The sequence below is a fragment of the Plectropomus leopardus genome, chromosome 12, assembly GCF_026936395.1.
Source record: "Plectropomus leopardus strain MGB_pleo_1.0 chromosome 12, ASM2693639v1, whole genome shotgun sequence".
NCBI classification, from domain to species: Eukaryota; Metazoa; Chordata; class Actinopteri; order Perciformes; family Serranidae; genus Plectropomus; species Plectropomus leopardus.
The window spans coordinates 32,001,255-32,106,156 of NC_142187.1; the positions used below are offsets into that span (position 1 = coordinate 32,001,255).

At 39.3% G+C, this 104,902-nt stretch overlaps 1 protein-coding gene across 1 annotated transcript; it reads right to left on the reverse strand.

The window, feature by feature from the left end:
• Positions 1–398: 398 nt before the first annotated feature.
• On the reverse strand, positions 399–89,630 carry st6galnac3 (ST6 (alpha-N-acetyl-neuraminyl-2,3-beta-galactosyl-1,3)-N-acetylgalactosaminide alpha-2,6-sialyltransferase 3). The gene is made up of 5 exons (XM_088085836.1): positions 89,403–89,630; positions 58,218–58,412; positions 49,780–50,189; positions 4,325–4,432; positions 399–1,569 (listed from the first exon to the last, which is right to left on the reverse strand). The coding sequence occupies exons 1-5, from the start codon at positions 89,418–89,420 to the stop codon at positions 1,380–1,382; spliced, it is 921 nt and encodes a 306-aa protein (XP_087941962.1). The 5' UTR covers positions 89,421–89,630; the 3' UTR covers positions 399–1,379.
• Between the last annotated feature and the right edge of the window lie 15,272 nt (positions 89,631–104,902).

A 104,902-nucleotide genomic window follows, 5' to 3' on the forward strand; every position in this document is an offset into this window, starting at 1 on the left:
TTAATACACACACAGCGTCACAGAAGCGTAGAAATGCCAGGCTGGAAAAAAAAAGAGAGATCAGTATCAGGAAAAGTTTCTCATTATAAATTTTTTTCCACATTTTTATTATATTTCCATGTTATAACAAGATGGTTTTATATATCACAAATATTTTCAAGTAAACACAAGATGTTTTCATGTTATAATGAGATGTTTTTATGATATAACATTTTTTTTCATTAAAACATGATGTTTTATGTTATAACAAGATATTTTCATTTTATGTTATTAAAAAATATATTATTAATTATTATTATTAATATTAAATATATAATAATAATAATAATAATAATAATATATTATAAGAAAATATTTTTATGTTACAAAACATTTAATCTAAACTTTTCATATTCTAAAAGAAAAAAATGTTCACATGAAAACATCTAATAAATTACAACATGACAATATCTTATCTGGAAAAATGTGAAAAAACATCTTGTTATGACAACAAACTTTTCATATGATTGTCTGACACTGATCAGTTTTATTTTTCTGGTCTGGCACTTCTCTGCTTCCGTACAGCAACAACAAAAAGCTGTTTATAACTCGACAACTCTGGTTCTAGTTTGCTGTTTCGTTTCCAAATAAAATGTGCTGAAGCTTTTTAAGTTGGGGGGAAGTAAATTGAAACCTGCCTTCAGTAATCCCTTGGTCAGGGATGAAGGCCTGAATGATGCTCCTTATAGATTAATTACAGCCTGACAGAGGAGGACAGACGCGCTGAGGAAACAGAGTAGGCGAGCTCGTCAGGCGTCCATGGCAACACGAGTCGTCTCTGCAGCAGCTGAGCTCCTCTTCAGCTCCGGTCCCGAAAAACATTTCAATTCAGCCTTTGCGATGTGCAGAGCCTGCAGACATGTATGCTGCTGAGGTCACAGAAAGTTGGCAGATGGTTGTTTCTTCTTCGTGTTGTTTTCCCCTCTTTTTTTTCTCACCCAAGTTAATCTCGGAGCTATCTTTCGCTAAACTCACAGAGCAGCGAACGGATCGATTAGTCAGTGAAGAGCAGCGTGCTGTGCACTTTCTTCAGCTCTCAAACTCAGGAGAGAAAGACTTTCCAAGAAGCAGGAGATGAGTTTTTGCTGTTCATGTTGGTCAAACCTTTGTCTGTTTGAGAGGCTGTCATAAAAAACAAACACATCCTGGATATTCGCCATCCAGGACTTGACAAGCAGCCATAAACCAACCTTTTTTTAATGGATATGAAGTGGAATTTGTGCCAAAATGGATGTTTGTGCACATCAGGGAACACGCTTTGTGTCAGTGTTGAGATCCAGCTGCTCCCCGGATGAAGACGATGATGACAGTGTCGTGTCTCCGCGTCCGTTCAGCCGGGGTCACGACAGCTGCCACGGCGGGTTGAAGAACTTGATGGCGTGAGTTTTGGCCCACTTTGAGAACACAGATTTCTCAGTGATGAAGCGGTGGCCGCCGTACGGGGCGCTCTCATGGAGCAGGTACTCGGCGCACTCGTCCCGGCTGCCCGCCTCGTAGTAGTGGTAGGGAACCTTTCTGTATCCCTCCGTCCTGAAGAGGACACGACAGAAAAGAGAGGAAGAAAAAAAGACAGAAAGCGAGAGAAGAGAAGAGATAGAAAAAAAGAAAGACAAAAATAATGAAAGAAAGAAAACAGAATGAAAGATATACAGGACAAAAAAACAAATGAAAAGAAAAACAAGAGTGAAAGAAATAATAAAAGACAGAAAGAAATAACAATAGAAAGAAACAAGGAGAGAAAGAACAAAAATGGCAAAAAGAATGAAAGAACCAAGAAAGAAAGAAATAACAAAAGAATGAAAGAAAGAAAGACAGATGGAAGGACAAAAAGAACAAAAGAAAACAAAATATCAAAAAAAGAAAGACAAAGAAAAGGGACAGCAAGAAAAAGACAGAAAAAGAAAGAGAGAAAAGAGGACAAAAAGCATAAAAAAGGTAAAGAAAGAAAAGTATAATTTCTCCTGGTTTCTGAAAGTCGTCTTTGAAATGATTAACTGTGGATGTTTCCATGAATCCAGGTACATTTTCCAGTTTGTTATAGTTCCTGCATCTAAATGAAAGAGCAGCTCTGTGAACCTCAGAGGAAAATAAGATATATTTTTTTGAAATATAATTTTACAACAAGCCACGCAGCAACATCACACAGCAAACGCGTGTATTTAATGAGCACAGAGATTGTTTAAACTGTCATCCAGTAAATAAATTGATAATGAGACGAGAGGCAGCGGGATCAATCTGACTCAGCTCACCCTGCGATTGGCCGATCGATCACATTTAATCACATCAGTGCAGATTTAATCAGAGCAGCCGCATCACGACGTCACAACGAAGGTTAAAAGTAGAATCAGGCTGTAATTTTATTATCATGTTATTGACTCTCAGGGGAATCAAATCATGTTATTGTTGGAAAATTCTGTTGTTTTTATCAATAATTACAAACAAGCTGCGAGCTAAATTGGTTACTTGAGTTTTTATTTTGCATACATTAACATTGTGGTCTCATGTTATGTGCAGCTGTATAAACAGCTCATTGTTCAGCATCTTGACATGCCAGTACGAGGTGGATGGATTTAATTATACTTAAACTATTATTATTATTATTTTTGAATACTTGGGTGAAACATATCTATGTCTAAGTCTTAGAGCTTTAACTTAAGCCTGTCAAAATGCGAGCAAAAACAAAAACGTTTTCAGTATTAATCAGATGCATGAAGGTATTGTTTCATGATGATTTTGCTTCAAGCATCTTTTTAAAACAGCTTTGGACGAATTCCAGTCAGCAGATTACAACTTTTATTATCTGAAATAAGAAGAAAACTAAATTATTAAAGTATTAAACTGAAGACACAGCATTCAGCAGTTTGAAGTGATGCTGCCTCGGGCAAAATCCTGCTCTCAGCAGGTTTCCCTCATTTAAAAAGACACAGGAGCTGCTGTTGGCGACCAGATTTATTCGATAAATAATGTTAATATTGGTAAGATACCACGACAATGTTTATTCCTATTCTGACTCATAATGTACAGTCGGGAAGTTGAGTCATTCTGACCTGGATTTCACTTTGAGTTTCTCTATTTACAGTTTGCATCTCCAAACCATTAAAAAGAAGGAGGAATCAATGACAACAGCAGCGAGCTCGCAGCGGCAGAATAGATTCATTGAGCACTCTGCAGTTGGTCTAATAGCGAGTGACGGCTTTATGAGAAGATGACTTGTGTAACAATTTCATTGGGAGAATGAACACAGACAGAAGAGAAACAGCCGTCACCAGTGGGTCCACGGCGAGAAAGCCACCGTGGCTGTCTGCCAGCTTACAGTAACACACAGCCCAATCACAGCGGTGCGCTCCGGCGTTAACAAATAAATTCAATTTCACCCTCTCTCTCTGCTGGGGTCAATTCTGACTCCAGCTCCGAACGTCGTCACACAAAACATCACTTCTTCTTGTTGCACCGGAGCAGTCTGCTGCCAAAAGCACTTTGTGTGACACTAAATTGTCCATTCAGAAACTCAGTGAAACACAATCTCTTCCTGTCTCGTGCAGGAGAGGAAGGAAATAAGTGAGAGACAGGCAGGCAGAGAACGCCGCCCCTTAACTGCCTCACTGAATCATAAAATCCTCGGTGCTGGTTGAATTATCACTCCTCTCTGCCATGTGTCTGGGGCTGTTTATATTTCAACTCCCGCTGTGCACGGGGAACACGGAGAGGATAAAAGGCAGGATTTTCACCGCGTATTAGGTAAAAGTGTTTGATTCGGGGGGATAGAGAGAGCTCAGGTTGAGCTGCGAGCGCGCGGGGGAGACGTAGGGAGAGAGTAGGCGAGTCAATCAAGGCTGAGATGACTCGAGACGGAGCAGCCATGCCCGGAGCAACAGCATCTTGTTTGTCATCCCTCCTATGGCCTCGCAGCCAGACAGTAATCACTCACCCAAGAGTCAGAGAGAAGACGACAGGCCGATATACAAATAAAACTTTAAGCAGGGGAGGGATTGGGTGCTGCAGCCCAGCCACCCGCAGCATGGCAGACACTGCAGCCTGCTGGGTATTCTAGGCAGGGAAACATAATGGTATTCACGGCACTGAGAACCCAATATGGATTTCAGCATAGAAATTCAGCCATTAAATCCAAACGGAGGTTCGCAAATGTATTCCAACAGGGCAGCCCGCGATTATGGGCGGCTGCAATTGGCCGGCGCTGCTGAGAATGTGAATCTAGTTTTGGAAGTTTTTATAAGAACGTGTGCATTTTTCATCCGAGTATGGAGGGAGAGAGTCGGTGTCTTACTTGCAGTAGGTGTCATTTATCATGCCGTAGATATGGATCTCTTTGCACATGTCCATGGCGAGGATGAGCGTGAACCAGCCGGTGCTGAGGTAGGAGCCGGACTGGATCCTGCAAACACACAAAGAAACCAATCTCAGTCAAACATTCATCTGCATAAAAAAACACTAAATAATTAGCATTAAAATAAGAAATGTCAAGAGAGTTTCCAGGACGCTGCTTCTCTGACCTTTGTACTCGTTGCTCTCGTGTGCTTGTAATGCAGCTGATCTGAGAATTAAAATTATTCTAACAGCTGTTCTTATTGTAGGTTGCTCTGGATAAGAGCCTCGGCTGGGGATCAAAAATGTAAATTTCAATTTAACTGCATCTACAGCACAGCCCTCAGGTGAATCACCATATGTCTGTCATAATGTAAGTTTCACAAGCACTATCTGTCATTTTAAAGACCAGTTTGCTTTTGTTTGCATTAATGGTTAAAGAGGTTGTAAAATTCACACTTCAGTCAAATAACAAACAAAAAACAAACACTTTTGTTTTTTGCTTCTGTTTTTCACAACTGCTCAAGCCAGTAATCATGACAAACTGCTGTCAGGTCACAACTCTGGTGAAGACGACGAGCATGCAGATGAGCTTTCCTCAGATGGTTTCTGACGGTTTGTTCAGAAACTCTTCAGTTCTTTAAACCAATTATTGCATCAGCTGTCTGGGTGGCTGGTCAGTGGTTATGATGTTGGTTGGATGTACTGCCAAATTAATGGAAAAGGCATTGGAGACGTCTTATGGAAGTGAAATGAACATTCAGTTAACCGGCAACAGCTCTGGTGGACAGTCCTGCAGTCAGCATGCTGACGGCACGCCCCCTCAAAACATGTGACATCTGTGTCATTGTTTTTGTAATAAAACTGCACATTTTAGTGTCCTTTTATTGTGACCATCCTGCGGCACACCTGTGTAATAATGATGCTGTTTAATCAGCATCTTGATATGCCACACCTGTCAGGTGGATGGATCATCTGAAAAAACTAACACAGATTTTTCACAACTTTGGGACCAACATGTAAGAGAAATACTGTAAATCTAGTGAGTGCATTTGGAAAGACTTCGATCTTTAACTGGAACCTGTGAAAAATGGGAGCAAAAACAAAGTTTTGCGATTCAGTATGGTTCAAAGGCTGAGAGAAGAGACACACTTTACTGGGTTGTTGAACAGCTAATCACAACAGCAACACACACGTCGCCCCCTGTGGATGAAGTAGGACCCCTGAGGGCCAATCAATAAGAACATGCATAATCCTTTCATCAGCATCAGACCAGCGGTGTTATGACCTCAAAGTTAAAAAATGTAAGCTTTGATCATTTTCAAACACACAACACACTGTTGAGAAGCATCTTGACTCGAGGTTTTTGTCATAACCAGACTAGTAAGTGGGTCATAAAGTGTACACCCGCATGGCAGGTGGCCCCGCGCTTCCAGAGGGCCCCCTGCCTCTTAGCAATGCAGAATAATACAAGGAGCCTTAGACCTTGTATAAATTAAATGGAGTGCACAGCATGATAATGATAATAATGAGGGGAGGAAATGGCAGCATCACCAGAGTGTGACACAGAAACAGCGTGGAGATTATGGAAGACCACAGGTGTCACTGAAATGGTTATAAAGCATCTAATTATTGACATCTAACTAAAGAATAGATATAAAAATTATTTAAAGACCTCCAAATGAATAAACTGATTACATTATAATAGGGCTGGGCGATCCCACCTTCTCCTGACTGCAGGACTCTGACTTTAACTTCTGTGCCATCAATCATTTTAGAAAATAAACAAACTTTTGAGTAGGCTTACTTCTCCTGAAGCTGCCAACAGCCTGCCAACATTCCCAGTTAGAGGAAAGGGTGAAAATAAGGTCATGTGCTTGTGGCCCCAGGCCCCAAAAACATTACATCTTCCCCTGGTAATAATAATGAGAGCTCAGTGCGCCCTGCTGGATGAGACACTGTTTCTAAATAATTCCAACCAAGTCTGATTAAACCTGAAACTAACACAGTGTAGTCTGTAGAAGTCTAAAGAAGTCACTTTCTACCTCTGCAAATTTGGCTATTTCAGACACTTGGTGCTTTGAGGAGAAGCTGCGCTCTGTTTGTCTGTCTCACTGTGCTGCTGTCGGACCATCAGCTGTTTCATCCGCAGTGATAAAATGCCCTCGCTGTGTTTTGGCGTGAGATTTTCCTCGGTGTCATGAGAGCGTGAGACAAGAGTCCAAAAGCGTGAGACGCACGGCAGATGCGTGGGAATTGGCAGCCCCAGTGGGGAAAGGGTGAACAGAATTTTTAAATAACTGAAATGCCCAACATGGGCAAGATTATGTGGGTTAGAGGTTCTGATTTGTCCGGGCTGTCGGACATGTCCGCGCACTGGAGCAGGCTGGACATGTCGGCGTCCTGGAACGGCCTGTCGGACATGTCAGCACGCTGGAGCGGGCTGTCTGACATGTCAGTGCACTGTTGCACATGTCCGTACTGGAGTGGGTTGTTGGACCTGTCTACGCGCTGGAGCCGGCTGTCGGACATGTAATATAATTAAATTATCATGTTATTATCAGAATTTTAATTCAGCTTATATTTAAGCCATTATTTCTTTGTTCATGATCATTTTATTTTATCCTGGATTGTACAGTAATTTGAAAAGTCTGTTTAAATGCGAGAGCTGTTAATCAATCGGTCTGATGATCTATGATAATAATTATGATATCACCTTGAAGATGGTTTCATAATGATTGTGAAACATAATTTTAAAAATGTAAATATGATCATTACAATTACAGTTTTTCTCCAGCTTTTTCTTTTTCCCCCTAGACACCTTCCTTTGCTTTTCTAAAACTATCTTTCTAAATCTATGAATGAAAATCTCACAATTTGTGGAACACTTCTTGCCAAGTTGCTCATTGACTTTTTTTCCCCATGTTTTAGAAAGAAAAGGAACCAATTTGCTCAGGGCTCAAAGGTTTTAATAATTGTGTAAGGCATCTAAAATCAGCAAAAGAAAATAATGATGCTTTAGTTTTCAGAGAGTTAACTTTAAATCTTATTTTTATTGGCCCTCTTGATACCAGTTACAGGTTGCTTTTAGGCTGTTTCCATGACTCCATTGTGCTCCAAGACAGGACCATGATGAAAATACCAAAGCGCCTCCCAGAAACAGCAAACTAGAAAAATAAACTAACCAGCAGAATAACTGGCATACTTCCTAAAATAACACGGATGTTTGGAACAGCAGATCGTGTTAACCATGATGCATCCTGTCAGCGTTACCAGCAGGAATGCTGCCCGTTATAGCTGAAGTACCTTGGACAGCTCCAGCATGCCTGGCTGTTCCAGGATCAGCACCTTGGACAGCGTTCAACACAAACTCCAACTGTTTCCCAACAATTTCAGCTTGTGATCCCATAAAAACTGACAGCATGTCTACTTGTACCCCTCCAAAAACTCACTGCAACTCTTTACCAGCTGTGACCAGTTCAACCACATAACAAATGCATCATTTTTAGCTGTAGAATTATTCAGTAATTCACTGGAAATCAGTTGTGCTGGTGGCAATAAATCAGGGTTGGCCACACTACTGCCTGAGGGCTCGCAGCAAATCGTTAAAAAACAAACTAGAATATGGTTTGAGCATTTTTCTGATAAACTGCTCTGTATGTACATTGAAATTCATAGTTTAATCATAATACCCCCAATTTTTTTTATTTTTATAGCACCTCTCGTACATAAAATGCAGCCCAAAGTGCTTTACACGTGAGAGTGCCAAAAATGTAAACCAATATATATATATAATGTAATATACAACACAGAAATATATATACTGTATATATATATATAGTCAAAACCGTAAAAACGCAGAAAAAAGCATAAAACAAGTTTATAAGAAATAAAAACCATAATGTGTCTATATATAAATAAATAGAAAAAATGCAGTGGAGGTCCAGCACATAGTTGTGGAGATATTTCGGTCTTGGTTAAAGACCAGCAGACCGACCAACATCCATAGAGCCATGCTAAGAGCAAGAAGAGGGAAGTCTTTAAAATAAGCGAAAGCCTAATTTGGTGCAGCAGAAACATGTTTCTCTACTGTCCTATCCTGTTAATCATCTCTTGACCCCTCGGATTTGTTTTGCGACCCCTCGGTTAGAAACTAAAATAATCTACCTGTTAAAGAGAGCAGGAGATTGCTTCGGGCTGTAGCTGATCCACTTTGTCATGAACCTTTATCACAGCTAAACAGGTTGTGATCCAGAAGTCTCCATCTCTCCTTCTGGAAAACGAAATCAGTAAGCAAAAGACTGGAACCATATCATTGCTAAAAAAATCCTGCACAAAGCTTCCCAGCAGCCTGAAATATAGCTCATTAAAAATATGTAATTTCCACAGTTGTGTGAAAAACATTGTTGTGATTCAGAAATAATTAACTGTAAAACTCCTTTCTCTCACATTGTTGTGCTGAGAAAGCAGCTGGTGTACGACTGAAGCAGGTCTGAGTGATAACTAGAAGTTAATTTCAGAAGCAATTCACGTCATAGTCCAGCCTGCTCCACACGAACTATTCTTCATATCATTCATCTCCGTCACTTAGCACCTTGATAGAGAGGACACATCATTTTCTCACCTCTTGTCAAATGGCAATTGCTGCTAGCTTTTCAAATTATATGCAATAATGAATTATGAGAAATAACGAGCAAAGACCTTATTAAAGCAGAAAGGGAGAGGGTGGGGGTGGATGATGAGATGGATGGAGATAAAGAAACGATAGAATAACTTTACAGAGCTGTGTGTCCAAAACCTGTTAAAGATATATACTGTAATTTTACCTTTTGATATATTTTTTTAGGTTTGAATCTACAAAAGACATTCTTTCTATAATATGGAATGATTCTAACATGGTCCAAAGATTGTTAAAAACATAAAATTACTCAATAAAAATCTTAAAACCCAATAAAAATCATTATAGTACCCCCATGAGGCCATCAAAAGATAAGAGACTCGTATCTAGTTTTTACTTTAAATCTTCGCTGTTAAAGTGATGGATATTTAGCCCCCTGCAGCACAGAAGATATATAAAATAAGCACAGTTTCAAGTTGGGAACCCAACTTTGTGTCATCAATTCAGTAAATGTCTCCCCTTCTGTTCTTGAGTTATGACGTTGAGTAAAGGCCAGGAACGTGTTTTTGCAGAACATTATGATGTCAAAGTAAAGTTAATCATTGACATTTTGAGCATAAAACGTAATCACTTCATTGTTTTACTCTTTTAGATATTTGTGTGAAATTTTGTAATAATTAGTGTAAGAACACTTGAGTTATAGCCAAAACATGTATTGTGAGATTAAAGTGTTCTTTGACCACCAAGATCTAATCAGTTCACTGTTGAGTCCAAGTTGACGTTCGTGCCAAATTTGAAGAAAGTTCTTCAAGGCGTGCTTGAGATATCATGTTCATGAGAATGAAATGGATGCAAGGTCACAGTGACCTTGATCTATGACCAACAAAATCGAATCAGTTCATCTTTGAGTCTGAGTAGACATTTGTGCAAAATACTCCCTCAAAGCGTTCTTGAGATATTGTGTTCATGAGAATGAGACAGATGAAGTCAAATGACCTTGACTTTTGACTACCAAAACCTAAAATTCTTTGCTGAGTCCAAGTGGATGTTTGCGCCAAATTTAAAGATATTCCCTCAAGGTGTTCTTGAGATATCACGTATGCAACAATGAGACATACAAGATCACAATGAACTTGACTTTTCACCTTCTGAACACCAAAATCTAATCAGTTGATCGTTGAGTACAAGTTGACATTTGTGCAAAATCTGAAGAAATTCCCTCACAGCGTTCCGAAGACATCATGTTTACCAGAATGGGACGGATGGATGCAAGGACAACCCAAAAACATAATCCCTCCAGCCAGGTCTATTGCTGGCCTGGAGGCATAAAAAGGTTTGCTTTATTATAAGCAGATCCCAGTCTAGGTGCCACATTTGTCACAAGGGCATTCTCTGGTTTGCATTGACCTCCTTAAATAGATTTCAGAGCTGCTGCAAAATATTATGCAAACACATGCATCATTAAATGCAAGGGGGTCAAACTGTAACACAAGAAAACATTTACACAGTGCAGTCTCCACATTTGTACATTTCATGGCTCTCAGTGCTGCCGGTGAACACTGCAGCAGCGTCTTGTGCAAAGACAGTTTAACATGACACGACGCTGATGAGAAACTGATTTGTTGTGGGGCTTGAACCTATGAATTCTCTGATAATGGAAGGTCGCTGCAGACACATGACCATCAGGATTACTGCTGCAAGCTTTCCTCTTGAAGTCAGTCTCCTATCTTGGGTGCTCAGTAATAATTACTATGTGGTTTAGAGATGAGTCAAATGATGTGGATGATACTCGTGACGTCTGTCCTTGGTGCTCGCGTTGATGAAGTCTTGAGTTTCTGTAGGTGGTGCTCTTAAAATTGTCAGTTCAGCTTTGTTTTGCTTCTGCTTTCAAGTTAACCTGCTGATTAACAAGTGAAATGTGTCATGCACCCCTGTGCAGCTGAGGATTTGTTCTTAGGGCCGAGCTGACAGCATGATTATTACAGGATCTGAAAAGGTTTCAGGAGCTTGATCCTGGTCGAATCATTTTTTGGCTACAGGGCCGTGGAAAGGTTTTAGAATACATGAATCCAAATGGCCCTGACCCCCCCCAGTCCAGATAACCCTGAACAGATAACAACGACCAGTCAAATATATTTTATTAATATGGATATTTAGTCATTTCTGTCTCTCAGTTGCTCCCTCAGTCAAACTACTGGATGGATTGCCATTACATTTTTATGGTGCTAAGGGGCTACAAAGGCTAAACACTTGTGACTTACAGTGAAATATCCTGACAACTTTTGGATAGATTGATATGACCTTTGGTACACACATTCATGCAATTATCAAGATAAATTGTGGTAATTTGGGGAATCTCTTCACTTTTCATCAAGCAACCATCGTCAAATAAAAACATTAATTTTACCATCATGACATTAGCATGTACCTTGCAGAACTGCTCTGCCCAAGTTGAGCTTCACAGTCCTAAGCTGGTCCTAAGTGTCCAACTCTACTTTTGCTAGTTAAATGGTGCATACTCTGGGTGCAAAGTAAGGCGCAAAAGGGGTTGTATTTAGTCTCTCAACTGATATTATGTGTGTTTTGGATGTTACATGAATTCAATCAAAGTGTCATATCCTGTTCCCTTTAAGACCCAGGTGCATCTACACCTGGTTCAACACTATTTACATGGTAGAATCTGAACACTGGAGAAACGAGCAGCTGCTGAGAGTAATACATTTAGGGCAGTAATGTGTGGCAGCAAATACTGTGGGACATTTAGAAAGGAAAACTAAAAACTTTAGTTATAAACTTGACAGATGAAATGAAACTAAACTTTTAGTTTCTGAAATAATTGATTAAGTTGCGCAGCTCCTTGTTCGTAAATGTGCACAGCATCTCTCTTAATGGGGAGTCTGCTGCAAAGCTTTAAAGAATTAGGGCTGTACCCAACACAGAGTTGTCAGTCGAATTAAATGTGGCTGTTCAATATGAATACTGACTATTAGTTCCTTTATAGAGAGTTTAAAAGTTTGAAAAGGGTTCAGCAGGATGTTCAGTGTCATAGTCATATTCATGAAACATCCTAACCAATGTAACTTCACTCACGACTGATCGAAAATGTGCAACAATTTTTGCAGACACTAGATATCAAACAAAAGCCAGAGACTGTATCCTATCAATTCACCACCTCTACACAGAAGATAACGTGATCTCAGAAAAGGCTTCCTCCACGTACGCAGCTGCAGAAAATTCTGGGGACCAAAACATCCCCATATGTGACTTTTTATCTTATTGTTATTGTCTCAACCATTGTACATATTGTATCCCCAAATACTCTTTTAAAAATATTATTTTAGGATGCATTTTAAGATCAGGCAAGGTACTACAGATGAAAAGAAGCTTCCCAGCTCACTTGGGTGCATTTACATTTGTTTAATTGTGGATTAATGTACATTGTCCCTTCTTAAAAAAAATATCACAAAGTACTACACACTGAAAAGACTCTCAGTCAACGGAGGGGTCTGTGACTGATGATTCGAACTTTTGACTGTAAGGCGGCACATTGCACTTGCACGTCTGTGGAGGTACCATGAATGCTGAAAGTCACACGCAGGTTTTGGAGCAACATATGCTGCCATCCAAATGAAATCTTTTTCAGAGACGTCCCTGCTTATTCCAGCAAGATAATGCCAAGCCAAACTGTGCATGTGTTACAACTGGCCCATCTGCAGTCCAGACCTGACTCCCACTGAGAATATGTGCTGCATTATGAAGCGCACAACATGACACTGGAGACCCTGGACTGCTGAACCCCTGGAGATGTAAATCAGGCAAGAATGACAAGACATGAGGGCAAATACACCACTATCCTTCAGAGCTTAAATCACAGGAACAACCTGAAATTAATTTTGAAAAAAAACACACTACAGATTTTCAAACATCCCTACTGAGCATGTGTCTTCAAAGCCCAGAGTGCACAATGTAGTTGAGCTTTTTAGTTTGATCGGCCAAACAAAACTCTCTGTCACACATACTGACACTCGGGCTGCGGGGAGGTGAAATTACAAAAAAATGCAATTTGTTGTAATAAGGAAGTGGAGGAGCACAGAAGGGAAATGGCACATTATCAGTGATACACAGCTCGGCAGCTCTCAGCTGTCAGAGCTGTCAACACATCACTATTACCCTGCATTATTCATTAGCCATTTGCCACTCTAGCAGAAGACACACGGAAATACAGGCACACACACATCTGCACACATACACCGTGTCCCCAGTCGAGTGCTGAATGTCCTGGAGCAAAGGACGCTTGCTGGAATAAATAAAGGGGTGGGATCTGCTGACCTGATAACTAACATTTCAAAGCAGATGTGTGGAAGTGGAGAAAACGACTGATAGAATTCAAGGTCTTCAACAGACAATGTGTTTACCTATGGCAATCATAATGGCACAACTTTGCAGAGAGGACGCTGTTATTGTGTGGCCAATTTAAAAGAGAGATAAGGCACGGTGTGAAGCTGCTTTGGCAGGCGACAAATAACATCCAGAGCCGGAGGACAGAGAGAATGCAATTTGCTTGTTTTGTTAAAGCAGAAAAACACAGCCTTTTACTCAGAGACGGCAAACAAAAGGTGTCATGAGGTCTGGCTCGACGCCGCCTGGCTTTTTACCGAGTCTCCTTTAGTCCACACTGCCACGGCTTTCTTGAAAAATGGAACATAATAAATTGTGTTTGGGCATGAACAACGGCGAACAAAAATGAGAAAACACACGTAAAAAAGCTCTGTTGAATCCTTCTTTCTCTCTCTCTCTCTTCAACACAAGTCAAGTGAGGCAGGAGTGATTGGGACTGACATGCTAGGACGCCGCAGCGCTACTGGCACTGGGAAATGAAGGGTGTTTGAGAAATGAAGTCGGACACTCTGGGCAGGGTATAAGTAAATAATCCCCGAAGTCTGACTGAGCCGCAGCTTTTTGTGCTTTACCTGCCGAGCGCCAGAGGCTAAGGAGCTGCCCGGGATCAGCGAGAAGCTCCTCTACCTCCGACTCCGTTAAATAACTCGCACTTGACATTCACAGCAGGGAAGCCGTCCACGTGTGCGAGAAAATCTGAAGTGACGACCTGTTTAGTCAAACCATGCTGTATGTGTTCCTCTGCAGCTGCACAAATATGATATGACACCTGTCCAAAACACTTAGGGAAATACAACTCAGCTCTATTGTGAAAAGTCGATCTCTACTCTGTAAATCACTTTGAATGTAAAAGCTGATTATTGACGACACATCAGACAAATGTTAATATAGTAACACACAATGCAGACAGCTAGCCTGGCTCAGTCTAACTGTGACAAAAGCTCAAGTTCAGGCGGGTTTCATTTTTCAGGCTGAAAATTGTGTACGTTCTCATTCCAAAGTCGTCAGACACTGCTGCTTTTGCAGTGCTTTCGGCGTAAGAGTGACACCAAAAGCCACCTTTCCCGTTAACATGATGTGCGGCTGGATGGCATCAGCTGAGAATGTGGTCAGAGAGGAGCAGTCGCGGTGTTATTATACTGGATGACTGGCATCAGCACACGGATTGACTATCACAGCTGTCAAGCATGGTGAAATTCCCCTTTTTGTAGGATTGAATAACTCATTAAAATTGAACTTATCATAAAAGCAAGCACTCGTCCGTCTTTGAGAAATATGTATTTGCCGTGTACTTTGAGGTTTTAGTTCAGCCTATGTCCTGTTCACTAACATTGAAGGGCGGGCTTTATGACCTATACTGCGGTGGATAGGTCCAACAAACCCCAGACTTTCATGTTGAGTCTGATGTTCAGTCTTTGTTTGCTATATTCTGCGATTTTTGTCATCTGTAAATCTTTTGTGTGGACTACATAAATAAATTATACTACTCTTACCAGCTTTTTGCTTGCAGGACTATATTTGCAGTTGCGGTGGAAAATTTATGTATAAAAGTACTTCATTAAACTTTATTTTAACAGTATCTATTAAATGATATTATAACAGCAGTGTACTCAGCTTTACTATTTGATAGTAGCTACTTTATTTAACTTTACTGAAACTGCAGTTCAATCAGTATTTTTGCATTTTAGTAGTTAACATAAACTTAAAGGACATTTAAAAAATAGCGCGATATGTATCATATATTGTGATATAGACTTAAATATTGCGATAACATTTTAAAGCCATATTGCCCAGCCCAACACTGAGGTACAATCAATCGACCGGACACAGTGGGAATGGCAGAGGTACCATTTTTCAAATCACAAGTCTCTGTAACATGAAAATGATGCTATAGCTTTTATTTGAAGGTAAAATAAGGTTGCATAATGATGCTTTCATGTCTGATTTTAAGTGACTGCAAAGCACCAACACTGTTTTTGAAAGTACCATATGAATAAAGTTATACTATTATGCTAAAGAGCAGGATCAGTGCAGGACCGTCTGTTCTTTTTAGCCGGGTCAGCGCGTGCTTTGACGTGGAAAGACCTCCCTCACATCCATCCTTTATCAAGTTACTTTAGACAGAATCTGCAGAGAGCATTTCATCAGAACAAACCAGGTCTTCCTCATCTCCTGGAGGAGGAGGGTGGGCGTTATATCAACCATCTATCTCTCTCTCTTAATATCTTTTTCTGTCCTCTATTCAGCTTCAAAGAAATTGCCACTCGACCAGAGCTTCAATCGTATATTGTCTGAGTTTCAAGTGCCATCTAGCCATGGCAGGTAAACACAATGCTATTTTAAGGAAGGGCTTCATCACCTGATGTTATGTTTTAAAATTGATCAAATCTCCATCGACATGAAAAGCAGACTTTCTTCTTTCTGATATGTGATTTTCTCCCTGCAGCAGGATGTAACCTAATGCAAATGACTGTTCGTTATTAATTGATTAGTTTATACGACAACGGGCCGCGAGACAAGTCGTTGCATTTGCCCATGAGCGAGTTCTGTGTGGAGGAGCAACACACTGTTTCTTTCCATGTCTCTGAAGCAGCTGAGGAGCCTCTGGGACGACGCAGTGACAAAATCGAGAGCAGAGCCGCGGGGTGAAAACAGGGCTTTTTTGTAACATTTTTCTTTTTACACAGACCACAGAGCACAGCAATTTATTTTAATGATGAGAATAAGCAATGCAGCCGTGTAGGCTTGCTGAGGCGTTTCTTAATTCTGCCGGGAGGCAATATGAAGCATCAGGGGTGACCTCCGCAACCTGCATTATGAAAAAGACAATTTGCTTTCTTCGAGTCGAGTTTTGTTTACTTTTGTACCAGTATGCGACGCTAATAATAACCAGGAAGAGGACGTTAAACCTCAAAGAAAAGACGGCTGTTGATACAGAGACGCTCCATCTTTTGAGAGCATGATGTCGGGTCACAATGAAGCTCCCTGCCAGTCTCTTTTAGAGCTGCTTTCATTATTTTTCCCTTTAATGACTTTAAACTATGAACTCCTTTTTTGTTTAACCCACTTTACTGGCATAAAATGTTAATGTAATTGTTTGTGCTCTCTATGTAAGACCCGGGGGGTATCACGGTATACCAGGGTATTTGGAAATCCCAAAAGTATGTTTTTCAATACTGTCATAAATACTGGTGCTCCTCTTTCTATAAAAAGCATTGTATGCAGTGCACAGCATGCACCACCAGAACTCAGTAATGGAACAGACAGCTGAGCTGAAAGACACCATAACACCTAGTTGTGGAGGGAGAAGTTACAGGACTATAAACAGCCGGCAGCCATGGGACCGTAGGGAGGCGTGCAGCATGAATTATGTTTTTATTTTAACCACACTGGAGCTGGTGATTATCGGATCAGTGGACTAAGTAGATTACTAACAAGAGTAACCAAGACAGTTTGGGTGAGATATTTTTTGTTTCTGTAGAGACTGAATGAAGTTTACAAGGCAATTAAACTCCCTCAGTCTTCCGTGACCGAGAGAAGGTTGAACTCAGAAAGACTACAGATGTAGTGCTGGTGCTTCTCAGTTTAATAAGAAAAATAAGTGTGAGAATATTACTTTTCTTGACATTTTGTCTATTTCTATTGTGTATTTATTAGTCAAAAAAGCCAAAAGGTGTGTGTGTGTGTGTGTGTGTGTGTTGGGGGGCTACGCACTACAAGTCTAGTCTGCAGTGCAGTCTAAAACTTCCTCTAAAACCTCTAAAACTATAGTGACTGTAATTAATGAGGACAGAAACGAGGAAAAAAGGCATAATGCTGTGATGAAGCGAATGTGTGAGAACAGATTGTTTCTACCTGCCTCATAGCAGGAGACAAACAGCTACCAGTGCTTTTGTCTGCCAACAGAAAAGGAAGATTTTCACTCTGTTGCAGGGTCATGAATCCCTGAATATGTTCTCAAAGCTTCACTAACTTTCTCCTATTGTGGTGTTGTATTCAGCACAGAAGACGCATTTCTGCTCAATGTTAAAAACTCAAGTGGTATCGATAATAGTCAAGGTCTCCTTTCTATGTTCATCTCTAATCCAAGGTTGTAAATTCTGTGTTTCTGTTTAGATTCAATTTCATGTTTTCATTTTGATAGTTGGATTTCTGAAGAACAAAAAGCACATCACTTGTACAGTACCGTTGTACAGTATGTTTTCTTCTCTTCATGTTAGCACTTATCTTTTTACTTTTGAAAAATGTGTCATTAAAAACAGCAGGTTTGAGGCTCTGAGTTTGACCGGTTTTGCTGTTGGTGAATCTGGTGCCCAGTTTAGCTTCTGGTGATATTAAACTGCAAGCTCAGTCCAAGATCTAACTGGACTTTTTATGAACTTGCTTCCTTGCAACTTCTTGAGGTCATTTTTGAAGAAAAAAAAAAGAAGTAAAATTTAATTGGACTCTAGCTTTATTTTTTCCATCCAAGAAGTGAGTGTATTCACATTCTCAGTGTGAAATCAGTCCCCATATTTCACTTTCTTCCACAGAGCGTAATCATGTTAAGTAGAACCTGAATGCGTCAAAATCACAGACACAGATGCAGGTTTTTATATAAACTGAGGTATTAAACAACAGAGAAGCAGAACAAATCATACTTTCTAACTTCAGAAGAACTTCTGTGACACAGAGAGCAGGGAATACAATGTACTAATTTATAACAAGCTTCTTCTGCTGCAAATAAAGTTATTCTACAACAACTCAGCACCTGAACAACACACACTATTCACAGAGACAACAACAGGTGCAAAGAATGTCCCAATCAACCCAACGTGAGTCCTTAAACTAATGAAATCAGACAGAGCAAAGAAAGAAGAAACACTAATGAACCAGGGAGAAAATCACTACAACAGGTGTGTCAAATGAATGATATATTTAGCTAAATTATTGCAGGAACAGTTTGTTTTGTTTTCTCACAAAGTCTACTGCTGGGATACTCAACTTGCTTTGGTTGGGGGGCCACTTTTGCAAAATGGCAGGAGGCCAGGGCCCAGTTGCAGCAGGCTCATACATGTTTCTAGGATTTTAGGACATTTCAAGGATTTTTAGGATGTTTCAAGGATTTTAGGGTGTTTCTAAGATTTTAGGACATTTGCAGGATTTTCTGACATTTCTAAGATTTTATGAAGTTTCTGGGTTCTCAGCTCACTTGCAGGATTTAAGGATGTCTCTAGGATTTCATGACATATCTAGAATAAAAGAACGTTTCTGAGATTTTAGGATGTTTCTAAAATTTTAGGACATTTCTAGGATTTATGCACATTGGGAGTTTAGCTAGGACCTCTGCCTCGGGGTGCAGGGGATCCTCCACTGGCACTCTTTTTGATAAACAGACTCTATTTTGATGCTGTTTATGCAGTCTGGCACCTTCTGTATACTAAATGTACAAAAACAATTCCTAGTCTGAATCCCTTTATTTTTAGTGTGATTAGAAATTGAACTTGGGGCCACCCACCACCCTATCAGGGGCCAGATTTGGCCCATGGGCTGTAAGTTAAGTATCACTGTTCTACTGTACCTAACACTGCATTAAAACTCAAAATAAAACAAGTCTGGTGTTCCTCACAGTAAAGATATCTGTCCAGATAATCTGTTTCCTGGGATCATGTTTCCTCTGGAACGCTATAAAACTGTCAGTGTACATTTGCGACTGTACTACTCAATGACTTAGAAAAGATAAGACTGCAGATATATATTTTTAAAATTTTACTCCATAAATCTCCAGACAAGACCAAAACCAGTTTGATTTGATCCCATTAGCAAGTACTGTCGATATAGTCAAATTAGATACAGTGCAGCCAGAGTAGATAAAAATATTGCTTTCTACATATTTATGTTTCGCTTCCCGTTCCTATTCCTCTGTGTCATAGAGCTCCATGTTCCCTTACATTTCAATGAAGATGGGAACTATTGATTTTGAGTTGATCCCACACACACACACACACACACACACACACACACACACACACACACACACACACACACACACACACACACACACACACACACACACACACCATCCTGCTGCCATAAATAGCTCAGAGCACAAACTGTGTATTAATCCGCAGCTGAAAATAGTTCCCAAAACTGCACTATTTATCCATGTTGAGTAACATTTTCCTTATATTACAGTGTCCAGCTGTTTTAGGAAACAACTGGGCTTCTTTTTGGACATGACACCATATATTTGTAACCAATTTATAAACATTTAAATGTTCAGCAGAAGTCAATGGGCTCTGGGGTGAGTAACATGCAAAGCAGGGAAGTTGGAAAGTACCGAGAGACTAAGACGTCGTGCCAATCGCAGCATTTTTTTCAGAAGTCGTTTTTTTATTTCTTTGCAGTGGGAGTGCTCATCACTGTCACTTTTTACCCGGACGGCTACCACAGACCAACTATCACATCTTAACTGAAAAAGTGCTGAACAACAATAGCATTAAATGTCACATATTTTAATAGAATGTATGTATATTAATATTAGTTTCTCCCTATAACCCCAAACAGAGTGGCGGCTCCATCTTTTCTAACGCCTACATTTTCACTTCCGCAGATATTCCATATCATACAATTCACAGCCTCCCAGTTCAAAAAAATATTGTGTCTCTTAAACGCTCCCAGTTGAATGTTTCCTGGAATAACTTACAGAAGGACCTAAAACTGTCGGAGCTGATCACTATGGGGGAATTTAAGTCACTTTTACAATGTCGAGAAAATAGCACTATCGGTCAATGTGACTGCTACTCCGATGATAACTGACATTTGATGATTGCACTTTTTGCATTTTAACTGGAGATTGTGCTCGCTCTTTGTATTGTGTGATAGTTGTATTTGTCTGTCTGTATTTATTGTTGTAACCTTGTTTTAAGCTGACTTTAAATCTCAATGAGTCTTTCACCTGGTTAAATAAAGGACGTATATAGTGAGCAGCCGCTTGCTGACACGTTCGCCTCGGGTACCAAATGTGCTAAAACCGCCAATGCAGATGAAACGCACCACAAGTATCTTGAGTATAGAAACAGCAGTGAGCATGGACAGCTTTCAGAAAGCTTTTTTTCAAGTCTGGACCGGATGTTGAGCCCTCTGGACAGTCATCTCCACAGGATGTTAACAGCCTGGAGGACCTGCGGTTGTTTATTTCGTAAGTAAGTTTTTGTCTGTCCAGGAGGTTTTGAGTTTTCACGAGTGGGTGAGTTTTGTTTAATATTTTTTCTCATTTTGTCTCATCCAAAAAATAAAAAATAAAAAAAACCCAAAGACAGCTTGCTTAATTGCTTTCTCTGTTTTGTCTTCAGATACGTAACAATCTCTTTTCTTGGGGATTAGTCTTTTGTACTGTGTTCCTTGGTGGCCTGATGATATTGGATTTTAGTCCTTTGGGTGTCTCCTTCATTGTGGTTGAATATTCTTTGCAGTTTTCATATTTTCTCTCTCTGAAAACCCTTTCCTGTTCACACTCAATCTCCGCTCTTCTGCGTTTTTATCACCTCTATCCACATTTTCTCTCTCTGACCCTTTCAACTCTTCCTCTTCTTCCCCTCCTACTCTGTTCTGACCCTCTGTTCCCTGCCTTCCCCTCTCGCTCGAGTTAATGGCCTCGTTGTCCTCCTGTACCAGATGTCAATATGAGCGCGGTGAGAAGACGGAGGACAGAGGGCTGGTAAAAAAAGGGGACAGAACGGCTCTGATCTCCCCGTGTGGACGATGATATCCCTGCAAACAGCCCTGACATTTTGCATAGAGGATTTTGTAAAGTGGAGTACTCCCTGAATGGCTAATCCGGGTACAGTGAGCTTTCAGAGTCAAATTGGGCTCCGTTTTAGTGATGATGGAGACCAGGAGGGACAGGACTCTGTGTGACACGATGAAAATACCACAGTCGAGTAGAAATTTATTCTTAACCTTTCCCGAAATATGCCAGGAAAAAAAGTCGGAGCATCAAAGCACGCTGCTGCGGCTGATGATACATTTATTCATCTATCCTGTCATCACCACTCAACCCTTTCTAATGTGAGATCTCACTTAGCTTGTGGAGCACAATGTTCGCCTGTTGGAGATGTTAAATGTCACCGTAATCAGCTTTAATTATAAACCTTTTAGGGAGGTGGCACACGACAGATATTTCAGGGTAAAATACAACTGCAATATCAGCTAAAAATGAGGGCGCAACAGTAAAATGTGCCTCATTAACCCCAAGAAAATGCTGCAAAAGTGGAAAAGAGGCAGATTCATAATGGCTTAAGTACTGAGTCTGGCCAAAATCCAGATTCTGGTAAGTCTACTTTTTAAAGTCTCTTTTTAAAGTTTGTCTGGTGTTTCTGATTAAATGCCTGGCTGCAGTGGAGGGGCAAGTTTTAATAATCCATTTATGATTAATCAACTGTCAGACTTATGGTCCAGTAATTTGAACACAATGAATAACATTGTTCGTTAACATGAACTAATGTGGAATGACAGTTTTATGATTTCAGAATAAGTCATTTTCAATATGTTTCAAATGAAAAACTGTATAATATGTGTAACTGTGCAATATGCAATGCTGACTTGAAGCCCTCTTCATTTGCCTCTCTGAATTTTTATTACTAAAATAAAAACAAAACTTGTTTTGAGTGATTTCTTTGAGAAAAGTTCAAGCAGTGCTCTCATCCAAAAAGTGATAAAAACTAGGTGCTGGACCAAGAAAAAATAGATATGAAATAATAAATAAAGTCTACACACGAGTGCATGCTCCCATGAAAATATATTGGATTACCTCCACACGTGTGACATTTCGGGCATTAGCCCTTCCTCAGACATTTGTCTTGTGTGGAGGTAATCGAATAAATTTTCATGGCAGCATGCACTAGTGTGCAGACTTTATTTATTCTTTCATATCTATTTTGAGTACTTTCTTTGTCATTTGTAGTTTGTTTTTAAGAGGGGAAAAAAAAGATTAAAATCGTAAATCGAGTTTGGTGTGACAAAAAACGGAGATTTGAAATCCGAGTGGGAAGGCTACAACACTCAGTACTGTTGGTTGGGCCAAATCCAAACAAGCCCAACCCCACAAGAACAGGTGAACCAATGTGAACATTTATTATGATTTTTAGACCATCTTAAAAAAAACAACCTTTTCTGGCTTTCTTCCAAGTACACGAATGTTAACCAAAGCCTACGACTTCAGAAATACTTTTGATTTTGTACCTTTTTGTCTGTTTATGAGCTGCTTTTCTGTGATCTTCCTTCACCCATCAGCTCCTGCTGAATTTTCCATGTTGACTGAAATGAGGTTGCCTCAAAAATGATATGTAAATCTAATCTGATATCATGATCATAATCCTGTCACGCGTAGAGAAGCGCGGCTGCTACATAATTGTCTAATTACATGTGACACATTAACATAATTAACAAACACACTTACACTAGAGAGGTCTGATCCTGATATGACGGTCATAATGACAAAATAATGTTTTGTTTTTTTTTTCAAATTTACAAACAAATCCTTCATAAACTACCTTTTACTTTACTTTCAGGACTCTGTTTACCAGGATAGAAAATGCTTCAAAGTTAATGTTGCTTTATTTTACCCATGTTAATCTAAAAATGCCAGAGCGGAGAGAGCAGAGATAAAAAAAGATACTCGTGTCTTCATGTAGTCCTGTAAATTGTTAAATCTGTGAGGAGGGAGAAGGTGGAGAGCTGCCGTGTCTCATATCCTGACATGTTCCTCCCCTGCAGACTCTGTGCTGTTAGCATGATCCAGGCTGCTGTGTTCACTGACACTCTGCATGTAGAGAACATCCATCATCCTAACTTGCTGCATACTCGCTACATTTGTCCCCTGTCGCGTTCACAGAAAAAAACCACAAACACCCCAATGACCGACCAGATGGTGCTAAATGGCGAAAGCCAAAAAAATAACACATCCCCCCCCCCTCTCTTTCCTCTAGCTCCCTCCTACACCCTTGCAGCGATCCCTCCCCTCTCCTGACATGTTCGGAGCGCACGGTGAGGGGTTTCCACTGATCTCCTCATCTCCGCCTGGCAACCAGCACTTTAATAATTCTCTCAGTGCAGAAGAAGGCGTCTGATGCTTTTATGCCCACCACCACCCCGGCAGTTTTCTCTCATTAATTTCGCAGCACCCCAGTGAGTCTGAGGCAGAGACTTCTTTGGGTCTAAGGAGAACGTGTCTGAGCTGTCTGTTTTACATGCAACGTTTCTTCCTCTATGTCCCAGGTCAAAGTAAATGCATGATTATGCCTTATCTGCCTCTTGATATAATTCATAAATCACAGCCATTCCAGTGCTGCATTGCTTTGATAATAAATCATAATTAACTCTGTGCTCATCCCTTAAACTTTGAAAATCTGACCAAATTGGCTTAATTTCTTTCAAAATACAGGAAGATGGCAATGGGCAACCCAGGCAGAAATGACCCAAAAATTAGCAAAAGAAAAAAAAAGGTAATACTATACCTGAAATTAGCAAAGAAATTGGAACAAGTAGAAGGAAAATACCTAAGAATTAGAAAAAAAAACTAAAAAGTACAAAAAAAAAAAAAATACCTGACAACTAGCAAAATAAAGAAAGAAAAAAAGAAAGAAAAAAAGAAAGAAAATAGTCAAACAACAAAAAAAGAAAATGAAAATGTCCTGGAAAATATGCTTAAAAATTATACTAGCTTTGCAAAAATATTTTTAAATATATAATTAAGATACAAATATAGGTTTTCTTTTAACTTTTTCCAGACAGAAAAGTTTCTTTTCTTTTTCCAGAAAGACAATTTGCACAGTGGTCCAATGTTTAATCCTTTCAAAAACATTGGAATTGCAATTTAGGAAGAAATGTACCAGAAAATAACAGGAAATTAGTAAAAAGTAAATGATTTTTTTTTTAATTATTGAAAAAATGCATAAAAATTATAATAATTTTGTAAACCAATTTTAAAATATAATTATGATAATTAGAAATAGTTTTGTTTAAAAAAATCCTACTAATTTGTGGCAGTTAGCCGCATTTTTTTTCTTTTGCCAAGCTGCTCATTGCATTTTTTTCCCCATCTTTTTGAAAGAAATAAAATCAAGTGTCTAAAAGTTGAAATGCGTGTTTAAGGCATCTGAATGCAGCACAATAAAAGTGACGTTGATCCAGGTTACGAAGGGTTAAACAGACCACTGCCAGTACCATGAAAATAAAAAGATCTAAATTTTTTGAAAATTTTGACACATTAGAAAAATGATGTTCCTAATTAACTACAGCCCAAAGGAGAGGAAAATGTTTTTACCATAGGTGGAAAATAAGGTGTATGATGTTGAGTTCAACCGATTGCACTTGGATGCTTCAAAAGTGAGTCAAAGTCAAAAGCAGTCTGCCTGCACTGATAGTTGTTTCCACACAATTACCGCCCACAGATATAATTTCTCTGTCTCAGTCACACTCCAGCTGAAACTTCAAAGCTGATTTCTCTCCCGAAACAACTGGGCAGATATTTCAAACTGATTATATAACCTTGTTTCTCATTTTAAAAGACAAAGCCAGATTAGTCAACTAGAGCTCAGCAGTGAATCAAAGTGTGCCACACACGCTAAGCATATTTTCTGTTACATTTTAGGGCATTTAGCTGATGCCTTAATCCTCAGCGACGCACAATGAGTGGAACGGCAAATTCTGATTTCAGTATTTTTAGTTAGCAAGCTCATGTTTTGTGCCAGTGCTGTGTATTTTCAGTATTCACTGTCTGCCCCAAATTCTCTTATTGTCTGAGCGAGAAAGCCTCTTCATTCAGACCACCATGGGACACTTAATCCATCCAGTAAAACCCAAAATTAATGATTAAAAAGAGGCTTCATCTTCTTTTAAGCAAGAGGACCACCCACATACGGCAAAAACAATTAATTTTAACAAAATTGTAAACTAAGAGTCTGAGGACACTAAAACAGGTCTATGAGGCATCATTAGAGTGCCAAAAACTGCAGTTTCTCTCACGGCCACTTGAGGCTGGCTCCAGAAGAGAGTTATTCCCCATAGACCTCCAAGTTAAACGGATACTTCTCCCAAAAATGAAAATTCAGTCATTATTTTCTCACCCTCCTGCTGATGGAAAGTCAGGTGAAGTTTTATAGTACAAAACACTGCCAGAGTTTCACAGGTAAAACGCGTTGCACTTATCTCCCAAACAGTTAAAGCAAATGGTGACCTGGATTCAAACGTTAAAAAAAACCCAAACAAAAACATAATAAAATCACAAAATGTCTCCATAAGGCTCTTTTGAAGTAATCCAAGTGTCCCGAAGCCCCGACGTGCCAAGTTGTTTAGAAAAACGTCACCGCTGTGATGTTTTTAGCCTTTCGCTGTGGAAGTTTTGATGTGCCTGAAGTGTTAATGTTTTTGCTATGGACTTGAAACTTCCGGTCAACAGTTGGATGTTAGCGACAGTTAAACAGATACCACAGCACCTTAAACCACGAGGATTCATTCACTGTGAGTGAACAACAAACAGACAGCTCTCCAATTCATATATTACTAATATTTGCAGGTCAAACCGGTGATCTGTGGTGACAACATGTGACTAAATAGTCACAATCGGAGCTCTGCAGATACGAACACACAACTCACCTGCTCATACTACCACCACTATCACTTATTGAGTAAGACTGTTACGTGATGATTAATTCACTGTAAGCTGCAAACAAACTAACAGTTCTCCTGTTCATATATTAATAGTATCTGCAAATGCTCCATGGTCGCAAAATGTGACTAAAAAGTCACTGTCTGGAGCTCTGCAAAAGCCCTGCTTTGTGTGTGTGTCTGTGAGAGGTGGAGAGCCGTAGGAGAGAGCTGGAGAAATGAAACACTGGTTGCTTATAAAAACTACGTGACAATTTAGCCTCAAAGTTGGCGATATAGTCATTTTATATATCGCTTGTGGAACAAGCTCAAGCATATGCAATATACTGCCCACCTCTAAACTGTTTCCATAAATTTCAGCACATTTGAATTCAGTATGTGGTTTAGTTATTGCTGCAATAAAAAAAAGGCTTTTCAATGTAAAAGGGAAAAAAACAAACGAAATGAGGCTATTTGATGAATAAAGGCTCTTCTTTGTCTTTGTTGGTTTGTTTTGGTGCATGAGTTGTAGCTTCAATTTAAAATGAACAGGAGCTGTATTTTTTGGCTCTTGGGTGACCAGACAGTCAGACCAAAAAATAAAGGCTTAATTTCCAACTCTAATACAGTTTCTGCTGCTTTTTAAGCCACTTTATTGTGAAAGGCAAGAATAGAAGTACTCAAAACAGCACATAGAGTACTGCAGATGCACACCGGCTCTAAGGAATTGTACATTTAGTTCTTGAGCTTTGCAGTCAAAGAAAGGAATGAAAAAAAGAACAAACAAATAATGGCAATAAATTACCAGTTTGAGGTACTTCATATTCAGTTTTTGTTTCAGATTTGGTGCAGCAGGGGAAGCTTTTTAAAATTCCTTTTGCTATTGTTGTTGCAGCTTTCTTTCAAGTCAATTAAAATTCATACCTGCCATTCACAGCATCTGGGTTTCAATCTCCCCCTCACCACCCCCCCAAAAATAAAATGAGGTTGTTGTTGACAGGTGACAGGTGGGTTGTGGGAAGGTTGCTGGTTGACAGGTGGCCTGTTTCCATGACACCACAGCTCACACTCATTACCAGCCCACGAGTCACCCGTGTGGGTTTGCATACATGATGTTTGGTACATACAGAGGCTGTTTGGTTGATGTGAGTCTGAGTCTTTGCTCCTCTTATGATTTTTTACAAGCATTTTCATGTTTGTAAAGTAAAATAAAGGTTGAATATTGAATATGAGATATCAGACAGTATAATGAAGGCTCCTTTTTCCCCATAGCTGCAGAAAAACCTGGAATGGATTTACATTTTTAGTGTTTAGTCTTGCTTGGATGGCAGTGCCATTCTTTCCATTGAAATCTTAGTAAAGATATTCATGTTAGCATTCTAATATTTACTAATTAGCACGAAACACAAAATACAGCTGAGGCGGATGAGGATGTCAGTAGTTTTGCAGGTATTTGATCATAAATCAGAATACTAAAACTTTGCTCATATTATGATTTAAATCTGATTTAAAGATAGTTACATATCATCCAGGGGTGACCATGAATGTCTGTTACAAATTTCATGCCGATCCATCCAGTCAACATATCTTCATAAAACAGTTTGTATGATCTTTAACGAATTAACGCCCCATGAATGACATTACATACTTAACAAAAAAGTAAGGTAGGATAGGTTTAGGAAAAGAAACAAGGTGATTACATACCTTAAAATAACTCACACTACACCTGTTTCACACAGGTCACAAAAACCGGGAACTTGGGGGAAAGTCCTGTGTCAGTTTGACCCATCATCCACTCCAATCTACCTTCTTATTAGGCTTGAGTCGTATCATGGTATACCAGGTTATTTAGAAACCCCAAAGATAAGTTTTTCATCACCGTCATAAATATAGAAGGTCTTTTAAAAAATTAACAGACATATGAACACAGTAACATACGAGTTGTGGTGCATTAACTGCTGCTGCATCATAATGCGCACATCGACTATCAGCATGTCTAGAGCCACGATGTGACTAAACAGGGCAATATTTACTTTCAGCTTCAGTAGGTGAAACTTTTGTGCTTTTCTATCTTATGCCTACAGAGTATCTTGTGCTTTGGATTGTAATTTTAAGACATGTCCTTGGGCTTTAGTAAAAGGCTTCAGGCTTTTTTTTTTTTTTTTTTACAGGTTTCTAACACGGACTTAATAAAAACAAATCAGCAGATTAATTAAAAATGAAAATAATTGCTAATCAAGGCTTGAATTCAAACCTGAGGACAAACTATTGTACTGTATGTGCCAGCTGGAAATGTTTATCACTTCGGTTCGGCAAAATTGAGTCGTTCATGCAACATTTTTTCTGCAGTTCACAAAACAATATCTTGATAAAAAGAAACCTCGGCTTCATGGTTTATAAGCCTATTAGCTTCACTTATCAAAGCGCTGACAAACAGCCTCCAGTAAAGAATCCCATCATTATCCACGACCCGAGCCAAGAACCGAACACACTTCACAGGAGTAAACAGCATTTGTTTTGCTAAAAGAGAGGAGTCTCATTTATGTTTTATTCAAAGTGTCTTGGAAATGAAAGCAGGTTGAGAGGTTTATGTTAACCAATTTAAGTCGGAAGGATGAGGAAGAGGCTTTACAACATAACACCTTAAACTCTTTACCCTCGAAGAGAAAAGCTTTAACCCTGGCACCAACTTTTCCTCACCAGCCGTGGCAACAACACCGTCTCACAAAAGTCATTTGAAGATTTATTTGGCATAAAAAAAGCAAAGTAACAAAACTCTGGAAGGTCAAAGGAGGTGAGCAGGAGTTTGAATAGGTTTAGTAAAAAAAAAAAAGAAAGAGCTACTTTCATCACAAAAAAAAACTTCAGAGGGAGTGAAACAGTCTGAGGTAAGTGGCAGGCTGAGAGCTCTGCAGCCTATTCAACATGTTAATGGGATGCCTGTCCAAGACCAGGGGAGTAAAAACCAAGGATTAGCAAAACAGATGAGGACCAACTTAAGAGATTTCTCCCGGGACGGAGATCAAGACAAAGACCTAAGATCCAGAATTACACACAGAACTACTGATTATCATTGATCTAAAGCTCAATAATCAATTAATCTTACTTGTACTGTTGAATAATTTAGAGCAGGCTTCTCTCCCGCACCTTGGAGAGCTTAACAATAAGAAGTAATCCCCAAGAAAAAGTCCAATAACCACAGCACTATTAAGCTCTCCCTGACTGTTCGAGCTGCTCTTAAGCCACACTGGGTCCCCTCTCCTTACAGTAAAGAAGATTTATGGCTGCTCGCACAGAAACGTGTTACGACCTTAATATGCAAAAGCCTCTCGCTCCGACAATGCAGCAGCGCTCCTGGTTTTTACAGGAGGCTTACAGCGACACGCTGCCGTGATTTCACATTTTCATGTTTATCACACCGCATTATGAAGACGGTAAATGATGCCGCACACAAATCAGAAATCTGAAAGGTGTGACAGACGGAATAATGAAGTGATTATTCTTCCTTAAACGTGTAACAGGCTCACTAATTTGACACATTTACACAAGGCCACGTCTCGTATGGAATATAAGAATAAGAAAAGGTATAGGTATTCATGGACAAGAACTCTCTATCTATCTATGAAACAGAGGCAGACACTTTATGAGGTCAAAGAAACAAGTGGTGCTCTGAAAAACAAGAGAAAAGTTTGTTCTTCTGCTGATTTGACCGCTCACCAAAATAGGCAATTAAGGCCAAGTGTTTAGGATTTCTAGAGGCTAATTTCTGCACGCCGAAAGGCTAACTTCAGGTTTATCGCTCTGCTAACTTGTATGGCTATATAATTGTGTTGCTTTTCTAGTCCTTATAAATGTCATCGGACCAAATGGATCAAACCAAATCCTGATAGTGAAACGACTCCTTCCGCACTGGTTGAGACACTCAAAAAAATATATCCACTGATTTACATTCGCTTTCATAATGTAAGTTAATAGAAAAAAAAGTCTTTTTGGCTCCAATGGCGTCACATGACAAACCAATTCTACTTTTGGCCAGTATGTAAATAGGCATCAAAGCCCGGCGTTGTTCCCAGAGGCTTGCCCAAAACGGACAAACCAAACGCTGGTTCTAGATAGGGCCTTTGGCCGCCATAGCTCTCCTCCATGCGTGGCACACAAGGGAAGTTTCAGTTATGCAACCTCAACACTAGATACCACATGATCCTGCACACTAGACTTTTAACCTGTAGAGCTTTAGACCTGTAGTCCCCATAATGTTTTTCCTCTGTGACTTTATACACACTCCTGCCAGTGGAGTTGCACTATTCCACTGATCTACAGGTGGCATTAATGCGCCAAAACATGCAGCAATGCACCAAAAAAGAAGACTAATCGTTAGTCAATTATGGATTTAAACAATGCAGATTTTACAAATGATTTATGAAGACGGATGCATTATTAATGTTTGTTAGACTGCAAGGATAAACACCAAACCTGTGGTTAAGCAACCCTGAATGTAAGTATAGCATCTGTTTGTTTGCAGGGAACCTCCACAGGGCAACATTAACCCAGCAGGCCACAAACATCGTTAGACGCTGATATTTGGTTCAATTTAGATTGTGATGTTGGATGGCCTAAATTCAATATCAGGACATCGAATGCAGGGTTGCCCAAAATGTGGCCCATCATAAGGTCCCACTTGGCCTTTATTTTGTTTTTATATTTTATTGCTCTGTAAAGCACTTTGAATTGCCCTGTTGTATGAAATGTGCTGTACAAACACAGCTGCTTGCCAGCCAGAGGTTTCTGATGATTAAAAAAAAATACAATAATAGAAATCTGTGTTTCTGGTGTTTTATTTATTTGTGATGTAAAATAATCTTCAAATATGTAGGATCCCTTTTTATTTATTTATTTTTTCATAATCTGAGCCTGGTGGGCAGAGTGACATTAATGGAGATTGAATAGAGAGGCAGAGACAGTGGCACACATAAAAAAAGGCATTTCAGCTAAAGGAACCTGGGATCCTAATATCATTTTGCATTTTAACAATACAATATAGTACAAAAGTTGCTTTTGGCCCCAGGCCCACCATTTAGTTTCAGTTTGGCCCTCAAAGCAAAAATATTTTTTTGAAAACAATTGCCATTTTGTACCTTGATTAACAAATCAGAGAGTATAAATATTTGTATGTTTTAAATACTAAACAATATCCACCAAGTTGCATAGCTAATTTCAGAGCGTAATATGGTGTGAATTAAATAAGGAATGCATCATCATTACTGAGTCTTGAAAGCCTCCAAATCGTTGGGAGCTGCACTGAAAGCTGACCAGAAAGTAAACCATCTAATTTCACACGGCTCTGCAGACACTTGAGAAAAAAACAACACCCAAAGTCTCGAACTGGGATTACTATGATTTGTGTGTCAATGCGTTTAAAAATGGAAAACAAAATGTGAAGCAGTAATGCGCTGCATTAGCTGATTGAAAAGACCCCTGAAAGCTGGTGTTTGTCGGGGAAAGCAAACGGCTGAATTATTATTTTTTTTCGCTGGCTGTGAAACTCTCAAGAACAGGCAACGCTCTGTTTGGGGAGATGAGAGCTTGACAATTTTACAAGCAGATTTTAATACTGCTGCCAAGAGGTGATTGCTTCCCTTTTCACACAGAGTTGTACAACTATAATCTGAAGGGACTAGTTTGCATCCAATTTAGAGCCAAACATATAACAGAACGTCAATGACAGAATGTGTTACGGCCAATGCTGCACAGAGCATCATGGCTGCACTCATCCCTCTTTCTTAGGACACTGATACGGGATCCATCTTTGTCCTGCTTGCACCAGTAAGTGCATTATTTGACAACACAGAGTTGGTGATGTCTTGAATTATGCTGCACATTTTGCATTTTGTGCTTTTGGCCTATTCTGTAGATTTGATTGTGATATCACGGCACAGTGAGCATAAAGAAACAAGTCTTTAGCCAGCATAAACATCAGAGAAAAGCTTGTTTAAGCCAGAAAGTGATACATGAGACATGCAGAGAAGGCGACATTCCCGCCTTGTTGGGAGACTTAAAATTCTGTACCTGCTGCAGTTAAAATGTCAAACACCAGCCTGGGAGAAAAGGAAGACCGGAAAGAGAGGGAGGAGCAGGGCGAGGCCATCTGTGGACCTCATTAATGTGAATCCAAAAGATATTTGCCAACCATTAGTAAAGCTGGAAATTCACATTATTGACATTTGATTTATGCTATCCTTTTATCTTTTACAACACTATGTTCATATTGGGTCGGATATTAGACCGCAACTAATTATAATTGTTACAATTGTAAAACTGACCCTTTCGAATCATGTTTTTATTTTTGACCAAAACCCGAAGATTACACTCTACAAAGATATGAAATAAAGAAAACAGAATTACAACTTTGCAGATGTATGCCTCAGCAAGCCAGTCAAGTTGCTGTAACAGTTTACATCATCCATCCAACCGCACAAATCTACACAATCAGCACAGTTTCAAGGTGGACACCCACGATAAGTGTCACCAATTCAGTATCTGACCAATGTCTGCCCTTCCCTTCCTGAATTATGACGTCGAATAACGACCAGAAAAGTGTGTTTGCAAAACATTATGATGTCACCTTCGGGATATAAAATGTCATCACCTCATCAACTTATCTTATGTGACATTTGTGTGAAATATTGTTATAATTAGCGTACGATTTCTTGAGTTATGACACAAAAACATGTTTTGTGAGTCGCAGTAACCTTGACCTTTTATCTTCGACAACGAAATTCTAATCAATTCATTTTTAAGTCCTAGTGGACATCTGTGCCAAATTTGAGGCTCAAGGCTTTATGATCTTCCATTCACGAGAATAAGATGGATGCAAGGTAAGAGTGACCAAAACGTTTACAAGGAAAAGTCTCATCAGTTCATCGTTAAGTTCGAGTGGAAGTTTGTGCCAAATTTGAAGAAATTCGATCGAGGCCTTCTTGAAATATCACGTTCACAAGAATGAGATGGAGGCGCGCCACAGTGGCCTTGATCTTTGACCACCAAAATCTAAATCAATGCATCCTTGAGTCCAAGTGAAAATTTGTGCCAAATTTTAACAAATCCCTTAAAGGAAGTCATTGAAATATCTAACAAGATATCTCTTCACAAGAATGGGATGGATGGAAAACCTAATACCATCCGTGAAGCTGAAACCAGAGACTGGTTACCATTTTTGTTTGTTGCTGATTGTCTCATCAAAAACACAACTAACAGTTTCATCTCTGATGTGTAAATCTATTATATATGCCGATGAACCATTAAAACGAATAAAGACATATAAAGTATTGGTAAAATCTTATTTCTTTTCTAATTTATTGCCAGTTATATTGCTATTCTTGTTGTTTCAACTGTTCTAATTGCCCTAATTTATAACCCACTGCATGTTTTAAATGTTAGTATAACTTCCTGCTGCAGCAGTTAGATGTAAAAATAAAATTCCTAATAGGGACAGATAAAGTTTCATCTTATGCTTTTATGACTTCTAAAGACAATATAAGTCATTTAAAGGACAAACACAATTCTCATAAAAAGCATAAATATGCAAGACGCTGTGCCAGTGACAGTACTGCTGAGTCATATTCCTAATACACGCTGACACACCATGCAGCCTTGTGTTATGAGGCTATTTCTTCTCTTTAGAGTGTTATTTTCTGAGACCACAGAGGCAGTTGTTCTAATAAGGCTTATGATGAGGGGCCGGGCTGCCACATGACTAGTGATGCAGGTGGGTGTCTGGTGGAGGTTTTTTAATCGGGTGCGGCAAAGCAGAACAGAAAATGCATTTGCTGCTTTTGTGGCAACAAGTCGACCATCATAACCATCACTGTGATTTTGTTGGCTTCTACTGAATAGGTGAGACTTTACTCAAATTTGCCAGAGAGCAGAGACAATGTGCTTAACGAGAGGGTGCCACCTGATTGGTAATGTGACAATAAGAATCAAAAGATGTTTTCCAAATGCAGATATTTTTTTAGATGACTATTAATTTCAGTGCACAGAAGAGCGGACATTAAAATGTGTGAGTATATATCTCTAAATGTTACAGTTTCAGCTGAAAATGACAACTGAAATAACGTGTCAGTTTCACATACCTCTGCAATTCAAATCAGTTATCAGCAGATTACCATTTTCTCTCCGGAGGAGGTTAATGTTGTTAGCGAGACGTCACAGTGATTCGGTCTAAAGTTCCCACAGTAACTGCTGATATTCTTTCATTTACTCTGACAAAAAGTAACCACCAGCAACACACTTACAAACAGAACTGGAGAACTTCTATTTCTTTTTGTCACAGTAGTAAAATCGCTGCTGTGTTTCATGGTTATAGAGCAGATAGTTGAACAATCCTTGAAGTTGCGCAATGTTTGTCTTCCCCATCAATAATCTCCTCCCGAATAAGAAACTTGTAGGGAGAAACACAAGCAGCACACGCAAAACCAATCACGGCACGTAAGCCACTGTGTGTGTAGGCTTCAAAGCTAAGCCGTTACCCCCTAACGCACAACTATAAGCCCCACATATCGACCAACATCAGTGCCCGGCCTCACTAATGCTCATGGGGCTGAATGGGAAGAAAAGTCTCTAGTGGTTAATCCCTCTGGGAGAGAGGAGGCTGCTGCAGCAGCATTTTAATGAAAAATGGTTCTGTTGTATTAAAAGTTCAACAATCACTTACAGGTGTATGGGTGTCCACATAGTTTTGGCCATACAGTAAATAAGAAGAGCCCACAGACCATATTTAATGAATGAAGTTGTCAAAGGTAAAGAGGAACTCAAGATATTGTTGTTGAAGGTCACATGTAGGATTTAAGGGAATCTATAGGGAGAAATTGAATCTTATATTCATATGTATATTTTCATTACTCAATTAATCAATCGCCTGAAAATAAGAATAATTTTGTTTTTGCTGCCTTAGAATGAGCAATTCATATCTACATATGGGTCGATCCTCTTCAACAGAGTCTGCAATGTTGTTTCTACAGTAGCCCTGAACGGACAAACCAGACACTGGCTCTAGATGGAGCCATTTGCGTTTTTGCGTCAGCCACTGTAGTTCTCTCCTGCATTTGGCAATGCGAGAAGTTTTACTTCTGTAACATCCCTGCAAGATGCCACCAAATCCTACACATTAGAATTTCAAGTAAAAGTAGGAATACTTAAGTATAGAAATACTCTGTTATATGTAAAATTCAAGTATTCAAAATTTTACCTAAATAAAAGTACGAATGTATTGGCTTCAACATATACTTGAAGTAGCAAAAGTAAAAGTACTCGTGCAGAAATGGCATTATATATTTCTGGATTATACTTATTGATACATTAATGTGTTCAGTGTTTTCCAAAGAAATGGTGGGGGTGTCATTGTTTTTTTAAATCTTGTGTGTGTTTCTGTCCCTTTTTATCACTGTGTCCCCTCTCTAAATTCGTACGTTTTAGCATGTCTGTAAACGCAGTGCAGGCAGAACTCGCTGTAGTTCCTTTTTTCCTCAGCAGCAGTTTGAGGAGTTGGAATTGAAAATCATCCAGTCATATCAATGAATGAGAGGAGCAGCTGATGCATTAGCGAGTGAAAGCAAACTTTTAGAACCAGCGCAATGAACGGTGAAGTTTCACTTTCACTGCACCTGATGTTCTACTGCTCCGTCTGTGCCCAGATTACCCTCTGTGGTCCAAGATGGTATTGCATGAAAAGAACTGAATGGTATATATACTCGTACAGTGATCCTAATGAACAGTCCAGCTCCCAAAATATAAACTCAACACATGGCTGCAGATGATTTAATCGTGGCAGGCCACCGCAGATAAATGGAAGCGTGGGAAATGCCTGGTTTTCATCACATTAATTTTGCAGCTGTTAAAGGCGTAGCTCATTCTATTCTTCGTATACTTAAACTGCATGGGTAGCTTGTGAATATTCCCCATGGAAATCAATAATCTTAATACATAATATTACATCATAATTTATTTGTTTTGCATTACTAACCTACTACCTTACTACCTTACTAAAGTAACTACATTTATCAAAAAAATGTAGTGGAGTAAAAGTATTCTATTAGTATAAAGAAGCAGAAAATGAAAATACTGATACCTGAAAATTGTACTTACGTACGGCACTTGAAGACTTATTGAGTAATTACTTTCTACTACTGTATTTATAGGTACTGAGTGATGACTTTTAACAGTCTGTATATACAGAAAGCACAGAGGCTGTAAATAAGTCCCCTCGAAGTGATGGAAAATAAAGGTATTTTTGCCTTTTTGACATTCCAAATGGAAATCCAATGTCCCTCCCCCGCTAATAGTTTTGCTAATGTCCTCGGAGTGTCATTACATTATTAGGGCACAAATGCAAATGAGCTTTAAGAAAGACTGCACTTGGCCCTCAGCTGACAGTTTGCTTCTTTGCCTTCTTGCTGCCGCCTCATTTCTTTCTCAGACGGGGTCACAAGAACACAGAAAGTGATGAGAGGCTGATCTCCTCTTCCTTTGGGACGATGACTTCCCTATTCTTCTGTATTGACCGGTTTTGACCTGATGAACAGCCTCCCAGGACGCCGGGGGTATTTGTGCTTCAGGGTTTCCAGTGGCTTCATTTAATAAGATAATTTCACAGCAATTACAAGCTTTCAACACAGAAACGTAATGTCATTACACGCTTGCTCGGTGACAAATTTGTGTTTTGGATGGAGAGCAACGCGCTCAGTGCAGATTTCTGGGGCCGTCTGCAGCGGGAGTCACGGCTTCATGTGGAGAGAAACACAATGAATCCTCTCGCTCTCTTTCTCTTTAAACGGCTCGTCGTGATAAGCATGAAATTACAGTTCTGTGGTGATGCTGCAAACATTGTGTTTCAATCTCCTACAGGTTTCTTCTTCTCTTGACATCCAATACACAAAGCAATTATAGACAGTCACGTACTACGCTCCCTGTAAACAAAAGTCGGTGCACTGGCGGAGAGTCGTTTGACATTGAAGCCAGAGGCGGCTCTTGATCAAATCAGGATGCAGATTGCATCAACAAAGTTCAATCCTTTCTGTCACATTCCTTCACATTTTGGTAGAATATCTCAGGGTCAGGCAGCAATTGTCAGTTGCTTTGTGTGAAATATCACACACTTCAAAAGCTGCACTGGAGATATTTCTTTTTCCAGCATAAAAGCACAATGAAGTGAGGCTGCAACAAAGACCAGAATTCAGTCTCTGTTAAGCAAAACTGGGTTTGTGTATCAAGTGATTTTCTCTGTAATTTCTCTGTGATCTGACCAAATTGACAGTGGATAAGCGCAATGCCCTCAGCAAATGATGCTATTGTTGTTGCCTTTGTTCACAGAAAACAGAGGAAAGTACCGAGCCGAACAAATGATCAAACCATCCGCGGAGAAACAAGCGGAAACATTTCAGATTCAACACTACACATGAAAAACTTGGCTGTTTGCTGCCTTAAAGGAGCAACTCGCCCCCCAAATGATCAGTTCCATATAAATTTTATCACACTGAATGCTGGAAGAAAACATTTGTTTTTCTTACATGCCTCTAAGGTGAATCAAGAATCCAAAAAAGCGAAATTGAAGAATGAATTGAAGTCAAAGGCGTCCACATTTAACAATAGCAAAATCAAGTTGTTCAAATAATGGATGTAACTACCGTGACATTGTCAGTTGGTTTGTAAACCGCCATTTTGAGGCCTCGAGTTCGCCATTGGCATCTTGGTTTTTTGGAGCGAAAAGTGTATCTGGACGAGAGGGTGGAGCCAAGTAGGACCAACCCCCCCCGACACTTGTCATAAATGTTGAAATTAGCCACAGAGACCTAAACCATTTCTTGTACCAGGCTCTGAACATGTTCATTTCTGCTGTAAATTTGGGCATTTTGAAATGGTAATTAATTACGGAATTAATTACTCTGTTTTGCAGCCAGTCTAGTGGCCGTTCGACGAACTGCAGCTTTTGGCACTTTCACAGTGGCGTCGTATTACCACAGATAAACAGCGGCTTTGGACATGACAGGCCAAGGTATTATTAAAAAATAATAACTATACCAGTACTCTTAAAGAGACACGTGGCACCTTTTTTACTACTTAATTTGATACCCATCACGTGATTAAAATCATTTAGTTGCATATAATCAGTGAAACCTGAAACAGTGGCTCACTGGCAACCAAATCTGTCAGCACTAAATGTGATTCCTCTGCTGCTGCCACCTGTGTCAGGTTGTCTCTGTATTTGTCTTGTTTGAAAACTTAGCGTGCTTGTTTGATTTGTGTATTGTGGTGTGCTTCTGGTGCAGCTCTCTCAATGTGCTTCATGTGCTGCGTCACATGTATTGTACACACTGCTTGTTTTTGGTTATCCTGTTTAATGCTGCTGGTGTGCTGTTGCATGCCTCGCTTTATTTGCCTGCAATGTCCTGCTTGGATAATTTTTGCCTAATGCTGCTTATTGTTTGTCCTGCAGCTCCATGTGTTTTATGACTCTGGCTGCTGACCTACTGCTTTAATTCTGTCCTGCCATTTCCTATATGTAGTTCTTATCAATGTTTTATCACAAAGTGTTGTTTAAACCCTATTACTGTGTTTTATCTCTCCTTACCTTGCTTTGTTTTGTTCTTTTTAGGGAGCCTTCTGTAACATCTGGACAGGGACTACAGATGGAAATTAGCCTTTGGCTAACTCTGGTATATTTACAGAAATGTTGATTAATATTCACTGTCCCTATAAAATGAAAAAAAAAAAAAATAAATAAAAAAATATTTATATAATGCCACCAGAAGCCTTAGGCATGTAGTATACCCGTTCTCCTGATATAAGTATGAGTCAAAGTACAGTATAGTATAAGTCAAAGAATGCTTGCCATAATTGGTGGCAAGCAAATCCAAACAATTAGTCTTTTTTTCTAGATCTGGGTACAAAAAGAGGCAAATGCATGTACTGTTTGACTTAAGAGGCTTCGATATGACTTGGTTCTGGGTTATTTGGGCTATACCTTACAGGTGTCAAGTACCAATACCCAGACCTAGGACATAAGTGGACTCATTTCCAAAAGGATTGAGCTAAAAGTGCATTCAAATGGTCAGTGGTAGGCATCCGAGGATTAAGATTACCTGCTAGATAAACTATACCAAGTCAATTATGAGAGATTGTTTAAAACAATAAAAGATGACCCAGACAGGTGGCTAACACCTTTTCTATCCATGCTTGGGAGACCAAAGGTACTGAAATGCTGCCCAGACTGATGTCTCTGTTCCAAACGCTCCCTTTTCTGTACCTAATGATACACTCCACATTAGATCACCTCATCTCTCCTTTTGTACAACATGGAAAGCAACCTAGAGTCAGATATAAAACACTGCAACTCCAAAAGGAGAGGGGAGGTTGAGTCCTTCCTAACTTGTCCTTTTGGGCAGCTCAATCAAAGCCATTCATTTTACAGATCAACAATGATGCAGACAACTTGTCCAATTAAATAGTATAATTGCCCTTAGTAGGACTTACTCAGGAAGGTTGCAACATGAACAATTATAAAAAAGAAAAATGTACAAAATGGCCACAAGGGACTAATCCCCTCCCAAACAGACACAACCTTTAGGAACTGGTCAAGATATATCGTGGGTTAAATTTCCTGCAACAGCTTTTTGAACAATTAAAGCAAATTATGAAGTCTTAAGAACAAAAAAAGAAGTCGTCATTATTTTCATGCTGACAGATTTCAATAGATATTTACACCCTAGACATTTTCTGCACAATAAAAGATGACCTTGTTAGGATCCAAGCTCCTAAGGCAGTTGAGAGGCTGTTGATTAATCTACAAATTAATAATTCAACAGGCAAGACTGTCTTCTCCATGTATGGTGCACTGTTAACAAGGGATCAGACTGGCCCCACTATATTTAAACAAAATGGGAAAACAATTATTGGAAATGATTGTTTGGAACCGGTTAAAAAATGGGAACTATAGAGTCAAAACTCAAAACTTGTAGCATTATCAGGAGTAAGATGGAAAGCAGATGAAAAGAGGATTTCTGTAATAAAAATATGTTTTGAGCGTTTTAATACAAGCAAGATTTAATTCCATGGGGATGTTTGTCACTTTTAAAACAGAAAATGCTCCCTCATCCAAAGAAAATCCCTAAGGGTGCTTTCCCCTCTTCTGTCTTTCCCAATTCATTTTCTCCGAAGCTCCTCCGGGCTTTTCTCAGATCTGCAATACATGATTTTGCTAAAGAGCTGTTCACATTCACAAACATTGAACCGAGTCTCTCAGACCATCATTATAACACAGAGAGGCTGTTGAACTGAGTGGTGTTTCATTTTAAACTGTTTTAGGATGAATGTGTGCTGACTGCCAGGGGTACTTACACTCACATGAAGTGGACGGCTGGAGATTATGAAGCATGATTACACAGCCGTGACATTCACGCTAATAAAAACAGATTAAAATGAAATTCACCACATATTTGGAGGCCCATGAGAGTGGAGCATCTGCTATTAAGTTCATCTACGATTAGACTGACTCACCCCTGATGATGAATTACAGATGAAACATCCATTTTTGGTTCTTACGTCAGAGTGTTATTTTAACCCGAGGCACTAGGGAGCCCTTTAAGGATAATGTGTGTGTTTGTACAGTTTGTGGCACTTTTCAGACTTCCAGTTTGTTGTCACTGATTCCAGTGCACTGGATGTCACTATTATTGCTCAAATTACAAGATTGGTCACAGTTCCACAATGTTATCCTCAGAAGAAATTTGAAATTTCCCCTTTTCCAGTCAATAAAATTTTCAAACTTCCGTGCTCCTGGTATTCTGACCCAGGGAAGGGGGAAGAGAAGCAGTCAACCTTGCACTGCCCTTTAGGGATAAGGTCCAAGTAGATGTTTGTGCCAAAATTAAAGAAATTTCCTCAAGATGCTCTAGAGATATCGGGTTCACAAGAATGAGAAGAATGAGATGGATGCGGTAATAGTGACCTTGTTATTTGACCCCCAATTTCAGATCAGTTCAACCCTGAGTCCAAGTGGATGTTTGTGCCAAATTTGAAGAAATTCACTCATGATCATCATCAGGATGGATGGACCAGACGGTGGGATTCGGTTGACCATCCACAGCCTTTACCCCACTTTGGTCTATAAACTTTACAGACTTTCATGGTCCTGGTTTTCCAATCCCACTGAGAAAGGGGGCAGAGAGGCTGTCAGCCAACATCCACCCCCTTAGGGTTGACCTTCAACCACTTACCCCCTTTCCCAATCTAAAAACTTGGAAAGAATTTTGCTACTACCCCATCCGGGCGAGGGGCTGAACTGTTGTACCTTACACCGCTTCCCCCCTTGTCTGGTCTAAAAACTTTAAAAAAATCCTGGTCGAACTGGTAAAGTTGGTTGACCTTCAACTGCCTCTCCCCTCAAGACTCTCCATGGTCTTGGTACTCTCTTTTGACACTTTGAAAAATTTCTCACAACACACTCTGGTTACTGTGTGATGGAGCTGCCTTGGAGAGCTGCCCCCAGCTACGAGTTTTCATGTAAGAGTTGCTTTACATCAATCTCGGCCTGCTCTCATCTGACAACCACAACAAGAAACCACAGTCTTCATCGCAAAAATAATCCCTCAAAAACAGATTTTGCCGTCATATTAATGTCTTCTTATTTCCTGCGTCTCAACAGGAGTTAATCATCAAGCCAGATGCGACACCATAAAATACTGTACATTACAACAAGTAATCTAATTTCATGCTGGATGCGCATTGGAATGACTGAGGGTGATATAAACTGGAGAACATCGAAGTAAATGAGCTATGACTAAAAGGCACCTGTGTTCTCCTCAAATTAAAGGTCACCTGTAGAGTTTTTGACCACCAGTCGCACTTTCCAGTATTGTTTCGACGAGTTACTTATTCAGTTGATGTCTCATACTCTGCTTTGCATAACAATAAACATTACAGTCACAAGGACGGGGCTGACTGCAGAATCTGGAGATCCATTTACAAACATGAAGTGTGTGTCTTTATGTTAGATTTGCCGATGAGATTAAGGGTGTGAAACAGCTGCATGACGAATTTCCAGCAAGAGGAAGACATGACTCTGACTGCAGATATGAATGAGTAGTAAATCGTGGTGGCGAAGTATTCTGATCTTTTACTTAAATAAAAGTATTAATACCAGACTGCAGAAATACTTTGTCATAAGTTTAAGTCCTGCACCGAAAATTTTACTTCAGACAAGGTAAGGACAATCATGAAAATTAAAAGTACTCAGTGCAGAAATACTAGATTATTACTACTCATGCAATAATGTGAAAGCACAATTTTACTCTTGCAGCTGACTGGAGTTCATTATTAATTATTTTATACAGGACTGCCACTAATAATTGTTTTCTATGAGAATTAATTGGCTGATTGTTTTCTCTGTTTAACTCGGAGGTGTTATGACGTCCCTCTGTTTTAGACTATTCACAACTAACCAACAAAAAGAAGTTCATCCTTGAGTCCAAATGAATGTTTGTGTCAAATTTGAGGAAATTCCCTCATAACTTTTTGAGATATTGCATTAACAAGATGGGTGCAAGGTCACAGTGACCTAGACCTTTGATCACCAAATTCTTACTAGTTCATCTAGAGGTCCAAGTCCATCCTTAAGGATGTTTGTGACAAAATTTGAAGAAATTCCCTAAAGGCATTCTGGAGATATTGTGTTCTCAAGGATTGAGCACACAGATGAACAACCTGGAACATAATAGATAAAAGGCCTTATGTATAAAGCATGTGTTTTGATGATCAGAAATGCATTCAGCCTGGTTGATCAGCCTCATAAATACACAAAAGGATATAAAGAAAAATGTTTCCAATGATAAATAGAACAGAGAAGTTATCTTGTAGGTTGTAAAGACCTTTCTAAAGAATAAAAGGCCAGAGGAATGAATAGCTGCTCACAAAGACAAAAAAGATAAAGAGTGCTTTTAGTGTCAGAAACAGAGTGACAGTGTTACATGTGTGAAAAAACGGAAATGTAATGACATACACATGCTATGGAGGAGAAGTTGGCTGGGAAGCAGAGACCCAGGTCACGCAGGCCCGGGTGGCAATGCTGTAAAGTGACATTGTGATTTAAGTCCTGTGTCGTCGTAAGGTCTGTTATCTGCCGCTGCTAACAGGGCCGCGCCGATACGGTCCGACAGCCAGCAACTGCAGCTCAGGAGGTAGCGCTGATAATGGATAGGTTCAGCCCGTGCAACTTCCAGCCGCAGTGCGCAATCACATGAATCATGTGTTTAAGCTGCTGTCAAAAACGTTTACATCCAGGGCCGCGGTCAGACTTTTCATTGTCTCAGCTCTTATAAGACACTCAAATGTGTTCTATCTCTTTTTTTTGACTGTTGCTTGGGGAGTTTACAGAGGAGGAGGACTAGATGGACAGGACGAGAGAGGAAAAGCAACAATGGTCCTTGACGTCAATATGATGATGCGCGTTAGACATCATAAGTCATAAAGATGCACCTCTCTGTTTGAGAAGGCATAAACACAGATGATTTCCCTGCCAGCAAACAAAGACAATTTTCACCTGCAGAATGCAGTGCATGTAATTATGCTAAATCTTTTGTCTGTTCAATAACTGGATGTTACCGCATTTAGAAAATAGCTCCTGCAGATTTATTCCCTTCTCCTCACAGCCTATAAGAAACCCATTACACATTATTGTTTTTCAGAAGACCCAGTTCCATATTACACACTGATAATGTCTAAAATTTATTGTATACAGATTTTCCTGCCATTCTCTTTTAAGTCTTGTTCTTTGGAAAATTATTCGTTTTTGCCAACAGATGTCAGTTACATCGTGACAACTACAGAACAAGACAAATTATTTAAATTTATTTTGTTTGCTTTCTAAGGCGTTGCAGTATTTTTTGTTACCCCATTCAATTAAAGAAAATTCCAGCAGCCCCTGGACTTCCTTCAAGCAATTTATTGCTGTTTCTGGAAACTGTTCATAGGCAGAAAAGTAGTTACATTTAGCACTCTGAACTCAAAAACCATAAAAAATGCATTTGATAGCAACAAAAACTTTGACTGCAATGTATTGTCATAGAACGAGTCATATTATATCCTACCAAAAGGGAACACCAGGACCGGGCAAAATGAAGAAAAATTGTTTTTCTTTAAAGATCATTTTTTGGGCTTTTTGCCTTAAAAAGAGGGGATGACATGCAGCAAAGGGCTGAGGTCAGACTCGAAACCGTGGCCACTGTGGTGAGGACGTAGCCTCTGTTCGTGGGGTGCTCGCTCTACCAACTGAGCTACCGGGTGCCCTAAATGTCATGATATTTTTTGCCCAATACCTCGATGTTGATATCACGACGAAGGGTTGACCATTGGTGCTTTCAAAATAGTAATCATCAGTAATGTAGATCTCATGACTCAGTGGGTAAAGGGAGAATTATAGAACAATCTGGAAAGTTCAAAAATCACATCAGTTCACTGTAATGCAGCCTTTAAAACCAAGTAAAGAAAACACAATATTACGATTTCTGAAAAAAATACTGATACATTGCCCAGCCCTGACACATGCACAACAAATTAGCACTCCACTGATGAAGTTATAACGTTGTGTCCTTAGACCACATTTCCAAAATTAACATAAAGCTACGGAGGTTAGGTTAAGGCAATAAAAGTTATTGTGGTTATGTTTAGGAAAAGAAAACTGGCAAGGATGTGTCTTAAAAGTTCACCAGTTCCTGGCACACGTCACTAGGGAAAAGAATCGCAGGAAATCAAGATTTTTGTGACCCATCCACTGTCCTGACCTGCCCCCTTAAAAGACTACACAGGCGTGCTTCACTGTTTATTCCCCTCAGCAAACTGATCACGTTATTGATGCTTTTCAAAGTATGTGTGATATGTACCTATTTGGGTCCATTACTTTGTTGTAGAAAAATGTACGAGCAGATTGTGAGAACTGACTGATTGACGTTTGATGTCTGCATATTTTATCGTTTCTTGCTAAATAAAAATAGCAAAGAACAACTTTCTTTGCATTGGGGCAGTTTCAAAGAATTCAAGCATTTTAGCATTGGCACAACAGGGCAGAGTCAAAAGTTTCTGACCACAATAATTGGGGCGACATGGGAGGGGGTCTTTACAATGTGCCTTTTAATAGTGGCAGCATTGTAGACAATGGCCATTAAATACAGAGAGAAAATGTTTTCACTAAATTAACGTTTGGTTCCGTTCTGCCTTTTTAAAAATGTCTTTGTTGTCTCCTTTGGTTGTATCTCTCTTGAACTATGCCACACTGCCCCCACAAGCTCCAGTGGTACTGCTCTGTTTTGTCGGCATCTGTGAGCTTTAAGAAAATGTGCACAAATTCAGACAAAATGAATTCAGAGTGCAAAGAGAAGGCTCCATCCCCGTCTGACTCTGTATCTAACATTGAGCACAAAAGCCTTTGGTAGGTAGTTTGGCATTTGACAACAGCTTAGTTCCTCCTTGATCTTTCACAGCACTTGATTGGTGTTTGGCAGCACTCTCGTTCGTTTTGGACCTGCTCCTGATCTAAAATCAGCTCCTCTGGCCATGGAGTGAAGTCAGGGTACTTTAGCCCTGCTGAGATCATCATAACCCCTCCACCTCCGAGCCTCCTTAAGTTTAACCTCCTCACCTCTGTCCAGAGATGACTGAGCATTAGATTCTTTAACGTGTGGGTCTGAATTATGGGCTGAGAGACGGTTACTCAGTTGACTGCGCTGCGTTCTGCCTGATCAGCAAGTCGAAGCTGAAGCGGCCGCGTCTCCTCTGCTGCTCGCGGCAATCTGGATAATTAGAGTTGTGTTCGATCACTGCTCCATCTCCGCCAAGCTGATGATTATCCCCCATCACCGTGCAGCAGCGGTGACGGTAAACCAGTGAACGCACACACACACACAAATGACAGGGTAAAGGCAGACGAGCTGCTCCAGTGAAAGTGTTTTAAGAGTGCATTATGTTGTTGTGAACTTCAAACATTGATAAATGAAGTTTGCATGGATAAGCAGAGAAAATACTTTTTTCTTTCAGATTTTTGAGGGTGTTATATTGCTGTGGAATTCAAGAAAAGTAGTTTGCATGGCTGAGAATATGAGCTGCAGTCATACCTTACTTATAAACTCAACCTAATAATAGCAGTCGCTCAGCCTCTCATTACATAAAAATATACCTTGTTTCTGCCGTCTCACACGCTAATTTAAAAGCTGTTTCCATGTGCACCAGCTACCTCTAAATACATGCAACCAAGTTTTTAACAAAAATGCAAACACTGACGGACAGGAAGGGAAACAGACTAAGCTTGGAGAGAGAGAGAAGCCTCTCCAAGCTCGTCACATATTCATTAGACAGGGTTCATTGTTCGCACCTCGAGTTTCTGTCTCTGTTACCAATCAGCAATGATTGAAGCGCTGCATCACTCCCAGGAGCATTATGTCCTGTAATGAGATTCTTCTCTCCAAGCATACCTCCCTAATCCCGCGTCTCTATCTTGGCGTTGTGGGCTTCGGCTGAGCCAGGCTGAACATGGACGCCCGACATGAAATTCAGTGTTAACCCTGCCATCCTGAATAAGAACGAGACAATGAAGCTGGAATGGACTGGATGCTACGCCTATTACCGAACATGTTAATCCTCTTAAGAAGTTAAGAGAGGTCTTGATGACATGAGGGAGAGGCAGGAGTGTGGAGCTCTGTGGAAATGAGCAGAGTCAGAGAAATGAGGTTCGTCTTAAACAATAGCGAGCCTGCAGCCTGGTTCCTATAGTCATTAACCTGCAATTCTCTGTAGGGACTCGATAGAGAAAGAAAATGCTGGGTGGGTCTGCCTTTAAAAAACACAGAGTGCAATTTTAGCATATGTTGTTGCCAGATGCCTCCAAAAAATGCATACTCGTTCCAACTTTCCAGGTTACTGATCTGTAGCTTGAATAATTTTACAATTTTTTGCTAAGTCAAAATGCGCCAAGATGCTGTCAGAGAAGTTGTGAGACTGGCTGCAACTAGGGTGTTTAGAAAGACTGCCAGAATCATGCTACCTCATTAACCGAATTTTCCCCAAACCGGCATTTGGCTGATGTCTGTAACCCAGGCTGTGCATGCTTCTGAGACTTCCCATAAAAGCTTTTCTTTAGAGAATGGCCTCCAGTGTCATGTTGAGCCTCTTCAGAGGGAAAGTTAAGCAACTCACTGTGATAAAGCTTCACGAAAAGGGAGGATTTGAGACAAGGAAAGCACAGAGCGCTGGGCACACCATCAGCATTGATGAGGTTGATATTATAGCAGCGAGCAGAACACTGGATGTCGAAGTGGTAAATCTGTCAGAGAGAACTAGAATTACCGTCAAGCTGTTATGCCTCCGCACACAAGTAAAGTTGCAGTTACAGTTTAAATTCATGTCTGTGAAAATGTGGATGCGTCACACACATCCTCCCCCCGACAGCACAGAATCTCTGCAATCAGCAAAGTTTCACGATCAGTGTCACCAATGCAGAAACTGACTGAATGGCTCCCCTTTTGTTCCTGATTTATGATGCCAGAAGTGTTTTTGCAGAACATTATGATCTCACTCAAAGTAAAGTTGATCTCTTGGGATATAAAATGTCAATACTTAATCATAGGGATGCACGATAAGTATTTTTTAAAACCGATACCGATAACCGATAACTTTTAGCTCCTAAAGGCCGATACCGATGACAGATAACCGATAACCGATAACACACACATATACCTAAGATCATAAAAATTAATACTATGAACAAAACCAAAAACAGGGAGGGCCTCATTCATTGCCTTTTCCATATTACGAGCATTATCTTGTAAGACAACATGCACCATCTCCTTCTTAATATTCCACCGCTGTCGCATAGCTTCAAAAATGTTGAATCATTATACCTGTGTGTGATCCGGGCAGCTCCTGGGAGTGCAACACCGCTCTGTACATTTTAAAGTCTGTATTTATCCACTGCGCGGTCAGACTCATCATGCTTACAGGGCTGACATCACAAGTCCATATATCCATGGTAAAGCTCATGTCTTTCACGTTGTTATCAATCAAAGTGTGAATACATTTGGCAATCGCATCATACTTAGCTGGAAGGCACACATCAGAAAAGTAGCGGCGGCTCGGCAATGTAAACCGTGGCTCCAAGTGATTAATCAGACGGGAAAAGCCTCTGTCCTCGACCAGGGTGAAGGGCTGGTCATCAAGCGCCATCATGTCCATGATTAAATCTTCAATAGCCTTAGCCCGTGGGTCATCTTTGGAAAACCTCTTGGATTTTTCGAAAGCCTCGCCGATGTGTCTAAGTTTAAGTTGCTAACGTTAGCGTCTTTAGCAGCCCGGGCGTCCTCATACGCTTTCAAAACTCTGTCGAAGCGGTGGTTATGTTTCAGGTGGCTGATCAGGTTTGAAGTATTAAAGCTAGTGCTAGTTCTCCCTCCTCGTGGAACTCGCTTGGAACATTTGTTACAAGTAACCAGCGAACTGTCTTCTTCGGAAACTTTGAAGAAGTCCCACACAATCGACGCCATGTTCTTTGTTTTCGTAAGCACGCTGCTGCATGCTGCATTCAAGGTGTAACGTAAATTCCCCCGTTCCCTCGTTTGCTAGTCGTTCTTTCGACCTTTTTAAGTTCATATTTCTATTTTTTATGTGTAACGTGGAAAAATAGTGCGGATATCAATTTAAGTCAGCAACTACCAAAATTATGACCGAGTTAACAAGTTGTTTTCTGACATGAGGGGGTATTCTTGATTTTTCCCAGTGAGAAAGAGATTTTCTGATTATGCCGACATCACATGAACGCAGCATTCACTGCAGGCCATTCGGGTCTCATAGCGGGAGCGAGGCACTGCCGTGATGACAAAAATATATATGTTATCGGGGCTTTTCGTCATGATAACGGACTTATTGGAATTACGTCATAATTTCCTGTTATCCGCCCGATAATTATCGGCCCAATAGTTATCGTGCACCCCTACTTAATCATTATATCCTGTTAGACATTCGTGTGAAATTTGAGTGTATGAATTCTTAGTAATGGTACGAGGTCACAATGACCTTGACTTTGAACCACCAAATTCTAATCAGTTCAGTTTTGAGTTCAAATGTACATCTGTGCAAAATCTGAGGAAACGCCGTCAAGGGCTTCCTCATATATTGCATTCACGGGAATGATAGTGACACAAGATCACAGTGACCTTGACCTTTGACAACCAAATTCTATGCAGTTCATAGGCCGAGTGTATGCTTATTCGTTTTATTGCCAAGTTATATAAGAAGATTTGTATCATATATTTGTGCTAAATTTAAAGAAATTACTTCTCAGCATTCTTGAGGTATCACATTCACAATAACGACAGGTGAGACCACAGTGACCTTGACCTTTGACCATCAAAATCGAATCAGTTCATGCTTGAGTCTAAGTAGACATTTGTGCCAAATTTGGGGGGGGGATCCGCCCAAGGTGCTTGTGAGATATCGCATTCACAAAAATAGATGGACGCATGGTCCCAGTGGACTTGACCTTTGACCTGTGACCACCAAATTTAAATCAATTCATCATTAAGCAAAAAAGGATATTCGTGCCAAATTTTAAGACATTTCCTCAATGGACAGAATGACAGACAACCCGAAAAGATAATGCCTCCGGACACGGCTATCGTTGGCACGGAGGCATAAAACCTGGAGGTCTGCTGTGTATGATGACGTCGAAAAACAGGACTCACCTGTCTTTTCCCGTCTCCTTCTTGAAGACCATGTCGCAGTAGTTCATCCTGTCCTCTGTGGTGACGTAGATGCGTGCATGCGGGTAGTTTTCAGCCGCCTGTCGCAGCATGTTGTACACGATGCCCTTCCCATCCTTCCTCATGTTTCGCAGCGGCCCCCACACGACGTAGACGGTGTCATTGCCCTGGCCGAAAAAGTACTGGGGCTTCTGCAGCAGCAAGGGGACACTGGTGTGCGAGACAACTCTCAGCGTGGTCCGCTGTCCCACGTCACGTTCGAAGCCCCGTGTGGGCGCGTTGTTCATCCGCCAGATGCAGGGGGAGTGGTCGATCTGCGGGCCGGCAGCCTGGCCCAACATCTGTCCGGAGCTGGACACGATGCTGCAGAGCTCACAGTGAATCTTCAGAGGCTGAGGAGAGGAAACACGACCACCAATTCATCATTATTTTAATTTTTAATTAATACAAGTGAAAAGACAAATCAAGTCCAGGTCGATAAGAGGCAAAAACCATAAGTGAGTTACGTCTCAAGTGTGTCAGGGTAAGTCTCGACTCATTTGAGACAGGGCCAAGTGAAGCCTCAAGTCAAAGACAATCAAGATAGGTCTAAGGCAAGTCCAAGTTAAGCCTTAAGTGTGTTTGAGAAGATCTTAAATCACTTGAGACAGGGCCAAGTGAAGTATCAAGTCAAAGCCAATCAGTACAAGTCTAAGTCAAGTCTAAAGTCAATTTAGAAAAGTAAGAATCAAGTTTTGAGTTGAAAGAGGTAAGTCCAAGTTGCGACCTGAGTGTGTCGAGGTAAATCTCGTGTCATTTTAGACATGCCAATTGAGACAGGGCCAAGCCAAGTCATGACAGGGACAAGCCAAGTCATCTCTGGGTCTCAAAGCAATTCTAACATGAAGAGACAAATCCAAGTCAAATGAGATTTTGACCGTGTCGAGTCACAGTCAATATCAATCAAGAAAAGTTTAACATTTAAGAAAAGCCTCAAGTGTATCAGCTAAGTCTTAAGCCTAAAACTACCAAGACAAGTCAAAGAAAGTCTCACGGCAATTGACACAGTGCCAAGCCAAGTCTTAGTACAAAATAAATCAAAACCAGTGAAAGTTACATCTCTACTTAAAGTCAAATTAGACAAGGCCAGATCAAGTCTTAAATCATTTAAGACAAGTCCGAGTTGAGTAACAATTTAGTTGGGCAACTATCAGGTCTAAAGCGAACAAGACGAGTCCAAGTCAAGTCTTAAGCCAAATGAAGCAGGGTCAATCCAAGTCCTAGTACACAGTAAATCAAGAAAAGGCCAAATCAAATATCCACTCAGTGTCAGTTTAGACAAGCCCAGGTCACATCTCAAATAATTTAAGACAAGTCTGAGTAGAGAAACAGTTTTATCAGGGTAACTCTCAAGTCAAGTCTGAAGTCGATGAAGACATGCCAAAGTCAACAGAGACAAAGTAAAGTCAAGGCACAGGTTATTGGAGACATGTTCGAATTAAGTGTCAGGCCTGTCAGAGAGTCGCACATCAAATTAACAGACAAATCCAAGTCTCAAGTTCTTGAGGACACGACCAGGTTTAGTTTCAAATACTCCCGAGCAGTTTGCAAGTCAAGCTCAAGTCTTGCAGGTACAAATTGTAACTACAATCATGCACAGGGCTAATAATATGAAATATGAAGACTGAAATATGGCGGTCTTATTTGTTTTAAACAGAGGCCAAAGCTGCAGTTTAAGAGACAATAAACAATCTATAACTTTTATCAACAACCAATAAACTATCAGCATGACTGCGGTGCGACTCAGACAACAGAGGCACAAGAAAACGAGATAAAAAGAACCAAGACCAGAGAGAAAGGAAATATATCATAGAGTAAAATACTGCAGTGCTTTATCATGACCTTTCATAGTTCGGGAACATGGCTTTTTAGCCCACTTAATACAGATAACTACATCCTCTACCACTGTGAGGCTAAAAAACACAAGAAAGTTTGCAAGGAGTGAGTCTTAAAATTATTCTTTCAACACAGAAGACAGAAAATTAGAATTTAAAACCATAAATCTTAGCTACTGGACACCACTGTTATTGATTATCAGCTGTTTCAGCTCCTGCAGAATTTTATGCTCATTTTTAGGGACAAATAAAACATTAATCTTTTGTTTCTGAGTATGTGAAAAAAGTGATAAATATTCCCCTAAAATGTTTTCCTGTTGTGTATTTTCTTCACAGTAAGGAATACCATGAAGACCAACTGATGGAATAATATGGAGATAGTTTTAAAGTATATCTGACTCTTGTATTTTAACTTAACCCTTTAATATCCACACAAAGAAAAAAAGTAATGGAAAGAAAATGTTCCTGTAGGAGGCGATCTGAATAGGCTGTTTTAAGACACAGTGACATCTAGGGGATGTTTTTGGCATAACAAACCCAAACCGAATGGTAGCAAGAGCTCAATCATGTTGAGTTAGGTTCAACACATTTTTCATTAAGTTTTAGTGATTGAAAAACAGTTGAGCTTTCAATTTAATTGGGTGATTACATCAATCTGCTAAACCTGTTGCGGCTTTCGACTGAAGTATATTGCATCTTCTGTTTCATTTTCATCTCATCACGTCATAGTTTGTGAATTACTTTATATGTGAGCAATAATCATAGTAAAGTGATGTTTTGGCAAGAGGCTTGTGTGATCAGAGCATAAAATAAAATACATTTCGTAATTATTTATAATAAAAAATATATATATAAAATATATATATATATATATATATATATATATATATATTCATCTGAGTTTTACAGCCCTATATAATTTTCTTTTATTTCCCTAAGATTAATGTGCCCAGAACCAACATTGATTAAGTTAATTGAAAGTGGGACCTCCGAGGTTACAGCGGAGTCTTACTGCGGCCCTGCAGAACGGGGGAGCGAGGGAGTTGCGTCATTTATCTTACTGTATATTTTTTATATATCTTATTATACTTTACTGGAGCGGGGGGGATTTGTAATGAATCTTCAATAATGGCTCTTAGCTACGCTTTGCCAAGAGAGGAAGAAAGCTCCCTCTGAATCCGAAATGGGAGATTTACCTAATTGAAGCTAATATGCTTGGTTTGTTTTGATGAGATTAAAGTTACTTAAGTGAATGAATGCAAGAGAAAGTTAAAAAAGAAAAAGCATTGTGTCATGACTAAGCTCCCGTTTGATCGTTTGCTTAATGGAGAATAACTGTAACGCCGCCGGTTTGAATATAAATTGCGTTTGTGCTGGCCGTAAAACTCTCTCTTGCGCGTTCTGCGTTTAATCAACAAACAAGCGAGTTTCAGTGTGCAAACACAATCCCACAAGACAATCCAGTAAATTCTATTACGACTACTTGGCTTATCAGCACTTGTATGACTCAGTGTTGTGCACACAGAAGATCAACTACTTGTACAAAAACAGTGTTGATTTTTATCCTTTTGAGACGTAAATTTGTGTGTGAATTGTGAATGGTATTGCTTTTTTCCTCTCATGTATGGACTCAGTCACGGGTTAAGAAATGATCACTGGACCAGGTCTGGTAGCTCTCCATTTACTGGGTGGTTGAGACACACATCACCGCAGCCTTGAGCTGTCAGCAGCTCGTCCATCATCACCCGCTGCCCTCAGCTCAGCTCATAACTCCATCACGCCTCTCAGCACACACAGATTGGCTGGAGTCTGTGGGGAACGCTGGCTGGCTAACTGCATGCCAGACACACGGGTCTACGGCTGGAAACCTGCCGCTGAGGAGCCCCTGAGCAAGGTATTTTACATGCAGCGCAGCTGCTGAGTGATAGATTTTTCTACATTAATCATTTAAAACCTGAGCAAATTTGCAATATTTCTTTCAAAAACGTGGAAAGGCAATGAGTAATTAGAGAAAGAACAAATGACCCAAAAAATAGCAAGAAATTACAAAAAAGTACAAGAAAATTAGTTTTTAAAAAAAGCAAAAAAAAGCAAGACTACGACTAATAATCATGATAATAAAATTAAAATAATAATAAAAATATTATGATTTTTCTTATTATAAAAAAGAAAGTTAGAAAAAAAGGGAAATTATCCCGAAAAAGTACTTAAAAAGTTAGAATATTTGTCACATAATTAAAAAAATACAGATACAGATTTTCCCTATCTTTTTCTTTATTCTGCAAGACATTTTTCCCTAGTTTTTTTAAAAAACAATTTTCTAAATCCACTAATTTCTTGTAATTTGTGGAGCCTTTCTTTCCACGTTACTAATTGCCTTTTTCCAATTTTTAGAAAAGAATGGCACCAATTTGCACAGTTTTAAAAGATCTTAATACTTGTGAAAGGCATCTAAAAGACAAGAAATATCACTCCAGGTTTCAAAGGGTTGATTTAGCTAAATTTAAAAATAAAAACAGGCATCTCAGTAGTTTATAGTCAGAAAAATAAAAACATTATTAGCTCCCCATGAAGATTAATCACATTTACATGCGTTAGGTGTAAAACAAAAACTAAAAACCTTAGTGGAACACAGAAGTGGAAACTCGCCTCCAGCATATCTCCTCCCATTACATCCAGTAAATCAATAAAACCTTATGGCCTCTTCATCCTCTCAGCTGTGATTTATGTTTCACTCGTTTCAGTGGGCCGTCCCGTGATCGCAAACTGAGTGCTCTTTTATAATCCCAATCATTTCAGCACTTTCTGATAAGTATAAAATCTACCCAAAGCCTCCGATTTTAATGCACGAGTGTGTCAAAAATAAAGTGGGTTATTTAAAGCAGAAAAAAAAAAAATAAAGCAGGCTTAATGCTGGGAACTCAGTCATCATTAAATTATAGCACTGGGGTGTGAACTTAACCTTGACATTCATTAAAATGCTCTAAACACGATTAATTAATAAGCTATAATTGTTACAGTAATGTGCCAAGTCCCAGTGTAAGATGCCGCCGTGGCACTTAAAAATTCATCGATTAGCCGAAGCTGTCTGCAGGGGAAAAGGGATTAATTCCAAATGTTCCTCTCGGGGCACATACATTACACTGAAGAGCAGTGGTGGAAAGTAACTAAATACATTTATTCAAGTACTGTACTTAGACATGATTTTAATGTTAGTTTAGTATTTCTATTTTCTACTACTTTATACTTCTGCTCCACTACAATTCAGAGGCAAATTTTATCATTTTTAATGTTTTTTTATTTAAAACCTTTAGTTACTAGTTATGCTGCAGATTCAGATTAATAAAACAAAATATAACCAATAAATATTTTATGATGTATTATTATAAACCGAGATAAATTGATATTAGACTTCATGGTGATACCCAGCAGTATATTCAGTCCAATAAATCCAGTAACATAACATTTATTCTAAAATCAGCCATTCTGTATTAGGAGTACTTTTATTTTTGATTCTTACACTATATTTTTGATGCTGATTCTTTTGTACTTTTACTTGCAACACACAGTTTCTCCAGACTGCAGTATAATATTACTATTATTTAAAAATGTCAGTACTTCTTCCAACGCTGACAAAAAGGTCGAATACAGTTTATGACTGAAGAACCATTTCAGAACATAAATGGAAAAAATAAAGAATTAGTTTCACTAAATAGATTTTGCTCCGTTTTTTGTACTGAGGCCCGTTTCAGGAGCGCGTGAGCAGCGCAGAGCGTGTTGTTTTTTATTTCGGCTCCCATGTTATCAAGTAAGAGCATTTACGCTGTCCGCCTGAGCAGCGCTTGTCGGGCGCGTCTCAGCTGCATGTCAGCTGCTGCACATCTAGAGTACTAATATCTGCAGGCTGTGACGCAGCAGCAACATTGCAAAAATGCTGCATGTGTAAACACCAGAAGCATGAAACACGCGTTTCTAGAAATAGAGGACATCGGGGGCTTAGTCTGGACTTTTGTTGGGGGGGTTGCTTCCGTGATGCCAGTTTGCTGTCTAAAAGCAAACACTGGAGCGGCACGACGCTGCTGTTTGGTTCTGTGTTTAAATGCAAAGGCGGCGTAGAGAAGGGACTTTGAAGCGGCTCTATAGCATGATCTCTGTGTTAAAAGGGGCTTTAAAGGGACTCAAGACACTGATTGTTACACATCAGTACGCAGCTGCAGCATTGTCATTGTGAGCATGTTAGCAGGCTGTCGTTAGCTTTTAGCTTAGTGTCATCTGCTCCACAACCATTAAATTTCTCATTAAAACAATCCACAAAGAAACCCAAAAACAGACGCATTTTTCCTCCACGTTAGCCACTGTGCACATCTCAAAGGGCCTGAATTTTAACAAAAAAAAATCAGGCCTAAAAGAAAATATTGAGTTTCTGTCTCCATCTATGATAGACCAGAGGCATGAATGTAAAGTGCCACAAGACAAATGTTTTCTATTTCTCCTGAAAAGCAGAGCGGGAGCGATTTATCACACCTGGAGGCAGACTCAATCAAATGAGGAAAATAAGGCCGACCATTCCCATGCTAGCGTGTTATGCATTATACATGGTCGCGAGAGGTTTATAACACCTCAAATGACACCTCACTGTGGATCATGTAAGATTGCCTTACTGTCCGGGAGAAATATTACTGCTTCTTAAGGTGTTGCTTTGTGCTTAACAGAGGCTGGCAGCTCACACAGCGGGCTTTCACTGCGGACGTAATCGCTCACGACACCCGGCACAAGAGTATCACCTTGACCAGACCTCCACTATTCTGTCCATCCTTTGTCAGAAATTGCGGGAGCGTGCAGAACACTTTTGACACTCGCGTTCTGGCCAATCACTGCTCCTCTGATTCCCCATAGAGAACTCAATGGTGGGGGAATTTGAGCTGAAAAGAGGCCTAATTCTGCAGGAGCTGCCAGTCTTTTCGATGATTTGCATAAATCTCCATGGGGAGAGGGCAGTGATTTAAGCAGGCTTGTCTGGAGGCAGAAGGAGGTGCAGACGTAGAGATTGGTGTAAGACGTGATTGCCTCTGGGCCCATGTTGTGCGGATGAAGCTCTCCGGAGGCAGAGGGTGACGCTCTGCATTAATCTGCCAATATCAGCCCGCTGAATATAAGGCATCCACTTCTCATTAAGGGCCAACGCATCCATCGCAACTCCAAATCGAGATGTATTGCAGCCCAAACTGAGAGCACAATCCTCATTCCCTGTCAGACGGAAACACTGCACGCATCTCTGCGAGCAAAATATACGATTTCTCTGCGTGACTACCCAATATGCAGCGGTATGAGCACATTTTTTCGCCAGTTGCCTCTCCAAACAACAAACACACAGGCTTATTTTTTTTATTTATTTATTTTTTCATTTTGATGCGAGTGGGAATTAAAAGGCTTTGATATTTCAATTTCCATAAATTGTGATGGGAGTATACAGCACAGAGCTGTTTGAAGGCAGAAGAATAGGATCACGGACATGGGTGTTTGGAATCACAAAGAAATAATGCACAAGAGACATCAAACAGGCGTATTCAGATCCATCACAGACAACCTGATAGAATGAACTCAGAAAATCCTCTAGGAGGTGCTGCGCTGTTTGCATGAGTGCATTTGAATGCACCTTCATTATGGAGGTGAAGCTGTGTGATGGCAGGTTAATGTTAACAGAGGGTTAGAGAATATGAATGCACCATAAAGGAGTGTGTGCATGACATTATGACACTCACACTGTGATCTGACAAATGCAAAGTGGTTCTTTATTAGCGCTAGTTAATGCTGTAAGTGATGGAACGACCTTCTTTTATGTTATTAATTAAATTATGTTTCAAGTGCATAGAAGCAAAAGCTTCTAGAGTCAAACTTTTATTCACTTTGTATCAAACAAATGGAAGTTTCTCACAGATTATTGAGCTATCACTAATACGCCCTTTTTTCATAATTTATTTGTCATCTTTTATCGCTTTTTAAATGCGTTTAAAGCTGTAGATCAGGGATACTGAACTTGCTTTGCTTGGGGCCTTTTACAAAAAAACAGCAGGCTAGTCGTAGCAGCCTCATACATGTTTCTAGGATTTTAGGATGTTTCTCGGATTTGAGGGTGCTTCGAGGGTTACAGAACATTTCTAGCATTTTAGGACATTTCTAGGATTTTAGGACATTTCAGGACATTTGTATGATTTCAGGATTTTTTGGGGTGTTTCTGGGATTTTCAATGTTTCAGGACATTTTCTCCATTGATAAAAAGCTCTATTTTGATCTATTTTCATGCTGTTTTATGCACTCTGGCACTTTATGTATACTAAGGTCATGTACAAAGCACCTTTAAGTGAACCAGTTTGAGCAGACATTGTTTGCACTAGCTGCAAGAAAAGCTGCAAGATGCTTTCCAGATTGCTCATATTTAGTCAGTCAAATATCTACATACAGATGAAGAAAATGTCACTGAATGAGTCCAGCTGCTGTTTGTGATTGTTCCTACATGTCAGTGTTTTGTCCACTTGCGTCACTCACCTCCTGTTTGGGGATGCTAACATAGCCCAGGTGAGGCTTGAAGGCCTTGTACGGCTGCTTGGAGAACATCCAGTGGCTGCTGAACGTCTGACCGAACACGGGCTGCAGCAGGAAGTAGGGCTTCTCCGAGTAGTTCACCACGACCACGAAGAGCGACACCGCCACAATCAGACTGGTGGCGATCAACGACTTCCTCTGTGTAAGGGAGGGAGAGCACTCATGAAAAAGTCTGAGAAATGCAGCAATCATAGACTTTAACTGGACATTTAATCATTTTTTCTTTATAGTTTGTAGTTTAATAGTTTGAATTAAAGAATAAATTTTTTAAAAAACAGAGGTTTCCAGCTGCATCATTAATCTGCCAGCAGTCACAGTAGATAAATAACAATGACTTTACTGTATAAAGGTAAATGTAGTCTATAGCAATAAAAAATGATGTATGAAAACAATAAATACAATGTAACAACCAGGCGAGAAAAAGGAAGATGATTGAGAAACATTTTTGCCGCATACCTTGTACATAATATATTACACAGAGAAAATGTAGCACAGTAATTTAACTTACAAAGGTTATGAGATAGATTTTTCTCCAAAGAGCGTAACACTGTATCACACTGTGTTTCGGAGTATTGGGAGCTGCATAAAACTTGATAAAAAAGATCAAGTTACATCTTAAACTTTTATCACAGCTGAGGCAAAAGGAGGCAGCAACTTCATCAAACAAGACCAATGTATGGTAAATCTGTAAAACCAAAAACTTGATCTGACCTGAGTCTTTTAACTTGGCAGAACTTCAAAAAGTTTAATTTAATTTCAGTATTTTAGTTTCAATCCTCATCACCAAACTGAGGCAAAAACTCTGATTTTAATACAGAAAAAGATCCAGTTTCCCTTTGAACTGTATGAAAAGCACGAGTGTGGACTTCAGTTACGACTTGCAACACCTGGATTTACACAACAATAACTCGCGACTTCACTTTGACTTAAGCCTTTTGATTTGGAAAAACATAATACCTTTCACCAAGCCCAAATTTTAAAAAGTCAGTTATTAAAAAAAAATCACGCAATCACTTTTTTAGTGTGTGGTGCGGTCTTTTTCTCCCTCTGTGCTGCTGCCTGCATGTCCACAGCTGTAAAGAGTAGCCTGAACTCAAGAGTGCTCACTCCACAGCAAAATCTGGGAAACAAAATTCCCCAGAAGTACACTGCACAAAAAAAACGCCTATTCAACTTGAAGAGATCTCAGTCGACTGACGAGTCTATGACTGATGATTCGAATCTCCAACTTTCAAGGGGCAGTCCTATCAAATATCAAACACTTAATTTCTTGCATTCTGGTGATTTTTTTATACACCAATGTTTGCATTTTTGCATCAATTAATGTTGTAAATGTCTGCAATTTTGTCAATTTTTTTTTTTTTGCTACTTCCATGTTTCCATTAGGTGTGATGTAGTTCCTACAAACTCAACTCCAGCCACAGATATTTGCATGTCCGTGTTGTTTGGGAGTTTGGGAGATTTGTAATCAGCTAGACTCCATCAAATATCCCTAAATCTTACACATTTCACCTTTAATTACATATTCAGGATGCTCTTTTTAAGAGATTTCAACAGTAGTTTTCTCTTCTAGAAAGGAGTCAACTGTTGGCTGACTTTTTTTGTTGCAGTATCATCTAATGTGTAAATCCTGATGCAGATATGACGCTGAATTATCTGAACATAAAGCTGAAGAATATTTTCATTTTAACTCATCTGTTCATCAGTTTATCATCGCCAGTTTACATGTTTTTGAGGAGAATCGTGTCAAATAAACTTTCAAGAGAAAGCTTATTTTTTCTTTTTTAACAGATTTGGGCGATTCAGCACTCGTGTCACACAGTCACCTTCGGGAAATTGGAGAGCACGTTGTTTCTGTTTGTTTGCCGAAGCTATTTCAGTTTTCTGTTTGGCTCATTTATTTAACATCCTAAAACACAGCAAACCAACAGGCACACGGCAACATTTAAATTACCAGTTTTAGCACATCAAGCGGTCAAATCTCTCACCATGGCAACAAGAAGCAGTTTGACTGACGTGTGCTGCAGACCGGTTTTTCATTGGGTCCAAACGTAAAGAATGTGAACGAATTCTCAACATAAGATTAAGAATAGTGTGAAAAGGATCATCTACCTGAGTAAAATCTCTGCAAGACAAATATGGATTCATAAATCTGCATCTTACACAAATCACTTCCATATTGTCTGAATAGTGAAACAAACAGACGAGCGCTCTCTTACAGCCAGGACACATTTCTGAAGTAGTGAGGCACCTTAACATCATATGAAAGGAAGAAAGCGTTGCATTCAATCGTTATGTTTTCGATTCAATATGGATGACTCAAGGTAACCTCTTCCCTTGACTTCAAAGGTCTACAGTCTGAAAAGATCTTTCTCAAACATATATATATATATATAATATATATCATTTTCCAATTTCCTGAGATAAACACTTAATATCTTCCTCTTGCCACACATTATTTTTTAAACTTTTTTTACTTGGACGTAATCGTAATCGACCAACCATACTTTAGAGAAGCTGAGACGGCACACGGTTTCAAAGTTGCCATCACTTTCTTTATAAACTATCTCACCAACTCTTCTTTTAAACCCCATGAAACCTGGATCGACTTTGCTTTTCTTGTGCTGCGTCCAGATGCCTTTCACAGGTATTTAAACCTTCGAACCACGAACAAATTGATTTGATTTCTTCTTGAAAGCGTGAGATAAAAGGCACTGAGCAACTTGACAAGAAATGTCCCACAAGTTGTATTTTGTAGATTTGGAATTTAATTTAATAATTATCATAATTAAATATATAAAATTCTGTTGTTGTTGTTGTTGTTATTATTATTATTATTATTATTATTATTATTATTATTATTATGCACTTTTTTTTAGGTAATTTCTTTTTTAAAATTATTTATTTATTTTACTTTTTTTTTTTTTTTTTTTTTAGTAATTTCTTGCTAATTTTTGGGAGATTTTTTCTTAAAATGCTCATTGCTTTCTTCCCATGGTTTTCTTTTAAAGAAATCAAGCCAATTTAACCAGATATGTCTACTGAGAATCATTTCTCATTTACAATGACGACCTGGCCGAGAAGCAGTGACAGGAGGCAAATAAATACAAAACATTTGAACAGCTAGTGCAAGAAAGTTAAGTGGAATAAAAACTCTAACAAAGTTCTGCTAATTGAGTGATAAAGACATAATTTCCTACACAATTTCACTAAAAGAATCCTGTTATTTTGTTTTGTAAAAGCTTTTCCTGTGAAGCAAAATAAGGAAAAAAGTTGTGTTTTCATCAGCAGTAAATGAACACAACTACTGTGTGGCTTAAAGCAAACATGAAACAGTAAAATATAGCAGCTATCTGAGGTTAAAACAGGGACGCGGGAGAGAAACTCTAAACCACAGAGATTCAGTTAGAAGCTACTAAAGCACAGAGACTTTTAAAAACTCAACTCTCTCTGCTCTCCTGCACAGACGGAGGTGAGCGGAGTCTCACAATGTACAGGCTTCTTTCACGGGGAGACGAGGGGGGCGTCAGGGGTCGGCTGCAGTTCTCTGGGTCCAAAAAACCAAAATGGTGATAACCGGCATGCTGAAGCTCATTAACCAGTGTGTGACGTCATGGTAGCTACATCTATTATTTATATATCGTATGGTTTAACCCTTTGAAACATGGGCAAATTAGTTTGATTTCTCTCAAATATATGGAAAGAAGGTAATGAGCAACTTAAGAAGAAACGACCCAGAGCAAGAAATTAGTAAAAAGTACATTAAAATGACCTAAAATTGTGCAAATACAAAAACAACACAAACAAAAAATGTGATAGTAAAAAAAAAATCAAATTAAAATAAAATTAAAAAAGAAATAAGGAAATGACCAAAAGAAAGGTGCTTGAAAATATAATTCTGAAAAATAATTTTAAATATTTAATTTAGATACTTGTATATTTAGTTCTTTGGGCATTTTTTCTCCTTGCTCTAATATACTTCTTGCATATATATATATATGCAATATTTCTTGCAATCTGCAGGACATTTCTTGCCAAGTAGTTCATTGCCTTCTTGCATGTTTTTGATAGAAATCCAGCCAATTAGCTCTGAATTTAAAGGTTTAAATACTTGTGAGAGGCGTGCAAATGCAGCACAAGAAAAGCAATGTCGATTTATTTCAAAGGGTTAAACACCTACAAAATTAATGGCATTGCCATCGGCCTCAGCTGTACCTCAGCTTTTGCATGCTAACAGATGGTGAGCATGGTAAACATTATCACATCAAAATGTTAGCGCTGACACTGTGAGCTTGTTACCATGCCGATGTTAGCACAGCTTCACAGAGACGCTTTATCGTTTTTTATCAAAGTCAGAGGATTAGGGACTTTGTCCGCTGTGCACAAAAATTGCAATCTACGTCTCTGTTTTAGCATCGCTCCCAAGAAAGCAACAGCTCGGGCGTCATTGTTGGTCTGGAGGTAAGAGGTATTATGGGTTGGCAGAAAGAGCTGAAAGTGATGAATAATGGATAAGAGACGGAGGAGGAGGAAAGGTCTCAAAGAGGAGAAGCTATTGGCAGAGCAGCGCTGGAGATCAATGCACAGCGGAGAGAAAAAAATCTGACAGAGATGAAAAAAATCTGTGGTGTACGACGACATCTCGGAGCCTGAGGTGATGATAGATTTCGGCAGAGTCAGGGCCTTTTTTTATTTATTTTTCTCCCAGGAAGCTTCAATAACGTGCTGCTAATCTAACAGACAACACCGGTGGGAAGCTCTGGATTTTTTTTCAGGAAGGCGGTGTTTTGCAGATTCTTTGAAGTTATCTGATGGCGAGAGGATTGGATGTGGCGTGCTGTAATGGCGAAGGCCCCCACAGCCAAAGTGCCTGCACCACGACACACTCTGATCTGCAACATCAAACATCCCAAGGGAGGCGCCTGAGGCTTCTCGGAGACGAGATCAAACATGCGAGGGTAGGAGGGTGCGGATGAAAAAAAAAGACGGTGACCATTTGCTGCCCTGACAAGCCGTGTTTTACCGATTGCATGTACGTTACATCATGCATCATTTCATGGCATTAACGCCCACCTTTGATCACAAACAGAGGGGTTCCATCTTTGATCTTCCATTGAACGGCACAAAGAGGACAAACAAGAAACGCTCAATAAGTATTTTACAAAATAACGCAGCACACTTTCCTCAAAAAGGATAGTGAGTCTATGTCGTCTCAAAAGAGAAAAAAAATGTCAGATCGTTTCCTGGAAATGTTCTGTAATAGCTAGTCATCAGGAGTCCATTATGGAGCATGAAGCCATTCCAAGCAAGAGGGTTCTTCATGAGGGGGAAAAAACCAAACAACCCTCGGCTCAGTCTGCGGCGCTGCAACATCCATCTGTTCTCATGAGGACAGAAAATTTCCTTGTCTCCTTCAACCTCAATCTGGCCACAAATCACAGGGGAAATGATGTGTCAAAGTCTGGGGGCGATTGGACGGTTCGGTGTGGGCGTAGTGGGCCGCTGAACCTCCACTAGCTCGAGTGCGAGGCTCACGGCTCCTCGTTCACCCATCCATCAGGGCGATCGCGGGTTGAACCGTTTGACAGAGAGGCTGAAAGGCTCGACAAAGGAGTACAGGGGGGAAGTTAGGGAGCGCCAGCCAAAACGGGGACCATTAACACCAGCAGCCAGTGCAGCAGAGCGGCCGTAAAGTTTCAACACTAAAGCTTTCGGTCAATGTTAAAACATTTTGTGTGGGGAACATGACTCCGTATGCAGCCGCAACGACCTTGTTTGCGACTATCAAATCAGACAGTGATGGTCATTAACTGCAGTGCCACTTACGGTCGTTGCCCGGGGATGTTTCATTTAACGCACCCACATCCGGAGCTTTGATGGGGGGCTATTTTTAAAGGTGCTAAAACCTGCTCTGAGGAGGTATTGATCTCAGTTCGCAGGCAGGCTGCGTGGGATCATTGGGACCCGAGACACGGGAGAGCCATAATCTTCCAGCAGCCTCTCCTGCAGCGCGCCTGTGTGAGCAGATTTCATATGGGAGGAAAACTGGCAGAAAGTTATTGAATCATCAGTTGTGCACAAATTGAGAAATAGCAGGTGGAACGTAACTATGTACATTCACGAATGTACAGCACGTAAAGCTGAAATAAAACATGTTTTTTGTATCTTAAGAGCAGAAGGAGCAAGTTGTCAACACGTCGTTATCTTTTAACCCTTTGAAACCTGGATTGGCATCAGTTTTCTTGTGCTGCATCTGGACCTTTGAAATCCAAGCAAACTGGTTTGCTTAATTTTTTGAAAACATGGAAAAAATCAAAAAAAGTCACCGGACAAAAGAAAAGAGAGGGAAAATTATCCGAATTTTAACAAAAAGGTTGGACTGCAGAAAACTGTATTTATTAATCCATCCATCCATTTTCTTCAGTTTATCCGGGGCCAGGTCGGGGGGGTTACAGGCGGAGCAGCGTATTCCAGATTTCCCTCCCGAGCAACACTTGCAGCTCCTGCTGGGGGACCCCGAGGCATTTCCAGGCTAGATGTTCTCTCTCACACCTCGTTTTCCCAAAAAACTGTATTTCTAATGATCATAATTATGTCTCTAAGATTACATTATAGGAAAAAAAGTATATATTTGCTGTGCTTCTTTTCAGGTCATTTTCTTGTTTGTATTTGACTTTTTTTGTTGCAAATTTTTAAGTAATTTACTTGTAATTTTTATTTTCTTTCCAATTTTTTTTGCGTTATCTCTCGCAAAGTTACTAATTTCCTTTTTTTAATTGTTTTTGAAACGAATGAGGCCAGTTTGCTGAGGTTGCAGGGCGAAGGCGGCTTCTTGTGAGGGGACCTGCTCCGTACGTTGATATGAAGAGCTAACTCTACGCTAACAAAGGCACAATGATTCTGAGTTGTAGGTGATTGTACACTTAAAAAAACATATACTTTATTTTTAAAGGCCAATACTCCATCTCTGCCCATATATCCATTTTAATCTACACACTGCTCTTATAAGCTCTAAATTTCCTCTACGTTTAGCTGCTAAATGCTCCAATATCACATGGTTTGGTTGCAAATAAATATTAATTTCAGCGGCTTTAAGTGACACTGACAGTTCGGGTATGTGAATGAAAAGAGACTGCTCAGTGTTTGGTATCTACAAGTGAAAGTAAATTTCTAAACTTTACTTTCTGTATCAATCAGAGCAGCATTCCTCTGCTTAGCATACACCAAATAGGCAATATATTTTCAAATGATAAAATAATAAACAAAAAGTGGTCCATCCACTCGTGAGAGGAATAGCAACTTGAAGCGCATTAGCTGTTTATTTCCCCATACGTATCGTGCAATCAAAATTTCACCTCCATCAGGCTCTATTTGTGCATGAAGAGAATACAATTTCCCACAAAGACTAATGCTCCAGCTCAGTAAACAACAGGACCACACTGTACTTCAATCCCAAAAGCTAATCACGATGGGTATTGGAATAATGAGAGGCTCAACCTGAAGAAAATGGCTCATGAAAAAACATATCTGGTAGCTATTTTCGAGTGCCTCCTGGGCAATGGGTAAGAAAAAAACAGAAAATTACATTTGCAATGCAAAACCGGTACCTCCCTGGCACCTGATTCTTGCCACCACGGTCCAGCGAGCAGTTAAAATCCAATTTCAATTAAGGTGTTTGAGAAAATATTTACAGAGTCTTTCTCTCACTCTTCCTCCTCCTCTCTCCTTTTTAAAGCCGTAGTGTTGTTCTCAGGGTGTGAGACAGGAGCATAAACAAAAAGCCACTCTGGAGATTGAGAGTGGAGGTCCAGACGCATTACTTAATACGTGTCATATTTCCGGGAAAGGTCTCGCTTCAAAAGTCATCCAAGTACGAGATAACAAACTATTATTTCCCCGCAGGAGGAGGAGGTCTACTCCTTGCTGTTGGGTAACACGGTCACGCACAAGTTCCTCCCCGACTTTCACCCACAGGAGCTCTGACTGCCACAGGAACTGTGCAAGAGAATTAATACAATTTGTAGATGTTATTGCATATATATTAGGTTTATCACTATATGATTAATTTCATTCATGAGCTGTTTACACAAGTCTTTTGGGTTTTAACTCATAGCAGGGGCACATATCTGTTTTCTGTTTATTTCAGGTAAATAAATGTCCCGTATTCAAAAACTTAGTAAAAAAAAAACTGAAACATTATTGTCAAAATGTACTTTAAAGGAACACTTCAGTTATAAATTAAAAACATATTTTTCTCTTTACCTGTCGTGCTATTCATCAACATAAATTGTTTTGGTGTGAGTTGAAAAATGTTTGAGATATTGACCTTTTCTTCAATATAATGGAACTAGAAGGCGCTCAGTCTGCGTTGCTCAAAGTGTCAAAAAAATACATTTGAAAACTCAACAACAAAGTCTCGTATCAGAAATCATGACACCGTTACTCAAAAATATACAGTTTTAGGCAGCAACTACTGTCTTTCTCCTGAACTACAAACGGAAAACCATGCAAAAGCAGGCGTGCATACTGCTAGCTCGCCATTTATGTTTACATTATGTGCCCTCACGATAAAAAAAAACCTCTGATCCAAGCCCCCAGAAGTGTGCCAGGCTTTGAAGGCAATTTTTGATTTGGATAAACAGTTTTACCTTCATGTGATGCCTTGCAGCCCCAAAAAAGACTATTTCCCATTTATTTACATCACAAATGCAATGTCTGCAAATCAGTGAGTAAAGTTTTTAGAGTACAAGTCTAAAAGAGCCGTTAACTGAGCGTTAAACCGAAAGTAACCAGCTCAGCCTGCAGAAGTTTCAGTGTGTCTGCTGTTTGGGCCGCACAGGGCAGGAGCAGTGCAGATCATCAGCGTATAAAACGCTTCATGCAGCAGTTGAACCATTTTGGTTCCATGATGCATTTTGAGCATCACAAGCCGAGTGCCATCTAATCCATTATACTGGAAAGAAGTCAGACTTCTCTATAGCCGATAACCAAGACTCGGCATCTCACACCAAAACTATACTAATCTATAGTGATAAACAGCGGCACATGTAAGAGGAATTTTTTTTTTTTTGATTTGGAGCTGAACTTTCTTTAACTAACAACATCTGTTATACTTTTATAGTGTTGCTGTGAATAATGAATGCAACTTTATAAAGTCTTGGGTTTTTTATCTGCATTTCCGCCAGTAATTGTCCTTTTATGAATTCAAAGCAGTGTCTTTAAAGTAAATATAGTAAATAGTATTTTGAAAGAAAGAATAAGGCACTGCCACTGCACCGTAATTGTGATAAAAGTTAACTTTAGGATATTTTTAATAATCTGATTTGTGCAGAAATATTCCTACAACACAGGCAGATTTTGTCACTTTTGATATGAAAGTTAACTTTTAGGACTTAATTTTGGGCTAAAATCATTGGATGCGAGGTAATTTTTTGTTCCACTGAATACTGCATTATTTTTTAGAGGCTTGTCATATGTTTTGTATGAAAGGTAAGCTATAAAATCTGAAAAATAAATGGTAACTGCACACGTCAGATAAATGTACTGGAGTAAAACCTTAAAATACCACAAAATGGAGATAGTTAAAAATCAAAACCTCATAGCTGTACTTAAGTATATGTAAGGTACTTTATGTTACCTTCCACCATTCTCTCATCATTTCACATTATTGATTAACTTAAGTGGAGTCGAACTAATGCAAAGAAAAAGCAGTGAGCGTGTCTCTGAACATGCAGCATTCATTTGTGTAAATAAATGAACTGCAGCAAAGTTCATCCCTCATCTGGGACGTCTGAAGCCTGCTGCTCCCTGCAGAGCCCAGCAGAGGGGGCAGTCACCTCACACAGCTGTCAGGAGGCGCCCAGACGGGACCAGACGAGCTCCGGCTGCAGCCTCGCAGCATAAAAAAAAAATCTGTGGAGCTCCTTTTGACTATTTCTCTGGAGAAAACTCCTTTTTCAGCGAGTTACAGAGCATTTATCAGCCAGATTTCTGCAGCAGGAGGCTGATTTATTTTCAAGTGTTCCCAACAACAACGGAGCAGCCACACGCAAATACTGCAAAGTGTTTCCTCCGTAAATACAAACAAATCATTTACATTTCACTCTGCAGAGTGTTTGTCAGTAATCTGGCTGGCCAATAACATATTTCAACAATTTTTGTTGTCAGCTGAATTTAAATGTTGGCAGATCCAAACCACAGCAAGAGCAAGAATATCTCAACCTACATAAAAACAGGTAAAAACACCATAACTTCTTCAAAACACAAGAAGTTATGAAACTACACTGACATCAGACAATAATTCCTGCACACTGATGGTCTGTTGTAAGGTACTCTATTAAGTATATTATTAAGGAACAAAGATTTGGTAATTGTAGCCCTTTAACTTCAGTACCAGATGTTGGTGCACAGAGAAAATGTACTAAATTACAATATATATATATTAATATGGCAATATTTTAAATAAATTATAGTTAACTAGTTAACTCCACCAGCCGACCAGCTTTGTCCCTAATGCCAAAAGATGGCAAAAGATTTAGATGTGTTGTTGAGTCCAGCTTTTCTTTTTTGCTATCAGTTTTGGAATCAAAACACCAGCAACCAAAGTTTTGGTAAAAAGGCAAAATATGCTGATTCTTTGTTAGACTTTGAGCCTGAAATTACATTTAAATGAAAATATCTGAAGTTTAGAGGGAAAATCTCTCTTTGGTAAAACTGCAACAACTGTGGCTCTCCAGTCAGAAGTCTGCAGAAGAAAAGCTGCACATGAACACTTTGTAAAGACTATAACCGATAGCTAACCAGCACAAACGTTTAAGAAAATAACTCAGTCAGCAGTTCGTTTAAAAAGCGCTGAATGGTTCAGAGCCCAAATAAATTTCTGACCTTCTGCTGCACTTTGAATCATCAACACCTCTCAGGTCTTCTGGGAAAGATCTGCTTTGCGTCCCTAGAGTCAAGATTTTATCAAATCAAATATTTATTATTTTCTTACACTGCACTGTAAATTATCTGGTATTTTATGCTCATCTTAGTTTCTTGTGCTGCTTTCAGATGCCTGTCACAAGTATTTAAACCTTTTAACTCTGAGCAAATTGGTGTGATTTCTTTCTGAAACACTGAAAAAGGGTAATGGCCAACTCGGCAACAAATTAGTAAAAGGTGAAAAGAAAACTACCTAAAAATGTGTTTAAAAAATAAAACAAAACACGGGAGACAACAAAATACGGTATTATCATAAAATGTCTAGAAAACTATGTTTATAGTAATAATAATTTTATATGAGAGTATGTTAAAAAAATAAATATAATAAAATAAATACTTTTTTAGGTCCTGAAATTGTTTTTTTTTTCTTTATCTTTTTTGCAAATTGAAAAAAATCAAACCAATTTCCTCATCTTACTATGTGCTTTTTTCGCACTTCTTTGCCTCTCTGCTTTTGAATTGCCTTGTAGCAGGAATTTCCTATATAAATACACTTGCCTTGCCTTAGTTAGTTTGTGTTATTGTGTAAATTTTTGGCCAAACTGATGTGGAGTCCAGCTCAGAAGGTCACATCTGTAACCTAAATCATCGCTTTTTGATGACGGCTGAGTGCAATTTTCCATTTGAAAAACTCAGAAAAAAACACAGATAGACCCGCCGTTTACGTACAGTATAAATGTATTTTGTTAATCTCTTCTCTTCTTCTCTGTTTTTGTTCCTGTTTCTTTATCTTCACATTAAAATTCTTCTTAAATGCTGTGCAGAAGTTTCTTTCCTCCAGTTCAATAACAAAACATCGTGATGCTGATGCCCTTGGTGCGTGCTGCTTCCGTTGTATCGCCCTTATCAGTGGTGACATATGAAAAGAAAATCCTTCAATCCGGGTCAAATGAGCACAAATCCGCTCTGTTGGCATGATACTGCTTCATTATAGTACAGAGCATCACAGAGAATCTTAATCTGGCCCCAAAAAAAGAATCTGTTTGCTTTTATGTAGATGAGACTCAGCGGGGGGCAACAATAAGGAGGAAACACCCTTTTAAGGCATTAATTTTTCACAGCTACAAACATCAATATTGTAAATCCTTTCTTACTCAGTAGATGTGGTTACAAATGTGTGTGTTTGTGTGTGTGTGTCAGCACACGTGTACTTGTATGCGTGACTGGAAAGCAGTCAAAACCCATTTGACTAATGCATATCTGATATCAAATGGAACATAATCCCCACAAGTATAAAGGATTAAACACTCTACAATATTCACTTCCCCGTCTGGAGCCAGAAAAACTTTTGGGACGAGGGAGAAAAAAAACAAAAAAAACAGCACCATATGTTCACAGAAACAGTTTGGTGAAGCTCTATGCTCTGCTGCGTAGGCTGCTGCTCGCTCACTTGAGAAAGTGAAGAATTTGTCAAAGTGAAAAAAGAAAAATCTGCTCTTTGAGAAGCCGAGAAGCTGCATATCTGTGTGAGCAGAATGAGTCTACCTGTCAGAAACAAAGCATTTTGTGTTTGACTGCGAGTTATCCTGCTGCCATAAAGACTTTCAGCTGTGCGGAGGGATTGACATCACTGTCGATTTCTTCCTCACAGCCCTCAAAACCACTGTTTCTCCCTGGATAGGCATCTCTGTTTCATTTGACTGAAAGTCTCAGGTTCATAACATACATGTAATCCACAAACTGCAGCGCAAGTCAGCATTGGAAGACACTTTTTAAACAAAAATGCCAAACATTTTCTGGTTCCAGCTTCTCATGTAATGATTCGGTGACTAGAATTAGCGCCTCAAATTTTTATGTGTCCGCAAACCAGTCAAGTTGCAGTTTCAGCTCAGGTTCATGTCATGGGTCCAAATGGATGTTTGTGCCATATTTAAGGAAATTCCCTTCAGGAGTTCTACAGATATCAGGCTAAGGAGAAGGTAACAAATGCCAGGTTACAGTGACCTTTGACCACCAAAATATAATCAGTTTATCATAGACTCAAAGTGGACGTTTGTGCCAAATTTGAGGAAATTCCCTCAAGGCCTTCTTGAGATATCAGGTTCACGAGAATGAGATGAACACCAGGTCACTGTGACCTTTATGTTTGACCCACAAAACTTAATCCAGTCAACTCTGACTAAACGAGGCCATTTGTGCCATATTTAAGGAAATTCCCCGAGGGCCTTCTTAAAATGCTGTGTTCACGAGATTGAGGTGGACACAAGGTGACAGTAACCTTCACCTTTGACCACCAAAATCTATTCACTTCATGGTACAGTCCTAACGTGTGATATATGTGGCACTTTGCACTGTGTATGATGAACACTGCACATTTTTAACAAATTTTAACAACAACTCACTGCATTGAAGTCAACAAATAACATTTATCTACTGTGTATTTAACGTCCTGACTCATCCTCATTTAAAAACACACATTAAAATGGTTATGCATGAGTGTCCCAGCTCCTCAGGATATTCTGTGTATCGTGCATCTTCCACTGTGTATCCAGCATTTTGCACACAAGCTGAGAGTGCGCGTTTGTTTATGCGTGTGCGTAGGAAACAGAGAGAAAGCCACTAATGATCAGAGCTGCTGGTTAGTCTCACATGCCAATTCAAACTCCTCCCGATTTCTTCAGGCATCTTAATAATAAGTTCAACCGACGATTAATTGAGGTGCCACCTAGCAAGGGTACAACATTTAACCCTTTGAAACCCAAACAAATTAGTTGAATTTCTTTCATAAACATGGGCAGAAGGCCATGAGTATTTTAACAAGATACGGCCCAAATTTTAGCAAGAAGTTAGAAAATAAAATTACCAGAAAAAAAAAAATGACCGGAAAAAAACTGTAGAAAACATATAAAACTTATATTTCATTTTATTTTCTGTAACATAATTTTAAATGTATAATTATGATTTTTTTTTCTAGACATGTTTCCTTGAAATGTCTTCATTTTTGCTGTGACCTTTTACTAATTTCTTGCAATTTGTGGGACATTGCCAAGCTTCTCATTGCCTTTTTCCTCATGTTTTGAAAAAAATTTTGCTCATATTTCAGGGGGTTAAATATCTACTGACGAGTCTGAACGCAGCACAAGAAAACTGATGTTGAACCAGGTTTCAAAGGGTTAATGGAGTAGTCGATTGATTGCTCACATCCCTTTTTGTAATTGTAAAGTGTAATTATTTGAAATTTTCTATCACTTTGCTTCCAGTAAAGTTTTTTTTTTAATTCTTGCACAGATGCTTTATGTATGCATGCTGTTGAACTTTAAAGTAATAAACTGTAAATCCAACACATAAAAAAATGAAATAAATAAACAGCGTGAAGACAGAGACAGCCTGGCTATAAAGATGGTAGCTGCACGTATGAGACCACCTGCTCTACTCACTTGTCTTTTATGGCCAAACAGAGACTAAATGTGGCTTTAAAAAAAAAAAAAAAAGCATGTTCACGCTTCTATTGTATCTATAACTTCAATTGTTGAGTGTTACATTTAAAGAGAGCCAGAACGTCTAGCGGCATTCAGCCGATCACAGGAAATGACTGCTGCCGCTCACTTGTGACTAGAGCCATTTTAGCTTTATCCTGCTGTAATATCAGAGTTTTTAAGTAGCTGGCTCTTCTGGTCACAGATGGCCGGCGGGGAGAGGAGACCGTGCTGCCGGCCAAGGTCGAAACTACTGTATAGTAATGAATCTGCTGCTCGCCATGCAGCAAAACCCGGCTGCACACACTCCGTTAGCAAGGGAACCTTTAGTGCAAATTTTAAATGCAACAGAGAAACGATGCCGCACATCCCGTTTTTAATTTCTACTTTACAGCAGAACAGCAGTTATTCTCCATCTCTTTGTGTTTGAAGGGCGAAAGCAGAGAGAGCTGGGGACGTAGCTGTTGAGGAAAAACATCGACCAGAGAAAATCCATTTCAATTTGCCAAATGCCAGAGCAGGATTACTGACATTTAGCAACTGATATTTCCCCTGAAACTCAGTGGTATCCCTCAATAACTCCATAATAGAGCCTCATCTCATTGGTAGTGATTACACACAGCATGACTGCTCACACAGAGAAATTTGAGTATATATATTACCAGTGCAAACTACAGCGACACCTGAGAATCTGAAAGGATTAAACATTCAGACAGATGCAGTACATCTGCAGCGCGGGGGGAAACAAACAGCTTCGCCAATTTTCGTCTCCACTTGACTAAACAGACGTCCGGCCTCTGCAGAGATTTTCCTAAAGGTGTTATTTGTTAAAGAAATGTGTCTGACAAGGAAAGTTTTCCTCAAGGCTGCCAGAGACTGAAAGCAGCAATGCTCGCTGAATATTCAAGTGGCTCTGTAATAAAAAGGAATTTGTCCTGTTTGGTGCTCGGCTCTCAGAGGGATGATGACTGAGATAGCTTGAGGTTAAAAATGCATTGTTCTAACTGGCGAAGGTTATTTGCGTCTGCTTCAACTACTTTAACTTTTGAGAGATGCTTTCACGACAAAAACACCACTCCACTTTTCATGCAACAGAAGAGGAAGAAGTGGAAGAAGAAAAAAGTGAGCAGCTTAAAAAATATTTTATACTGGACTGAAATAATAAGATGATTAATTAATAACAATTGCATATTTTGTTTTGTATAACCAACAGTCCAAACACCATTTGAAGATATTACCTTGGGCTTTTTGAAAATTGTAATTTTGTTTTCTGACTTTTCACAGGCAATTTGTCACAAAAACAAACAAACATATTATCTGATAGTGAAAATATTAATTAGTTGCAGCCCTTAAGGGATACTCCTGTGTTTCATAAATTTGAGGGTTTAGAAAGAGACAGATTTTTAAAAAAAGAAAGCTACAAAAGAAGCAGCGGATGCTGAGATCCCCACTTTTAGTCTCCCGTATAAGTCAAGCTCTTAAAATTGTGGTTCCTACATTTCCTATAATGCATATTGATATTATAGCCTGACCAATACTGGATTTTTGAAGCTGATACTGACATCAATATAGGCTGATACTGACTGATGGAAAAGAGGAGTAGCTGCTGCAGAGCGCGTGAAAGTAAACTTTTAGCCCCAGCACAATTAAGGATAAGTTGACATTGTGCTGCTCCATCTGTGCCCAGAGTACAAGCTGCACGCCGACAGTGAAGTGCAATCAACAACCAACAGTATATACTCCAATAGTGCTACTACTGTACAGTAATAAATATATTTGTTAGTTACACCTGATACTGGAGTTATGATTAATGATGACACATCAGCCTTCAGTGCCAGCATAAAAAAAGACAGACATCTGTCATCTTCCTGAGCTGCTGAACAAATAGGACGTGTTGGATTGGATAAGGATGTGTTGCATTTAAGATACATTGTCAAGTCTCACTCTGAAAATTCATTGAGTTTTTATTGAAAGCGAGAAAGTCTCAACTGAATCCTCTTTGTTCAAAGCAGCAGGGATTTCTAAGATATTTCCAACCACAACAAAAAACTTTCAAACAATTCGCCAACGCAGCTTTTTGTTTTTCATTAATCCTCTTTAGATTGTGAAGGTGCTCCGAGAGCTCAGCAACAGTATTGTGAAATCTAAGTGGAGCGGCTGTCACACACGATAAACAAACCAACCAGGTGAATCGAAGGCCACCAAACGGCTCCGCTGTGTGGCACGCGCAGGTGTTCATTCTGCAGAACAACAATAAAGTTTGCAGAGTCTATTCTGTCTGAGCCTCCGTGGTGCCGCTGCACTGCGTCGGCAAAACTGAGGGGTGGTGGGCGAGTGTGGCGTTCAATGTGTGTTGAGGACGGAGAGGCGGTAGCAATGCCAGTCAACAACAAAAACAAACACAGCGGCAAACACCTGCAGTCATCAGGGAGATCAATAAGACACCAAAATACAAATCTGGTCGGACAAAACAATCAAGAAAGCACCCGTGAAACCTCAAACACAACAGAGTGACACGACACACAGCGGGGCGGGCTCCTCACTAAACATTACCCAGAGTACATTGTGGCATTTTGAACCGCTGCCCATTTCCTTTCCTCATAAACGACCACAACAACAGAAAGTTCCAGGGCGCAGGCGAAAGCAGATGGGGGATTATATTTCATGAAAAAAAAGAATTGACTTGCACTTTATTTAATGCCCTCACTTAACCGCCAAGCTCTATTTGTGTCTGTCAACCTGTTCAGTTCACGGAGGCAATCAGCCTCCCGGTGCTGGCGCCCGCAGCACCGCTGGGCTTCCACCGGGATAATAACAGTGGCACTGAAACCTTTTATTAGCTGGCTTGGTCAAGAGCCCTCAGGAAAGGAGCCTATACTGTGACCGGGCCTGGCTCCCGCTGAGCACAACACTGACACCGCTATAAAGACAAGAGAATCAAAGCCAGGATGTTCGTCAGGGATATCTGACGCAGTCCGCAGATTCTGCAAGAGGATGAGAATAAATCCCAACATGTCGAGGCAATAAATCAAGCTACAAGAGCCAGTCTGGAGGGAGCGGGCGTGGCACAGTTGGACAACACTAATGCAATTACAGGGATTTTCTGCTTGCTCAGAGGCTCGGTTCAAGGGCGGAGCGCGAAAAGCTCAAGGCGAGCTGCTCAAAATCAGGGTAACAGCCACGTTTGATCGTCGCCACCTCAACGTCTGGAAAAAGCTGCTCAGGAGACTCAGGAGCTGTATGTTTAGCCACAAATTTCTTTCCTCCTCTGTGACTTTTCCATGACTCTGAGACAAAATTCTAAGTGATGTCACTCCAGTCTTCAAAGGGTTAAATATCTATTATTTTTTAAAATATAATAAATTCAGAACAGTATTAGAACTGAATATTTTAATTAAACCTACGGATTATTTGTTGTTTATGAGGAAGGAATATTGGGGATTTTGAAATAAGAATATTTTGCATTTTTGTGATTTTTAAATCAAAACATGGCTTTTTTTTCTTTTGAATTTTTAGTCATCTTTTCAAGACAAAAAAAGGTGATTTTTAGTATACAGTTTTGTGAAACAAAGTTCTGTGACTTTTCCAAAACTTTCAGGGTTTTTTGCTTTTCCAAAACTTTAAATTACTTTTTTTCAAATTCCATGACTTTTCATGGAAAGATTTCAGGTCAAGGATACTGATTAGGCCCAGGCTTGATCTAACTGTGCTGGACCAGTTTCTTGAATTTTTCTGGGGCAAGAATTCATTTGTGAGCAACAGGATTACATAAAACTATGGATTTTAATCGCTGCTTCCCACAAGCAGCTTAAAGGTCAGGGTCAGGTGCACAGCAAGCACCACTGGAGCTAAACAGGGTTCAGTGTTATGCTTAAGGACACTCCAGCGAGGCAAATACTTAAACCGCGATCTTCCCACTCAGCCCGACGCCTCCTGTTGCCCCTTTTTGATTCTGTACGGCTTCTTTTTGTGTCACTTGGACTGCACTTCTGAGCCACATCACAGCAGAACTCCTTATCAAACGCTGCCTCTGCTGATCGCTCTCTTCTGGGGCTTTGGCTCGCCCCGGTGCCAATGGGCAGTTGAGCCTTGCCAACAGCACATTGTGCGGGGGGATGGGATGGGGTGGGATGGGGGACTTGCCAAGTGTAATCCAGCAATAGTGCAACATGCTCAAATGAGTCCAACTGGCTGGGAGCTGGATGACTTGTAACTACTTCATGTTTGGAAATTAACACAAACTGAGGATATAATGCTCCTAAAAGTTGATAGAATTGCCCAGAAATGTGTGATGAAGAGTGCTGACAGTGCGCCAGGGAAGAAAAACACAATAGAAAATGAGCAGAGTACCGACAAAGTCTAATTTGACTTCATACAATAGCTTGTCATGTTTTTGTACTGCAACTGTTCGGAAAATCTTTAATTCTCTATCTCGCTCAAGCAAACGGGATGACTGCAATTAAGTTGATTAACAGAAATGCGACACTTTTTTTTTGTAATGGCCACCACGATAAACTGATTTTAGATTTTTGAAACTGGACCATTCATTAGGAGCACTATAAGAATACGTACTAATTAGTTTTACGTTGCGTAACACTCTTGCAGTGCAGAATGTACTCTGCGTACAAATGGAGCAGCAGAGCAGCCGGCGCAGTCAAAGTGAGCCCTAACCTTAATTATTCTGGGCCTAAAAGTCTGCATTCACTCACAGCAGCTGCGTGTCTCATCCAATGATCTGATCTGATCAGCTCGGACCAAATCGACAGTTCAATTTTCAACCCTGCGACTAAAACTCCTCAACTCGCTGCTGAGGGAAAAGAAGAAATCATGAATGTTCCGCCTACGCTGCATTCACAGACCTGCGAAAACACCCAAATTTAGAGAGGAGATTGGGAATAATAAAATTATTTTCTGTTGCTTGACAAATTAATGAATCAAATAATAGTTACAGCTGTATATTTAATAAACAATAAATGGTAAGTCATATACAAAGAAGAAATGGCAGGAATTGCTGGTTCTGGGGGCAATTCATTGATGTTAACGAAGTAATCAATTACAGATATACTCTAATTTGAAAAAAGCCTGTTGCAATATAGGAAGCTGCACCTGGCCACTTCAAATCAAAGCACGAATTTCTCTGGAGAAAGAATGCTGCAGGTAAAACGGCTTGTCAATTCATTTTTATGTAATTTATTTTTATGCTATTTTATTATGTTTTGTTGACAAATTGACAAAATAATCATTAAATTAATTGAGAAATAAATAAGTGATACTGTAAATAATTGCAAATTGGATATCTTTGGGTTTGGGGGTCAGAGCTCTGGGAGCTTTTCACTATTTTTTAACAATTGACGATTCATCAGTTATTAAGAAAATAAGGAACAGATTAATTTACAGTGAAAATTATGTTTTTTTGAAAATTGACTTTAATAGCCAAAAGAAAATATTTTGATAAACACTTATTTATCATTTTTCAAACAAAAATATTAAATAATTGCTCATGTAATTTTCCAAATTGAGATGGTTTGCTGTTTTTTTTTGGTTTTTGTAAACTGATTATCTTTGGGTTTTGGACTCTTGGTCTGACAACACAAGACGTTTGAAGTTGTCATTTTTGGGCAGTTTTTAAAAATAATTTTCTGATGTTCAATATACCAATCAGTTAATCAAGAATGTAACTGTTTGATGCATCAAAAGTGAGAATAATCAGTTTATTGCAGCCCTAACAGTTGTTATATTGCACCAATAAAAGATTTCTGTTTTCTTGCCACCTTCCAAACATCTTAAATCCCTCTCCTGCCACAGGGCAAACGAGGCACACATATCTCAGCACCAACAGCTTGTTCACACTACGTCACCGCTCACACAGACAGCACCCGTCGCTCTCTCCTTCATACATACACAATGTGAAGTCCATCCGGTATTTGTCATTTCCGCAAAGCAGCAAGTTGGCAAAACACCTCCTGGATCATGTTCAAACCCAGAACGCCACAGTTCTTCCAGGGAGCCATCAGGGCCGCGTGATGCCATCTGACCAGCAGCGATCTGCCGTCTTGGCAGCTCCATCGCTCTCACAGATTGTACTGATGACTCGCTCGTCTTTAACCACGAGTGGGAGTTCACAGCTGACTGGAGAGAGAAGTGTTAAGAAGCCAGTCTTAATCCGAAAATGGTGTGTGACCCTTTAATCCCAAAAGAATCCGCCGTCCGACTGAACGTGTGTGTGTGTGTGTGTGCACGCGCTACAGGCGGATCAGACAGGTGTAGTTAAAAACAAACGCTGTGGCCAACTGATTATCTGAAAATTATCCCTCCTAAAACCTCCAAGATAAACACCGATGTTATTATAAGAAGCTGAAGAAGATTAAAGACTAATTCACGCTGTTCGGACCCCCGAGAGAGACAGAAGACAATAGAGGAGCAGCTTGAGATGATTTATGACATCTAAAAAAAATGCACAACCGATACAAACTAGAATTACCTCCTCACGGTTGTTTGTCTCTGCGTGTCAGTCGAGATGAAGTTACAGTTTACGTCCATGTTTGTGAAAACATGATGCTTCACACACATCTTCCCCCCAAAAGCACAGAAAATCTATCCAATCTGCACAGTTTCAAAACCAGTGTCAGCGATTCAGAGTCCAACCAAATGTCTCCCCTTCTGTTTCTGAGTTATGACATTGAATAATGGCCAGAAAAGTGTTTTGGCAGAAAATAAAGATGTATTTTGTCATAATTATTGTATGAATTCTTAAGTTATGGACAAAAACAAGTTCTTCAGTTCTTCCTTGAGCCCACATTTGTGCCAAATTTGAGGAAAAACTCCCTTAAAGCCTTCTTGAAATATCATGTTCACGAAAATGAGATGGACACATGATCACAGTAACCTTGACCTTTGACCACCAAAATCAATTCAGTTCATGGTTCTGTCCAAGTGGACGTTTGTGCCAGATTTGACTAGATTTCTTGAAGTATCACATTTACAAGAATGGGATGGACAACCCAAAAATAATCTGCAGCATGGAGACATAACAAACAAAATCATTAAAAAAATCCTAAAAACAAAATTTGCATCAACAAAGCAGAGTGGTCGGGGAAAATGGCATCACAACCTTCTGTAAAGCCAGTTGTTCCTGACAGCAGAGTAAAGTTAACACAAATGTCACTGGGATCAAAGCTAATGTATTCTTTCACCATTTAGTAAAACTGTTTGTAAAAAAAAAAGGCCAGAAAAAGGCTCTGACATCAGATAAAAAAGGGACAAAAATGGCTTAAAAAATTAAATTCTGAAGTTGGTTCCTACTGTTACAGCCAAAATGTGCAGTTTATGAAATGAGATGATAAAAGAGGAAGAGGAAAAGAGGAAAAAGAGTTTGGATGACCAAAATCTAATCACTGTTGAGTCCAAGTGGATGTTTGAAGAAATTTCCTCAAAGTGTTCTTAAGATATCATGTTGACAAGAATGGGATGGACAGACGGACAGCCCCAAAGCGTAATACCTCTGGCCACGGCTACTGAGGGGTGCAAAGGAATACAAAAAAAAGACAAACTGCACATTAGCATTTCATTCAAAACTTCACTTTACGCAATATTTCCACTTTACACCCAAAGCACAGGGTCATGTGGAGGCATTTAGTTTGTTTTTTGGGCTCAAAGCCAAATTCATAAATTAACAAATAAAGATTCTGCTCCTTAAAATGTCGATAGTTGGTCCGCAAAGGGAGTCCAAAGATCCCAAAAGGTGTAGGAAGATCATTTGGAAGCAGTTTAAGATCATTTTTAAAATCCGAAAAACCACTTGGGGTGGGAATCACCAGAAGTCCCAGGACACGATATGAGTATTGCAATAACATGTATTAAAATGTATTGCAATTCATTACCTTTTTTTAACTGTAAAGATTGTCCCCAAAGAAAAAAGTTTTTAATATTGTTTTCAGTCTGTTCATCTCACAGCATGTTTTTATTGCAGTAGTTTGCATGAAGTGGACTGAAAGAACTGATGATTTTATTATTCTAGCAGGCTTCCCGAAATTTGTTTTTGTACTATCAATAATTTGCATAATAAAAACAATACTTGGCGCTTTGTATCGATAAAATACTGCTGGGCAAAAATACTGCGATCCTATGCTGTACTGATTTACCCCCCCCCAAAAAAATCACTACTGACATGTTTTTAAAAAAATGTAATTTGTCTAATTTTTTGCAATTAAAACACCTTTAATGTAAGTTCCAGCAATCAATCAAAAGTTTAAAAAGTAATAACGCATTTTATCATTTGGTTTCCTTACGGGATCTATTTTTAACCCAAGACAAGGAAGTCAAGAGCAAATAATGGCACTTTGCTCTGTAATGAGGGCCGGGCACTTTCTCTACTGTATTAATTACAATCTGTTTGAACTTTCTCCTGATGTCTGCAAGAACAATGGCAGATTAATAACTGCACTTAATTCCTCACTTCGTGAATATTGGCTCTGTCTTCTTGTTTTAGGGTAATTAAAGTATAAAACTTCCACCTTGACATTACAGCTTTAGAGAGCTCCTTTGTGAGTGCATGTACAGTAATAATAGAGGTTATGGCCCAGAGGTTCTCTGTGAGTGACACGTAATTTTATGCTGCTGGCCGTGACTGCAATTACAGAGTGGAACTTAATTTGCAGGCTGCCAAATCAGCTCTTTCATTACACTCTGGCTGTCTTTTCTTTGTATTTGGGGCACAAAAAAACAGCCAAGAAAATGACCAGCAGAGTTCAGGCACCGCAAACTTCCAGGATGACACTTGATTAAACCTCCCTGGATTAGAGACTACCTGACCAACATGACCAACGACACAAAGTGAGATCAAGGAAAGCCCTAAGTCCTCCCAGATGTTGATAAGATTTCCTGCATGGTTGAAGAGTCTGCTGGCCCAGTTACTGCAACCGCTGGATTAATGCCAGATCTGAAGAGAGGTTATCACCCTTGGTTACCGCTGTGAATGAGCTAACCCTCGCACTAGCTTCTCCCGCAGCAGTTTGTGCCAGTCTGTTTGCACAACAGATGTAGGTTACATTACCATGATAAAGAAGTCGCACGCTTAAATGGTACCCTGTCGGCTCGAAATAGGTTTTAGAGAATGGACGGCAACAGCGAAGCCGCGGGACAAAGACTTTCTTCTTGGTCGTTCAGTCAGGGAGAAGGTTCAGTTAAAGTCAAACTGAAATTTAAATCCCAGGAAATTTATATTATACAATGGTACTACAGCTGTTGGGCATGTTTTTCAATTTAAAACAAAAAGTGGAAATATGTTTTGTTTTTTTTGACATTTTTGTGGAAACAGCGTCAAACTGTGTCAGTAAAATGTGAAGAACCTTCCCTTACTACGACTTGGGAGTGTTGATTTTACATGCACTGCAAGCTTTTTTTAAGTGCTTAAAAAAGCTATTTTTTGCAGTTTGTTAGAAACGAGGTGCAAACAAATCTTCCAAATCAATTGTTTAAATGTTAGAGTTGTACTGTTTTCAATGCGGCAACCGACTCAATTGCGTTTTAACATGGTCTAAACAATGACGAGAGATCTATTTTTTTATTTCTTTACATTCCTGAAAATTCACCAGGGTATGAACTCACAAAATGTCAAGAAAGGTTATATTTTTACACAGATTTTCCTTATTTAACATAGAATCACAACCATACACTTTCAGAATTTAAATTTCTCTAAACCAAACTAAAACTAGTTTAATTTCCTCAATAACTCCTTGTGAAAGGCACTTCTTTAAAATCGACAGCAACAAAATAAAACTCACAAAAACTGCCATCTAGATAGTTAGTCCACTGTTCCAAGATTCACCTCCTTGGTTTTGGCCAAAATGAACCCTTAATTCATGAAGAAATGATGGTGAAGAAAATATCATAAATCAACTCTTATGAGAGCTACATTAGGTTATCACAATACTGAAAATAAATTTGCTGCGAATGAATGAAAGATTACTAAAACAGATTCATTACACATGACAAAATTCTATGACTTTTCCAAAACCTATAATGATTTTTACTAACTTCTTTTCAATTCATGGAAAACGTGATTGTGAAATTTCATAACTTTAACAGGTTTTTCATGACCGTGGAGACCCTGGGACACTGAATGACAAGAAGAGGATACACCAAAACAAGATTAAAGTGTTTTTTTTTTGTTTGATTAAAGTTTAAAGAAGTTTGCAGATTTCAGTTTGAGTGTAAGTATCAACACTGCAGTGCTGAAGTTAAATTTTGACATTTTAGTTCTGGTTCTGGGTTACTGTTGGATGCATTTTCATCAGAATCAGAATCAGAAAAAGATTTATTGCCAGGTATAGTTAACACAATACGAGGAATTTGTTCTGGTGGGTTGGTGCAACATAAATATAGAAAAAAAAAACAGATAAAATAGAAGATACAAATATAAAATATAAAAAGTACGAGTCTAGCAGTGCAAAACAAAACAAGTAACACAAGTAACAGTGTACCAGTGCAAGAAACAGAACCATGGAATTAAATTAAATTCATTCTGCAATGATTAATATTAAACATATTTATGAGTAAAACCTAATTTCTGCTATGGAGCCACTTTAAAAAAGTTGTATCACTAGTGTAAGAGGGAATCTATTAAACTATTTGCAATTGATCTGTGGGATTAAAAATGGATCAGGTTATACCGTCTGGACCCTGTGCAGCCAGACTGCAAACTTTAAAACATAAGGACGGTCTCATGTAAACTTCACACTCAAGAAAGAAAACAGACAAAAGGAGCAAATGGCACAAAAGGAAATCTGACTACGGGTTGATAACACTTTGAATATAAACCAGAGCCTCATTCGACATCCTGCCGGTGCCCTGCGCATTCTTTAAAACTGTGGCAGGGCACTTTTTATCAGCCTGCCTTCTGCTGTAACACAATCACATGGGACGGGGGGGGGGACTCAGAGAAGTGCCATTCATCCCCGAAACTCTTAAGAACTGGGACACTCGCTGCATTCCCCATAGCTGTTACAACACCTCTCCAAACACTCAAACAACTGTGTGTCTGTGTGTGTGTGTGTGCATGCATTAATTTATTTCTTTGTATGCTTTCTGCTTGCGTGTACCGACGTGAACCCGTCACAAAAACTCGCTTTGCTGGCCTTGTTCTGCCACATGTAGTTAGGGGTAACAGCAGCATCATCATCTTTCCATGAGACGTGATGGAGAGCTCATCCTGAACTGTTTTGATGGAGGACAACAGCCACAGCCTTTCCCAGCTCGAGCACAGTTATTCACGGATGAACTCACTCCAATTAAAACACAAGCTAACAAAGAGGGAACCCTGCACGGCAGAGCTCTGTCTGCAGGCCTCGCTCACCAATTATAAACATGAACTAAGTAGCAGACTGCAAGTAAAACAACTCTGTGTCATGCTCTGCACCGAAGCAGGAGAGGTTAAGAAGTGCATCCTCTCATGCACCTGAACACAGTGTGGTAAGTTACTTTTCCACAGGTACTGTTCTCAAAGGCATCACAAAATAAATCTGACATGACTGATGGGAAAGGAACGTAAACTCTATTAAATAATGTACGCAGCTACCGTGATGTCACAAGGGTGGCAGCCTGCCACAATTAAAACATGCCGCCAAAAATACGTTTTCTATTTTTGGAGCTGGACAGCTAATCAAGATCGCTGTTGGAATCAATGTACTGTTCAGGCAGTCATGGCACCAAACTCTTGGAGCACAGAGTGTACTCTGGGCACAGACGGAGCAGCAGAGCGTCAGGCGCATTGTTAAACTTAACCATTCATTCTTCAGGGTCTAAAAGTTTGCATTCACTTGCAGCAGCCGTTTCTCTCATCCATCAATTTCATCTGATCAGCTGAGAACAGATAGACAGATTAATTATCCCGGGAGTCACAAACTGCTGCGTAGGAAAAAAATAACTAATGGAGAGGGGGGAAGAGAGGAAACAGAACTTGTTTGTCCTTTGTTTGTTTGTTTTTCCTCAGGAGCAGTTTGTGGAATTTAAATCGCAGGTGAATAATCAATCAATCAATATGATCACAGCAGATAAGAATGATGAATGAGCTGCTGCAGAGGTGAGTGAATGCAATATTTAAGACCCAGTGTAATCAGCAAATAAGTTTCACTTTCACTGCACTCCATTTCATTCTGCTGCTCCATTTGTGTCCAGAGTAGACTCTGCACTCTGAGTGTGTTGCAATAAATAATCGAACTGTATATATTCCAATAGCACTGAGAATGAACAGCCCCGTTCCAAAAACAGAAAAAAAGATTTGGGGCGGCAGATGTTTTAATTGTGGAGGGCCACCACACATAAATCAATGTGTGGGAAAGTCTGAAACTTTGCTTTTTATGTTAACGTTTTAGCTCTTCAGACCTCATCAAGTATTTGAATTATTCAATCTGAAACGCTTAAAACTAAATCGTTTTAAAGGCCTAAACAACTATTTATGAGGAGGACCCCTTAATAAAATTAAAGTGACAAAGATTAGTACTGAGTGCACTTTATGGCTGGAAAAACAAACTTGTTGAAGCTGTCTGGCTCGACCCTTAAATGTCAACAAGTCTTTGAAATTACTCTAGTGCAACCTCCTGTTTATTACCGCCCAGATTATATGCAAACATCGATATATCTGCAATTATATGCCTTTCCATCCATTTATTTCAATGCATGTTCAAACTGTCTAAAAGGCCTTAAGTTGACACGCTTTTTTTCTTTAAAAATAACTAAATACAGACTTGTTATACTTTGCTGATAGAAAAGCAAGATAAAACAAGCATGACAAAGTGCAATGGAAAAAACTTCATGACATAAACTATGAGATGTCAATATCACTAATACTTCCACTGAACAGATGAAGAATAAGGGCAGATGAAAGCATCAGATCTGTGGAGCAATGAAGTAACATTTCTCAAATTAATACACAAAACAAACAGAAATACCCTATTTTCATCACATTACTTAATCAATCCAACCATCCATCATCACTTCATCCATCTATTCAGCCTCTGCATCCATTTATTGCTCAGAATCACAGAGTGCTATCTCAGCAGAAAAGCACGGAAACGCCATGACTCTACTGTTTGTATAATAAACATGCGACCAGCACACAACAGCAGAGTGTTTCCATTCTGCTCAGAAACTGCTGTGTACGCATTTATACGTCTAATACAGTACGAGTAACAAGTTGGCTAAACAAGTTGAGGAGGTTACTATATAACTATAACTATATGTTACTAGACACTAGTGGTGGCTTGTCAGTAGCACTTTCAGCCAGAATAATAAAGGTATAAACATTTATATGAAGGGCAATTAAGTCTGACTATCTTTACCTCATTTATGTGCCGTCAGCCATTTGCTTGCACCTTTAACACCTGAGAACATCACAATGTTAAGTCGCGTCTCCGGTCAGTATTAAAGGTAAGATTGCGGAGTGGGGGCAAATTTGTCTTGCCTTCAAGCTGACAGCAGCATAAACGTTTTGTTTTTTACTGAGGGAAATGGCTTTCGGCTAAATAAAATAAACAGGAGGTTTGCGTTGCGGTAACACATAGTGACATTTCTGGAGAGTTGCATAACAAGATAGGGTAAATGTCCATTCCAATATATTCAGTGTAGAAGTATGAATCCAGCTTTATGTGTGCAACTCACTGCGGGAGATTCAAAAAGCAGCTAGCAGCAGTTAGCAGCTAACTTTAAGAAGAACAGCGGCCATAAATGTCCACAAATTTGGAAAACAATGAGATTCGGGAGCTCCTTACCCTCTGAGCAGAGGACGAAATCAGCCACCACATAACAGGTACAGTGAACGATTGCTAATGTCAAGTTAATGCCATTGTTATTGTTCAGAAAGAGCTGCTGACACGTAGGTTATATGTCATACTAGAGGCCGACGCTGTTGCGTTAAACTTCATGCCTCGTTTGATTTTGCAATGCCGGCATGCTGTCTAAAATCAAGCACTGGAGCGGCATGATGCAACAGTTGTTCGGTCCTTTGTAAAAATGCAAAACAAAAAGGACTTTGTAGCGGCGCAATGGTGCAATGCAATATAAGCTGGTGTTGTTCAATTGAGAAGTCACAGCTCATTTATTTCTGTCCACTCTTGTTTTACATTCCCTTCAATCACTCTGCGATTTGCACCATGTAATTACATGTTCCTGTTTTTAGATGTTTTTGAAATATAATATTACAGTGTCAAATCTAGTGTGAAATTATCTCCTGTCTCAGATGACAAAAACAGCACGAGCGAGTTTGCAAAGTGACACATTGTTGACAGAGACTCTCATATCTTACAGTGGGTGTGGGAGGATTGACAGGAACCAAAGTGCCTTTAAATGAATAAAAACAAAACACTTATAAAGTCTGATAAAACCAATCAAAGACTGTATGTTAACTTTCTGAGAGAAATAAATGTGAATGTTTTTCTGAAGAAAGAAAAACTACACAGCTGATCTTCAACTACACTGACTGATGAATGAAAGAAAAGGGGAACAAACTTTATTCAATTACCACCACAACGCACTGAGATCAATACCACTGAGTGTCACTGTGCTGTGGAAAAGTGATTGGGCAATAAATCAATATTAGTGTTTCTTGAGTCTAATTAGAATCACACTTTGACTTTATGATCTTATTATGTTATGCTATCTATAATTTTGTCTAAATGTTTGATTCCAACAAGTTTTACTGATGTTTTTCACAAAAATGTTTGTTAATCCACAACTAGAACACAGTTCATCACCTCAAATGCTTGTTTTGTGTGATTTTGTATACATTTTATATTTCAATATCAGTACCAACGAAATACTTAAGTTTCAGTACGAATTAAAGCTGGAAGAAAAAATGTTTATAATAATAAGAATAATAATGTATTTATTTATTTAAGTTTCAGTACCAATAAGGTTGAAGAGGTTATTTATTTATTCCATTTTAAGTCACCACTGTGACAGCTATTTTCTAAATTGTTTTCAGTCATTTCGTCTAAAATGTGAAAAACTGTCATTATTGTCTGCTGTTGATGATTGCAAACTGAATATCTTTGGGGTTTTGAACTGTTGGTCAAGCAAAACAAACAATTAGAAAAGGCCATCCAATGAAAAATTGTGATTGACTTTTTTCATTATTTTCTGACAGCAAAAATTAATCCCAAACTATTCTGATAATGGGTTAAACCCTTTAGTCATTTACGTATACAGTGTTTTGTACAAATATGAAATAAATTACATATGAAGCAGAAAATAAATCACTGACACGAACTATCACATTATGTTATAGTTTTCCAACTTTTGATAGATTTGAAAGAAATAAAAACTACCATGACTGAGCATATTTGAATACTGTGGGGAGATGTTTTATTCCCCATTATACATTATAATTACTGCATTGTTATATACGAAATACTTTGAGTGATTTGGGCCATTAGTTGGTTTTAAAAAAATTAACTTGGGGAAAGTGATAGAAATACAAAAAAAAGCAACTTTATTTTATCATTTAATCCTTAGAAACCTCACAAAATTATTTCCAAAACATGGGAAGCAGAGCAATTTAACAACAAATACCCCCCCAAAAAAAAAAAACCACAAGAAAATGACCCCAAGAAAATACAAAAAAATATGAAATAATACAAAAAAAATCATTAGAATAGATAAAATAATATTAGTAAAAATAAAAAATACATAAACATCTTTTATGAAATTATTGCGATTTAAAGGAACATTTCTTACCAAGTTGCTCATTCCTTTATTCCCATGTTTTTAAAAGAAACTGATTTTTTGTCAGATTTCTGAGGGTTAAACGATGATTTAAAATTGCCTTTTTTATATTTCTGTCACTTTCCCAGAGTTCAAGTTGACGTCTCTGAATAGCTTTTTTGTTTTTTGTAATCCAGCGGTCCAAAGTATTCAGTGTACAACAAGGCAGTAATCATAATATATATTGGTTTACATGCTTTTGAAGGCATATGAACTGAAAACATCCAGGTGTTAAGTCACTGATCTAGACAAAATTGTCAGTCATTTGATGTTTCCAGCGTCTCAAAGTAACAAAGAATCTTTGTTTTAAATAGTTTTTTAAGACAAACTGATCCTTTGAACTCTGGGAAACTGGTGGACATTTTTTACATTTTATATTATTAGCTGCAGCCTTGATTAGTTTGTTTTGTGTCGTATATGAGCAATTACAGCTTCAGCTCTTACACATTGTGTGATATTAACTAATTTAACTATAATGGAAAGTGAAACAATGAGGAAAAGAGTGAAAGTCAAGAGGAACTTTCTGTTAACTTCCTCCTCATGTGTGCATGCAGCTGCGGGTGTTTTTAAGTCCTCTCATCATGTGAACACCTGAACATGCCAGGAGGCATGTTGTGCACACAGCTGGCTGCATGGCCTGCCTTCTCACTGCTTTTCCAGCAGAAATGACACACAAACGTGGACTCTGTGCACAAAAACGAACAGGAGGGCCTGGTTTTCCTTCATGTGCACGAGCCAAAATCCCAAATTCAAAGCCCCCCCCCCCCCCAAAAAAAACAGGCTTCAGACAGAAAGCAGGAGGGTTAATTACCTCTCCGGAGCATCAGCAGCTCCATCACCGGCTCACATTTCACCTCACAGCTGCTTAAACGCACAATAACGCAAAGCCAAACCCGCCAGGAGCTCCTGGGTGGTTTCTCTTCCTTTTCCCCTTTTTGGCTGTAATGTATGTGAGAGAGAAACCCCCTCTTACCTTCCACATCCAGGCCATTCTTATTTCTACGCAGACAATGGTGGACCGCTTGTTTTCGTCAGCCCCAAAACGCCGTTCAGCGCGTCCGTTTCCAAACACGTTTATTCACGTTTGCATCACGAGAGGACACGCAGATGCGGTGCGGTTAAATGCGGGGATCGCCTCCATAAATACTGGAGTGTACCGTTATTCGTCTCCTCTCTCTCGGGTTTTTTCCCCCCATGGAGCTTGCCTGGACCTGGACCGACGCTGCGCTGCTACTGGCCGGCGCAGACGCAGAGCCCCGCCCCCGCCAGCGCCACGTGACCGCCGCTGATTTCCTGACTTGTGCCTCTACAGCAGCAGTGTGAGGACAGGCTGCAGGATCTCTATCAGAGGCGGCTCACACACTCTGTTTTATCTAATACAGTGTGTTTAAGAATGTGTGAAATTCATAAAAATCATTTTAATCTGTCCTAAGAGGTAGCTTGTCTTTCTCTTTTTCCCATCTTTGTAATATTTTTATTTATTAACTAATGGATTAAGGCAGTGATGATACTCAATTTACAGTCCGCAGGCCAGACATGGCCCCTGACAGAGTGCCAGCTGCACCCCACCCACTTTCTTATTCACAAAAATAATGAAGTGACTCACAGTGAGGATTGTTTTTGTACTTTGAGTATACATAAGGTGACAGAGTGCATAAAACAGAAAGAGCTTGTTTATCAAAAAAGTATAAGTGGAGGATCCCCCACAGTGCCTGACGGAGGTCCTATCTAAGCACCTAATGTCCTGGAATCATAGCAACGTTCTTAAATCTACGAAATTACCTAAAATCCTAGAAACTTCCTAAAATCCAAGAAACGCCCTAAAATTCTATAAACATCCTAAAGTCTGAGAAAAGTCCTAAAATCCTAGAATCACCTAAAATCCTAGAAATGCCCAAAAAACCCTCAAAAAGTCCTAAATTCCCAGAAATGTCCAAAAATCATGGAAATAAATTTCCTATCATCCTAGAAATGTCCTCAAATCTGAGAAGTCCTAAAATATTAGAAACCATGTTAAAATCCTTGAACAACCAAATATGTTAAATTTGTTTCCTAAAATTTTGCAAAGACATCCACTTGGACTCATCAATGAACTGATTAGAATTTGGTGGTTGAAGGTCAAAGGTCAAGGTCACTTTGACTGCACAAAACATGTTTTTGGCCATAACTGAAGATGTCATACTCGAATTATGACCAAATTTCCCACGAATGTCTAACAGGATAAAATGATGACGTGATGAAATTTTTTATCCATAGGTCAGAGGTCAACTTTACTGTGACATCATCACGTTCTGCAAACACACTTTTCTGGCCGTTACTCATGAGGTAAAATATCTCAGAGAAGATACGAAATAACCACAAACAAAATCACCACAAAGAGATACAAAACAGAAAGATGCTAAATAATGAATGAATAAATAACTAAGTTTGTCAAACTTTCCTCGAGCCCATAAAAGTAAAAATCTGTGAAGACATCACAGTACAACTCTATAAACCCAGTGGGAACTCCCAGCAGGGACCAGCAGGACAAACACTACTGCACATATTCAGTGGGCTGCAAAACCTCAGAATCAAAGCTAAATGCCAAAAAACTTTTTTGGTGTATGCACATGGTGAGCAACTCTCATTTGAATGAATCGGCTTCCTGTCATCCAGAATCTAGGTATTCACATAAATCTATGATCCGGACACGCATGAAAAGGAGCATTAATGTAAATCAACTCTGCATTTATGGGAGCAAGATATAACTTTGGGGAAATAAAAAAATTCCTCCTGCAAAAACAGATTCCTATAAGTTGACAGACAAGGTCCCTCTTTGAATTTACCATGTTTCTGAATTATATTTCATTTTTTAAGTATTTTATCTTTTTTTATACTCCATGCATTACAGCAAAAACAGAAAACAAGTACGGAACAATCATAAAATGCATAGCAAAGTATCTTAATAAAACTGCTAAGGTGTGACATCACATGAAAAACAGTGTTTTTAAAGGTGTAAAACAAATAATCAGGGGAATAAAAAGTGCTACCTATGCAATTATTGACGGTCCAAACTAAAGAAAAAGAGAAATAGCAAAAAGAAATACATATAATCATGTTGTCATCAAAGCATTTCTGCACTTCTGTAGCCTTCTTCCCTTCTAGAAATGTCATAAAACGCCCCCACATCCTAACAAAAGTGAAATATTTATCCTTAATTCTAAATATAAGTTTTATAAGGACAAAAGACCTTCAAGCCAGGCATGTAAGTTCGGTTTGGTAGGAGATTTTCAGGATTTGGGTGCGGTGTGTTTTGCTTGCAGTAAACATTTGATAGTCATTTTCTTATCTGCCTTACTTAGTTTACAGGAAAAATACTGAAAAATACTTAGTTTGGTGCACACAATTAACTTTACGCCTGTGGCATGTGACAGGATATCCTAAACCTCTTTCCAGAAATCCTCAATATTTGGGCAGTCCCAAAGGCAATGAAACAGTGCGCCCTTTATTCTGCATTTCCTACATGTGTCCGGGGTATCGGGATTAAACTTATTTAGCAGGCTGGAGCTACAGATGCCCACATTATCCACTTATATATAATTTGAAATGGGTATTTATGGATTGTGTTTGGGCTTTAAAGCAAATTGTCTGCCAGTCCTCGACTGAAATTTCACTGTTTAAGTCCTCGCACCACACAGGTCTTAATTTCTGAGGCGATCTGTGAGCCAGCCATCCGAGTCGTGTTTAACTGCTAAATCTTCCACAGAGGTGAGAGCAGGTAAGTAATTTTTAAGATATGTAGCTTCTAATCTGCAGATGTTTAAACAATGTTTTGGCTGGATGTCATAAGTCTGTCTCAGATCTTCATAAGACACGAGAATGTCATTATTAAATCAGCTATGCCTCGGCCTTTCAGAGCTGGTATTTTTAGTGCAAAACACATTTTCTGATTCTCAAAGTGAGCTCTCACGACCAGCAGGGCGACATGTGAGAATGGTGAGGTTTTATATAACCATCGGAGCTTTTTTTGAACGTTGAAAATTAATTATCGTTAGATAAAGTGACGGCTACCTGAATGCATGCTAATACAAGAGAAACACAAACTGTGCCTCATGATAAGGATACATTAGCCCTGTTATTGCCCTTTAGTGTAAATATGTATCTTTTCTTTCAGTCATGCTGATAAAATGACAAAAAAATGGGTTGAATTCAGGCTGCTGCGCTTGTAGGATGTCAGCTGTGTTTCCTATCTGAGAATATTTATGTTATCGACTCTGGTGCGGAGACAGTAAAAAGAGAGATAAACTCGGGTCTGCAGATATACTGTACGTTTTTCAGCAAGTGCAGAAAAAAAAGTGTTGCACCGAAGAAAATTGATGTCTTGGAAACTTTTCAGGGATCCTGATAGAAACTGTGCTACACATTGAGATAATTTGCCTCCAAGGGGTTGCATTCAGGGCTGGAATTGGAAAACTGCTCTGAATTCAATAACAATATATCAGCGAGTGAACCAAATGAGGTTTATTTATTTTTCCAACTGCATCTCTGCAAGAACCGTAAAAACACTCGAGGACTTCCAGCAAATAGATGCGATTTTGCTTCTACTTTCTATCTGTGGCGATCATGTTCAGGGTCACAGGAGGACGAGAGGCGTCCGCAGGGGTCAAGTTGCTGTCAGTCACACGGTGGGAAAAACACATTCACACTGCTGACAATTTGGAGTATCCAATCCACCCTTTCTACATGTCTTTGGACTCTGGGCGGAAACCGGAGCACCGAGAGGAAACAGGAGCCGTCACGGTGAGAACATGTCAACACCGCACAGGAAGAGACGAAATCAGCAGTTTCCTGCAGAACTTACTGCCTCTGCAGCAGCAGCAGAGGTTCTGCATCTCACCGAATTAACCGACGAGATCTTCAGTGATTTGATCATTGTTCTGAGTTTCTTGGTTAAATTGCATAATGCTGCTTAATTAACCCTTAAGGACTGTTTGGCGCATTTTACCCACGTTTCATTCCTCATTTTTTCTGATAATTTTGGCTGTGTTCATGCATGTGGCATACATTTTGGCAAGATTGTGTATTTTTGTTCAACCTTGGAATTTCCAGCTCAGTTCCTACAATAAGTCTAAAAAACACTGTAGAAACAAAATTGTTGCATTCATACTGTTAAGTGCAAAAAATGCACCATTGAAACAAATTCAAACTGCAACTTCTGATCCCACAGCCATCAAACATAAACACACATACTGTATTATTTCTGAGTGTCATTTGAGGCTTTTGCCTTGGAGTTTGTAAATTTTACTATTTTGCACCCGATGATGTCATTTTTTACCATATTTGGCATACAAAGAAAATACATGTTATTTCCATATATGTGACACATATAGTATATATTGTTATTGCTATTCTAACTCATGTTTATCTGTTTGTAGCATTGCACACATACATATATTTTTATATGTTGAACTTACATTCTAGTTTTATATGTTGCATTATGGCATGATGCACAGTTTTATATTTTACACTTTACACATTAAGCATATTATACATATTTATATTTTAAATATTCATATACTGGTGTCTATTATTTTATTTCTTTACATTTAATTTTTACACACTTTACATCCTCAGCACATTTTACATACTTTTATTTTTAAATATTTACATACTAGTGCTAATTGTGTACTATAACTTATTTTATTTAATATTTTATATTTTTATATATTGGTGCTGGTACTTATTTCTGCTCGTTATTTTTAGCTATGCTGGCATCAGAGAAACTGTAATAAACCACAATTTCCCTCAGGGATCAATAAAGTATTTCTGATTCTGTATCAATGAAACATTTTCTTCTGGCGACTTAAGTGACACGTAGTCAACTTACTGAAGACGGGGTTTCCAGGTGTGAGCTCTCTCATCTTGTCCAGGACTTTGGTTTGATGTTGTCCACTTGTCTCACTTCCTGTCGCTATTTTACTGTCAACTACATGAAATAAAAGAGAAACTTTCTTAGAAAGCCAGTTACAGTGGTAGATTTGTTGACGGTCAATGACCCACATTTTAAACTGTATGAATGCAGAAAGGAGGTAAAAAGATGTTTCAGTTCAAACAATTTGCAAAAAATGCCTCAACAAAAAAGCACTTATTACGGATAATGGTTTGAATAAAGACACCAGGAGACGGACACGAGGTTTGACCACACAACCAACCAGACTCTGACCTTCAGTTTAACCTTCTTCAATAGAGGATGTATTTTAGAAATGATTTGGTTTAGGATCCCGATTTCTGCATTTCTTTAGAGAAACTGTTGAAATTACCAGGAAAAGTGATGCAAACCTGGCAAACATCCCGTCCGTCTCCCCCGTCATGTTATTCAGATGCTGCCTTTGTGTTTGGCCTGCCTGCACGGGAGGCTGTAATTGAGTTCAGCTGCAGTCTGCCTTCCTGCCAGCTGACATGACACCTTGAGTAAATAGAAATTTTCCAAGATGTCACTCTTGTTTGCAAATGAAAGAAACCAATCTTATTTTTTTTTCTAACAAAAATATATTTGATATACACCGTCTGTAATTACTGGAACACAAACAAGCATGAATCCAGCGAGGTACGAACACTTGCAGGTGGAAAGAGGAACGTGCACTAAGCAGGAAACCACAGGCTGCTGGTGCACCTCACGTCTTTTGATTAGCTGTTGGCACATTGATTAAACTTCTCAGTATTTCTCTCTTGAATCTTGCCAAGTGTGAAGCAGGTCCTCTCACCGAATCAATACCTCTATCGGGGTTATCACCAAATCTCCCTCTGCCTCTCCTCTTTTAAAGCTTTTTCAAACAGAGCATGGAGAAAAAGTAATCCTCAAACTCGGAGAGTGCCACATCACGGATTAAATTCTCAGGAGAGCGTGCCCCACTCAAAAAAGAGAAAGTCAAGGTCATCTGCAGACCGTGCATCTGAAATTACCTCTGGATGATTAAGAGACAGCGGATGATACCTGTCACCTTTTCGGATGTGATAAGGAGCCATCAGGCTCAGGAAAGAGAGGAATGTAACACAACGCCTTTCAGATTTAAATTCGTCTTTTTACCCTCCATCCAGCAGCTCTACGAAGTTTACTTCCAGCTCCAAACCGGATACCAGGTATATATAATATATATACTGCACACTAACTGACTCATTAAAGTGTTTTTGACGGTAGTGTACAACACCAAGTCATTGTTTTACAAGTCACAAAAGCTGCAAGTCTTTGCACTCAAGTCCAAAGTCAAGTCCTTCATCAAAACAGCCAGGTCCCAAGTCCTAAACTTCTCAATGTCCAGTCGTAAAAGTCATGATGCAATCTTCAACTGTAATCCAAAGTTCAAAGTCAAGTCATATGTCAATACAAGCAGTCCTGAGTCAAGTCCCAAGTCAAAACTGACTTCTCCCAAGTCATGTCCCAAGTCCTAAACTTTGAGTTTTGAGTCCTAAATAAGCCATAGCGTGCTCCTTAAATGTAATCACAGACCAAAGTCATGTCACATGTCAAAACAGGCAAGTCCCGAGTCAAGTCCCAAGTAAAAACTGAGTCTTTAACTTTTGAGTTTTGAGTGGTTAACAAGTCATAATGCGCCCTTCAAAAAAAGTAATCTGAACTCAAGTCACAAGTCAAAGCAGGCAAGTCCAAAGTCGGATCCCAAGCCCTAAACTTTGAGGTCTGAGTCGAAAACAAGTCATGATGCGCCATTCAACAAATGTCACAAATTAAAAGTCACAAGTCAATATGGGCAGCCCTGAGTCATGTCCCAGGTCAAAACTAAATAGTCCCTAGTCCTTGACCTTTGACCACCAAAATCGAATCAGTTCATCTCTGAGTTCATGTGGACGTTTGTGCCAAATTTGAAGAAATATGCGGTCTCAAGGATAGGACAGACAAATAGACAGACAGATTGACAGACAAATTTCTGTCCGCGGCTATCAGCAGCACAAAGCCATTAAAATGCATCACAGGTTAAACTCTAGATTGAAGCTTTTTCTGAACATCTGATGAAAAATTACCTGCAGAGACCAGAAACATCAAATCTGAACTCAAGAACATGTTCACAGAGATGCTTTGGATCCCTTATGTGACGAAAAGGTGTGAAAACAAAAGTTTTCAAAGTTTAAAAGTTCAAACCATAATTTTGTTCACAGCTGCAAAGTGTTTATTTTTAAGTGTAATGTATAATTAATGAGAAATAGTGTGAAAAATGCTGGAAAACAGAGAGACAGCTGGAGACTTATTAGTCGTAACCTGCAGGAAAAAAGGTGCCATCAGGTGCACCTCATTTCGGGAGTTTTCTCTCATCAGCGAAGAAGAAATGTAAACGTGAACAGTGGAGACATTTCAGTGCAGACTTTCTCTCTCCGAGCTTTTGTCTAAAAATACCAGACACCACGCTGTGAAGCTGGCTCTGATTTCAGCTTCAGAGTACCTGAATCCATTTGCTTGATGAGAATGGTCATCGCTGGTCTGGTTCCCATGCTTTATAGTCAGTGAGCCCAGTAAGAGGATGCCTGAGTGATGATGCCTGAAACCCTCCTCCTCCGCTGACAGACGCACGCACAAAGACGCCGGCGGAGGTTCCCAGCTGACGGAGACAGGTCGCTCTTCACAGTGTGTCAGAGTGGATGAGACTGGTCTGCAGGTTGAAGACAAAGAGATGAAAGTAAAATCTGGAGATGAGGGATTCAGTTTAACTCTTTCATTTACTTAAACATAAATAATGCATGACACAAATCTTATGGACCACGGGCAAAATCTGGCCCCTGATAGGATGTCAGGTGGCCCCCCGGTCAATTTCTAATTGACAATAACAATAAAGTGATACACACTGGGAGTTGCTTTTGTACTTTAAGTATACATACGATGCCAGAGCGCATGAAACAGCAAAAAAATAGAGCTTGTTTATCCAAAAAAAAGTGCCAGTGGAGGATCCCCCACACCCCCAGCAGAGGTCCTAGCTAAGCAACTTACGTCCTAAAATCCTAGACACGTCCTTAAATCCAAGAAAGATCCTAAAAGCCGGGAAATGAACTAAAATCATAGAAATATCCTAAAATCCTAGAAATATATTAAAATCCTATTAATGACATAAAGCCCTAGAAACATCCTAAAATCCTAGATTTGCCCTAAAATACTACAAATATCCTAAAATCCCTTAAATGTCATAAAGTCCTAAAAATGTCCTAAAATACTAGCAACATACTAAAATATTTCCTGTATCCTTAACTTTAAATTATGCAAATACAGTGTTTTACAATACGATCATAAATAAGATAAATAAAATCTAAACTCTGGTGTTAGGGCAAGATGCAAATAAAAGCCTCAACTATGCTGACTTCTAAGTTTGTTAAATATATATTTCACCCCCAAAGGACATTTGTGTGAAAATTACTCACCCCGTGTTGCGTTGAATTCATGAAGAAAACTTTGTTTTCGTCGCATGTCTTCAGGGTGACCGAAGAATCCAAAATCGGAAAATTATCTTGATGAAATGAGGTCATAGGGGTCCGCGTTTAAACTCTCACAAAACTCGTGCAGTAAAATCCAAATCTCATTTATGCAGTTGTATGCTCCGTATTTGGTCTCCACCAAAACCATAAAACTCACCACTGCTCTCTTTAAAAGTCTTTTTTTCTTCCTTACAATCGTTTTGCCTAATTATTCTGTTATTTTTTTCTGTATTATCTTTTAAATGTTTGTCAATTGTTAAATGCTGAAAATCATCAAGACAGAATTGGAAAAAAACGTATTTTTTTCCTCCTTTTTTTCCTTTTAAGCGAATGATCTCTGCTGTCCAACAATGTTAGCTCTTCTACCTTTAGTTTTCACTAATAGATTTTATGCAAAAATTGCCATAAGTTACTTGAGGGAATAATTGATAATCGAACAAACAAGTTGGTGACGAGTGTGTGAAATATGACCTCTTCTCTTGCAGTGCATCTACTACATCTTACACATATTTTTGTTTTTCTGATGTAAATATGCAATATGAAAATAAAAAAAAAAACAACGTGCCAATTACCTGCAGGGACCAAAATGAAAAAAGGTAATTCAAAAATTGCTTAGGTTATACATATTTTTCATTTTCGTTCCCGTGTAAATAACTTCTTGATTAGCTTTTAATGGACTATTCAAAATTTAGCAGAAATCTAATACTCGCTCTTTAGAACAGGTATAGTCTCGCCGTGACATGAATAAATTGTAACTCAAGCAGCACTTTCACACAAGTGGAGCATTTCAGACTCTGCACAGAGGATGTACTCGCACATCAGATTGCCTGCAGCTACAGAAACAGCGGATAAGCTGCTGTCCCATGTTCTCTCTCTGCTTCCAAGAAGGCTTACCAGGATGAATCATCTTGACTCGATGTGACAGATTTGTCTCTCCAGCCACTGAAAAGAAGCAGAAATTGAAATCTAATTACCACGTGTCCTTTTGCACGCTGTCATTTCACTGATGTGTGCAGTGCTTCATGTTAAAACACAAGATTTATTTGTATTCACGTTAAATTTTTATTTTGCCTGTTAAGTAGCTTTAAGGTCATTGCATTGTGTGGTTTTGACAGTATCTCCGTCTGAGTGCCAAAACAAACTTCTCATTACTGACACCGCCATCACCGTGTACCGTAGTCAGTATGTCAGAGCAACATCTGTGCTTTACTGCCTCCCAGTGATGAAACAGTCAGTGGATGAGAGAAAGAAAAAGAAACGATCTTCTTTAATAAAAAATGTAATTCAGGTTGGTTAGCTGATTAAGTTACGACGAAACAATCTCTCCTCAAAGTCAATATAGAAGCCGTTACAAAAGATGGTTGTTATATGCACAACAAGGTGCAACGCTATCGGAAAAAAACATGCACGAGGAAAAAAGGTAACGCATGCACAAGTTTACTGATGACAACATTTCAATTCTGCTTGGATCTTCGTCAGTACAACACATGTGGCCCGGTTGCCATAGAGATGCAGACGTGTTGTCAACTTTGAACCCAACGTGGACAAGAAGTCTTCAAAGTGCAATAACAACACAGCGACAGCTGAGCTACATCTGCCAATGAAGACCACGTAATGTCACCCAAAACCCCGATATGCAAACCCCGGATCTGCTAAAAGCTCCTTGAACTTTTCTTCAAATTACTGCAGTAAATCCATCTGTACCAATAAAAAATACATCTGATATATGTTCAGATTCTGTGTTGCCCTTAAGCAAGTCAGTTCACCCCAACGCCCACAGTTTTGTTCTCCCAGAGAACAAAAGTTAATAAATGAATAAAATATAATTCTGTGTTTTTTGTAAATACTGTACATATTCTTCTCTTTCAAAGCTCATGACAGCCCAGCAGGGACAGAACGAGTTCTTTGTAAAGTGCGATCATGATATGAAAAGGCCAAACAATGTTTTCACTTTTAATTTCTAATCAATAAAGCCTAAATATAACAAGCGGTAACTGTTTAAATGCCTTAAGCAAAAAACTCAACGTCATATATAGCAAGTTAAAAGCAACTTTTTTATTATAAAGTCCAGTGAAAATTTAAATTAAATAAAAAAAAGCTCCCTGAGGTTTTACAAAGTAAAAGTTCCTCCCATGTTGACAGCAATCATTAAAATAAAAATTAGATAAATCTGCAAAATGCCAAATATCTGCCTCGATAATCGTCCAGGCCGATAATCTGTTGACACCTATTCGACGGTGATAAAAAATAACGCTAGATTTTTTCTAAAGAATCTGTAAATCACTAATGTAACAAATAATGTAATGAGCTTTTGTTGCCTTTAATTATTCATTTTTACCTTTGCACAGAGCCAGGCAGCTGTTTCCTCCTGCGTCACCGTTTCCGCACAGACATAATAGTGGTGTCGTTCTTTTTATCTAACTCTCTGCAAGAAACTGAGTAAACTCCCAAAATGTTGAACTATTTCTTGAAAGTACGCTGTGAACTAAAAATGTCAAATAAACCTCATCCTTGACTTGATTTGGTAAGTTCGACAGTCTGAGGGCCCATGTGGCCCCCTCAGAGATCTATTTGTTTTTAGGGAAGTATAGTTTCAGAGTTTTTCCTCCAGCTCGGCTGCTGCTGAGACTTAGTTTTGTAGAGTTGGGTATTCATCTTACATTTCTCCACTTTTACCAAAGCGCTGTATGTCTTTATTTACTGCTGAATGTGTGACAGGTGTGTCAGAGGACAGCAGAACTTTGACCGCAGCAACAGCTGCTGTCAACGAAAACTGCAACCTGATCGGTGAAAAGCTCCACAGTGACATGAGGTGAAATATGAATTCAGTGGAAATAAACTTTCTCCAAACAAAAGTCTTCAGTCCAGTGTGGAGCTATAAAATCAGACAAGCTGCTGAGGCCAAAAACGTAAGTCGACCACGTCGCACTATCTCTTGTGGAGACGTTTTAAAAGCATTTCCACAAAACTGAGTCATCTCTACATTCACGAATAACATTGCAGCAGTTTAATTAAACATTTATTAAGCGACTGTCTGCGGCGCCTGCGGTTCGGCAGCGTTTGGCCGCAGCCCCTGTGGCCGGCACTAATCCTCAGTATTTTGTGCTGAGAGATAACGAGAGGGTGACAGGACCGAGAGGAGCAGAGGGAGGAAAAATGGGCTGCGGCTTTCCTCGCTAACAAACAAGACAGAGAGGTGAAAGCTGTGATGCGTCCATCTGTCTTTCTCTTCCTCTCTCTGTAGTTTGCTCACTCTCCGCCTCTGTCTCTCATCCGCACTTTCCTTTTTTCCTCTCTCCCACCTTCTGTCTTTCTCCTCATCTCGCTCTTCCTCACTAATGAGAGCCGGTGGGGTTTCTCGGTAGCCTAACAACCAGCGTGTTTGTCTCTGTCCAGACACCAGGGGGCCACAGATTACTGCTCCCCCATCGCCTAAATAAATAGACAAATAAATACAAAACTCACAGGGCTGCCAGTATATTTTTGTATATATTTTTTTGCAGTTGAGCGCTGCACTGAGCATCACACGATGAAACTTGCATGTAGCAGAACAGAAGCAGGGCCAGAGGAGCAGCCAGAGGAGGTCTGGACCCCCTCCCTGGAATCTGATTGACCCCCTGTTGCCTCACCCCACCACAGTCAGAGGATGGCAGGGAGGCCTTGTGGGCTTGTTAATATCAAGGATGAATTACTGAACGGGGGAACGGGGGAACGCGGGACCAGCGGCTCCTGGATCTGAGCCTCTGCATGACGTGGTTAACATTTCTTTTGTTGGAAAGTAAATCAAACGGCTACAAAGAGACACAACACAACCACAAAGAGATGCAAAATTACTGCAGCGGGATGCAAAATGATCATAAAGAGGCACAAAACAACCACAGAGGATACAGAAGCAGAGCCTCTGATGTAGTGACTCTTTGTATTTCTGTTTTGTTTGTTTGGTAGTTTACTCTACAAGACAAATGATCAGCATGAAGACACATAAGAAGATCAGACTGAAAAAACAAAGACACACAAAAGAGCCCAAAAAAAGCTAGGGAGGCATAATGTTCGGCTTAGTTTGTAATATGCATAGGTGCGTGCATGAGTGAGCGTGCATGTGAGTGTGTGCATCGGCATGTGGCTGGGGTGTCTTGTGTACAAGACATAGAGGGGGGACAATACTCGCCAAAGAAAGAAAAAAGAGAGACAGAAGAGGAAAAGATTAAAGGAGAACATAGCTACAGTTTTTAATGGCGTCTCTGGTTGATCTACAGGGACAGAAGAGAAAGAGTGGCAAAACAACCACAGAGGTACGATAAAATTAGATAAAATTTTGTCTCCCTTTGAGAGCAGGTGACACAACAGCACACAGTCTCTCGAGCCAGAAAAAAAAACATGAACAGACACAACAGTTACGCAAAACATCTAAGAGCGACTCCCACTACAAAGAGATGCAAAACAGCGAAAAGCGATACGACACGACACGATACGATACGATGCAAATTTTATCTTAAGCATTCATGAGAACACAGGTGACATACCTGCACAACCACAAAAAAATGCAAAACTACAAGTAATGCAAAATATCACCAAGAGAACAAAACTTCGACGAGAGACACAAAACATATTTAAAGTGTTGCAACAAAGAGAAACGATATGATAAGATACACCTTTACTGTCTCAATTTGAAAAAAGCAAAAATGAACATGTGACATAACAACACACATTCTCTCAAGACAGAAAAACACCCACAAAGAGACATAAAACAGATGCAAAGAGACGAAAAACAACCACAAACAACTAAATGAGATGCAAAATAGCTACAGAAAGACAACAATACAATATAATATTATACGGTAGGATAGGCCTTCATTTTCTCCCTGAGGAGACGCTTGTCTTTGGCATTAAGAGGAACACAGGTAACATAAGAGCACATAATCTCTTGAAAAAGTAAAACAACCACAAAGAGACATAAAATAGCTACAAAGACGTCCAAAATAGCCGCAAATACATATACATAATACCATACCATATCACAGAGGTTTGAAAATTAGCACCAGCCACCAGCTAAATGCTGGTAAAACATGGAAGCGGCTGCTAGATTTGCTTTACTCATCAGCCAGAAAAACAATGGTGATCTACTGAGTGACTGACAGAGAAGATCATTTCCAACACTGCCATACCAAACAATACAGTAGAATACGATACGATACGATACGATACGATACGATACGATACGATACGATACGATGCAATACGACTTAATTGTCTTCCTTAGGACAAATTTGTCATTTGGCGTTCCAAAGAACGCAGGAAACATAAACGCAAACAGTCTCTCAGGATGAAAAACAACCACAAAGACAGGCAAAACAGCCACATAAAGACGTGATGCGCTGCAGTGCAAAACGATTTTATTTTCTCCCTTAGGACAAATCTGTTTTGGGCATTCAAGAGAGCACAGGTGACATAACAGTGTGCAGTCTCTGGGGACAGAAAAAGCACCAAGAGACTTAAATCAGTTACAAAGAGGTGCAAAACAACTAAAAGAGATGAAAAACGGCTACAAAGATGTGCAAAACAGCCACAAAATGGTAAGGTAACAGGACTTCATTGTCTCCCTTAGAAGAAATTTGTCTTGGGAAATCCAGAGAACACAGGTGACATAACAGCCCACAGTCTCTCTCTTTCTCTCTCTTGAGAAAAACAACCACAAAGAGATGTAAAACAGCTCAAGGACATTAAAAGAAATTAGCACAAAAAGACACAAAACAACTACAAAGGGTAGAGACACAGGGGGCTCCTGGACACGAGCCTCTGTATGATGTGACTGTTAGAAATGTAATTAAAAAACTATGACAACATGCACAACAACTACAAAAAGACTCATTCTTACTACCACCCCAATGCACATTCAAGTTTTTTAAAAAACCACCGCTGAGCAGGAATCCAGAACATTAAAACAAACCGCGTCTTTCTCCATAATGAAGCAGTAATTAGTGCACGGAGATAATAATGTTCCACCATTACTGTTATCACTTGATCATTAGTCTGACATTTCATTATTCATTATTTATTATATAAAAAGCTATTGTTAGAAACTGATCCAGGTAAAGTGTCATTTTCTTATCAGGCTGTACGTTACAGGAGAAGTCCTTATCTTTATTACATGGAGGGAAAACATAGGAGAGAATCTCCTGCCTCTAATTTCTCAGGCGGAGCGCATCAATCTTTACGCTCCAGTATTACAATCTGCTACCATCATCTCAGCCGTGGCATTCAGGGTGCCAGCATTACTACTGCAGCCTCGATATGGATGTGACGTAGGAGGTAAAAGTACAGGAGAAAATGTACAAGTACTTCAAATGACTTTAGGCTACAAGTAACTGACAGTTACACCCACCATTAAGCTTTACCATTTCCCTCTCACAGTGCTGGTTTATATAAGAGGGGCTGATTTCAGAGACCTGACCCTGCAGTTCCAGTTTTGCTTGCCATCACATCACTAACAACCCACAATCTAGGCAGTTTCTCACCGCGATCCACACATGGGGTTTGCATTAATCAAAACGCGTTTTGAATGGTAGGACTGCCATCTAGTGGCAAAGCAGCCATAGAGGTAAATGTGGGGTGAAGTCAGGTAAAAAAGGACAAATAAGGTTTTACAGTTTGAGCTCTGCAGCCAGTCACACAACATGGAGTTGAGCTGTTTATACACATTTGCTTAACGTAAGAAAACTTATTTTTATTGTTCTGGGATAACTCATAAGGGCACACCAAACATCACTGGTCCCAGGACGTCAGATAGAAGGCAACGTGGTATGTTTATCTTCTGCAGCTAAAACAAAATGGGTATAATGGTCAAAATGGTTCCAGTATGTTGTGTTTTATTTAAAGTTTGAGTTATAATCACTATATAATAATGCCATATGAACTGTAATGTTGTGTGTATTTTCTTACGTATATTTTATTTTGTGATCTTTTTTGACTGAAGTGTCAAAAAATGTATTATTATTATTATTATTAATAATAATAATTTCA

Coding starts and splice junctions, on each gene's coding strand:
- st6galnac3 (XM_088085836.1), bottom strand. Junction 50,190..58,217: donor TTAGCATCCCCAAACAGGAG/GTGAGTGACGCA, acceptor TCCTCTCCTCAG/CCTCTGAAGATTCACTGTGA. Junction 1,570..4,324: donor ATAAATGACACCTACTGCAA/GTAAGACACCGA, acceptor TGTCCTCTTCAG/GACGGAGGGATACAGAAAGG.